This window comes from Petromyzon marinus, chromosome 18 (assembly GCF_048934315.1).
Source record: "Petromyzon marinus isolate PM22_M1 ecotype Great Lakes invasive population chromosome 18, UKy_Petmar_22M1.pri1.0, whole genome shotgun sequence".
Taxonomy (NCBI): domain Eukaryota; kingdom Metazoa; phylum Chordata; class Hyperoartia; order Petromyzontiformes; family Petromyzontidae; genus Petromyzon; species Petromyzon marinus.
Window position 1 is genome coordinate 14,227,820 of NC_133684.1, and position 143,564 is coordinate 14,371,383.

The 143,564-nt window shown below is 48.2% G+C and overlaps 3 protein-coding genes across 7 annotated transcripts; 1 reads left to right on the forward strand and 2 right to left on the reverse strand.

Moving 5' to 3' along the window:
- Positions 1–12,080: 12,080 nt before the first annotated feature.
- Positions 12,081–29,918, forward strand: LOC116943691 (magnesium transporter NIPA2-like). Of its 3 annotated transcripts, none has more exons than XM_032956779.2 (7): positions 12,081–12,212; positions 14,982–15,190; positions 15,739–15,795; positions 17,260–17,350; positions 17,889–18,049; positions 27,437–27,796; positions 28,137–29,918. In XM_032956779.2, the coding sequence occupies exons 2-7, from the start codon at positions 15,052–15,054 to the stop codon at positions 28,412–28,414; spliced, it is 1,086 nt and encodes a 361-aa protein (XP_032812670.1). In that variant the 5' UTR covers positions 12,081–12,212; positions 14,982–15,051; the 3' UTR covers positions 28,415–29,918. The 3 variants fall into 3 exon arrangements, with proteins under 3 accessions (XP_032812670.1, XP_032812672.1, XP_032812671.1); XM_032956781.2 differs by lacking the exon at positions 12,081–12,212 and adding an exon at positions 12,590–12,613; XM_032956780.2 differs by lacking the exon at positions 12,081–12,212 and adding an exon at positions 12,600–12,622.
- A 1,672-nt stretch (positions 29,919–31,590) lies between these two features.
- LOC116943693 (tyrosine-protein kinase Tec-like) lies at positions 31,591–106,444 on the reverse strand. Of its 3 annotated transcripts, none has more exons than XM_032956783.2 (17): positions 106,263–106,444; positions 92,562–92,666; positions 74,009–74,093; positions 71,251–71,382; positions 70,164–70,192; positions 62,083–62,453; positions 61,159–61,224; positions 57,797–57,851; positions 57,295–57,374; positions 53,204–53,334; positions 51,842–51,913; positions 47,831–48,005; positions 43,591–43,807; positions 42,194–42,258; positions 40,679–40,797; positions 38,245–38,402; positions 31,591–32,903 (listed from the first exon to the last, which is right to left on the reverse strand). In XM_032956783.2, the coding sequence occupies exons 1-17, from the start codon at positions 106,263–106,265 to the stop codon at positions 32,841–32,843; spliced, it is 1,926 nt and encodes a 641-aa protein (XP_032812674.1). In that variant the 5' UTR covers positions 106,266–106,444; the 3' UTR covers positions 31,591–32,840. The 3 variants fall into 3 exon arrangements, with proteins under 3 accessions (XP_032812674.1, XP_032812673.2, XP_075924013.1); XM_032956782.2 differs by lacking the exon at positions 106,263–106,444 and adding an exon at positions 99,641–100,049; XM_076067898.1 differs by lacking the exons at positions 92,562–92,666; positions 106,263–106,444 and adding an exon at positions 79,618–80,821.
- A 1,971-nt stretch (positions 106,445–108,415) lies between these two features.
- On the reverse strand, positions 108,416–120,272 carry MEDAG (mesenteric estrogen dependent adipogenesis). The gene is made up of 6 exons (XM_032956784.2): positions 120,126–120,272; positions 118,618–119,085; positions 116,923–117,035; positions 115,898–116,010; positions 114,514–114,826; positions 108,416–112,483 (listed from the first exon to the last, which is right to left on the reverse strand). Exons 2-6 carry the CDS (start codon positions 118,995–118,997, stop codon positions 112,395–112,397), a joined length of 1,008 nt encoding a protein of 335 aa, XP_032812675.2. The 5' UTR covers positions 118,998–119,085; positions 120,126–120,272; the 3' UTR covers positions 108,416–112,394.
- Positions 120,273–143,564: the final 23,292 nt, after the last annotated feature.

Sequence of the window (143,564 nt, forward strand, 5' to 3'; positions counted from 1 at the left end):
TCATTGGGATATGGAATTTCCATCACTGCACCTGGGCTAGAAACAGATTACTTCAACCCTACTTACTCGTTTAAGTGGGGAAACGCTTTGACTTTTGGGTTGTATTGAAGTAGGAAAGCGTATGTACAGCTAATGAAACGTAGAGGCAGAGCGATGGCACGTGTATCTCCCTTTCAGCTCGGATGCCAGTTTATACTCTACCCTGGAACACAAGCCCAGCCACGAGGAGTCAAGAGAAGCTGTCATGGCCACCAGAACGAGGGCATCGTGGGGGTCTGGGTGGAAATCTGCTCGAGTGCAGAAGTCTCTCCGGACATTTGTCCGATTTGTCTGGAAGCACTGCTGCTACTGCAGCAGCGATGTGGCCGAATGAAGGCCCCATCCTTGGACAGTGGTGGTGGCACACCTCTGATCCAGTATCGTGGAGGTGAGGGTTGATGGATTGCACACATTTTGTGAAGTTCCCTTCGATGGGCATCGAGGTGCCATACATTGGCGCCCAGTTCATGTGAATGTGATATTTCCACCACTGCCCCTACTGCTCGTTTGTGCAGTGAAAGGCTTTGACTCTTGAGTTGCATTGCAGTAGGAAAGAAGCGTAAGGACATATAGTAATGAAGCAAAGGCAGACGAGGCAAAGCGATGGCACACGTTTATCTCTTCCAGGTTGGATACCGCTCTCTGCCCTGGCAAGGAAGATTACGAAAATGATGAGAAAGAAGTCATAATTTCAAGAATGAAGCTAGTGAGGGGACATCTGCGGGGATTGGCCCGTGTGCGCCAGCACTTCTGTCCATTTATCCACTTTATCTGGAAGTGTTGCTGCTGTGGCTGTGAGGCATCCAAATGAATACCTTTCCACAGAGCCAGGACACAGATGCCCCCTATAGTTTGAACATATTGTTGGGCAAAGAGTTGTTCATGAGGACCCATGAAGGCTGGCACATCACACGAGGTACATGCTACCAGGGGTTGTCGGCAACTGGAGTGGAGGAGGCGGAGACCCGAACTCAGACCCCAGAAAGTGGCCCTCAAACACACTACCTGCACACACCACGCACACACTATACACACTATACACACACTTCCACCATACACACACATCCTGCACAGACACTAAACACAAACACCACGCACACACGGGACTAGCCTTTAGTTAATTGGCATCCACAATCAGAACCTCTCCACCTGGGTTTTTATTCCGGTAACCTAGCGAGTGACCTGGCCATTGGGTTTCCCATGTGAGAGAGAATTGGCAAAGTTCAGTGTGAGATGAAGGCTCCTGGGCTCTGTGATATAAAACATGGGCGAGTTAAAGGTGAGACCACCTCCAGGAGAATATGCGTAATTTTAAATAGAATATAGAAAATGCTTTATATTGGACTATATGTGATCGTGCACCCAGAGACAAGAGCAATCAAGGCGGTTGGAGAAAAAGGTCGCAGCTAGGATGAGTTGTTGGTTTTTCAACAGTACACAAATACCCCGTTTAGCACGAGGGATGTGTGCCTGGAAACGAGAGCGCAAAGTGAGTTAGCACTATATGGGGTCATTATAGCATAGTTTCTATGGGGATGTGTTCCCGACATCGTAATTTATCACCTACTACCAACACATTAGGGGTTAATTGTGTCATTGGAACAATAATACAGATGATAAACATGATCCATAAATACTGTAAATGGTACAACATTTTTTAAATATGGGACAGTGTACTCGCCAGTGCATGTTGAGACCACAATATGGCAAACTTAGCAGCGCTGGGAGAGAAGATGGCAGAGAGCGAACGCTGGGCCAACTCTGAGTACAATAGAGCTCACTTATTGGCTGAGGGCGGAGAGCATAAAAGGGCGCTAATGCTGTACAGTAATTGGATGAGAGTGTACACCGTGCTGACTCCAGTACAGATTTTAATCTTTATTTTTTATTTATCATACGTTACGCATGTACTATATATATTTTTAATATATACTGTATATATACTTTTTAAATGAAAACATTCAAACAGATCTATAACGAATCAGCGCTGTATGGAGTAGCGCTAAATGGGGTATGCGTGTACTGTTCTCCCGAGAAAATCAGTGGAAGAATTGCTAGTGTCGACTGGGTGCATCATTAACTCATTGCATCTCTTAAAAAGTCGCTATTATAATAAAGCCATATTAAAAGAGTATAAAGATGTGGCATTGACGTTGTGTTCGTGTTCAGTAGTGTGAGAATGATTGAGTAGTGTGAAAAATGGGCAACGATAGTGTAACGGTCAGCGCGCTGCGTGATGAACCCGACGACCCCGATTACATTCCCGCTTAAGGCCAACACCAGTAACGATAATCTGAACCGGTTCTGGGCCTCCTCTAGGTCACACTCAGCCTCAAACGAGTACCTGGTGCGATGTGTAAACATGTGTAAACATCACACCAGGTGGCGCTGGCCACCTACCACCTCGTGTGCCATTACGATCTTCAAGGTGCTTGCTAACAGCAATTGTCCCAACAGTCTGTAAGAGGCTTCATGGTGGATTTTTGGCGCCACGGTGCTGAGATGTTGACTACCTCACTTGGTACACAGGAGGGCGTGGGTTCAATCTCGACTCTAACGCCTCTATATTTGGAGTTTGCATGTTTTCCCCGTAATCCCATGGATTTTTTTTTGGGTGCTTCAGTTTTTCCCTTCACATTTAGAAATATGCGTTTAGAGTATTTTGCTGCTACAAATTTTCACATGATAAGCTACTTCAATGAGCTTTCATTTTTGACCAGATCGCTTCTGAAAAAGAGCTATATATCTCAGTGGGCCTTACCTGGTAAAATAAAAAATAGTTAAAGGCATAGACCATGCACCAATAAGTGGCCAGTGTGGCCACTTAATGCACCTCGCTCCCGCCGATTCCCATGGATGGATCACGTGGTATGCAGAGATAGGAGAGGTGGGGAGCACGTGTACGTGGCCTCAGAGCAAGTGGTGTGACAGACCGAAAGGTGTGGAGGCTGTTTTCCAGGTCACCCTGAACACTGATAAAACTACCATGTGCAAGTAACATAAGGTTGGAAAGCTGAATGGAGTTAAAAAAAACCCTCACAAACACCTTGTGAAAGACCCAACGCAGAAGATCCCTGGGTTTGATCTTCCACAAAGCTCATGGTCACCCTAAACCGCATCCAGACAAACCATGGTGTGAAGGCTATTTTCCAGTTCACCTTTAAAGCTGTGAAAACTACTGCGCACAAGTAAAATAGCATCGCATGGCGAACTAGAAACTATTCCCGCCGAAATCAGTTTAATCCAAAAGGAGCGCCACCTGGACGAGGTGAATTAAGCAACATAGCAAGAGCCCGGCACAAGGCCAGGCTCTTGCTATGTCCATTCCTCGTGGTGATTGGAGCCAAAAACAGTCCACTGGACCTCCTATATTCTTCAGAGATCCAGGCGGTACCAGTCCATCTCCTGACAGAGGAGTGGCAGCCTCTCCTATGCAGCAAGAGTTTGAACATTCCACATGGCCAACTGCAGTGATCTTCTGTTTTTCAAGAGACCCTGAGAGTGGAGTTTAGTCTGGCTCCGCCACATGGGGTATGGCCAGAAGGTGTCATGAATACCTGTCCCCTGGGACTTCCAGCGGAAGTTTTTTTTAGTGTTTACACTGTGGCATTTGGTAGAAAATAGTACCAAGTGAAGAGGTTTCCAGCTCCTCACAAGCACTAACCTAACTACATACCTACACACAACCTGCCTTCACCCACGAGCACCAAGGCCTACACACACACAGTCTGCACTACCCACAACACTTAAAACAGAACATTATTGCAGGTGCACGTGTAATGACAGGGTAACACCTGCTGGCCTGGAAGGGGAATCACGGGTACGGGCAAAGTAAAGTAACAACTAATCAGAGAAGGAGGTGTATCTGGGGCAAAAGTATAAAGTGGGGCTAGCCTAGATACTCCAAGAACCTGCTGGAAGTTTCCACGATAGGTCGTGTGGAGGCGGACCCGGAGCTCGAGGCTCGTGTGTGGGGTCTTGGGTCCTGGCTGCGTCGCTGCTCGCCGACATTTCTCTACGCCTTCCGGCCACGTGGAAGATCTCCTGCGTGGCTTCCATCGCCGTCATCATCACGCCGCCAGCCAGCGGTGTAGCCGAGTGAGAGCGATGGGACCACGCCGAGTGATCGGTTGTGTGTAGCCAGTATAGACGTTAATATCTAGTGTTGTACTCAGTGTTAGGAAGAATAAGCGTTGGCCTGTGTTGTGCCAGTGTGAGTAATAAAGAAGTACCTTCTACACGACGTGTTGTGGAAGTCACTCATGACACACGTGTAGTGTGTTATAAACTGAGTCTCACACACTGTAATTGCAGGCAATACTTTTAATAAACACAACACTGACAACTCGGGTTCAATAGCTAGGTGTCTATCTGTTCGCTATGTGCATGCGCATTACTGTAGCGAATGGACCAGCCAGCACACACGCTGTCTGACCCACGATGTCAGGCTACACTCAACCGACAAACGAAGAGCGACGAGTGAAGACAAAGAGGACTCCAGGTCGATCCCCACAACGGACCCCAATCCCTGTCGGGGTTTCCCCTTTATCTCCCTGGCCGTGGCTTTGCCACGCCCTCGGTGCCGCCCCCTACTTTATGAAGGCAGGGCTCTAGGCCCCCGGTCACGTGTCCCTCCAGTACTGTCAAAACCCCTGAATTTCGAAGGGGAGAGGAGAAAATGTCAAATAAACTCCTCAAGTAGGGGAGAGGAAAAAAATTACTAAAAGCTCCTCAAGTCAGGACAGAGTAAAAAAACAGAAGAAAAACTCCTCAATGTTCTCCACTGCCAATACGGCTGGCCAACAGTTCTTAAGTGTCAAAGCGTGACCCCAAATACAAAACCCGAACCAGTAACAACAATGAACAAGAACAACCCGCGCGGGAAGTTAACCCCAACACCATACAGCCGGCACAATCCCACACCCGTGTGCGTGCCACCCCCCACGAGCACAAGGGCCCGGTTCAGCCAACGGCCCCTCCGGCTTGCGAGTGAGACCACAACTCAACGGCATGTGGAAAATCTTGGCGCGCAGGCGAGAGTCATCGAAAACGGTGAGTTTTTTTATGTGTTCTTGTCGCCTGGCCCCTAGACGGGGTGAGAGAGGCCTTCTCGGGGATCCCGAGGTGGGACAAAGCTGACTCAAAACCCCCAGCCCCACCAAAGAAGTAGGATAAGAAGACGAAGGCTGGTCGGCCGGAGAAGAAGAAGCGGCGGCAGCGGCGGCAGGAGTGGCTGGTCAAGCTCCCACCCTCAAGGAGCGACACAAGTGAGGACCAGGAGATCGTCACTGTAAGTAGGAGTTGAGGACTGTCTCCAACTCTACAGAATATATATCGTACAGGGAAACATTAGGTGATGGTATTATTATTGTTATATGCTTCCAGCGGCCGACCTGGGGAGTGAACTAGGGCCGGTGGAACGTCTGCGACCACAAGAGGCATGCCAGGAGCGGCAAGAGCAGGGAAGCAAGCGAGCTGCAGCCTGGCACTGGCCGAGAGCGAAGTCGGTTGCCGTCAGGTTACCGCGGTGGCCGCTTGGACTGCCCACTAACATCTCACACTGTCCGAGGACGGGAACTCTGGGAAGCAGAGTTGCATAGAGGAGGGGGAAACCCCTGGAGGAGGTACGCGGGAACTCTGAACCAGAGTTACGTAGGGGAGGTGGACCACCCCCCCCCCCCTTCCGCCCCAAAAGCTTCTGTATGCGTCTCGGGGATGCGGTAGGGACCTTAGGAGTGAGTGGATGTGTGTGGGTGATCTTGTATTGATTCTTATTCGGTCGATGGTAGCCTGCTCCACGGCTGTAACTCCTCTGCCTGGGGTGGTCGGTGTCGAACACCAGCGCAACTCGATACACCCAACCGTCAGCACTCCTGATTAGGCAACGTGACAGGTGGTTTAGTGCATAAGGGGGTGGATGAGTGGGTGGGTTACAGATTGAGTGTGTGGATCGGTAAGTAGGTCGGTGGGTGTGTGAGTGGGTGGATGGATTGGTGGGTGGTTGAGTTGGTGGGTGGTTTAATCTGTGAGTGTGGAATGTTGAGTGGATGAGTGAGTGGTTGAATTAGAAGGTGCGTTTGTGACTGAGTGGGTGACTATGGGAGCTTGAGTGTGTGAGTGTGTGCCTGAATAAGTGAGTCGGTGGGTGGGTTTTGGCCGGGCGGCTAAAATACAGCAAGTTGGCACAGTCGGGGGCACAGGTGGTGCATCTGCCAGTCATCTCAGTCAGTCAACCCATGGCACCTGGGTTTGTCCCGTGACCCCCTGCGGGCGTTCGACACTTCACGTGGGCTTAAAGTTCCCAATCCTTGTCACAAGCGCCTTGGTGAAGTCACCGCCACTCAGTGACGAATGGCGGTTGTTGTTTTTGAGTGGTTGAGTGAGTGGGTGGATGTCTGAGTGGGTGGTAGGGTAAGTGAGTGACTCGTATGGGGGAAGGAGAGTCACATGCCCCCCCACCCTTGCTCTTAACACACCGGTGTGTTGTTACTTGTGTAGTTGTGTAGTTTGTGTTTTTTAGTGAGTGGGTCAGTGCATGAGTGGGTGGGATAGAGATTGAGTGTGTGGGTGGGTGTGTGAATGGATGGGCGAGTAGGTGGTTGAGTGGGCAGGTAAGCGAGTGTGAGTTAGTGAATTACGTGGGGGAGTCACCCCTCCACCCCTTGCTCTTAAAACACTAGTATGTTGGTACAATATAGATAACAGAGGGATAACATATAATCTCTACTAACTCGCCCAAGTACTCACCCACCCACTCACTTTACGGAACAAGGGGAGAACATAAAACTTCACTCATTTACTGATACAGTCACCCACACACTCCCCCATCCACACTCTCACCCATTCCTTCATACTGTTAAAAAGGGGGAGAACATACAAACTCCACTCTCTCATTACCATAGTGGTTGTACCCGGCTCACTGTACTTTGAGACAGGGAAGTGTCGAACGTCGCGGGACAGACCCATGTGCCATGGGTTGACTGCTGTGCCAGTCTAGTTTTAGGTCAGAGGAGAGACCTCGGCACCATGGGTTGATGTGCTGTACCAAGCTAGATGCAGGTGACATAGCCGCATACACGCACATCAGCTAGGGTACAGTTCCTCCTCGATGCCCATCCATGGGAAGGGAGTTTTAGACTGATGCTGAACTTGGAGCGTGACAGGAAGAGGTGGGCCTTGCCATGAGCCCTACCAAAACAGATCACCTGTCTGGATATTTTATGTCATCACACACTCCACCCCTCAGATTCCTCTTGAGTTATGACAGTTGTGTTGTGCTTTGTGCTTTTGACTGGCTCCAGTTTGGTAACTTGGTAACGGAGATTTCACTTTTAATCAATCGAGCAGCTTTCCCGTTTAATCAGCTGTGTAACACTGTGTGGAAGCTTCAGGTCTTCCTGGCCATAGTTATACCCTCCCTCCGAGCTATGCCTTCCCTAAATGAACCATGTTCCGCCCTTTTTCCGGCGTAAAAAATGCAACATAGAAAGAAAACATTGCAATGACCACACAAAAAGCAATACTCTCGATGTTTAACCATTTATTTACAGAGTTTGGACCCAAATAAAGAATATTTACAATAGCCGGATGGAGTCCCCGTGTTTGTGTGTTGTGCGGGGGCCGCCGTCCCCCGTCTCCACCGAATTGTTGGGGCCGCTGTCCCCCGACTCCTCCGTTATGATCGCGCTACTACCCCCCGACTGCTCTGTCGGGTTCGGGCTACCGACCCCCAATTCCTCGCCCCCCTGTACCCCCGACTTTGTTGCTGCCCGCGTAGGCATGATCCGCGGCTGGCGCTTAGGCCCCCGGGATCCGTTCGCACACACGCCCTACGTGCCCAGGCACTAACAAACCCGACTCCACTACCTGCCCGGCTCCGTACACCAATCACACGCGAGGGACTTGGGGTTCGGGGTTAGAGGGCAGGGGTGTCCACCGTGCGCGCACCGCTGATTGGAGGGAGTCACTCCGCCCCGATTTAAAGGCCGTTTATACATCCGCGCGTGTACGCGAACGCCAGGCGCTTCACCCTCCTCTTCGCTTTAAACAGCCGCGCGTGTACGCGAACGCCAGGTGCTTCACCCTCCTCTTCGCTGTAAACAGCCGCGTATGCACGCGAACGCAAGGCACTCTACCCTCCTCTTCACACTCACAAAGAGCATCCGACACAGTTTATCCTCTACTGGCGATTTTATTCCCCCCGCGAATAACTCGCTAACTACGCGTGTTTGTGTGGGTCAGCAGACACTAGCCTATCCCTTGGGGATCTGGGACTCAATTTATCCTGCCTATCGCTCCACTTTCTACCCTCTGGTAAAATACCCCAAACTCACCTCTCCCTTACGCGTACTCCCAATCTGATGCACCGGAAGCTGTAGAAGGGCGATGCTGGGCATCATCTCCGTGGAGAATTGGGCTTGGCTGCGTTGATCCTTGTCACACGGACGACTCGAACGGCTGGCTCCAACACCCTGCTGATCCCGATGCCTTGAAGGACTCTGCCTTTACTGCCTGAATCCCCCTCCTTTTATCCTACCTACAACAAAGGAGTTCCGCTGTTTCGCCCCCTTGGCATCCCGTCCAATCAGGGGCCTGGATTTTCCCGCTCTTTTGATAGTCGGATCCCAGCTCTGGTGACGTCACCGCAGTGGTCCCCTCGACGTCCGCTTTCTGCTCCTCCCGCTACCGGGATTTTCCCGCTCTTTTGATATTCGGATCCTAGCTCTGGTGATGTCACCGCAGTGGTCCCCTCGACGTCCGCTTTCTGTTCTTCCCGCTATCAGCCCACTGACTCGTGTTGTGTGTGCGCGCTTCCATCCGCGGTAGCTCAACAGCCACTGCCGTGACCATGCCATTACAATCCAAGGTCATGGCGCCGCGGTGCCCGTCAGCCTCGGGGGTAGGTCGCCCAATTCCCCGGCTGTAGGAAACCATGAAGCTTGATCCCAGTAGGGGCTTCTGGACGAAAACCCGTCGGCCAGGTGACCTTCCCCCCCTGCTCTACGTGGGGTATGCATGCATTCATGTGGGGGGCGGTGAGGGGCGCGTAGCGTCAGCGTCGTCACCCCCCGGTGGCGGCGTCACGGCGGTGGGCACGGCCCCGACGGAGCGGCTCCGCTGTGGCGGCACCACAGTTGTGTTTCAGTTTGGGGGGGGGGGGGGTCACACGGGGTGCCTCGTTCATCAAGGGCATGGCAGGTGCCTCGTTCATCAAGGGCATGGCAGGTGCCTCGTTCATCAAGGGCATGGCAGGTGCCTCGTTCATCAAGGGCATGGCAGGTGCCTCGTTTATCAAGGGCATGGCAGGTGCCTCGTTCATCAAGGGCATGGCAGGTGCCCCGTTCGTCAAGGGCATGGCAGGTGCCTCGTTTGTCAAGGGCATGTCAGGTGCCTGGTTCGTCAAGGGCATGTCAAGTGCCTCATTCGTCAAGGGCATGGCAAGTGCCTCGTTCGTCAAAGGCATGGCAGGTGCCTCGTTCATCAAGGGCATGGCAGGTGCCTCGTTCGTCAAGGGCATGGCAGGTGCCTCGTTCGTCATGGGCATCGGCATATTATGTAATTTTATTTTTTCTTATTTCTACGTGACTTTACCGAAAAAAACAAAGATTAATTCCTGCAGTCACGAAAGCACCAAATCGAGTTTGAACAACCTCTTCGGGGAGGTATGAAAGCTGTGTCTTTGTGTTCTCTGCTGGTGTATCTGCCTTTGTGTCTTGAATTGGGTTTATGTCGCTGTGCTGTCTCTGCCTATAGTTGTGTGCCTGGGTGTCTCTAAGTGTGCGCTGCGGCGCCCTCTCTGTGTGCCTGACAACTTGTATCATGCTAATTTGTGTCCCATTGTCTCTGAGACCCAGTCCCTCCATCTCTGGCTATTTAAGGCCTCGGTACAGAGCTGCTTTACCTCTTAACTGTGTGCGTGTCTCCCCCCATAGGTCTCTCTACGGTATGTATTCTATCACTATCTTAAATTTCACACTCAACTTACAATTTAACAATCTTTGAAATAGTGTATTCAACCAGACCATGCGTTAATTGTGTTTTAACCGACCGTCTGTGTTGCTTTACATAGTTTCCAAATTTTGCTAAACCCTGTGATGCTCCGTCTCTCTGTATCCCCTGGTATATCTGTGTTAATTCCCTCTACTTAAGGTCTGTATATATCTGCGGATATGTGTTTCCTCTACCTGATGATGATTGCTTGTGTTGCAATCGAAACGTCGTATATTATGTAATTTTATTTTTTCTTATTTCTGTGACTTTACCGAAAAAAACAAAGATTAGGTGCCTCGTTCATCAAGGGCATGGCAGGTGCCTCGTTCATCAAGGGCATGGCAGGTGCCTCGTTCATCAAGGGCATGGCAGGTGCCTCGTTCGTCAAGGGCATGGCAGGTGCCTCGTTCATCAAGGGCATGGCAGGTGCCTCGTTCATCAAGGGCATGGCAGGTGCCTCGTTCATCAAGGGCATGGCATGTGCCTCGTTCCTCAAGGGCATGGCAGGTGCCTCGTTCGTCAAGGGCATGGCAGGTGCCTCGTTCGTCAAGGGCATGGCAGGTGCCTCGTTCATCAAGGGCATGGCAGGTGCCTCGTTCGTCAAGGGCATGGCAGGTGCCTCGTTCGTCATGGGCATCGGCATATTATGTAATTTTATTTTTTCTTATTTCTACGTGACTTTACCGAAAAAAACAAAGATTAATTCCTGCAGTCACGAAAGCACCAAATCGAGTTTGAACAACCTCTTCGGGGAGGTATGAAAGCTGTGTCTTTGTGTTCTCTGCTGGTGTATCTGCCTTTGTGTCTTGAATTGGGTTTATGTCGCTGTGCTGTCTCTGCCTATAGTTGTGTGCCTGGGTGTCTCTAAGTGTGCGCTGCGGCGCCCTCTCTGTGTGCCTGACAACTTGTATCATGCTAATTTGTGTCCCATTGTCTCTGAGACCCAGTCCCTCCATCTCTGGCTATTTAAGGCCTCGGTACAGAGCTGCTTTACCTCTTAACTGTGTGCGTGTCTCCCCCCATAGGTCTCTCTACGGTATGTATTCTATCACTATCTTAAATTTCACACTCAACTTACAATTTAACAATCTTTGAAATAGTGTATTCAACCAGACCATGCGTTAATTGTGTTTTAACCGACCGTCTGTGTTGCTTTACATAGTTTCCAAATTTTGCTAAACCCTGTGATGCTCCGTCTCTCTGTATCCCCTGGTATATCTGTGTTAATTCCCTCTACTTAAGGTCTGTATATATCTGCGGATATGTGTTTCCTCTACCTGATGATGATTGCTTGTGTTGCAATCGAAACGTCGTAGATTATGTAATTTTATTTTTTCTTATATCTGTGACTTTACCGAAAAAAACAAAGATTAGGTGCCTCGTTCATCAAGGGCATGGCAGGTGCCTCGTTCATCAAGGGCATGGCAGGTGCCTCGTTCATCAAGGGCATGGCAGGTGCCTCGTTCGTCAAGGGCATGGCAGGTGCCTCGTTCATCAAGGGCATGGCAGGTGCCTCGTTCATCAAGGGCATGGCAGGTGCCTCGTTCATCAAGGGCATGGCATGTGCCTCGTTCCTCAAGGGCATGGCCGGTGCCTCGTTCGTCAAGGGCATGGCAGGTGCCTCGTTCGTCAAGGGCATGGCAGGTGCCTCGTTCATCAAGGGCATGGCAGGTGCCTCGTTCATCAAGGGCATGGCAGGTGCCTCGTTCATCAAGGGCATGGCAGGTGCCTCGTTCATCAAGGGCATGGCAGGTGCTACCATCCAGAGCGCTGTCACGGAGTGCGGGTAATTACTGGCGAAACGCCGTGCTCAGATTGTAATTGTGGCTTGGCTCTCCAACACATCGGTGTGCTGTACTCGTGACGAATTGGCACGTTCTGTTTACGTGACGACCCTTACTAGTTGACTGTGTCGGATGGTGGCGGGTGCTAACGACACTTTTATATTTACGCCATCTAACCCAAAAAAACCCGCTGACTTTTCGCGGTGACGTTGCCCGCACGCGGTGACGTCACTACGCCACCACGTGCTCACCGCGCGATGACTCATCGCGCCAGTCTTGCCCAGCCGCTGTCACCGCGCACTTTTTATCGCGATGACGTCACCACGCGAGCCGTGCTTCCGCGTGGTGACGTCACGCGGGCCGCCCCTCGCCGTGCAGTTGGGAGACGCCGAGGCGCGGGTGAGTGACGGAGCTCCGCGTTCGCGCCACTGAGCAGCGAACCGCACGGGCTCGACGCAGCGGGATGTGAGGCCGCCACGGCTGCGCCCGTCTCGCCTGCGGGCCGCGGCAGCCGCCACCGCTTCCTCGTCGCTTGCCATGGCCTCCGTCGCCCCGGGTCCCCCGCGTCCCCGCTTCCGTTCCTCATCTTTTGTATTTCCCAGCGCGGATAGGCGGCGAGCGCCGCGTCCGTACCTCCCATTGGCTGCAGCCGATCGGCGCCCGCCGCACGCGACCAATGGAGTTCGCCAACTCGGGTCGCGGCGCTCGCGCAGCGTGGGATTTGTAAATCGTTGCCACCCACGCCCATACGGGGTGGGGCCACGCTGCTGTCCCCGCCCTCTCTGGTGTCTGGTCCCTATGTGCGTGTGGTGCGTGTCACTGATGGGTGTGTGTCACTGATGGGTGTGTGCCACTGATGGGTGTGTGTCACTGATGGGTGTGTGTCACTGATGGGTGTGTATCACTGATGGGTGTGTGGTGTGTGTCACTGATGGGTGTGTCACTGATGGGTGTGTGGTGTGTGTCACTGATGGGTGTGTCACTGATGGGTGTGTGTGGTGTGTGTCACTGATGGGTGTGTGGTGTGTCACTGATGGGTGTGTGTCACTGATGGGTGTGTGGTGTGTCACTGATGGGTGTGTGGTGTGTCACTGATGGGTGTGTCACTGATGGGTGTGTGGTGTGTGTCACTGATGGGTGTGTCACTGATGGTTGTGTGTGGTGTGTGTCACTGATGGGTGTGTGTCACTGATGGGTGTGTGTCACTGATGGTTGTGTGTGGTGTGTGTCACTGATGGGTGTGTGTGGTTTGTGTCACTGATGGGTGTGTGGTGTGTGTCACTGATGGGTGTGTGTCACTGATGGGTGTGTGGTGTGTGTCACCGATGGGTGTCACTGATGGGTGTGTGTGGAGTGTGTCATTGATGGGTGTGTGGTGTGTGTCACTGATGGGTGTGTGGTGTGTGTCACTGATGGGTGTGTGTCACTGATGGGTGTGTGTCGTGTGTGTCACTGATGGGTGTGTGGTGTGTGTCACTGATGGGTGTGTGGTGTGTGTCACTGATGGGTGTGTGTCACTGATGGGTGTGTGTCACTGATGGGTGTGTGTGGTGTGTGTCACTGATGGGTGTGTGTGGTGTGTGCCACTGATGGGTGTGTGTGGTGTGTGTCACTGATGGGTGTGTGGTGTGTGTCACTGATAGGTGTGTGTGGTGTGTGTCACTGATGGGTGTGTGGGGTGTGTCACTGATGTGTGTGTGTGTCACTGATGGGTGTGTGTGGTGCGTGTCACTGATGGGTGTGTGTGGTGTGTGTCACTGATGGGTGTGTGGTTTGTGTCACTGATGGGTGTGTGTGGTGTGTGTCACTGATGGGTGTGTAGTGTGTCACTGATGGGTGTGTAGTGTGTCAGTGATGGGTGTGTGGTGTATGTCACTGATGGGTGTGTAGTATGTGTCACTGATGGGTGTGTAGTTTGTGTCACTGATGGGTGTGTAGTGTGTGTCACTGATGGGTGTGTGGTGTGTCACTGATGGGTGTGTGCTGTGTCACTGATGGGTGTCAACTACTAGAGTGGCCTAGTGTGGATTGTGTGCCACTAATGGGGTGTCAAGCATGATAATAGCTCAGCATTAGTGGAATGTTTTGGAATGATAAATTAAATCTCAGAATAACTCGGACGACAAAGTTTAGTGCAAAGAGTGTACACAATACTTATAATGGAAGAATAGAGTCCTGTGTTGATGTAGGTTTTAATAGCTCGATATATGAGAGCATTTGTCAGAGTCCTGTGTGTTTTGTAATGCCAGGTACGCACAGTGCGGCCAGTCACACGGGGCGATGTATGATTAACAGACTTTGCCAAGCTCAGAGCCGTGTAAATGCAGTCATAAATGTAGCCAAAGTGCAATATGGGTCTTCCAATGAAAGTAATGCAAAAACAGTTTTTAGTTTATTTATTTAAAAAATATAGCATCAGTGGCTGCAAAATGTAATAGTTGCCTCTCACATAAGTATCGGAATTATCGGTGTTATTGCCAACGCCTGGCAAGAGAATTGCAAAAGCAATTTGAATGTTGACCTCACCACACAAAAACGGTGGTCACAGGATGATGCTGTTTTACAGACAGGTTACAGTTTACGGGCTAGTTTCTGCAGTATTTCCTTTTGAAAATTAACAAATTAATATTCACAATATCAAACCTAAGAGGAGATGGCACGAGGCTGTCAGGGCAGATATTGGTGATTGGCGATTGCTGCATGCCAACTGTGCAGCATCTGCGGGTGCTGGCGGACGGTATGGACCATTGGCGAGGTGTGGTGGCATAAGTGGCTTTGCCAACGGTGACATATGGATCTATTGTATAAAGTAAAGTTTTTGATTGCCAGTTTTCTGCTTGGTTGTGGGGTTCTCATGTCTCAGTTTAAAAAGAGGTCATCTCAATGAGATGTTGTTTGGGAAAAAAATAAAAATTAATTTGTATCCAAACTAATATGGTAGTCGTATATTTAAATTATTTGGTTACTGTAATAACATGGCTCTGAGGAACAGTCTTATCAGTGACGCCTTGCCCTGAAAATGTTTGCCAACTCTGTGCCACTTCTCGTCGCATAATCATGCCACCTCTAGAGAGCGTCAGGGTTCTAGACTCTGCCCGCCCCACCCACTCTGCTGGTGAGGTGCTAACTAATTAGAAACATTATGATTGCATGATCCTGTGCTGCCAGAATCGCACATGAGCCAGTGACAAGGCTGTGGAGGTAGCAGTGCACTCTGGGCAGCCAGAGGGGCGGCAGCATGGAAGGAGGCAAGGACAAGTACGGCTTCTACGTAGGCTTGGGCCTGGCCATCAGCTCCAGCCTCTTCATCGGGGGCAGCTACATCCTCAAGAAGAAGGGTCTTCTGAAACTGGCGAAAACAGGGTCAACGAGGGCAGGTAGTGTCTCCTCAGCCACGGCATTTGCCTCCTGGCCCCACACTTACCCCTGACCACCAACAAAAGCCACGTGACTACGTGTGACTACGTGTTACTCCATGTGACGACAAACACCAGCCTCGTGACCAGAGACACCTGCTCTGTGACTACACGTGACAACCCATGATCAAACAACACCGGCCCTGTGACCACTCGTGATTACCTATCATTATTATTGCTACCCATAACCACCGACACTAACCCCATGACTGACCTGAGACCCTGGTCTCGGTGGCCGTATTGTGCTTCTGATGGTTGTCATGGCCCTCCCTACTTTACTAAAAGGTTTTTATTTGTACGTTTTTCCATTGTTCCCGTGTTGTGTCGTGTTGTGTTCCTTGTGCTGTGTATTACACTCTGAGATGCATTCACATGTAAGTGCTCTTTAAATGCAAACCATGCTTGTTAATTGTGAAAATAGAAAGCGTTTCATATGAAAAGCTTAATACGTGAACACGTTTAGTTTCAGCCCAGAATTTGTAATCCTGTGCGTTGCATCGTTTTTTCAGGGCAGGGTGGGCATGCCTACCTCAAGGAATGGCTTTGGTGGGCTGGACTTCTCTCCAGTAAGTTGTCCTTGTGTATCCCACACATGAAAATAAATGCATCAACAAACTCGTGAAAGTGCAGGGTGTATGAACATACAAAGCATTTATTTTCGCTCCTTTGAGGTTGTTAATCGTGGTCCACGCTTAATTGTCCAGGCAGCGGTCACAGCAGGTGGCCTTGTGATATGCAGGCAAGGATTGGTGGATCACACAGATGTTGTAATGCTCCCTTCCCGTGGGCGTCGAGGAGGTGCCATACCCTTGCTCACCAGGAAAAGGTGTACTGCAAGTGAACTAATCTCCATTCTGATTTAAAGCTTTCGTGACTGCAGGGATTCATATTATTGGTTATTTCGGTAAAGTCACGTAGAAGGGAAACAATAAAATAATAAAAATATAAAACAATAAAATTCTCACGACGTTTCGACTGCAACACAAGCAATCATCAGGTGTGAAAACCACAGCATGAAAAATTTGAAAAAAAGTACCCTGGCATCTACAAACTAAGTTGCCTCTGTGGTAGTAGTTACATTGGAGAAACCAAACGACATGTCTTGGACCGCATCCGTGAACACAAAGCAGATCTAAAACACGGTAGGACCAACACCTCGGCCATGGCAGATCACTGTTATAATTCAGTAGGCTCACATGACATTGACTTCTCCAAGACAGAGGTTATCTGCAAGCCATCTGGCTACCATGAGAGATTCGTTCATGAGGCTATCCACATATACAAACACAGAGACAATTTCAACCGAGAAGATGGATTCTGGCTTAGCAATCATTGGAAGGATTTGATAAACCATTTCGGGTCTTAATTGATTGTTCATTCTTACTTTGGCTTTCAGACTGCATAATATTATTTTCGTCTCTCCCCTCTTTTCCGAACATAGATGGACTCGTCCATCTGAATAACTGCCAAATCGCTCTCCGTGGTGCTAACGTAAAAAAACCCGCCACTTTTTTCAAATTTTTCTTGCTGTGGTTTTCACACCTGATGATGATTGCTTGTGTTGCAGTCGAAACTTCGTGAGAATTTTATTGTTTTATATTTTTATTATTTTATTGTTTCCCTTCTACCTGACTTTACTGAAAGAACCAAGAATATATAATCTCCATTTCTTCCCATCTCAGTGTTACCCCTGAGTGTAAGGTGTGGGATTTCTTTGGATGCTCCAGTTTCATCCAACTTGTATAATAAACACAACTCATCAATAACTGGCTGAAAATATATTAACATAAACAACAAATGCAGTACCCTTCTGAAAAGAGTCTGTGGATTTAGTCTGGCTTTCCTGGATACATAAGTAAATTGTAAATATTAATTCCATTTTAAGAAATGACAGGAAGCACGTGCATTAATTGAATCTGCCATGAACATATTTAGAAAAATCCCAACGTACTTGCAGATGCTAACCATCAACGCGTATCCATTCACCACCATGCCCCCTCTATGAATGTTGCTTTCGTGTCGTTGCGCAGTGGGAGCTGGCGAGGGCGCGAACTTCGCTGCCTATGCATTTGCTCCGGCCACACTGGTCACTCCGCTGGGTGCCCTGAGTGTCCTTGTCAGGTGAGTGTGCACCTGGTCAAACAGAGCAAGATCCCAGCTGCTGAGCCCATTAATGTTATAAAGTGCAATAAACTCTCGGAGAATTTGAATTGCCACAAAGTCAACATTAATTTTTTCACAGCCATCGCCAATTATTTAAAAAAATCCACTGCATCACTTCTGCAAGAATCTGTAGTTATTGCAATGTTGACACTTGATCTTCAAGGTCTGCTCTTACAGTATATCACAATCTCACTGTAGGTCTTCCCTTTGACTACCAACTTCCAGGTACCACTCCACGCCTGTCTCGGTCACCTGCCCTCCGGCATTCTACACAATTGTCCCACGTATCGCGAACTCCTTTTACGGATTGCACCTCCAACACGGTCGCGCCATTTTCTGTTCCGAACTTCCACATTTATTAAACCAGGACTGTCCCGTCCAACCGGGACGTTTGGCATATTTATCCATGGTAGGTTACTGGTGTTCCCTGGTGGTTTTATGTCGGTGCAGTGGTTATGTATAGCCGTGTCGCTGCGTGTCTCCGTGCACCCCACAGTGCAGTGCTGTCGTCGTACTACCTGAATGAGAAGCTGAACCTACATGGAAAGCTGGGCTGCATGCTGTGCCTGTTGGGCTCCACTGTCATGGTGATCCACGCTCCACAGGAGGAAGAGGTGGAGTCTCTGGAGGTGATGGCTGTAAAGCTGCAAGACCCCGGTGAGTGCTGACTCAGCTATGGCTGACACAGCGGCATACCTGGCAGCTTTTGAAGCCTTAGCAACAGCTGTTGATAGGGAAACATCTATTGCATACACGTATTGGCAGTGGTTGAAATGGGAATGTAGGAATGCCAGCATTAAAGCCTTTTGCTGATGCTTGTTGCTGCTTCCCCTCTACGGAAACATTGTCACTTAGCAATAGGAACCATTCTGAAGAGTATCAGCGCACGTATGTGGTGTTCTAAGAAGTGCCAGTATGGCATATTGACACATACCACTGCGAACGAGCATAAACTTTGTCATAAAACATTATATCATTCTTTCGTATGGCTGCTGATGTAGATGCAGAGCAACAACTACAATTTCACATTCAGGTGGTCAAGCCAGATAACCACGTCAGGATTACTGGAGTGTATCGCTGTGATGTCTCCTACGTATTTGTTAACCGGGCTTTGCATCGGTATATGTTGTATGGTCTGTTCTGGATTACCACAGTTGCACACTGGAGAATTGTTATTTTCCATTTGTACATCAGGTATCCGCATCTGCCATAGTTTGTGCACTGGATGTGGTTTAGGGTGGTCCATGAGCTTCACGGAAGATCAAACCGAGGGATCTTCTGTGTTGAGTCTTTCACAAGATGTTTGTTTGTGGTTCTTTTGAACTCCATTGAGTGTGACTTTAAGCGATGACGAGGGATGTTATTGAGGTCCTGATTAATGGGAAGGCGACTGTTCTCCTCGATTCGCAGGACTTCCCAGAGGGTTGCAGCGTTGCGGCGGATGAGTGGAGAAGAGATGTGGTGACAGCACGGGCAGCCAGGGTGTTGGGGTCTACTTGAGGGTGCTAGTGATATACCACATTGCAGTGTTCAATTGGACATCAACAAGTCGAGTGTGACTACTCCTGGTCCATACTGGTGCACAGTACTCGGCTATAGAGTACACGAGGGCCATCGGTGATGTCCATATCACTGGGTGCTGTGGCACCTCAGCTTGTGTTTGCCAGTTTCTGAACCAAGTTGATCCTTGTTTTGGTCTTGGCAGCTACCTTTTTCAGGTGGTCATGGAAGGTTAGCGCACGGTCCAGATTCACTCTGAGATAGGTTTGAATTATAATTGTTTACTTGGGAAAGTCTCACGGTTCTGTATTTTCAACTAAAGTAGCTTTTGGTTCTTTCGGTAAAGTCACGTAGATAGAACATTAATAGACCACGACGTTTCGATCGCAACACAAGCAATCGTCATCAGGTGAGACAAACACAGCAGGAGAACTGCTGAGGCAGGAGAAAGAGCTACTGCAAGAAGAAGGTTATATAGGCTTGAGGTGGGCTCAACCCAAGGGTAAGTGGGCAGAGCTGGAGATGAATTTGCATGTAAATGTAAGAGATTAGCATGTCAATGTGAGACGGCTCCAGCAACCGGGGGCTGTGCCAATGCAAGAGCAACTACGAGGAGAGACCAGCATGTCAACGAGAGAGACACACATAGAGAGAGACACACAAAGAGGGACAACCCACAAACAGAGAGTTACATCCACATAGAGAGAGATACACACAGAGACACACACAGAGAGACAACCACAGAGAGACACACATAGAGAGACACACGCACATAGAGAGAGACACAACAACAACAACCGCCATTCGCCACTAAGTGGCGGTGACGCCACCACGACGCTTGTGCCAGGCTATGTGCACCTTGAGGCCACGTGAAGTGTCGAACGCCCGCTGGCAGGAGGTCACAGGGCAGACCCAGGTGCCACGGGTCGACTGACTGAGATGACTGGCTGATGCACCACCTGTGCCCCCTACTGTGCCAAATTGCTGTGCTTTAGCCACCCGGTGCTCCGCTCATTGTTGTGAGCGTCGCTCCTCCACCCTCCGTTGTTGTTGGAGTGCGACTGCCTCCAACTGCCCAGCAGCGTTTTTCATGAGCTTCCTCCACAGAGGCCGATCTTGACACCGCTGGTACCAGTCATCGGCAAGTCCACTCAACTCCACATCCTCCTGTACCACATCACTCCATCTCTTCTCAAGCCCGTGCTGCGCCCGTTTATCCCCCTCTATCCGGCTGAACAAAAGCTGTTTAGGCATGCGGTAACTGGGCATGTGGGCTCCATGACCCAGCCAACGCAGCCTTGCCTGCCGGAGGAGCTCACCGATGGGGCTTTGCCCAGATCTTTCAAGGATTTGTGAGCTCCTCACACAATCCAGCCTGGTTAAACCCAGGATGGATCGTAGGCAAGCCAGCCTAAATGTTTCCAATCGGCGAAGATGCTCCATTAGGGGGGTCCACGTTTCACAAGCGTAACGAAGGGAGGGAATGACCGTGGCCGAGAAGACTTGAAGCTTCGTGCGGAGCGACAGACCAGGGAGCTTCCACACAGTGTTACGCAACCGATGAAAATATAATGCTGCTCGACTGATTCTGAGTGAGACCTCTGCTGTCAAACCGGAGCCGGTCATGAGCACACTGCCCAGGTATGGGAAACTCTCCACTCTCTCCACAACTGCCCCATCACCAATTGGGAGTTGTGGGGGTGGGTTGCCCGATGGTACAAAATACCCAGGCAGGTGCTTAGCTTTGGTGGGGCTGATGGTAAGGCCCCACCTCTTAGTGGCACGCTCCAGTTTCAGCAGCAGCGCCTCCAACTCCTCCTCTGAGTGAGCGGCAATTATCAGATCATCGGCATACATAATGTGGTTGACCAATAGGGAGCCATCCCTTGACCGCACCCGGGCATCGATCAGCCTCTCATTGTATCTGTACCAGATGGAAATTCCCTTGGTACAGCCATCAAAGGCTTCACAAACTACGTGGTCGAAAAAGATGTTAAATAATGTGGGAGCCAGAGGACATCCCTGTCGCACCCCAAGGTGAACAGGGAATGGCTCTGACTCCCGGCCACATAGTTTTACCCGGGCCCGCTCACTATGATGAAGGTCTTTAATGATCGTGAGCAGAGGGTCAGGGACTTGGAAAGCACGAAGAACAACCCAGAGCCCAGGCCTTCTGATGGTCAATAAAGCAGAGATGTAGGTCTTGTTGGAATTCCCTACACCTCTGCTGTAGCAAATGGACAGAAAATATGGCATCTGCGCAGGACCGCCCTTTCCTGAAACAACATTGAGGCTCCGCAAGCCGCTACCTCAGCGTGCCTGGCAAGGTGATATTGAATAATCCTTGCCAGGACTTTTCCCAGCACACTGAGCAGTCAGATACCCCTGTAGTTGTTACAGTCTGTGCGGTCCCCCTTCTTAAAGAGAGGGACCACAAGGGCATCCTTCCAATCCTGCGGAACCCGTCCAGTGGTCCAGACTGTTGTTATGATGTCATGTAGGGCAGTCTGTGCACAAACGCCACCCTCCCTCAGCAATTCGCTTGGGAGATCATCTCTGCCCGGTGCCTTTCCTGGTCTCAGACTCTGGATCGCCTTTAGTGCATCCTCAACAGATGGCACCTCAGCCAGCCACTCACAGGGGGTGACTTCTTCCTCCCAATATTTGAGGCACTGCAGCCTCAACAAGGTCATTTCCACTTTGTCCCACGATGTTTTCCATGTAGAGGGATTTACCCTCTCCCAAGACTTCACAGAAATGCTCAGCAAATCTGCAACCCTGTTCCTGGGGGTCAGAGATTGGATCACCGTTTTTTCCCCAAATAATGGTAATAGATGTGACGCTGCAGGTTACTTTTTTGATGGAGTTAAATAGGGATTTGTGATTGCGGGCCATTGAGGCAGACTCCATCTCCTCAGCAACCCGCGACCACCACCTATCCTTGCAGTGCCTCACGGCTCTCCGAAACCTCTGAGCGAAGGCTTTGGTAAGCCTCCTCATACTCTGACGTGGGATGCTGTAGATGGTAAGAATCGCTTTTTCTAAGCCATCCTGAACACCTCCTCTGTCAGCCAGGGTATCTGGGAAGGTCTGGAACGTGTGCCCAAAGCAGCCATTGCAGCTGCCTGAGTCATAGTCCTAAACCTCGCCCATTTACCCTCGACATCTGGAGGAGTGGGGGACGATGCCAACCCCAGCCGCAAGCGATGATGAAATTCTCGCTTGCAACTTTCATCAGCTAGCTGAGACCAGGCCACCTTAGCTTGGAATGGGGTTCTGGGTGTACACCGGAGTGGAAGAATGGCAGGTGCATCTTACAGATGACAAGTCGATGGTCAAAGGGCAGATCAGCCCCACGGTAGGTCCTGGTGTCAAGGACATGGGCCCGCATCCGCTGTTCCGTCACAATGTAGTCCAGAAGATGTTCTTGCTTGGACCCGGCATGCATCCATGATGTTGTGTGGATGCGCTGATGCCGGGACAGCATGTTGGTAATTACAAGCCCATGGGCTGCACAAAAATCTAGCAGCCTCCTACCGTTGTTATTGAGCTGATCTGGCCCATGCCTTCCAATCACTCCAGACCAGGTGCCAGCATCATGATCAACTCGGGCATTTAAGTCACCCAACAAGATGACTCTATCCCGAGGGGCCACTTTAGCCAGCACCTGTGACACGAGGTCATAGAATGCATCTGACTCATCGTCCTTGCCTGCATCCCTCCACGGATGTTCGTCTTCGATGGGGGCATAAGTAACCACGACCACCACTCCTCGCCTCGGGTTGATGGGAAGGCGAGCCCAAAGTAGCCTGGGGCTTACAGCTTCCCACACCTCACCGCCATGCTCCCACGTCCCCTTCATTCTTTTGTTCAGAAGAAGAACCACTCCCTGTTGTTTGGTAGTCTCCTGCCCCGAGTAGAGGACTGTCCACCCCTCATGGTGGCAGGAGCAAGAGCCGTTCCACCGGACCTCCTAAATGCCACGCGGTACCAGTCCAGCTTCCAACAGAGGAGTGGCAGCCTCTTCTCCGCAGTGAGCATTCGAACATTCTACGTGGCCATCCGTAGTGGCTTTTTGTTGTTTCTGGAGGAGCCCCGAGGGTAAAGATTCAATCTCCTGGCTCCGCCAAATGGGGTTTGGCCAGGAGACGTCATAGATGCCTGTCCCCCCAGGGCCTCCGGTACAAGCTTATTAATTAGATATTTTTTACATGTCTTTGTGATAATTTATTGAAGTTGGAGGGGCTACCAGCCCCTCGCACCCATCCAGAGCCCCCATTTGGCCGCTGTGGTGGTTACCAACGCCCTGAGGGGAAAGGCCAATTGGAATTGGCCCTCCCCCCCACAGCACTGTCCACAGCAGCATTGCCGTCCGGCACCACAAGAAGGTAGGGCTTTTTGCCAGATAGAGAGAGACACACACACAGAGACACACAGAGAGAGACACACCCAGAGAGACACACACACAGAGAGACACACAGAGAGAGAGAGACCCACACAGAGAGAGACGCATACAGAGACACAGAGACACAACACAGAGAGACACACAGAGAGACAACCCCCACACAGAGAGAGACACACACACAGAGAGACACAGAGAGAGAGAGACACAAAGAGAGACACAAAGAGAGAGAGACACACACATAGAGACATACAGAGAGAGAGAGACACACACACAGAGAGACACACACACAGAGACACAGACAGAGACACACAGAGAGAGAGACACACAGAGAGACAACCACAGAGAGAGAGAGAGAGACACACATAGAGAGAGACAGAGAGAGAGAGACACACAGGGAGAAAACCCCCACACTCAGAGAGACACAATATAGAGAGACACAGAGATAGAGACACCCACACTCAGAGAGACACCCACACACAGAGAGACACAGAGTGAGAGACACACACACAGAGAGACATATACAGAAACACCACAGCCAATTATAGTCTGTTAAAAAACGAGAGCTCCTGCCACATCGAGATAAAGGGGCAATGGTAGCTGTGTTAGTGAGACAGCCTGTTAATGTAAAGACATTTAACCTGGTGATGTACCAGAGAGTCGGAAATAACTGCTGACATCGGCAGGTAGGATGGAAACATCACAGTCAGTTAAGACTTTATCTGGATAATAACTTCCTTCCAATGATTGCTCAGTTTTACCCATCTTTCCAGTTGAAGTTGTGTCTGTGTTTATATATCTGGATGGCTTCATGAACAAATCTCTGATGATAGCCGGTGGGTTTGCAGAGTACCTTCGTCTTGGAAAAATCAATTTCGTGTGAGTCCACAGCGTTAAAACAATGTTCAGCAACGGCAGAGGTATTGGTCCTATCGTGTTTCAGATCTGCCTTGTGTTCCTGAACACGGTCCGAGACATGTCGTTTCGTTTCCCCAATGTAACTGCTGCCGCAGTCACAGCTTAGTTTGTAGACACCAGGGTATTGCATGTCAGGAATTACATCCTTCACAAATGGGATCAAATCACAGATTTTGTGTACTGTGTTGAAACGAACCTGGTTCTTGTGTTTGTTCAAGATTTTGGAAATCTTTTTGGTAAGGTGATGGTTTTTATTGGGTACCTCAGATAGTTGTCTCCCCATCGCTGGGGAGACAGCTTTGCGGATTGTGTGGTCAGAATATCCATTCATCCTGAGGGCTTGGTGTACGTGCTCCAGCTCGCTGGCTAGGTGGTGGTGGTCGGAGATGCAACGGGCCCTATGGTGTAATGTTTTGATGAGGGAATTATTCTGGGCTGGATGGTGGTGGGAGTCAGGCTTTAGATAGGCATCCTTGTGGGTGGCTTTCCTGTAGACAGTGTCCCAATGAGCCATCAGGTCTCTTCTCTAGGAATGGTAACTTGCCATCCTTTTCCACTTCCACGGTGAATGTGATGGCTGGGTGTATAGAATTGATGTGGTTGAAGAATTGGTTTAGTGCTGGTTGGCCATGTGGCCAGATGACGAACGTGTCATCTACGTATCTCTTCCACAGGGAAGGACGTAGGGTGGATGTCTGGATGGCATCTGTCTCATTTTTCTCCATGAAAACATTCACTACCACTGGCAATAAGGGAGAACCCATTGAGGTACCTTCATCTTGTTTGTAGAATGTACTATTCCAGGTGAAGTAAGTGTTGGTAAGGTAGTGCCTCACCAAAGTTGGCACATTCGGTCCCTGTTGGGATAAGTCTTCAATGATTGCAATGGTGTCAAGTACAAGTACATTGGGGAACAGAGAGACTACATCGAAACTGACAAGCAAATCATCTGGAGACGGTGAGATGTCTTTGATTAGAGAAACCAAGTGAACTGAGGTAAGTACAGCTGAGGTGGTCTTGCCAGTGAATGGAAGCAGGGTCTCAGACAGAAATCGGGCCAGTTTGTAGGTGGGTGAGTTAATGGTGGAGACGATGGGATGGAGCGGTGTACCTTTTTTATGAATTTTTGGAAGGCTATAAAATCTGGGTGGTCTAGCAGCCAGTAACAAGATATAGTAATAGGCTTTACCCTTTTTAACTGGCACAAAAAAAGGTCTCATAATGTAAATGCTCACCCCGGGCCCTCAATACTCTGATAGTGCGCTGTTTTTGAGTTGTACGCCTTTTGGCGTCTTCTGGTCCAACACCAGTGGAGACTAGGCTCTAAAGAAAGCCGTCTCGGGTGGGGACCAATCAAATTCAAGGACAGTGCATATTATTATCAGAGTTGTCTCTTTGTTTGCATTTTGACTGCTTGTGTTGTGGTTATTGCAGACATGATGCCTTGAATAAAGGTGTCAGTTTTTTGTGCCAGTTAAAAGGGTAAAACCTATTACTATATCTTGTTACTGGCAAAGGAGGTCTCATAATGTAAATGCTCACCCTGGGCCCTCAATACTCTGATAGTGTGCTGTTTTTGAGTTGTACGCCTTTTGGCGTCTTCTGGTCCAACACCAGTGGAGACTAGGCTCTAAAGAAAGCCGTCTCGGGTGTGGACCAATCAAATTCAAGGACAGTGCATATTATTATCAGAGTTGTCTTTTTGTTTGCATTTTGACTGCTTGTGTTGTGGTTATTGCAGACATGATGCCTTGAATAAAGGTGTCAGTTTTTTGTACCAGTTAAAAGGGTAAAACCTATTACTATAACTTCTTCTTAGACAGGAGGTTGAATTTAGCAATCAGGTTAACTTTACATTTGGTTGACATTGAAGCGGCAGAAGAAACTACCATGTTATCTACATGGTCCAAATCAGATGTGGAAATTTTTTCTGTCAATGCTAAGTGAGATTGTGAGAGTCTTGTTTAAATTATCAAGCTCAAATCGGAGCAGCCTTATTCGCTCTGAGATTAGGGCTAGGCTAGTCCTGAACAAGATCCGTTTAGCATTAGGAGAAGTGACAGCAGCAGATGTGAGTGTAAAGGCGATCGGTATCACCTTGGTGTCGCGGCATCTCTTCAGAAAGGTGAGCGACTCGATCAGGTGAGCCTTCTTGTCTCGCAGTCTGTTAAAAGATCTAACAGTTGTATGGAAACCCTCCCCGTAGAGGCGGTTCAGTCTTGATTTGAAGCTTTCGTGATTGCAGGAATCCATACTCTTTGGTTCTTTCGGTAAAGTCTCGTAGATAGAAAATGTCGTGATCTATTAATTTTCTATCTACGTAAAGTAGCTTTGCAGTATAACTTTTCAAATTTGGCAACTTTGGACCATGACACCGGCACCCAATGGTCTACTCTTCTTTGAATGACGTCACAGATTCGTTTAAGGTTCACTTTGAAGCAGACGACACATATTTTAGAGTTATTATACCCACAGTATTAACCAGGGTGGCCTGCTGGTTTCAAAATAATTACAGTTTATTAATGAGTTGTAAGCATTGACATGCCTATAGGACCTGTGTTTTTTTTTATTAAACCTTACAAAAAATTACTTATCTATCCAGGAGAGCCACGCTGAGTCACAGGACTTTTTGTCAGGAGGGTTCTGTATTGGGTTTTAATTTTAAGATGTTTTTGGACAACTGGACTTTCATATACAATTCGGAGGAAACCGGAGCACCCGGAGAAAACCCACGCACGCGAGGGGGCAACGCTCTATCCTCGCACAGATGTAAACAGATGGTGCTTGCTGGTTACTGCCTTCTGGCAAGCCAGGGTATAGCACCTCCTCTTCGCCCACGGAAAGTTTCACAACACTTATGCGGTGATCCACCAACCCTTGCCTCCACACTGCTGGATCACAGGCCGCATGCATAGCCACCACCACCTGGCTACTGTAAGTGCATAGGGATTAAATATGCAACATGCACAAGTTGTGACAATTTTGCACCTAGCCTAAATTTAGTGTAAGGTGTGTCTATTGCAGCTATTTGAAAGCTATTGTTCACTGCAACATTCCAGCCATTAGTAAGATCACTGAGCATCAGCGGAACCTGATGAACAATTGCAGCCTTGTTATATACTGCATAGTCAATGTATTTTACCACGGTGCCTACCGCGTCTGCAAACCGCTGGATTAGATGCGAATGCCACCAGCCTCCTGTTGTTGCTGTGTGCGTGCTGCAGGCTTTATCGTGTTTGCCACTGTGGTTGTCATCTCCTCCCTGGTGCTGGTGTTCGCCGTGGCCCCGCGGTACGGCCAGACCAACGTGCTGGTCTACATTTCCATCTGCTCGGTGATCGGCGCGCTCTCCGTCTCCTCCGTCAAGGGCCTGGGCATCGCCATCAAAGAGGCCATAGGCGGGCGGCCCATGTTCAAGGAGCCGCTTACGTGGATCCTGCTCATGAGCCTCGTGGCTTGCGTGGCGACGCAGATCAATTACCTCAACAAGGCGCTTGACATCTTCAACACATCCATCGTGACACCGATCTACTACGTGTTCTTCACCACGTCTGTCATGGTGTGCTCCGCCATCCTATTCAAAGGTGACGTGAACCCAGTGGAACGTAACCTGTTTACTATATATTTTGGTGGTCATGTGTTGAATCTGAGCAAGCACAAAAGTCTTTAAATCTAGTGAGTGGGTGCTTTCTGCTTGCTCAAAAGTGCTTATTGTTACAAATGACATAGAGGGTATTAATATCCTACAGCAGACGGAGTGCCGTTGGTACATTTTCACAGTGGCTGTTGGATTTGAACAAATTGGCCCCACGGCATGCGCACAAACATCTGGGCTATCCACTTTATCCAAATGCGGGTTTTGCGGTCGTAATTTATAAACGCGTTTGTTATTTAGTAACTGTGCACTGCTCCACCCTGTCGCAGAGTGGTACCACATGTCAGCAGCGGACATCATCGGAACTATCAGCGGCTTCCTCACCATCATCCTGGGTATCTTCCTGCTGCACGCATTCAAGGACATCAACCTGACGCTCGGTTCGCTGCCGACGTTCATGCGCCGATTCGATCGGGCGCCCTCAATGACGAACGGCGGCACAAGCGATCGGCAGAGCTTGCTGAACGGCGACGCCGCGGAGCACCACGCCCCCTTGGCACGCTCCTTCCCGTCGGGCCGGCGCAATGGCAGCGTGCTCGACATCTGAGCTTGAAGGCCGCCGGTGACTCACACAGAGGTGCCTCCTTTTTTATGGCAATCCAAGGACGCGGGCGCATCCCTTGCAACGCGACACCTCTCTCTCTCTCTTGGCCGCATCGCAGAAACTCAATGCGGTTGTCAGCAGTGGAGTGAACTCGTGGCCACCGTCGCAGACCCATCTTGATGGAAGAGGAGAAGCGTTGACTGCGCAATAAATGAACTGAGCGACGTTTGTGAATTCCTTCTGTTATTATTTTGGAGCAATATACATAACCCATGGAATGCTGGCATGAGACCAGCAATGGAGGCATGCACGGTTGCACATTGGAAAAACTGCAACACATGGGTGGGTGGGATAGCTCAAGTGGCTGTGCTCTCCATGTCAAAGCAATGACTCGGCACTGCCTTTTAAAGCCAAAACATCTAGTCGTACGCAATAGGACCTCATTTGCAGCAAGTTTGATGATCTCATTCCGGTCACCGATGGCTGCATGAAAGGACCCATATTAAAATGTATGTTTGCGTGTGATTCAGTCAAATTCATCATTGTAGGCCTACTTGACAGACGGTTCTCTCTCCTGCACATCTTAAGAGAGCAGTGTCGCGGTTTCTACAGCTGGACGATGAATGGAGAGCAGGCTGAGGTCTGTTATTGCTCTGCTGGGTTCCACACTGTAACATGCATCTCTTCAACCCGTAGTGGAATATCAACATGGAATAATGCTTCGCATTTTACAGATTACTGCACCACAAATGGAATATACACACATGTTGAAAAAAACGTAAACGTTGACATACTAAATTTTAGTCGCAGTTTTTCAAGGTAAAATTTGGTGTTGCATATTTTTAGTATCGGGCTGCATTGCTTACAATGAGCACACATTACATTTCCGTGCACATAAAGCAGTTTCTTGTACTGTAGGTTTATCTTGCTGTTGAAGTTGACATGTAACAATATCACATTGCAGCCTGCGTTGTTATTCAATTATATATTTTGTATTATTTACATTTGAGCTTTAAAGCCAGAGTGCTTTTGATGTATTCATCCAAGAGTTGCACGTGTAAAGTGTTCCATGCAATTGAAACAATGAAACGTATTGCCTGTATGTATTCATCGGGTCTCTCGGTCTCTGTTCTGCAACTGGGGACTTGGTGCACAGAGGTTGCTCGTAGAGCAGTTGGACTATTCTGATTTAGGTATAAAAATTTAATGATTTTACCATTGGTTGAAGTGTTTGCTGTATTATTATTTGCTTGGTAACGGTTGTAATTGGAAAAGGAGTTTGTTTTTATTTGTTGAGATTGCCCATGGCTCAACAATACACACTGGTGTATGATTCAGCGTTTATTTTATTTAGTACGAAGGTTGAGGACTAATTTTACATTTTGGACCAAATGGATTTGAGGTAATAGATTTTTTTTAATTGTATGTTTGGAAAGTTGATTGTAAAATAAAAATTTACATCTTTTTGAGGGAATCTGTAATTTTAATAAATCATATCTGTAAACCAGTATTTGAACGTCTAAACTTTGTCACCTTACAGTTAGTGATTTTGTGTATTGCAGTGCTAAACGACAATAAGCTGCTCATTATGGTGCTTGATTTGCCTCCAGGGCTCGGTTAATGCTTGTAACAGTAGACGTGGACAGAACCAGCACTGCGGAGTATATGGCTTCAATCCGAGCTGGTTGTCAAACAGAGCAAGCTCTAAAGTGTTAAGTTGGTAGCCATAGTCTAACCTGTATGTTTTGGCAGCCAGTGCTATAATTTACAATTGATATGGCCAACTAATCTGGCACAAGACCTTCCACCACCCAACAGCCAATGTAATTCAATTGTCACCGTGCAAGTGCCAATTATAATTGTTTCAGTTCACCGGTAAGTTTAACAACAATTCTCACAACCACATGTAGCAAGAAATTAGACGTGGTGTATTTGTAGTGTGTCGAACGAGGCACACACAGGAATCTGGAGGCACCACACTTTATTATTACACTAGCTTTCCTACCCAGCTTCGCCCGGGACTTGGATTCTTGTCTTGGTTTAATACACGGCCTACGCGGAGCGTAGGGGGGGGGGGGGGTGCGTGACGTCAGCAGGCACACTGCGTGACGCTGCCGCATGCGGGTGACATCATAGATGTGACGTCACCGCTCACTTGCCGTGCAAAATATATGCATTATTGTGCCCCCCCCCCCCCCAAATACAAAGGTCTATTTGTATACTTTTTGCATTGTGTACAGTCTGGAAGCTACCCACATGCCAAATTTCAAGTTTGTTGCATATCGGGAAGTATGCTAAACATTTCGAACAGACACATTCACAAATTTCCCTTTTATATATATAGATCTAGTCTAGGGATAACAAAACGTTAACACATCACGAGAATGCAACACTGGGGAAGAGGGAACTACTCTCAACTACTCGATCCCTCAGCCCTTCGAGCCGATCGCTCCCCACGCCGGACTAAGCTCTCCGCTCCGCCCCCGTTCCTCTTCCCTTTCCCCGGGCCCTCACATCCGGGTCCCCTTAACTCACTTGAGCCGGCACGTCCAGACAGGGCCCGCTTCCCGTGACGTCTCCGTCAACTCCCTGCAGAGGTACGTGCCCTCACTCATACATCGCGGGTGCTTCCCGCGTACACCCCGTAGGGACGCCACCACGTCCCTACATATTGCTTGAAACTACACCAAGCTTAAGGAAAATCCAGAAAGTCAATAAAATCCATGATGTCAAAAGATCAATTGTTGAATCAACCATAGTCGAGTCATTACTGGATACAACCGACAACTGTGAACCAGTTTCACCCTCGGCACTCGGTACAGTCCAGTCGCAAATGTGTGCCACTGCCATCAGACTCAGGAAGCCCCATGTGTCGAGGGCTTAACCTTTGCACGGTTGGAACCTGCTCACATTGACGACCGTGCTGTACTGATGAGTCATGAATACAAAACCAGTCTACAGTTGCCTTTCGCTGCTTCCTTTTGGAACAGCCACATTTTTTCAACTGTTTCAGTTGGTGGTCTGACAAAACGGCAACACGTTCAGTTCTTTTGTGTTGGTGATCTGGATAAGGCCGATAGCTTGTTTACATGCAATAAATATATTTGATTTTACGAGCCCTGCTTTAAACTTCGGTGACAATACCCCAACCGAAATGAAGACAGGCCAACACACAGGTACATGTTTTTGAGAATTATTTTATTAAATATTTTGTAACTTTTACAGAGTAGTGATATTCAAGAATATTTACAATAAAAAAACAGGTTAGACGTACCACACATGGAACGCGATGCAATGCTTGGTGTGGACACAAGAGTAAGTGTTTTTATTCCTTTTCTCTGTACGGTCAGCATAGGTGGCCCTCGATATGAGCACGCATCGAGTTCGATATTCTAATTCCCATTGGCACTCGCTAACTCCTGTGGCAGTTCCTTGGAAGTAATTTACAGGCCAATTGAATACAATAATGAACAAAATCGTGACATCATCATGGTTAAAGTCATTTATGTAGGCCTCGGCAAGGTAAGGTAAAAACAACGAGCCTACCTTTACCCTACCTTTTACCTTACCACAATACAATCACTCTACCCTACCTTTTACCCTTAAGCAGGTAAGGTTAAAGGTAAAAAGCAACGAGCCTACCTTTACCCTACCTTTTACCCTTACCCCATACATATTACCCGATTACAGGGTAATTACTGGGGTGCTACACATGAAAAAGGTTTATAACGGTAAATGCTAGGTAGAGCGCTTAATTAATATAGAATACTCTCGATGATTCCCATTTAACACGCTTGTTGTCGTTGTATCCTCAAATCTTGTAACTCAATCTTAACCCACTTCCCAATGTGGTATAGACTGCAAACTTGGTATACTTATGTCATTTTGATGAAAATACTATATTCTATCATAAAAATAAATATTTTTAAACATTCTTTTTGTATATGTTATGTTTCGGCTTGGGTCTAACTGTCCACAGTAAACTGACGTTGGCTGTAAATCACCACGGTCCCCTTACGTTGTGACAAGCTTCAGGGCCACTTCCTGGAGTCGTGGAGTTCTGCCATTACTCGTACATTTCATTAAAGCGTGTTTAAAAAAAGTAAAAAAATGTTACTTATTAAATGGAAGCCACGGACTGCGCCCCGCAGCTTTAAGCGGTAAACAAGGTACCGTATTTACCGGGTAATACTTTGTGCTACCTTTACCCTACCGGGTAATTCTTCTGAGCTACCTTTACCCTACCCTTTACCTTACTCCTTGGTATGTCGACACCTTTACCTTTACCCTTTTACCTGGTAAAAAGGGTAAATTACCTTACCTTGCCGAGGCCTACATTGATGTCACCATGAATACAATACATCCACTGTGTTTAATGTTTTAACTCTTGCAGTAAAAACTGCTGTATGCCATAAATCACAACCCCTTATCACTTAAGCTGGTGCTGAATGGACTCCAGAAGACTTTGAAACGAAGGGCGTTCTTCGGGTCTCTGAAATATAAAAACAAACATCCAATTTCATTTAGAAATGACAGGTTTATTTTTAATTAAAATATTTCACCTGGAATCAGGGAGAGAGATTGCACCCGCGTGTCTCGGGCGTAAGCAACGTAATCAAGGATTGATTACTTTCTGTTGTCAAACACCCTCCTCCCCTCAGTCACGAAATTGAAAATGCTGGACTTCGAACTCTTTGAACATGCCCCAGTCCTTACACAACTGATATTGGACCTGGATGAGCTGAGATGCTGGATGTGGGCCCTAGACGGAACCCTGCTTTGGGATAAAGAAACGGTTAAAAAAATATCAGATTAAATAGGATCCTTCGTGTAAATTCACCTAAGTGCGTCTCCTCCCACATTGCCTATGGTGGTGTGGGACCGCCCAAAAAGCCTACTTCAGAGGGGTTCTTTATAGCAAGGGGCGCGTGGCTCAGGAAAGAAAGGGGACAGAGGATGCAGGGGATAGAGGATAGGCTCAGGCAGCTCCACTACGACTATGTATGTATGTTGAACTTCTTTTGCACCGTATGTAGCCATCAATTCCAATCGGAGGTGCGAGGGAAGGACAACAAACTAAACACAAAAAGCAGTTTTTAAGAAATGTGTTTTCAATATAGATTGACATCCCAAGGTAAGGAGGTGGGTGAGATCTGTCAAGCAAGAGATGAGCTAGATAAGATCTCTCACGACCAGACCTTCCCGACTGTTTATATACTTTATATACCCACCATCCAAACCAGGACCAACATCCTGAGCACTAAAGCCTTAACATTAATGAAGCTTTCAGAGAATACTATTATAAATTGTACACTTATGAACAGCCTACATCACAAAACATAGACGCATAACTATAGGAAGTAGGACTCCCCATCTCCCTCCCACACTGAAGCCAGAATTAGAAAGACTCATCACTCTTCAAGTACTCATGGAAGCTCACAATGAGCTTGAACCTGGCAAAGCCCCAGGACCTGATGGCATAACTATGGAATTATAGAACCTGGCAAAGCCCCAGGACTTGATGGCATAACTATGGAATTATACAAAAATATTGAGACCTCCATTGTGTCCCAGCTACTAAACACCCTGAATGAGGCAGAATTGCATGGAAAGCTGCTGGACTCTGAGAAAAGCCAGAATTATGGTGATCTTTAAACCAGGAGCAGCTCAGGAGAATATAGTTGGTTATAGGCCAATCTCCCTGCTCAATGCAAATTATAAAATATATGCAAAGGTGCTTGCAAAAAGACTAGAGAAGGCTCTGTTAAACATCATTGGAGAAACCCAGATGGGTTTTATCAGGGGTAGGGACTCCGCAGATAACATAAGGACCTTGATCGATGCTGTTGATAGCGCCACAAAATATAGAAAAAGATCCTACGCTATTACCCTTGACGGCGAAAAGGCATTCGACACGGTAGAATGGAGGTTCCTGTTCAGCACCATGGAAGAAATATGGATACCGACCCAATTTGTCAAGCAGTGCCAGCTATTGTACTTGGCCCCCTGAGCAACGGTCTCCACCAATGAAATTGTATCAGGAAGGTTCGCACTCTCACGCATGGGAAGTGGCAGGGCTGCCCCTTACCCCCCGTTCACACGAGCCACACAGCCCCTTGACCGAAAAAGCAGAGATCAAAGGGCTGTCCTACGGAGACCGATAAAAACATATACATTTCTATGCAGATGACATTCTACTAACCATCACCGATCCCGAAACCTCAATCCCCACCCTCTTGAAGGAAATGAATGAGTATGGGAAGGTGGTGGGATATAAGAAAAATATCAACAAATCAGAAATAATTCCCATCTTCCCAGACTCTCCCAATAGCATTGTCCCCCTTCACATGCTGTCATCAGAGAATGAAATATCTTGGAGTCCTCATCCAGTCAGCTGAGTGACCTTTTTTTCTAGTGAACTTCCCCCCTCTACTCAAAGAGATCCAAACCTCCCTGGCAGTGTGGAATTATATCCCGTTGTCTCTTCCTAACAGAGTGCACTTGACTAAACTGAAGACCCTTCCCAAGATATTATACCACCTGAGAATTATTGCAACTCAGATCCCCCAAATCTTTATTTTGAAATCACACTCCCGCATCTCGTCTTTCATCTGGAATGACAGTCCCTCTAGAATAAGTTACCAAACCCTAACCCAGAGAAGAAGTGAGGGAGGACTTGCGCCACCAGATTTTCGAAAATACCACCTTGCAGTTGGCCTGCATATCATGGTATGCAAGCTTGGGAAAAGGCCTCAGTATCGCCATGAAATCTGGAAGGTCTTGCTCACTCACACCCCCAGGATAAGCCCAAGGGCACATAACCCTACTAGAGAGGATTAACACCACACTATGCAAAAACAGACTCACCAAGGTCCCAAGGGTACTCCACTACAACTCCCCTTAATCCGGCACTTCAAGTTGGAAACCAGGGATCAGATGACCTGATTGGAAAGCGGCCCAAATTCATAGAGTAGGGGACCTCCTGGCAGAAAGTGGCCACATTGACAAATTCTAATCCATTCGATCCAGGCACAACCTCCCAAACGTTCAGTTATATGGTATCTCCAGATTCGGGACATAATCATCATAGCTAGAGGAAAAGATATGATTGCACCTCCACCTGGATAAAGAGAGATACAAACTATCTAAGGCATACCAGCTTCTACTCTCAGGGCGAATAGTGGATGATCTCAGACCCGAGCACTGTGCAAGCAAATAGTGAATCGACCAGTCCCCAACCAGACATGGACCCAGATTTGGAAATCCACTTCCCAAAGGACCAGATATACCCAATTCAAATTCCTACACGGGGCCTACATGACCAACCAGAAGAGGGCCAAATTTGGTACAGCCTTATCTCTGAACTGCCTGAGGTGACCCCCGGGTAGAATACAAGATTACGAACATGCTTTCTTGTCATGTCTGACTATTGCTGAATTATATGAACATATGTGAGTTTTCAATAAAATAAACAATACATCTGTCAATATCAGTATAGAAACTACCCCATAAGGCTGACCCAAGAACAGAACGTTTTAAAGACTTTTAATATAGCAGCTAGGACACCATATTGAGTACGTCGAATAATCACGAACCCCCCTCCCTTACTCAATGGCTAAATTCTTTAAGCCCAATCTCGGCCATGAAGCATCTGAGCTATAATCTCAGAAACAAGGAAGAAGAATACAACACGAGCATGGGGTTCATTTCTAAACCGTAGCGCAGTCTTCACCACCTCAACCCAGAACAGCAATGACCGGCCAACTCCCCCCCACCCCCATCCCCTCTCCCCCGGAGAAAGCCCCTCTCCCCCGCCTGCTCTGAGGAGCCAGGTGTGGTGGGACTGCGGCTTGACACCGCCATGCCCCTGGAGCCACCCCCGGAACGTCAGAATGTTGAATCTGTACCGTCAATTTATGATGTGAGGGAGAATGTTGAATACAAATATTTAAGAAATATGTATCACCTGGAAAATAATTTTAGATGAAACATCTGTCCAGGGTGCCGATTGACACGCACAGCAAACACGTAATAATGCGCGAATTCGCATTTCAAATATATATGGCTTGTTTTTTACGCATCTGTGCAAAGAACATCACAACCAAGTAATTAATTAGTTGCATTATTCATTATATGATGCACACCACAAGTTCGTATAGAATATGCTCTCGCTGTAACAGTGGCAATGTTGTGCAGTGGCAGAGTTGAGTGTGTCTAGGAGATCACTGTGATAACAAAGATGGTTGCTCATCAAAATATGTACGTTACATTCATAATATATACCAGTCAACCCATACAGTATGGCCGTATTCTTGTACAGGGAAATTGAGTTTTCAGGTCCATCCGGCATACAGCTGTTTCAATACGGACACGCATTTTTCGTGTCTATTTGTGTTTTTCCCTTGTGATGGAACTTTGTAGAATGAACGCTGAGATTTACAAGGGCACGGGGTGACCAATAAGGTCTGAAATGGTCTGTAATAAGGTACGCACTGATAAGTGGTTGACAGGTATGATAATAACAAATGCAGCAATGTTGTTGATACATTAACTCAGTCTGAATGAATTATTTTGAAACGGGTAAGAGCCCACAAAAATTAATTAGCATCTGCAATGTAGACTCAATTCATTACTTAAGATATTTAGAGACAGAAAATAGATACTATTGTAATATATTGTGGTTTGGGATATGATACAATTACGCAATGGCATATATGTGTGTACATCAGGTCAAGGGAAATTAACACGTTGCAGGGGATGGCATGCTTGACATGAAGGGGCAGCAGCATTAGGTCTGTGTAGCACCATGGTGGCGAGCTATTGACTACCTCGCCTGGTATACAGGAGGTCGTAGGTTCGATCCCGACCCTGACGCCTCTACATTTGGAGTTTACATGTTCCCCCCAATGGTCGCGTGGATTTTTATACGGGTCCTCCGGTTTTTCCCTCCACATTTAGAATCAACGTGTATTGAGAGGAATTGGCTGCTTTAAATTTCCACATGATAAGCCACTTCGTTGAGCTATCATTTGCGACTTGGTTACTTCTGAAAAATATCTATATAGCTCAGTGGGCTTTACCTGGCAAAATAAAATATATACTCTTTGGTTCTTTCAGTAAAGTCACGTAGAAAATCAAATCAAATAATAGAAGACGACGTTTTGGTTGCAACACAAGCAACCATCATCAGGTAAGAATGAATAATAAAACACAGACACGGGAACAGTATAGGCAGACACACATGCTGACAGAGACACACAAAGACACACAGAGCGAGACACCCTCTCTGCATGTGTGTCTGCCTATGCTGTTCCCGTATCTGTGTTTTATCATTCATTCTTACCTGATGATGGTTGCTTGTGTTGCGACCGAAACGTCGTATTCTATTATTTGATTTTATTTTCTATGTGACTTTACCAAAAGAACCAAAGAGAAATTCCTGCAGTCACGAAAGCTTCGAATCTAGTTTAAAATATATAGTTAAATAGTTGCGCTAGCATGATTACACATTGCCAGGAGGCCGCGTGGCTGATGGGATTTGTAAATAAATACTTTCATTTTTTTGTGGAGGGACAGATATGTGAACGAGACATTGTCTGCTTATTTATTATGTTATTTATATTCTCCACAACGAAGACAATTATTCTTTGGTGTTGTGTATTTCATCATAGTTGCAGAGTCAATACAATGGGAGGTTCACAGTATTGCTTTTCAACCAGATTAAATCTCATTTTCGTGAAAACGCAAAGGTGGCGGTCATGGGCAAGGCCGATAGCCAGGACCGCAGATCGCGGTGATGATACAACGTGGCGAGCGAGTGCGGCATTGCATACCTCGTGCCAGCAGCTGTGCATGATGAGGTGCACAGGCTGGGTTGCACGCTCAGGCCGGTAGAGACGGTACCCGGCCTGCACCTGCTCCACAACGTTACTGTTGCTCCACGGATCGTACGGAAGCATCCCCTCCGAGAACACCTCCCACATGAGTATCCCTGCGACAGTCAGGCGCACAGGACAGCAGTCGGTCGCCACCTTGTCACTCTGCTATTGCTACTACCATGGTCACTGCTCCCGTGAACTTCACACTGATTCCTCCACCCATGTTGAGAACTTGGTCAACCAGACTGACTGTTTGTTACATCCGTACTGTGTTCACTCACGACACTGTAGCTCACAAGTACACACTCACTCACCCACTCACCTACTCGCTCACCACACTGCAGGTTGCAACATTCTCTTCATGCTTCTTGCCTCGCACTGATCGACTTTAGAATTTCCCTCCCATTGTCTGATTTAACAAGCCGTTCCGTATAATCTCGCTCCATTCAAGACACGTGTTGATTCTTACTTTGATAGTCCTCTCTGTTCCTGGCTGCTTTGGGCCTGTGCTTAGCAACTGTGTAACAAAATAACACGTTACAACGTGCTTCACGAGGTCTGGATGCTTGTAGGCACAACATATGTGCAATGTTGTAGCTACCAAAATGCAGTTCCGTTGACACGTGATTAAGCGCCAAAAGCCCCACCCTTAACCACTGGCAGCCAGTCCTTACCTCAAACTACTGATGTCTAATCTATCATCTAACACACGTTTGATTTCCATTACACAATTACTTGAGTGGTCGGCATATCTTCCATGTCTTGCTTAAAGTCACAAACCAATCTAGAGGTTATCAAAGCCCTTTCATATATTGTACTGCATTACAACATTCACAAAGGCCGCACACAAGCATACATATCTTGTATTATTTTACATTTAGGAAGGCCTGCTTATATTTATTGACATGGCTCAGCCATAGCACGTTGACCACTTGTTGCAGAGGTTTGCAGTTCGAATCCAGAAGGCCACCCTTGTAAATACTGCAGGTTTATGAATCATGAATACTACTCGCCATCAACTTCAGAGTGGACTTTAAAGATCTCGTGATGTTCTTTGGTTCTTTCGGTAAAGTCACGTAGAATGAGAATAAAATAATAAATTGATAAAATAAAATAACACAATAATATTCTCACGACGTTTCGGCCACAACACAAGCGGCCTTCATCAGGTGAAGGGAGCGAGACTGTCTGGTAGGACAGCGCTGGAGCTGTCTCGTCCCTTCACCTGATGAAGGCCGCTTGTGTTGTGGCCGAAACGTCGTGAGAATATTATTGTGTTATTTTATTTTATCAATTTATTATTTTATTCTCATTCTACGTGACTTTACCGAAAGAACCAAAGAAGATGAATCATTGCAGTCACGAAAGCTTTAAATCGAAATTTAAATCTCGTGATGTCATTCAAATAATAGGCTACAGTGTGCTCGCGTCATGATCCAAAGTTGTCAAACAAACAAAAATATTCACCAATGATTTAATAGGCAAACAAACAGGTACCGTCACCCCCTATGGTCGAAACCTAACAGGACCCTCCTTAAAAAAAGAGTGTTGAGACTCAGTGAAGACTTCCTGGGTGAACAAGTGTAATAACCATGGAGTAACTGGGAATGTCACTGTGTGGTGCCGGGCCTACGAGGCCATGGCGGGATGTCTACTGTTGTGTGTACACCCATGGACACGGAATGTAGTACCAGCCCTAGTGGGGGCTTGGGCGAGCGCTGGTTAAGCGCGGTGGCACCACGCACAGCGTGCGGTGCGAACTCCCGTTAAGAGAGCGAGAGAGTGTCAGCCAGCTAGGGTTACGTTGGGGGCATGATACTCTGGCTGACCTGCGGACAAGTGACCGGATGATACTGGAGGGGGGCCACCGGTGGAGGGGGCCAATGGGTGGTCACATGGTCCGAGAAGAACTCTCGAGAGCCTTCGGGCAAGGGCGAGAGAGATCGAGAAGGTGGGCGGGGCGAGAGGCGGAGCCAGCCCCAGCCCGGCCCGATATAAGGGGGGCCCTGAGAGGGGCTCGGGGTTCTTACTGTTGGAGAGGCAGGAGATCCACGTCAAGCTTGAAGAAGCCTCCAGCCACGCGGTCCGGGACCCAGCTTGTGGTCCCGACCGGGATAGTGGAACCGTGTCTAGTTCTGCCGTAGCGTGGTTAGTTGGGTGGTCACCACCCTAGAGTATGTTGTGTTAATAGCCTGGAGTATGTTGTGTTAATAGCTTGGAGTATGTTGTGCTAAGAGTCAAATCAAACGTGTTGCTCCCAAGAAAACATCTGCGACTCAGTTGGACTCACTACAACCACTAACAATAGGGAGTCTCATTCGTTGCAGAGGATGTCAGTTCCTTCACCGTCATCTATGTAGTTTCCGGTGGCGTTAAGTGGACCGTTTACCGAAGGCCCACACGTCCGACTTGCTGCTGAACTTGTTGTTGAGGAAGACCTCGGGAGGTGACCAGCGCACGGGGAACTTGGTGCCAGAGGAACTGGTGTACTGATCGTCCAGCACGTACCTGCCGCACAATCACAGCCACACGTTCACAAGTTTCAGAAGCTCAGCAGTGTACCCCCCCCCCCACGAGTAAAACCCATTGAGCTGAGAAGCTCTATTTCGAGGGCAACTCGACCAGCAGTCAACAACAGCAGCAGCGTTGTGCTACGCGCCCCGAGACACCTCTCACGCCACACCCCATCCCACTGCTGCGTGGCAACATCCCACTGCACCGCCGCACCACTCGCTACCTACTGCTACGTCACAAACTATTATAAAAATCCATCAAACATTTTTATTTTATTTTACCAGGTAACACCCACTCCACTGAGCTATATAGCCCTTTCTCACAAGCGACCTGGCCACAAATGATAGCTCAGCAAAGTGGCTTATCATGAGGATATTTATAGTATGGTGTGACTGCATTCAGATTGTCGTTAAGTGTGCTTTTTCTATCAGGAAACATGGTGTTATTTTACCATTTCGGCCGCGCCCGAGCAGAATATCCAGAAATGGGAGAGTTCTGTCAACTTCCATGGTGAACTGGATCGACGGGTTTTACGAGTTTATTAAATATGTTTATTAATGATGAATATGAATATTATTTACCCTTTCTGGCAATAAAACAGGTGTTAATATGTTCAAACACCAAATGAATACCTTTTGCAAGGCATCAAGTCTACATTAACCATCCACGTACTTGTGGAAAACATGCAAACACTGATTTTATGTATGCGTTGTTTTTTTAAATTGATTGGCCTACACCAGAGACAGCCTTCTTTATGGCCGAGCGTCAGACCAGAGAACGCCAAAAGGCGAACAGTAAAAAGACAATCAAGTATTAGAACACTTATAGCTCGGGTCGGGCATTTATATCTGAGACCTTTTTGCCAGTATGATGAAAATAAGAATAGGTTTTACCCTATCTGGCAATAAAACAGGAGGTGTTAAGATGCATCAAGTCTGCATTAACCACACATACTTGTGGCAAAAATATGCAAACACTTTATAATAATGTACGCACTGTCTTTGACATTGATTGCTTCAGGTTTTTTGCACTGGATTTTTGATGCACTGTAGAGGTAGCCAGCGGTTAGCTCAATGCACTGCGAACCCGACAACCCGAGTTCGATTCCTTCACACCCCAACATCAGTGACGATAGTAATTATTTGAACCGGCCCTGGGCCTCTCCTAGGTTGACTCAGCCTCAAATGAGTACCTGGTGTGGTGTGTAAACATCAGAACTGGGGAGACAAAGGTGGCCGGGCATGGAACTGGCCATCCCAACCCTGTGTATGCCGTGCCGCAATTCATACTGTTCGCTAACAGCACTTGTCCCAATCGTTGTTAAGACTATACGGGGGGGGGGGGTCTCTGTCTTTGCTTTATTTTGTTCCAATCGTCTATCACGCCTCACCTGCTCATGCCGAAGTCGGACACTTTCACCGTCCCCTGTGCGTTCACCAGGCAGTTCCGAGCAGCCTGGGACATACGGCAGCAGCACAACGAAGTCCACGAGCTTGGAGTTGATGCACGAGAGCCCTTGAAGCTCGCTCGTGCGTGCGAGAGACACCGTGGAAACGGTGGATACGATGCTCATCGAGGTGACTTTGCCACATACAGGGACTCCTCTACGTACGAACATTTGACTTACGAACTTTCAGACATATGAACAACCCTATCCGTATGTCCAGTTGCCTGTTCGGACCGAGAGTCGTAAGTTCAACCGTCGCGCAATAGATGGCGGTAGTGGCAGTTACATCTGCAGAACGTGAAGAACTATTGGCATCTATAGGAGATTATACAGTTTTTAAAGCCATTCCCTGTGTTTAGTGTACATGCCGTACACCATGTCTGGAATCGATAGGAGTAAAGTTGTACTTATGAACAAATCGATTTACGAACAGATCTCTCGAACCTAATTCGTTCATAAGTAGAGGAAGTTTCTTGCTGTATGTTACTTATGGAGGTGTATTTGACATATTATTACCCTAAATGTATTTTTACGTTCCTGTAAATCAATTTACTATGTTTTTTAAAGGTAATTTATCTGAGCCAAATTTTTATACTGGAAATACATTTCAATTTAATATCGCTTATGTTTGTATACAATTTTTTATTTATTTCGGAAGGCAGTTTTCCTTGCTCAAATGTTTATTTGTTTTTTTTATTTGGATCACTGTTGTACTTATTTCCACGTTTTTGTCCTTTTGGTGACCCAGGTTCACTCTTGCAAAGTGCTCACCTGGTTAAGCAAAGTGCAATCGACCATCGCAACGGCTGAGTGCAGGTCATTTTAAGATTTGATATTTTGGCTAAAGCACCAGCACCCAGTGTGCTGCTCTCACAAGCGATCATGTCACCGTGAATTAAATACATTTTTTTGGATAGATATCCCAAGTATTAATATCAAACAAGGCTAGTTTACTCGAAACAGTACAAATGATTAACAATAACAAAAAATTCACATCAGTTGGAGAAAATCCACATTCCTATGGCAGGGACATGCTATCCATCGGAAAATCACTCCAGAACTCTTCTCTTCCGCATTGATATGAGTGCACAATATCACAGATCCTATTATCCCGTTGGGTTATCTGCGATGTTACTCCCCTTATGCGTGGGGTATTTGTGGATACCCCTGTGAATAATAGGATGGATTTGCCACACAACTCCTCTTATCTGCAACAACAAAAAAACGGTGTTGGAGAGTTGGCGGATGACTGGAGTCATCCTGTAATAATCCCAATAATAGTAACAACAACTGCGAGAGCTATTGATGCTTTGGGGGAGGGGAAGGGGGACATAACCGACCAGGTCCCTGTGCAGGAAGCTTTCCCTCTCCAGGTAGGCCATGGCCTCGCACACATCTGCGCACATCTGCAGGAGCTGCGAGGCCGAGTTGGCGCCGCGCCGCTCCCGTACGAAGCTCTCCAGGTTGCCGGCCTCCATGTACTCGGTGACGAGCAGGAAGGGCCTCTTGCGGCAGCTCACCCCATAGAAATGCACGAGCTTGGGGTGCCACAGCCTCCTGGCGGCACAAAGACGAGGAGGGCCGCGTCGCGCATCACTGCGGCGGGGGGGCCAACGATCGCTCGAACCGAGCCGGCGTGGGGGTGTGGATAATCTCTCAAACCCAGCGGCTCTTAACCTTTACTGCAGCCTTGCACTACTTTGGTTCTATCGTGTTTAAACGTTAATACATACATTTGATAAAAACAAAGTAGTTGTGCTTACGTGCCCGTGTTTAATTTGCGTTTTCGATTATTTACCTTCTAAAAAAATCTGGCCATGTCTCGCACCCCCAGAAAGGGCATCTCGCACCCCCAGGGGGTGCATGCACCCCCGGGTTAAGAGCCACTGCTCTAACCCATTTCCACAGTGGAGCATTCGAGGGTCACATAAAATTTTAATCTGTTTAAAACCTCGGTTCCGCTTTGCAGCTAGAGTAGGAGCAGTGCCAATGATGTGACACAGCTGCAGTTAACACTGCAGAGCTGCTCAGTATGACTTTGCAAAAGAACTAAACTAAACTCTTTGGTTCTTTCAGTAAAGTCACGTAGAAAATAAAATTAAATAATAATAGAATACGACGTTTCGATTGCAAAACAAACAACCATCATCAGGTAAGAATGAATGAGAAAACAAACATAGTAAACTTAGAAATATAATGCAATACAACACGGAGAGTTGTGTTATTATTTTATTTTCTACGTGACTTTACCGAAGAACCAAAGAGTAATTCCTGCAGTCACGAAAGCTTCGAATCTAGTTTGAACTAAACTAAAACTAAACTATTTCTTATTTTACCAGGTAAGGCCCACTGAGCTATGTAGCTCTTTATCAGAAGCGACCTGACTATCACAAATGATAGCTCAATGAAGTGGCTTATCACGTGAAAATGTATCGCAGCCAAATAATCTAAACGCATGTTTATAAATGTGGAGGTAAAAACCGAAAGATCTGGAGAAAAGTCCACAAGACCACGGAGAGAACCTGCAAACTTCAAATATGCACAATCTCAAAACCTCAAGCGGACAGCAACAACCAGCATCTACTCAAGTCGTAGATAAGAGTTAATACGTAACTTGAATGGATTAAAAGCTTGGGAAAATAAACAATGGGAGGTAATTCAAAAGTTGAGCAGTGCCAGAAAAGCAGAAAGATAAGTGTTTGTATCCTGCAGGGTTGTGAGTGGATGGAAGAGTGACTTCTTTTAACCTGCAGTGTGGTGAGTGGATGGAAGAGAGAGTTCTTGTGACCTGCAGGGTGGTGAGTGGATGGAAGAGAGAGTTCTTGTGACCTGCAGGGTGGTGAGTGGATGGAAGAGGAGTTCTTGTGACCTGCAGGGTGGTGAGTGGATGGAAGAGAGAGTTCTTGTGACCTGCAGGGTGGTGAGTGGATGGAAGAGAGAGTTCTTGTGACTTGCAGGGTGGTGAGTGGATGGAAGAGAGAGTTCTTGTGACCTGCAGGGTGGTGAGTGGATGGAAGAGAGAGTTCTTTTGACCTGCAGGGTGGTGAGTGGACGCAGTGTGGATGAGACCAAGCAGTCTGGTAGACCGTGCCCTCAACATGGCTGGAGGAATGAATGAGTGAAGTTCACAGGAATATTAAGCGTGGTAGTAGCGATGAAAGAGTGATAAGGAGGCGACTGACTGTCGGTGAGCGAGTGACGAGTGAATAATTGAGTGCTGCATCAACAGTCACCCTAACTGCTGCTTCACATTGAATAAAATTACGGAAAAATAAGGAATCAAATCAGTGGATGATCAAACCAATAATGCCAGGAAATGTAAATTATGCATGGGATGGCTACTTGAAAATGGTTGTAAAGGATATTAAACTCTGATACCGGTGTATAGTCATGTATTTGTCAAGGAAAAAAGCTTTTTTGCAACTGGAGAGTTTCAGCAAGGTCCTCAGTGGGATACCTGGCCAACTCTCTTGTCAGCTGTTTCGTGTCTGCAAGGAAAGCCGATTAACTACCTGGAGAATGCATGCCCAGTGAGGCTCACAAACCCACTTGATGTACTGCCATATGCTGGCCACCTGGCAGCCTCCAGACTACTGGGCAACAGGTGATGATGACGACGATGATGCGGCTTTCCTCCAGTCTTCTTACAGAATTGCTTTTATTTGTGTTGCTCTGAGACATTTAATATCAGGATTAATACATTTTTGCTACTTACTCTCGGTTATTCTACATGTAGTTTCTCACTTCGACCGAATTTCTCTTCGCAAAGTTGCGTTTTTCGTAGTGATAGCCTAGATCTCCAGCCTGGCTCCAGCATTTTGGCTGGGCCATCCAGGCAAAGAAGGGAGGAGGTTAGGTCAGGCCTCAGGCTGTCCCCCCAGCCTGCACCAAAGTAACATTGAGTGGGTCTTGATTGACGGTAACGGCTCAATATTGTGTGAGTGTCGCAAACAATGAGCAATGCAGTTGAAATGTTCAACATAGAACTTTACTTCAAACAATAAATGACGTTATTCATGAACTTACTAACCGCGCTTTGGCTATCCGGGAATCACATCTGATACTCGACACAACTGCATCGAGAGAAAGTGATGAGAGAGAATGTGATACGAAAAATTGATAAATTGATGAGATAAAGTGATGAGAGAACTTCTCAAAGCTTTAGAAAAACCTGCAGACGTGTGTACGATGTTCGAAGGCCAATATCATCCACTAAATTTGCTGTTCACGAGAAATCTCCGGAACAACGTATGCATCGCGAAGAACGAGGGAACTCTCTAATCAGAAAAAGTCACGATGAGCAGTGCAATAGGTGTGGCAAGGCGAGGTATGGTGGTATCAGCGGCAAGGCCCTCGTGGTTTTTTTAAATTTTGACTTTAACTGCCCCAGTCGGGCTGCCGGCTCTGCTGAACCCCTGTAACCCTCGTGCCCTCCTCCTGGTGTACATAAAGGTCGTGGGTTTGATCCCGACTCTGACGCCTGTATATTAGGAGTTCGTATGCCCTCCCCGTGGACATGCAAACTCCCTCCACATCTAGAAATCATGCGTTTAGAGTAGTGGTTTCTTACCTTAACTGCAGCATTGCTACTTTTTGGTTCTCAATCGTAAATATATATATGTTAATAAATACATAGGTTTGATGAAACAAATTCGGTGTGCTTTCGTGCATGTGCTTAATTCGTTTTTCGATAATTTACCTTCTAAAAAGATCTGCCATGTCTCGCACTCCCAGAATGGGCATTTTGCACCCCCAGCGGGTGCGTGCACCCCAGGTTAAGAACCACTGGTTAAGAGTATTTTTGGCTGCTCCTATAAATTCCCACATGATAAGTCACTTCAGTAAGCTATCATTTGTGGGCAGGTCGCTTCTGGCAAAGAGCTACATAGCTCAGTGGAGTGAGTCTTACCTGCTAAAATAAAAAAAAATACATGGAGCTTAGTTTTCGTTCACGTGAGTTAATACTGGTAGGAACCTCCTGGTTACACCAGCCCACAGGGCATTATTGTGTCCGTCCGTCGTGCATCCAAAAATGGGAGGGGTGGGTGGAGAGGGGAGGGTGGGGAGGGGCTGGGTGGGGAGGGTGGGGCTGGGTGAGGGGTGGGGCTGGGTGGGGAGGGGCTGGTCACCCCGTGGTCTGCTTTTCGCTTGCAAGTTTCAAATTTACTGCAATACACCTGTCCTTGGAAGGGAAAAGGCTAGTTAATTCATATTTACATACCTGTCAACCCATACAGTTTACCCGTATTCTTGTACAGCGAAATTGAGTTTTCAGGTCCATACGGCGTAAAGCCATTTCAATATGGGCAAAATATTTTTTGTCTATTGTGTTTCTCCGTTGTGATGGGATTTTGTAGGATTCACGTTAAGATTCATAAGAGCACGGGGTGACCAATTACGTCTAAATTGATCTGTAATAAGGTAGGCACTGATAAGGGGTTGAGAAGTTGCATTTACCAAAATAAACCTTACAGAATTACTGTCATTAAAAACAGTGGTTGGCTGCACGGTGATGTCGAGATTAAAAACAATGCATTGGCTGTGAAAGGGTGAACATGGGACGAGTCCCGCCGCTCTCACATCATGGTCTTTGCCTCCTCAATGAAGTCGTCTTCGGACATGGTGGCCTCGTGCAGCATTTTGATGGCCACGTTGCCTCGTACGCGCTTCCACACGCCTAGACGCACCACGCCAAACTGACCGCTCCCCAGCTCCTGCAGGAGGCTCAGCTCACTCGGGTCGATCTCCCATTGACCTGCCCACCAACAAACACAAAACCAGTCCCATTGACCTGCCCACCAACAAACACAAAACCAGTCACAGGGTCCAACTCCCGTTGTCCTGCCCCTATGGGGGAAGATGGAGTGGGTGCCATTTTGTGGGGAAGTCAGCAGTGGTCACCCTTTGGAGGGACTTGTTCCCATCATAGGCAGCTGGGGTTTCCACCGCTGGCTCAGGGCTGTGGACAGGAGATGAGCTCCACTCTGATGTCTGTGATTACACTGCACTTAATTCAATTAGCTTCATCGTTGTACTTGTTAATGTTCTTGTTTTTTCTCATGTTGGTGACCCGGGTCACTCTTGACCTGCTCTTTAACAACATCTCTTAATTTGCCTTCGTCTTTCTCGTGTTTCCTCCACTGACTCTGCTCCACTGAATTCGCACCTTCTCACCTTCACATCAGTAAATGGCACATCACCCTTAATTAAAGTTCATAAACAGGTATCCCTTGATTCACGAACATTCAGTTTACGAAATTTCGCGGGAACGCAATTACCAAACTATAGACAATTTTCGATGAACAAAACCGAAATTCCGCGTGAACGATATTTCACGCGGTATGCGCCACGAGATCATCAAACAAGAAGCCACCCGGGAGGCTGCGTGGTCATCCATCCACGAGAGCGTCGCGGTGCCTTGCAATGTAACAGTAACACCTCCACATCGCCTTGCCAGTCATTCCAACATGCAGCAGATCTTTTGGCGAGTTCCTTGAAAAGGTGAACTATTTTGTTTTAAATTAGTTATTATTAAATCGTTTTAATACTTATGTTCTTTATTATAATTTTTATATGGTGAAGGGTGATGTAGGTGTATTATGTTTTAGGTGAGGAAAAGAGTTGGAATGACTGTCCGAAGCACGTCCATAATTTTAAGTATTCATTTAATGGGTAAATCCATTTGGATTCACGAAATTTAGTTTTACGTGCGATTTTTGAAAAACGTATCCCTTTCGTAAATCTAGGGATACCCGTATAACCAATCATGACTGAGTAACTGATGTTAATAATATTAATATACTTGTTTACCCAGGAAAGTCTCACTGTGTCTGAATCCTCTTTTAGGATTGATGTTGCTATGCATAATAAAATTGTGTAAATTGCAGGGTAATTTTTGTAACTGAAAGGATACCTGTACTCAAGAATGTCTCCACGCTTTACTGTCAGTCTAACCGTGCTCCTTGATTTTTATCAAAATATTCAAATGGGAAGCCTCTAAACAGTGAATGTATTTAATTGGGTGTTTCAGACTACACAATACGTAAAGCTATCACCCCAACCGTTGGGAAAGAACCATCTGAGGACCCCATCAAATCATCACCTTGCCATACATATCAGGGGTCACCAAAAATATTTCCAAAATCATGAGCAAACACAAGATCCAGGTGCGATTCAACATAGTACATAAAATTTGTGATTTGATCCCATCTGTGAAGGATGTGATCCCTGACATGCAATACCCCGGCATCTACAAACTGAGCTGTGTCTGCGGCGGCAGTTACATTGGGGAAACTAAGCGACATGTCTCGGACCGGGTTCGTGAACATAAGGCAGATCTGAAACATGGTAGGACCAATACCTCGGCTGTGGCTGATCATTGTTTTAACGCAGCGGGCACACGTGACATTTATTTTGCCAAGACGAAGGTACTCTGCAAATCCACTGGCCATCAGCAGAGATTCGTTCATGAAGCCATCCAGATATATAAAGACAATTTAAACCGAGAAGATGGGTACAAACTGAGCAATCATTGGAAGGACGTTATTAACCAGTTTAGGTCATAACTGGCTGTAACATTCCCTTCCTACCTGCCTATGTTAGCAGTTATTTTCGACTCTATGAGTTACATTCACTAACACAGCCACCGTTGTTCACGTTCCTCGATGTGGCAGTGGCTCTTTCCGAGCTCTCTCTGATCTTACATTTACAAGCAAATTTCTTACATTTGTAGTGACTGGAAATGTCACTGTGTGGTACCGGGCCTGCAAGGCCACAGCGGGATGTATACTGTTGTGTGTACAACCCGGACACGGAATGTAGTACCAGTCCTAGTGGGTGCTTGGGTGAGCGCTGGTTAATCGCGGTGGCCATGCACAGCGTGCAGTGCAAGCTCCTATTGAGAGAGCAAGAGAGTGTCAGTCAGCTGGGGTTACGTTGGGGGCATGATACTCTGGCTGACCCGGGGACATGTGACCGGATGATACTGGAGGGGGACCATCGGTGGAGGGGGCCAATGGGTGGTCACATGGTCCGAGAAGAACTCTCAAGAGCCTTTGGGCGGTGAGAGAGATCGAGAAGGTGGGCGGGGCGAGAGGCGGAGCCAGCCCCAGCTCGGCCCGATATGAGGAGGGCCCTGTGAGGGGCTCGGGGTTCTTGCTATTGGAGAGGCAGGAGATCCACATCAAGCTTGAATAAGCCTCCAGCCACGCGGTCCAGGACCCAGCTTGTGGTCCGGACCAGGATAGTGGAACCGTGTCTAGTTCCGCCGTAGCGTGATTAGTTGGGTGGTCACCACCCAAGAGTATGTTTTGTTAATAGCTTGGAGTATGCTGTGCAAAGAGTTCAATAAAACGTGTTGCTCCCAAGACGTCTGCGCCTCAGTTGAACTCACTACACATTGACATGCTAATCTCTCACAATACAATGGCCACCCCCACAGCTTCGTTTGGCAATATTTCTCCGATCTTACATTTACATGCAAATTTAATCTCTAGACCCGCCCACGGACCCTTGGGCTACACCACTGGCTGTGATGTTCCCTTCTTACCTGCATATGTTAGCAGTTATTTTCGACTCTCTGAGTTACATTGACTCACACAGCCACCGTTGTTCACTTTCCTCGATGTGGCGGTGGCTCTTTCAGAGCTCTCTCCGATCTTACATTTACAAGCATATTTCTTACATTGACATGCTAATCTCTCAAAATACAATGGCCACCCCCACAGCTTCGTTTGTCAAGATTTCTCAGATCTTACATTTACATGCAAATTTAATCTCTAGACCCGCCCATGGACCCTTGGGCTACACCCATCTCAAACCTTTCTAACACCCTGCCTTAGCAGCGCTCCCGCCATAAAATTTTTCCTGCCTCAGCAGCTATTCTGCTATATTTTTCACCTGATGACGATTGCTTGTGTTGCGATCGAAACGTCGTGATATTGTTATTATTTTATTAATTTTATTATATTTCTATCTACGTGGCTTTACCGAAAGACCCAAATAATGTTTTAAAAGTATATTTCCACAAAGTAAACGTCAAAACCCCTAGTACAGTACTTCCTTCACTGGGTGTCAATGTCATAGCCACATTCTTAAACATTCAAATTACTTTAAAATTGGGCAATGTATGAAATATTTTGTAAAAATCTATCTCGTGAATATCAATATCATTTCCATAAAGGTCATAGAAATGTTACTTAGTTGATAATAAACAATAATTTGTGGAGCTTTTCCCTTGAAGGCCTCAATGAGACAGGAGTTATTGCAAATTCCTCTTACCAGCGTGTATCCTAAGGTCTTCACGTGGATAAGGGGAGCTATTTTGTGGGCAAATGCCCCAAATATCAAGAACGATAAGAAGAGTCCTATTCAATTACCCTGCCACGCTCGTGTAACCGTAGCTTATGTAAGACCAACATGCAACCACTTTGCATCTTGAAATTTTGTTTTTATGAAAACCCGATATGACGACACAATGCCGTAACAGCAGTAGGTGGCATTCAAGTAGCGCTAGGTGCTCTACTCATCAACCGTGCAGACTTACGAGGAAGTGTGTGGTGCTGTGATCCATCAAATACTTGCGTGACTCACTGCTCTGGCCTGAGGAGAAAGATGCCGTCCTGGCCCGTGACAACACCGAATGTTTCAGCCGCGCCACCAGCCCTGAAGGGATTGCATGGTATTGCGGTGAGCACAACAAAGTCTACCGTCAATGCTGCAGAGCTGCGGCGTAACTCGCGTGGGGCAGGCTGGGGGTGCCTTGCCCCCTCCCCTCCCCCTGGTGGCCAAAGATACGAGTTGCCCCCCCCCACCCCAGTTGACAACCAGCATGAGATCTGTTTTTCAACAACAGTGTAAAACGAACAACACTTAAAATGCGGTTTGAGTTTTTGCTTATGCAAATGCTTTCATTTACGTTCCACGTTTTATTTTAATTTCATTAGAGCAGCAGCAACGTTTGGCTTCCTCAAATCAAATATTGGGGCCCCCACCTGTGATGATGTAGTCACGTATGCCACTACTGCGGAGTATCATGTTACCGGAACCAGATTACAAAACACAAGTCGTGGTAATCCCTATGATTATTCCAGTTTCAGTTTGTAGTCGGGCGAGTCGTTATGCGCAGTCAGCCTGAGGTGGAGTCACGTGGAGCTTGACTGCTCGAGGCTCCACGTGTCTTTGTCTCTGAGTTGCTCTCTCTCCACGTCTATCCTGATCATCATTATACTCTGTACATTCATCTCTCTGTGCCTTTCTAAATGTCTCTATCTCTCACTCGCCGTGTCTTGCTCTATATTTGTTTATACGTGTCCCTGTTGCTATCACTTTCTGTTAGCCTTTCTCTCCCAGCTCTCTTTCTGTCCGTGTTTTTGTCCATGCCTTCATTTGTGCCTCAAACCATAAATTGGGCCACCGGTGCTTAAACATTAACTGATGTTAGTTTATACCATGAGACTTTTCTGCAATGGGCACTTCTAACCAACACAAAAATTGGGTTCTAAATGTTATGCTATAAACTTGTGTTGGTTTATACTAACAACAAAAAAACCTCTGCTACCTTACTCCCACAAATGTGTGTTGGGATGTCATCATTTTAAAGTTAACGCAGTTCCTCTCTTGCAGGAGAAGCTGTTGCTGGGGTTTTTTTTATTGCATACTCGAACTTGGGTTTGAAAAAAAATTCTGCAAGACCAACGTCTCGCCCAAGGTCAGTGCCCTCTCGCCACGCGGGAAGCGAAGCACTCGTGCGGTGACTTTCCTCTCGTGGCACTGTTGGATGTCCGTGCCCTGCCGATGTCGCTTTGCTTCATGGTTGTACCCGCGCCCATCTTTTGTGTTGCCGCTTTTGTCAATTCTGGTGATGGCAGGTAGTCACTTGCAAAACGCGACTATCTTGATCTCTCGCGTTTTTCACGATAAAAAAGCCGAGTAAACTTGAAACCGTGTTGGTACCTGCCGAGTTGTGCTGGTGATAGTTGATGAGATTCGGGATGTTTTCAAAGAGGTGGTTTTCAGCAACGTAGTACATCCTCTGTGGTTCACACACTTCCTTGATCTGATAGTGCTTCACAACGCCAGTGTCACTGCAGTGGAAAGCAAAGCGACGCATTGACATATTTTACTTATTTTAAGTATTTCACCGGAATAATTATTTGAGATGGAGCATCGCGTTTGCAAGGGTATCCAGGGTATCGATTGACATATAGCAAAAATTACACTTAAACTGATATTTTGAATCCAGAACTTATGTCTGCATTTATAAAATAAACTTTGCACTCAAACACGTAATAAATACATAAAATAACACTACGTAACACAATTTTTGTTCCTGGGTAATCAGTGTTATTTTGTAATTGCTTATGCCTATAAAGTATAGAAAATGACTATTATTCCCCACAAACTTGATTTTGTGACCAGGACAGTGATATTTTGAAATTTGCCTATTTTCAATGATAAAATTTGTGTCTTTTCATTCACATAAAGTCATAAAAAACAATATATGAATCAAAATTAACATGTATTCTCCTGAAGCAATACAAAAATGGCTACAAAAGATTTACAAGTGAGTAGTTTTTCGAGAATTACGATTATACTGTAAATCACTTTCACGAATCAGCCAACAAATTTAGTCTCCCATCATGTTCTCATTATACTGTCCTTGCTAGCGGCGTTCAAAGTCCAGTATATCCTGGTTAGAACCGCTCGCCTTGCTCCTCCGAGTACGCTCCCATGTTCTCCTTGAAATTATCAAGATGAGCATCAAGGATATGGACTTTGAGGGACATTCTACAGCCCAGTGTGCCATGGTTCTTCACCAGAGTCTCAACCAGCTCCACATAGTTTTCGACCTTGTGATTGCCCAGGAAGTCACGAACCACTGCGACAAAGCTGTTCCAAGCCGCTTTCTCCTTACTAGTGAGCTTCTCGGGGAATTAATTACACTCCAGGATCTTCTTTATCTGTGGTCCGACGAAGACACCGGCTTTGACCTTTGCCTCAGACAGCTAGGGAAGAAGTCCTGAAGGTACCTGAAGGCTGCCGACTCCTTATCTACAGCTCTGACAAATTGTTTCATAAGGCCCAATTTGATGTGCATTGGTGGCATCAGCATCTTCCGGGGGTCCACCAGTGGCTCCCACTAGACGTTGTTCCTCCCCACAGAGAACTCGGTCCGCTGTGGCCAGTCCCGCCTGTGGATAGTGTGCCTTGGTGTCCCTGCTGCCCCAAAGGCAAAGATAGCAGGAAAACTTTGTAAAACCGCCTTGGGGACCCATCAGGAATGCCACCATTTTCAAGTCTCCGGTGACCTCTTAGCAGTACTCATCATACTTCAAGGCGTCCAGTAAGGTCTTAATGCTGTTGTAATCCTCTTTGAGGTGCACCGAGTGAGCCAAGTGAAGAGACGGCTACTTGTTACCATTATGGAGCAGCACAGCTTTGAGGCTCCTGGATGAGCTATCAATTAAGAGGCGCCACTTATTCTGGTTACAGGCGATTCCGATTGCCTCGAAGAGACATTGTGGCAGAAGCAGAGCTCATCTTGACGGGTGAAGAAGCTGCAAAAAGGTTGGTGACGCTTCCTCTGATCTGCGACTTGCACACTTTCATCCAACAAGTTCCACTGCTTGAGCCTCGACGTCAAAAGCTCGGCATTGGACTTGGTGAGACCGAGATCTCTGATCAAGTCGTTGAGGTATTTTTGGTTGGGGTTGTATGGATTTCTCTCAGCTCCAACTCTGAAATTGTCATCTGAATTTACGTCTTCCTCGCTCTCTGACTTGCTCTCTTATAAAGATGGCTGCTCTCTCTCCGTAGGAGTGGGCACAGGGAGCTCATGGCAGTGTGGCACCGGGGCAATGGATGAAGGTCCGGATACGTGATAGCAGGTGCATTCTTTCAACTCTGACGTTTGGAAGGGTCCACCATGCAGAAGTAGCAGTTGCTTGAGTGGTCAGTGGGTTCCCGCCAAATTCTTGGGATATGCAAACTTCATGGCTCTTTTTTCCCCTCTGTACCATCCTACAAAAATACATTTATTTCACCCATGACTAATGTATAAGAGATTCTCGCAACATTTTTAAAATGATATATTTTTTTCAATAACATTGAAAATTGTAAAACATTTTAAAATTAAAAACTTTTGCAATTTTACAAATTTTAACAAATTTTATAACATAAATTTCTGAGCAACAATTGTACATCTTACCTTCCAGAGTTTTTTTGCATTGCTCGCAGGTGAAATGAGATGCCCAGGGTTTGTCTTGATCCCTGACAGGCATGCCGAAATATGCCTTGTAGGCCTCACACATCTTAGCAGATGCTTCCACAGAGTACTTTTCACTCTTGTCTTGATAAATTGGCCGCAGACATAGCAAAATGCATCTGCCGGATGCTTGCAGCCTCTTGATGCCACCTCAGAAAAATACATATATGTATCCACTTTGGGCAGATGTAACTAAACTGAACTGGTGGGCTTAAGGCCCCTGTATGTATACTACTATTTATATTACTGGAAAGTTCTAGAATGTTCTAGAAGTTACTCCAAGTTTACTCAGCACTAAATCTATCTGGAATCTTCTTGAAAATAGGTACATTTCTAAATATCACTGTCCTGGTCACAAAAGCAAAGTTTGTGGGGAATAATTGCCATTTTCTGTACTTTTGAGGCATAAGCAATAAGGAAATAACACTACCCAGGAACAAAAAAAATGTTGTTACACAGTGTAAATCAATGTTAATGAATTCCAAGGGGGTATCACCGAGGAGATGGAGCGATGAAATCAGCTCGTGTACACCAGGTGCTATAGGTGGGCCCTTGCATTTGTAGTGAGTTATTTTATGGAGACGGAGACATTGAGGTCGAGGCAACACGGTATCTTTATTTCTAACTACAGCAAGTCCCTTACGCCCCCTATCTAGGGAGGTATGGCCTCCGGGCTATCGTGACCTAAACACTGCCCCCTGCTGGCTCCCAGCCCTCCAGCTATCCATGTCCTAGGGGAGGCTATCCTGACCCGACCCAGCCAAGGTACGGGTCCGACCACTGGTCCAAGCTCGACCCGACCCTTACAAGAGCAGCGGGCTCAAGGTCCCAGGGTCCTAGTCTAGCTGGTCTTCAGTCTTCATAACTCTGCCCTCAACCTGTGTTGAGGTCCGACTTTTATACGCCTCTCCGGTGTGTCAGCCTCTGGCCACGCCCCCTTTCCAGGAGGTGGGGGCCCCGGGGAATCCCAGGATCCCCCGCAGCCCCCTCCCTCCCGGGCTGGGGATCGTAACGATCTCCCCGCCGGCTCGAGGTACCGCCCCTGATGGGCACTGTCCGCCATTGCGGGTAAGTGCAGCCCAACTACAGCGCTACACATGCGCGTACGTGATCCGACGCTACACATTGCAGAATCATGAGATGGCGACTGCTTGGGGAGGCCTTCATCCAACAGTGGATTGATAATGGCTGATGATGATTATAATGGCTGATGATGATGATTTATACACTTGTGAACAAGTATGGCCTGGTTTATGATGCGCATCTTTCAGAAGACGTGCAGCTCGATAATTTCTTAAAGAAGTTGGTTGGAAGTGTTGATCAAATACATGAATTTTGCAAACAAACTAGCCCGATTTTTAAACCTATTACATGGACATGCGTTGTGATTGTTATGCAGTGCCTAGCTTGTCGATCAAGTATTCATTAAAAAGCGATACGTAACTCTGTCATGTATAAGTAACATCGTAATACAGTGCCATCAGCACGCGGAATATTGGATCAATTGGAAGTGCTTTTTATATCAACCAAATATTGGCACAATTGGTAATCATTTTAAATACAAAGTAATAATAAAAAACATATTAGAGAAGTTACAATTGTGTCTAATCACAATCTGTGGTGGTATTAATATATACCAGTTATGTGGCAATAATGTATGTCTCATATACATATATTTGTAGAGGACAGTACAGTATTGCACAATGTGCTGCACAGAATCACGTGGTTCAGGGTCAGGGATGCACAGCGTTTAGATCTCAATTTAAAAACAAGTATTTACCCCAAACTGTTGGTGTATATGGACACGGTGTAAACTCCCGCATGGCTCGAGTCTCTTACGACAAATCCTCCTTCTTTTCCCTGCAAAAACAACGCAGCGCCCCATGAACACATAGCACAACATCCAGCAGAGAACCTGTACAAGCCATTGCGTGTGAGCAGTCATCCATCTGTGCCCATGTCTTGGGTGCTGTGTTTGTCTGGTAATGGATGCACATATTCATACGGTCCACCCTTTGACCATTTATAAACGAGTGGCATTTAATTATAATTATTGTTATTACGATTGTTTGCCCACACAAAGGCTCACTGAGTCTCAAGAAATTTTCACGAGGGTCCTGCTAAGTTTTCACAGTAGGGTGGCCGATGATTCTTGTGTTTCTCAATTGCGTCCAGTACTTTGCTGGGTTATTTTTCGAATTTGAAAATAAATGTGGATCCAATGGCGCCGGCACGTAACGGGAAAAAGGGGACATGGCGGTGCATGCAAATCGATGGCAAACCTCTTCCTTGAGCAGCTGTTCGGCCATGGAACGGGAGATGTCCTTTGAATACCACCTGAGGGACAAGGAAAGTGAGTGGGGTTTTTTTGTTGTTTAAACTTGACAAAAAATGTCATTGAAAAAAATCAAATTAATGGATTATCACAAAACTCTACCAAGAGAAAGTGGTGATAATGTGGGACACGTGACATCATGCACATAGCAGCATCGTGCAAGTCCAGAGTCGGTAAAAGTGTGTCTAGAGAAGTGGCTCCCAGCCATCATGGACCCATCGATCATTGCCAACCCTTAACAAACTTTCGCGGACTACCGTGCAGGACAAAGCGTTCTGTGGAAGAAGAAAAACCCTGCAACAGTGCGGAGGACCACTTCCCCGGGGGCCTTGCAGACCACATGTTGGGAACCCCTGGCCAAGAGACCAGTGGCCAGATGGGTGGATGCCTATACGTACATAGACAGATGGAGAGACGCGAGTTAGTAAACAGTCCTTGGCGTGACATGAATTGGATTATGAAAGTGGCCTCCAGTGCCAGTGGGGAGTGCAGGAGGCTCTGCAAGCGACGTGATTGTTACTCCGCCCGTCCACTCAGGGAAGCCTCGCCGAGTGCCAAATCTTTTTCAGAAGGGCCCTGACAAGTTTTCGCAGTCGGGGGGCGATCTCGCTATTTTTAATCCCTATTGAGTAATTTGTAGGTCATTTTAAGCATGATTATGTTTGTCCAACAGCAGTGCATTTGTGTGTTTTCTGTTTAACTATGCAACAAAAGCAGTTAACTGTAGGAAGCCCGTGCAGAACAGGGGGAGGATTTTTCCACACTTCTGGCTGTCGCCCGATGAGGTCAGTTGTTGTAATTACCAGCGAAACATCACGGTACTCGAATTGGAAATTTTGTGGGTTTACTCTCCAACACACAACCGATGTGCTGAACTAGTAACTAATTGTATATTTTGTTTACGTTACAAACCTTACTAATTAACGACACATTTTTTGTACGTGATCTATCTCAAAAAACTCTTATGGATGCACACGTCACACAAAAACGTCGCGAATCGAACCCAGGTCCTTTTTTCAGTGAGGCACAAGTGTTGCTACTGTGCCACCCTGCCACCTCAATATATGTATACAAATATAATAATAGTGACATAATATTAATGCCATTATCGAAATGGTAAATATGTAAGGTATGTTTTCGACTCAATCATTTAAATCGCCTTTGTGAAGCCACTGCAGCTACGGTGCCCACTGCGACTGCAACCCTTCCGCTGATTGACCGAGGATCATCGGTTAACAAGAGTCGGTGTGCAGGCCACCAATGCCGTCAATAGCCGCCTGAGAGATGAACAAAACGAGATGGTCATTGTGAACTTTTCCCCAGCCACTTCCATGGGCAGGTGCAGACAAACATTGTCATCGTGAAGAAACGCGAGTGTACCACTGAGGTCTATTTACTGATGCCCACCCTGGCCAAGTGACATACTTATACTGTACAGCCAAAGAACATTGCACTCATGTTTTCGTCGCAAGACATTCACATAACTGTCAACGCCTTATCAGTGCCTTCCTTTTTACAGACTAATTCAGACCTTATTGGTTACCTTGTGCATCTTATAAATCTCAACGTTCATCCTACAAAGTCCCATCACAAGGGAGCAACACAAACAGACATTTATTTTTGCCCGTTTTGAAACAGCTGTACGCCGTATGGACCTGATAACTCAATTTCTTTGTATAAGAATACAGGTAAACCATATGGGTTGACAGGTATGCATTCGCTGAAATTGGTGTTCTCATTTTACAGAAAATCACACAATGTAATATATATATTATTGCACTGTATACTACAGGATGGCTGGGTGGCATGGTATCAGCATGCTCTTCACTGAGCCAGCTTTCGTCGAAGGTGGCAGTTCAATGTCCTCAGCCACCCGTTAGTTTCCCTAGAGAATCACTCAACGCATGCTGTTTGCTGCAACGTAGGTGGCTAAATCATTTGGGCATCATTCACAAGTGGAATTCTTGGTGACCGAAGGGGGAGACATGAAGACAGAAGTTGGGATACCGAAAGAGCAGATCTTTGTGGCACGTGCAATAAGAAAATAATCATTGCGAGGTTTGGCGGCATCTGCTGCCTTGACCGTGTTGACCGATTGATTATCATACATTAGACAACTGTGGCAGGCTCGGTCCTCCCAGCATCGGCCGATTCATTCATCACAAGCAAGGGTAAATAAAACCTAAGTCAAGTTGTAATAATAGGGTTTTTCCCCTTTTTTCTGGCAACAAAACTGAAACCTTTTTACAAGGATTCATGTCTGCATTAACCACAATACCTGCAGTCAAAAGGCAAACAAAAAAACATACTATGATAATATATGCATTGTCCTTGAAACTGGGTCGAGGCTCAAAATAAGCCGTCCCTTGGTGTGGACCAATCAGTTTCAAGGACAATTCATATATTATCATAGTATGTTTTTTGTTTGCATTTTGACTGCAGGTATTGTGGTTAATGCAGACATGAATCCTTGTAAAAAGGTTTCAGTTTTGTTGCCAGAAGGGGAAAAACCCTATTACTACATTTTGGTACTGGCAAAGGAGGTATAATGATGTAGATGCTCACCCCGAGCCCTCATTACTTTGATAGTGCATTGTCTTTGAGCTGTACGCCTTTTGGCGTCATGTGGTCGAGCACCAATTGGGTCGAGGCACAAAAGAAAGCCGTCCCTTGGTGTGGACCAATCAGTTTCAAGGACAATGCATATATTATCATAGTATGTTTTTTGTTTGCATTTTGACTGCAGGTATTGTGGTTAATGCAGACATGACTCCTTGTAAAAAGGTTTCAGTTTTGTTGCCAGAAAAAAGGGGAAAAACCCTATTATGACATTTCGGTACTGGCAAAGGAGGTCTAATGATGTAGATGCTCACCCCGAGCCCTCATTACTTTAATAGTACATTTTCTTTGAGCTGTACGCCTTTTGGCGTCATGTGGTCGAGCACCAATTGGGTCGAGACTCAAAAGAAAGCCGTCCCTTGGTGTGGACCAATCAGTTTCAAGGACAATGCAGATATTATCATAGTATGTTTTTTGTTTGCATTTTGACTGCAGGTATTGTGGTTAATGCCGACATGAATCCTTGTAAAAAGGTTTCAGGTTTATTGCGAGAAAAAAAGGGGAAAAACCCTATTATTACATTTTGGTACTGGCAAAGGAGGTCTAATGACTAAGTCAAGTTGTCCTTTATTTTTGGGAAAAGCACGGCTCCGAAATCCATCGGCTCCTCTTAAAGGAACGGATGCCAGCGAGTTGTCCACACCACTAGGGCAGAGTGCTGAGTGCGCAGGACGTTTCTATCGTTCTCACTCGTATGCCTCCAGTCCCTTGAATGTCTTCTCCATCACGTAGTTGCTCGGTATGAAGCCTTCCCTCCTGCAGGAAACAACACAGAGCGTTTATTTTAAATAATGACAAAATTACACGCCGATTTCACGATCTTCTCTTTTGCAGCAAAGATGGAAATCCTGTACGCGTGCATAGCTGTATGCGTCTGTAGGGCGATGCTATGTATATATCCCAGAGCATAACATTGTGAAAATCTGTGCATATGTCCACATGATGTGTGTATTGCAGAAGTGTTAATTTGGTAACTCAACGATGTACCACTGCTTGCAGACAACGTGCGCCCATTCGTAATAACTTCTCTCAGCCGCCAAGTTCAAATTTGGTAAGCTTTAAACGAGTACACCCCTGCCATATGGATTGACTACGGCAAATGAAGAGAAGACCACGGTTTCACGATTTTTAAGCTTGGTGGCTCAAAGGGGCTTCTGTGCTCATAATAGCACATATGTGCGGTACCTCTGATTAGCACACTTGGCTGCGTCTGGTGCGAAAGAAGTTCAACATATATCTAGTACATATGGTTCCTTGTGACAGCAACGGTCACGAACTCGCCGTACCGTACTAATGGCAGGCGCAAAAAAAACATTTTACAGTCATCAGGTTGGAAGAAAATGTTGCTCAACTGCCTAGAGAAACCGCTGCTTTCTCTGGCGACTGCCTCAATGTGTGCCAACTGCATTACGACTCGCGGATTGCCTTGCCGTACCCGGACTGTGCCCTTCTCAACATCTTACCATTGCGTGGTTTTGTAATCGAACAGTTACATTTTTTTACCCCTCATACCCGGCATCCGTATTGTAATGAGCAAACAATTCCTTCACACATCGCCCGCCCCACTGAGATCAATGTGACACGAGCTCTGCCCAATGGCAGCGGTGCCCTCACCCTTGCTTGTCCCTGGCCTTCCACCAATACTCGTCCGAGTGGTCCAGCACGCGGTACTCCTGCCCAGCCACCAGCGAAAGATCCTGGCTCTCGGTGACCGTCAGGTTGTACAGAGCCTCCACCCACATTGCCGTTTCCCCGTCTCCCGCTGCTGCCGCCGCTGCCTCCGTTGCTGTGCGGGATTCATTTGCTGCCAGTGTGGGGCACGATGGAGGATGCGGAGTTGCGGGCGGCAGGGTGGGGGCGACCGATTGGGTCATTTGATGAAGTGGGCCCATCGGGGATGGAGACGATTGCAGAAGTGGGGATGTGGGGGGTGAAGGGGGCAGTGGCGGCAAAGGGGGGCTTGGCAGGGGGCTCTGCGGAGGTGGCTGCAATTTAAACAAAAGCACAAGTTAGCTCCTCCATAGGACCTGAAATGTTCTTTTATTGTTACGTCTCCTGGAAATAATTTTGTAATCTGACTCTGGTTTTGTGGCATAAGACCAGCATCCTGTAATGTTTCTATGGTCAATGTGATTTGCACTTACTTCCATTCTGTACCCTCTCTGGCCTATTTACCCACAAAGGGGACAGATTTATTAGACAGGAACCTACACGAGGTCTGGTTATATTTGGCCAATAAACAATTAAGACAGTTTTATATATACACATATAACCACACCCCGCCATCAAATTCACCATGGAAGTGGAGAAAGATGGCAAGCTGCCATTCTTGGATGTTCTGTTTGAGAGGAGACCTGATGGCTCATTGGGACATTCTGTCTACAGGAAACCCACCCACACAGATTCCTACTTGAAACCTGATTCCCACCACCCGACGCAAAATAATTCTCTCATCAAAACGTTATACCACAGGGCTCATTGCATTTCGGACCAACACCACCTGACCAGTGAATTAAAACATGTACATCTGGCCCTAAAAAGGAATGGATACTAGGACCGTACCATCCGCCAAGCTGTTTCTCCCTCCATACAGAAACAACCACTTGATACTCCGATCAAAACCATCACACTACCATATATAACAGGCGTTACTAAAAAGATCTCCAAAATTCTAAACAAACACAAGATCCTGGTCCGGTTCAATACAGTACACAAAATCCATGACCTGATCCCTTCCGTGAAGGATGTCATTCCTGACTTACAGTACCCCGGAGTTTACAAATTGATCTGCACCTGTGGTGACTGCTATATCGGAGAAACGAAACGACATGTCTCTGACCGAATTCGCGAGCACAAATCAGATTTGAAACACGGCAGAACAAATTCTTCTGCCGTAGCTGATCGCTGTTACAACACTGTGGGTGATCACGATATAATTTTCTCCGATACCAAGGTTCTTTGCAAACCCACGGGTTTTTATCAGAGATTTGTTCACGAGGCAATTCAGATTTACAAACACAGACACAATTTCAACCGAGAGGATGGTTTCAAATTAAGCAACCATTGGAAAGATGTTCTGAATCAAATCAAACATTAAACTAATTTTCAATGGTACAGTATATTTTTTCAAGTAGTGGTATCCCAAACTTTCGCAGCTGCTTAAATTCCCTTTTCACACCATCAATATGTAAACTCCACCCTCCCCTCTCCCCTTCACCGACCTGCACATCTACACCGTTCATCATGCTAAGTCCACCAATTAAATGCTAATTTTATGCTAATTCCTTTGTCAAAGCGCTCTGTTTCCTCTCACACAGCTTAAAGGTCGCAGTCTGAGCTTGGCTGTGTTCACTCCAGCGCTGTCCTCTAGACAGTCTAGTCCCTTCACCTGATGAAGGCCACTTGTGTTGTGGCCGAAACGTCGTAATTTTTGTTGTTTTATTTTTTACCTACGTGACTTTACCGAATAGAACCAAAGAGTATGGATCCTTGCAGTCACGAAAGCTTTCAATCTAGAATTTATTCCCATGTCATTACCTCCAGTCGGTACTAATCCATTCACACTGCAGGTAGACTCTACTGTCATTACATCACCCCAGCCCCCTTGCCTTCTTAAAAATGTAACGGTCCTGACTAATACCAAGACTCACATTTTCTTTTTTTACAATTAGGGAAGAATGACAGACACATCCGCATCGAAAAGAACCCGCCGTTCCACTTATAGAAACCAACAATAACAATAGAAAATGACAACCGCACCGGGGTACGCACAAAAAAAATGTTTGGCCTTGGGAATCGAAAGTCCACTTCGTGGTTTGGAGAGCCGCTATCGCAGCCGTAAAGTTCTCGATCGGGTCCTTGACGCTGGTCCATCACACGTGGTGGAGTCTTGTGGGCCACTGAGACTCAGTGGGTTGTATCCTGCCGTAGTTGTGGAGTGGTAATTGGCGAGAATATGGACGCTGACGACGTCATCGGCCAGGCATTGCTCCGACATCCCCTCGGTTGACCGCACCTGAAGCAAGCAATGGCGGATCCTCGTTGCGGAGCGGTCACCTCCGCCGAGGGCGGAGCGGCCCCGACCGTAGGGGGAAATAAGGCAGGTCCCTGAGAGGGACCGGGGTCTCTTCGTTCCACAAGCTGGAAGCTCGGCGTCTCAAGCTGGAAGCTCTTCATCCTACGTGGAACCACGTGGTCGGAGACCTGAGTGAAGGTCCGACCCTTCGTAGCAGTAACTCCTCTGTAGAGTGTAGTTAGCTGGTTGGTCACCACCATAGGTTGTATCTGGTAAAGGAGCAGTTACCCCTTTGTGGTATGGTGTTACAAATAAATGTGTTGCCTCTAAAAGGAACAACATCTGCGACTCAGTTGGACTCACTACAACTGGTGTCGGAAGTAGCCAACATGCTAGTTATTCAGCTAGCTGTAGACTATGTCTACACATCGCAGACCACGTACCAGGACATCGGACAGTGAGGACGAGGACCTCGTGCCACCTACAGCTCCGGAGGATGCAGGGGAGATGCTGCCGGCGGAGCAGGGCGCCAGCCGACAGCTCGATGCTTCGCTGTCGGTGGGGGCATCCCTCCTGTAGGTGCACGGTCGCCTCGCAGAGCTCCTCCATGCTGTTGCTTCGCTCCTGGTGGAGATCAGCCCCGCAGCCTCGCCACTGAAGGAGGGAGCGGCGATGCCGCTCGTGAAAGGCGACTCCGCCACCATTTCGCAGCAGGCGGGAAACTCGGCGGCGCAGCCCGCACTTGCGGGCACCATTTTGTCATTGGCACAGAGCGCGCAGCCCGCCAAAATTGAAGGCGCGCCATCGGTGCCGATGGACATCCCGGCTCTCCGACGGTGACTTCCCTTCATTAAGGAGTTCGCGGCTACCAGTGGCGACTGGGTGGCTTTCAAGCGACGATTCCTCACGAATGCCGACTTGGCAGGATGGACGGAGGCGGAGGCGCTGCATGCGTTGCTCTCCGCCCACAACGATGACGCCCTTGCAGTGTTTCTCGCCATCTTTCGACCAGATGGCATCTATTTACGAGCCTCCAGCGAACACGCGCCACAAATTTGCCACACGATGGAAGGGGGAGAATGAGTCGGCCCTCGCCTTCCATAGCGCACTTATGGCGCTAGCGAAAGCCGCGTTCCCTAAAATGCACTACGATGGAAATGAAGCGTGTGTCCGAGAGAGACTGCTGGCCTTAGCGAAATCCCTCCATACTATCCTTCCAGCCGAGGATGATGACGTCTCGTCTCTCAAGGTCGCTAAGTGCATCCAAGCCCAGCAACTTCTACAATGGGACAGGATACTGGTGACGTGTGCCCTGTCCCGTATGGAGCCGGAGCCGTCGGATGGAGAGGAGCCCCTGTCGGCATACGCGTCGGGTGGTGGCGACCGGGGTGACGGGGGCGCACAACGGACGGACAAGTAGCAGTGGCAAAGATCGTCGTCTCGTTCCAGGGGCGGCCTTGTTACCTGCTCAAGTGCTGCTTGCCGGGGCACGTGTTATCGGGCTGCCGCGTACCACGACGGCGCCTCCCAGCATCACCGCCACCCTATGCTCCCCTGCACCCTAAGGCGAGTCGCGATGCACTCCACACTCGACCCCTGGCCTTACCTCACCCATCTAGGCAGTTCGGTTCGCGTCCCGGTCGCGCGGCGGTGTGGAGGAGTCCTACGCATAATTGTGAGGTTCGTCAGCTCCAACCGGATCAGTGGTCGGAGCTGGCCCATCGGGTGGTGGCAGCAGCCGCGGGTTCACCTGCTGTACTTGGGTTTATTGAGGGTGTATAAATAAAGATGCTAGTTGACACGGGTGCGTCAGCAACTATAATTTCGGAATTGATCTACAATATTTTGCCCCGTTGATGTGCTGTGTTTCGCCGCCAACGGAGGCTCATTGGGCATTATCAGTCGGATAACGGCCAAGGTGCGCATCGCTGACTTTAAACTATCAGGACACATCCTGGTCTCCACATGTTTACTTGACACTGATTTCCTTGGTAGGATGCCCATGAAAATCTGCATTGCCTTCCGGCCGTTGTATGGCATTTGTTCCTTCTCCCACTCGGTCGTGTACGGCCAACGCTACGGTGCAGGCGCTTGCGTGACGAACGGTGAGCATCCTTCCCAGCGCACAGATGTTGGTTCCCCTCCGCTTGAGGAAGCCGCTCGATTTGGGATCTATGGAGAACGGAATTGTCTTAGAACCTTCCAGCAAGGTCAGTCGCGGGCTGACGCTGGTGGCGGACCAAACGTTAGTAGCCAACGACCAGGAACCCTTTATTCAGTTTCTTAATGCTGGGTTGGACACCCCGGTCATCCAGGAGAGTAGGGTGCTGGCTCATGCGTCGTCGGCACGTCTGGAAGGGGGCGTCGTCGGGAGTGTGGGTGTTGAGCCTTACACGCGACAATCCCGTGATGTGGATGAAATGTTGGATCGCCAAATTGTGCGCTGGCAGTGGTACCTTGTCCGCTGAACAGATAGGAAAGTTGTGAATGCTCTTGCGTGAATTTTCGGATATTTTTAGCAAAGGTAAATTCGATATTGGATGCACGAAATGCAGCCTCCTCCTCTCCCCAATGAAACTTATGACCCTTAGCCGTTATCGCGTGGAGAGGTTTCGCAATTGACGCGAACCCAGCGATAAAGCGGCGACAGTAAGACGCAAAGCCGATAAAACTGTGCACCTCAGTCACCGGGGTGGGGGTGGGCCAAGCACGAACACATGCAGTTTTCTCCGGGTCGGTTGCAATACTTGATTCATCAACAATGTGGCCAAGATACCGAACTGACTTCCGGAAAAGGTGACATTTCTGAGGTTTGAATTTAAGGTTAGCCACACGCATTTTGAGAAAGACAGCACGCAAATGGAGCAAATGGTCATCAAAAGTTCGGCTGACGACGATGTAATCGACGATGTAATCGTCGTCAGCCCATTGGAGACCCGCCAGGACCAGTTCTGTCAAACGTTAGAACGTAGCTGGTGTGGAATGGAGCCCCATGGGAAGCCGGTTAAATTCGAAGAATCCCTGGGGCATACAAAAGGCTGTCTTAGGTCTCGAGACATCGTCAAGCGGCAAGTGCCAGAACCTGGATAGAAGATCCAGGGTGGAGAAGAAACGTGCCCCTGCCAACATGTCCAGCGAATTGTCCATGCGAGGGCAAGGGAATACGCATCTGCAACCTTATTAAGCTTTATCAAATCTATGCAAAATCGTAAGCTACTGTCGTGCTTCTTCACAAGCACAATCGGAGCTCCCCAGGGACGGGTGGATGGTGAGATGATTTCTGTGGCCAACATCTCATCAACCGCCAGTCAAACATGTTCCTTCTCCGCCAGGCTCAGCCGGTAGGGATTCTGTCGGATAGGGGCCGCATCGCCCGTTATCCGGATTTTTCATTGCCATTCATCCTCGATATGGACGCTAGCAATACTGGCATTGGTGCCGTTTTGTCGCAGGTTGTTGATGGGGTGGAGAGAGTTGTTGCATATGGCAGTAGAGTGCTGTCTCCGGCCAAACAGCATTACTGCGTTATGCGCCGTGAATTGCTAGCCATTGTGGTTTTCTTGCAGCAGTACCGGCCCTACTTGTACGGTAGACAATTTGAGGTGCGCTCCGATCATGCAGCGCTCCAATATGTGCTGCGTGTGGATCAGCCGTCAGGCCAGTTTTCACGCTGGTTGGAGATCCTGCAGGACTTCTCGTTCCACGTTACGTACCGCAAGGGTTCTCGCCATACGAACTCCGATGCCCTATCGCGATTGCCAACGACCGGAGGTTGTGCATGTTTTTTGGGTCCCAGGTGGGGGGGGGGGGGGGCTAGTGGGTGATCACGTGTCCGGGTAGAGCTCTTGAGAGGGATTGAGAGGGAACGAGAATGCTCGAGAAGGCGGGCGGGGCAGTGGGTGGAGCGGCCCCGACCGTAGGGGGAAATAAGGCAGGTCCCTGAGAGCGACCGGGGTCTCTTCGTTCTACAAGCTGGAAGCTCGGTGTCTCAAGCTGGAAGCTCTTCGTCCTATGAGGAACCACGTGGTCAGATACCCGAGTGAGGGTCTGACCCTTCGTAGCAGTAACTCCTCTGTAGAATGTAGTTAGCTGGGTGGTCAATACCCTAGGTTGTATCTGGTAAAGGGGCAGTTACCCCTTTGTGTTACTGTGTTACAAATAAATGTGTTGCCTCTAAAAGGAACAACGTCTGCGACTCAGAAGGACTCACTCGCATACAATGAATGTGTGATTACGCACTTAAAAATCTAAATCTCTCCACTTATCTATTGTATGGAATTCAACAAACCCATGCCCTGGTCTTCCATGTGCCCTGTTAATGATTTTCCAATTTTCGTCACGTTTGTTTTAAAAACAAAATACATTCTTCGAGCCCATCAGAATATATGTTCAGCCTTCCACATGTAAAGAACCCCAGACTTATTCTTCAGGTTGTATGTTGAACTTCTTTCGCACCTTACCTAGCCAAGCGTACTCATTGGAGGTGCGGGTTGCCACCTTTTCCACAGACAAATTCCCAGACACATTTCAAAGTCGGCCCGGGCTTCTCAAACTTTGCACTTCCAACACACACCGGTTACCAGATCTCAGTACAAAAACATAAACACAGATGATGACAACACCCGGACAGGTGGCAACCTCAGCCTAGGTAGTCCTTGAATGGGGTTCCCACCATGCACAAATAGGCAATAAAATAAGAAGAGTAATTGTGTTCCTGCACAGACGGAGCTGACTCAGTGGTCAAGGGCACTTTGAGGCTTGTTCAATACTCACGGCCAGCAAAGAGAGAATTGATTGTCAGTAAAGCAGCATGCCAACTGCTATAAGGTGAATCTTTGCTGGAGGCAAATGAATGTGTACCTCTTGCTAATATTTTAAATGTCATTAATTCACATGAACCATATTGTAACTCCAGTCTAGTGTAACTAACGACAGTCCCTTGCAATATATCGGCCATTTCTGGTGGAGTGCTGGAGGAATGTTGCATAACTACTCGTGGATGGTCCTCATCTTGAACGACAGTCCCCACCAACATCCCCACCCCTGGGTTGCCCCCCTACATCTGCCTGGCCCCCGTGTCCCACCATGCGGTTTCTACGATGCTATTTAGAGCAAATCTTTGAACCAAGTTAAACCGTTTTTTTAATATATAAACGGTTAACCCCAACCAAACTATGCAACCTATTTTGAACTGAATGGACCGTCATCTATTGGACTGTAACGATTGGACCATAACCGGTTGAACCGTATTTGATTGGATCGTAACTTATTGAACCAGAACCGATTAAACCGTAACTGATTGGACTGTAACCAATTGAACCATAACTGATTGGACCATGACTGATTCAATCGGAACTGATTGAGCTGTAACCGACTGAGCCGTAATTGGTACGACTCTCCGATTCTCATCTTTGCCCAGGTGGCACATAAGTGATGCAGAACGTCTGTCACTCCTGTCACCAAATGCAGGAGAGATGCGGCAGGGAGAGCCTCACCAATCCAGGGACGTTCGGCAGATGGCACATCACTAAAATTAAATTACATTCACACTTTATTACCACCTCACATTCAACGAACACGGTATGATTTTTAACAATTAGCTGTTGACAGTGTAATGTTTCCAATTAAAAGTATTAACAAACACGTCCAAGGGAATTCACAGATAGTAAAGTGAACTTACCGGTAAGTTATTTGGGACAGCTGTGTTACCTACAGGGAATATAAGGAATACATCAGGACGTCAAGTATTCAAGACAGACAGTCAACATAAGTCAACATGATCACGAGTGCCTGGCCAGGGTCAGGTGATTGACATATCGTGTGAATGTGAAAGGTATCCAGTGAGTGTCCGCTGAGTGGTCATTGCCTGTTGAGTGGTTGGTGAGTGAGTTCTGCGTGAGTGATGAGTTTGATAAACCTAGGCTGAGAAATGTATCTCGGTTTGGTCTGTGGAATAGGTGGCAACTCTAACCTGCCTGAGCCTCATTATATAGGGGTGCCACGGTGGCGAGATGTTATCTCCCACGCCTGGTATACAGGTCGTGGGTTCGATCCCGACCTTGACACCTGTGTATTTGGAGTTTGCATGTCTCTCTCCCCGTGGTTGTGTGGATTTTTCTCCGGTTCCTCTGGGTTTTTCCTCCACATTTAGAAACATGCGTTTAGAGTATTTGGCTGCTATATATATCAACACGACAAGCCACTTCATTGAGATATCATTTGTGGCCAGAGCATTTCTGGAAAAGAGCATTGCAGCTCTGTAGACCTTACCTGGTAAGATAAAGTATTTTAAAAATCCAATTTCGTATAGCAGCAATGTATTCAGGAGCTGAATGCCAATGTGGAGGTATGCTAGCCACAAGAGCGCTTCAGAAGAGAGTTTATGTAGTTTTGCTATTCTTCCATTGGAGGTAGAGGCAGACGACTGTACAGTGAATTACTACGTGGTCCACTGTTTGGGTAGCATGGCCACAATCACACTCCTGTGGTTTGTCTTTAATGTTCCAGTTAGGAAGGCAATGTGTGCATCAACCTGTTTATGTTCTAACGTGATTGCTGGTTATTCCAGTGTCTTTGAGGAGGAATGTCAAAGCCAGGAGGTGCAATGATGTTTGGGTCTCTGACGAGGTGTTGATTCTGGACATCCGCACTATTCCACTCTGTTCGCCAGCGTTATTCCAGATCTAGGTGATGATTCTAGGATGGCAAACAGCAGCAGCGTGATCCCAGAAGGGCATCGCAATGGGAAGGATGCATGAATGACTAACCAGCTCTGCTCATGCGCTGGTACTCCGTGCAGCCGATGGCGTTCCTTGCGGTTTGCTGGCAGCAGAGCCACATGCCCTCACTCCAGAAGTGCGGGTGATATTTGACCCACAGGCAGGCATTGTGTTGGATTTCTAAACACAAACCAAATCCCACACACACTATTTTTGCTATAAACCAATATGCCTAGTAAGTGGAGGTTAAGTTACATCATACTATTCTGCAAGTCGAATTCAGTTTTATTTTAGTGATAATATCTGGATACACTTATGATTCAACGTTAATATGGTAGGGCATTTTTTTGCATTTGTTGGGTGTGGCAACTGAATAGGGTGGTTCAGATTCCCACGCTATAATTGTCTCTGCTCATCCCTACCCCACCCGGCAACAGTTGCCACAAACTGCCGTGGCCACACTTGGCTGTAGGACCAGTACACGTGTAGTGACTGGAAATGTCACTGTGTGGTACCGGGCCTGCGAGGCCACAGCGGGATGTATACTGTTGTGGGTACACTCCGGACACGGGGTGTAGTAGCAGACCTAGTGGGGGCTTGGGTGAGCCCTGGTTAAGCACGGCGGCACCATGTACAGCGTGCGGTGCGGGCTCCCGTTGAGAGAGCGAGAGAGTGTCAGCCAGCTAGGGTTACGTTGGGGGAATGATACTCTGGCTGACCTGGGGACAAGTGACTGGATGACACTGGAGGGGGGCCACCGGTAGAGGGGGCTAATGGGTGGTCACATGGTCCGGGAAGAACTCTCAAGAGCCTTCGGGAAAGGGGGAGAGAGTTCGAGAAGGTGGGCGGGGCGAAAGGCGGAGCCAGCCCCAGCCCGGCCCGATATAAGGGGGGCCCTGGGAGGGGCTCGGGGTTCTTACTGTTGGAGAGGCAGGAGATCCACGTCAAGCTTAAAGAAGCCTCCAGCCACGCGGTCCGAGACCCAGCTTGTGGTCCGGACCGGGATAGTGGAACCGTGTCTAGTTCCGCCGTAGCGTGGTTAGTTGGGTGGTCACCACCCGAGATTATGTTGTGTTAATAGCCTGGAGTATGTTGTGCAAATAGTTTAATAAAAGTGTTGCTCCCTAAGACAACGTCTGCGACTCAGTTGGACTCACTACACAAGCATCCCTCGATTTACGAACGTTCGGTTTACGAAATTGTGCGTTCACGCAATTCACAAAATATGGACACTTTTCCGCTCATGAAATCGAATTTACGTGTAAATAAAATTTAACTACGGCACGCACCACGAGATCATTAAACAAGAAGCCACCCAGGAGGCTGTGTCATCAACCATCCACGACAGTGTCATGGTGTCCCTGCAGTGCAACAGTAACGCCTCCTAAATCAATTCTAATTCAATTGTTTTCATTTTGATGTTCTTTATTTTTTTGTTAAAAGTGATATCGGTGTATTTTATTAGGTTGTAATGACTATCTGAAACATATCCCTAAGTTTTAGTATTCGTTTTAGTATTAAATTAATGAGAAAAGCCATTCTAATTTCTGAAATTTCGTTTTTGCGCGCGATTTTTGAAAAACACATCCCTTTCGTAAATTGAGGGATACCCGTTTTCGACAATGTGTACCATAATTCACATATGTTATCTTTTGTGTGACTGTGTTACAGCTAGAATTCTAATTCTAAAATCATTGTAATCATCATCACGTTTCTAGAGTTATTCATCCAGGAAAAACCACACCGAGCTTAAACTTGTTTTCTGCGTTGCAATGTTTCACCAATCCTCTTGTAAAGGATAATGCACCACACGTATATTCATGTGTTGAGCATGCTTAAACGTAACATTCTGGCAGATGTGGCATACGTCCCAGAACGAGGACCTTACGACTCACACCTGTTGGGACTTGTTCAAAAAAGCTCTGCTTATAAGTTAGATCGATTTTGGCATTTAGAAGTTTGTGAGCTATTGCTATGTGGCGAAATATTGCGATGTTAATGTTTACATTCTCTGGAAAAAAAAATCTTTACTTATTGTTATACGCCTGGACCATCATCACCACCATTTCTTACCTATACCACATATCATGCAGTGCGTCTCTCAATTCAATAATACGGGGGTTTGAGATTATTTCTCGGAATGGAAGTTGATTGGAGACTAAGTGGGCACACGGACGCCTTGGCTATCACACCACAGGAAAGTATTTAAATTTACCCACAGTGGTGGAAAAGTGCTGGTATAGGTAGGTACGCCATACCATACCTGTCAATCCCTTATCAGTGCCTACCTTATTACAGACCAATTCAGACCTTATTGGTCATCCCGTGCTCTTATAAATATCAACGTTCATCCTTCAAAGGCCAATCACAAGGGTGAAACACGAACAAATATCCCAAAGTTTTTTTTACTAAATTTCCCTGTACAAGAATACAGGTAAACCGTATGGGTTTACAGGTATGCCATACTGGCCCTTCAAAACGGTACCTATTTCTATTCTGCGATGTTTTCCTAGAGGGAAAATGGAAATGAACATGGGTTGGTGCAGAACTAATATGTCTCATGCTGGGACTTTAGAACATGCGTTTAGAGTATTTGGCTGCTATACATTTCCACATGATAAGCCACTTCGTTGAGCTATGATTTGTGGCCAGGTCAATTCTGAAAAATAGCTATATAACTCAGTGGGCTTTACCTGGTAAAATAAAAAAAATAGTTTAGTATATAGTTTTAGCACATTCACACTTGGACCGCTGATTATCCTGAAGCTACAGTCGTGCAAGAACAGAAATGACGGTTTGCATTTACCTTGCTTGAGCATCGAGACCCATGTATGTTGGCTGACTTCATTTGGGGCAAACACGTAGAGGCACCCATTCTGGTCATATATCACCTGAGGGGCAACAATGTAATTAAAGTTTGAAAAATAAAAATAGGTTTTATCCTTCCTGGCAATAAAACAGGAGGCATTAAGATGTTTGAACACCAAATACATACTTTTTGCAAGGCAGCAAGTCTGCATTAACCACACGTACGTGAGGTGAACATGCAAACAAACATGCACTGATTGTAGGCCAATCAGTTTCAAAGGAAATGCATATATTATCAGAGCATGTTAGTGTGCATGTTCTCCACAAGTACGTGTGGTTAGTGCAGACTTGATTCCTTGCAAAAGGTATCTATTTGGTGTTTGAACATCTTAACACCTGTTTTATTCTTATTTTTCATACTTTTATACGGGCAAAAAGATCCCATGGAATGAAAGATGTCACTTGAAAAGCACACGACCCGGCCACGTGGCTCAGTGGTCGAGCGAGTTGCTCGCAATTGTAAGGTTGAGAGTTCAAATCCTGATAGGCTTGACTCAGCCCATCATCCTACCAGGGTCGCTACAACAGGTACCGCTTTGATTTAAAGCTTTCGTGACTGCAGTAATTCATATTCTTAGTTTTTTCGGTAAAGTCACGTTGAAGAGAAACAACAAAATAACAAAATATATATAAAACAATAAAAAATTCTCACGACGTTTCGACTATAACTCAAACGGTCATCATCAGGTGTGTCGGTTTGCATACATTTATTTTTAAAACGGCACATTTATTTATTTATAAAAAAAAACGTTGGCGTCACGCGCAGCGATTGGCAGTTTGCCCAGGACTAGTCCATCTATTTTTTGAAAAGAGGAGGGGGGAGACGAAATTTTTTATAATGTATGCTGTCTGAAAGCCACTGTAAGCGTGAACAATCAATCAAGAACTGAAATGATTTATCAAATCTTTCCAATGATTGCTAAGATAGAATCCATCTTCTCGGTTGAAATTGTCTCTGTGCTTGTATATGTGGATAGCCTCATGAACGAATCTCTCATGGAAAGATTTGATAAATCATTTCAGTTCTTGATTGATTGTTCACGCTTACAGTGGCTTTCAGACAGCATACATTATAAAAAATTTCGTCTCCCCCCTCCTCTTTTCAAAAAATAGATGGACTAGTCCTGGGCAAACTGCCAATCGCTGCGCGTGACGCCAACGTTTTTTTTTATAAATAAATAAATGTGCCGTTTTAAAAATAAATTTATGCAAACCGACACACCTGATGATGACAGTTTGAGTTATGGTCGAAACGTCGTGAGAATTTTTTATTTTTTATTGTTTTATATATATTTTGTTATTTTGTTGTTTCTCTTCAATGTGACTTTACCGAAAAAACTAAGAATATGAGGTACCGCTTTGTTAATTTCCACATGTAAAAAAGAACATTTTCTCACATGCACATAACAACGCTTTTAAAACTATAAATTATATGTATTAATGCATTTCTTGATTTGAGCAGAGTCATGAAAACCATGAGATAAGAGACGATGGGAGAAAGTTGCAAAGTCGAGCAGTACGAGGGACGACACAAAGAGATAATTGTCGTGAAATGCAGTGTGGTGGTTGACAGGATGGATGAGACGGAACAGTCTGTGTCTGCTAGACTGAGTCCTGGACAAATGGTGGGTGGATGAATCAATGACTGAAGTTTACGTGAACAGTAGTAGCAGTAGAAGAGTGATAAGGAGGTGAATGATCGCTGGCGAGTGAGTGGCTGGAGTGAATCAGAATTATTTTGACTGGAGGAGGAATCTGATGAGCTATGAAGCTCTTTTTCAGTCGGGGCGGGTGAGCAAGTTACAAAAATAGCCAATACAAAAACGATAGAGTGCAAAATAGAGACAAGGTAAACCAGTCACGGTAAACAAAGTAAATATAAATGAGGGAAAATAAATACAAATTACATAAGTACATAAATTCCTGCCAATTTTCAACACTGGAAACAAGCTTGGGCAAGGCAGCAAACGACAGTCCCAGACCACACCAAGACAACACACAACAGTCCCTCAATAACATTGCAAATTATAATTGATCTTTCGATAGGGGTCAAAGGTACAAATTACATTTGCAAATCTGGTGTATCCAGTGCAAACATTCTGTGTCAGGAAGTTTTTGAAGGAAGTTTTCGATCATGGGACCTCCTTTGCCAGGACTAAAATATGAGAATAGGTTTTTACCCTTTTTTCTGGCAACAAAACAGGTGTTAAAACACAAAACTGAAAAAGGGAAAAACGTATGATTACATTTTGGTACTGGTAAAGGAGGTCCCATGATGTAGATACTCACCCCGAGCTCTCATTACTCTGATAGTGCATTGTCTTTGTGCTGTACGCCTTTTGGCGTCCTCTGGTCGAACATCGTTTGAGACGAGGCTCAAAAGAAAGCTGTCTCTGGTGTGGACCAATCAGTTTCAAGGACAATGCATATATTATCAGAGTATGTTTTTTGTTTGCATTCTGACCACAAGCAGTTTCAGTTTGGTGTTTTAACATCTTAACACCTGTTTTGTTGCCAGAAAAAAGGGGAAAAACCTATTATCAAGTTTTTCGATGTTAAGGGAGGTAAAGAGGTTGTTCCAAAACGTTGGTGCTGCAACGACAAAAACTTTATAAGGTCACGCTCATTACACACAAAGTTCTTGCCACAAAGGAACCAAAATACCTTGCTGATCTCAAGGAGCATAAACCATCGCGTGACTCCGATCATCCTCTCAGCGGCTTTTGGCTGGCCATCAAACAAAGACGGTCACTGCATCGTGCAGCGCTTTCAGATCCACTTCCTTGCGATATTAGGAAGCCACTGGAGCTTTCCACTTTAAAATTATCTAGATTGAAAACTCATTTCTTGAGAACTGCTTTTTTTATTCTTAGTTCTTTCGGTAAAGTCACGTTGAAGGGAAACAATAAAATAATAAAATATACATAAAACAATACAAATTCTCACGACGTTTCGACCATAACACAAACGGTTGTCTTCAGGTGTGTCGGTTTGCTTAAATTTATTTATTTTTAAACGGTGTATTTATTTATAAAAAACGTTAGCGCCACGCGCAGCGATTTGGCAGTTTATTTAGGACTAGTCCATCTATGTTCTGAAAAGAGGAGGGGGGAGACGAATTTTTTTTTAATGTATGCTGTCTGAAAGCCACTGTAAGCGTGAACAATCAATTAAGACCTGAAATGGTTTATCAAATCTTTCCAATGATTGCTAAGCCAGAATCCATCTTCTCGGTTGAAATTGTCTCTGTGCTTGTATATGTGGATAGCCTCATGAACGAATCTCTCATGGTAGCCAGATGGCTCACAAAGAACCTCTATCTTGGAAAAGTCAATGTCATGTGAGCCTACTGAATTATAACAATGATCTGCCACGGCCGAGGTGTTGGTCCTACCGTGTTTAAGGTCTGCTTTGTGTTCACGAATGCGGTCCGAGACATGGCGTTTGGTTTCTCCAATGTAACTACTACCACAGAGGCAACTTAGTTTGTGGACACCAGGGTACTGTATGTCCGGAATCACATCTTTTACAGACGGAACCAGATCACGGATTTTATGTAATGTGTTGAAACGGACCTGGATCTTGTGTTTATTCAAGATTTTGGAGATCTTTTTTGTGATTCCCGCAATGTAGGGTAAAGTGATGGTTTTGAAAGGCTCCTCAAGAGGGTCCTTCTTCATGGTTTGAGTGATAGCTTTGCGGATTGTATAGTCGGAGTAACCATTAGCCTTAAGAGCTTGGTGTACGTGCTTGAGTTCACTGCCTATGTGTTCCTGGTCGGATATGCATTGGGCTCTATGATACAGAGTCTTGATGAGAGAATTCTTCTGTGATGGATGGTGGTGGGAATCCGGTTTCAGATAAGCATCCATATGGGTAGCTTTCCTGTAGACAGAGTGGCTCATTGAACCATCAGGTCTCTTTTTAATTAGGACATCCAAAAAAGGTAGCTTGCCATCTATTTCTACTTCCATGGTAAATCTGATGGCTGGGTGTATGGAATTGATGTGGTCGAAGAATTGGTCTAGAGCAGGCCGGCCATGTGGCCAGATGACAAAAGTGTCATCCACGTATCCTCTTCCATAAGGTTGGGCGCAGAGTGGCAGTCTGGATGGCGTCAGTCTCAAATTTCTCCATGAAAATGTTAGCTATAACCGGAGATAGGGGGGAGCCCATTGGGGTGCCCTCTGTTTGTAGAAAGTTCCATTCCAAGTGAAGTATGTATTGGTTAAACAGTGTCTCACCAGGGGGGGTACCTCAGTGTTTAGTCCTTGATGAACCAAGTCTTCAATGATTGCAATGGTGTCAGGTACAGGAACCTTAGTGAATAAGGAAACTACATCAAAACTGACAAGCAGGTCGTCTGGGGACAGGGAAATACCCTTGATTGTCGATACCAGGTGAGTAGAATTTTGTACCGCAGAGGTGGTTTTTCCAGTGAAAGGACGCAGCCACTCATCCGACAGCACAATTCCATCTTACAAACTTGGTTTCCACATTTATCCCAGTAGCTAAAAGAGGCTCACGTTTTATTCGTGGTGAATAAACGTTTTAAGATAGCAATTTTAGTCAAGTGGCGTCCGATGGAGGCACACTGTCAATGTGCTATGATTCTCTACTCTCTCTGTGGGGCTACTCTACAGATTTCCCCTTTGCACCGCATCTCTCCACTTGACCCTGTGGTAGAGTGCTTGACCCTATGCTAGAGCGTTTGACCCTGTGGTAGAGCGCTTGACACTGTGGTAGAGCGCTTGACACTGTGGTAGAGTGCCTGACCCTGTAATAGAGTGCTTGACCCTGTGGTAGAGTGATTGACCCAGTGGTAGAGTGCTTGACCCCGTGGTAGAGTGCTTGACCCTGTGGTAGAGTGTTTGACCCCGTGGTAGAGTGCTTGACCCCGTGGTAGAGTGCTTGACCCTGTGGTAGAGTGTTTGACCCCGTGGTAGAGTGCTTGACCCCGTGGTAGAGCGCTTGACCCCGTGATAGAGTGCTTGACCCTGTGGTAGAGTGCTTGACCCCGTGGTAGAGTGCTTTACCCTGTGGTAGAGTGCTTGACCCTGTGGTAAAGTGCTTGGCCCCGTGGTAGAGTGCTTTGCTTCCCAATCAGAAGTTCAAATCCTGGTGTAACGTCAGGTCACTCCAACCTTATGCCAGAGTCAACACAATCAGTAATGCTTGGTGGGAAGTTAATCGTGGTCATCCTATAAAGAGAAGAACCCCTTCCAAAAGCGTGTCTGATTTCCACTGCTGGCGTAGAACAAGCAACGCACATTAGTTCTGCCACAACGCCTGTTTAAGCGGGGAGACAGCTTGCACAATCAAAACGAGCACGTATTGAACCACTTTTGCAAATGGTGTACACGGGTCTCGAACATTAAAATTGTATCAAATACAGTCGCGCAATTTGGAAATTCACTGCCAACATATTTTGTGGCAGCAGAAACCAAACCAATGGTCCAATGTAAATTGAACAAAATTGAAATTATGGCAAACTGGTGTAATGGTGAGTGTGATTACCAACTAGGCTAGGGTTCGGCAACCTCATACCTTTGATTTAAAAGCGTTCGTGACTGCAGGGATTCATATTCTTGGTTCTTTCGGTAAAGTCACGTAGAAGGGAAACAAAATAATAAAAATATAAAACAATAAAATTCTCACGTTTCGACTGCATCACAAATAATCATCATCACGTGTGAAAACCACAACAAGAAAATGTATACCTGTCAAACCCTTATCAGTGCCCTACAATAATTACAGACCAATTCAACCTTATTGGTCACCCTGTGTCCCTTATAAATCTCAACGTTCATCCTACAAAGTCCCATCACAAGGGTTCAACAAAATCAACCTACAGCTCTGGAGTCGCATGTGGCTCTTTAAGGACTGCGTCGTGACGTAATTTATTGAGGACCACCGTCTCGTATTCACCACATAGTGCATTGCAGCTCTTGAAATATTGAGTTGTTTTTTTTACCTAATTCTCTTATGTTATTTTGGCTGCCGACTCCTGAACTAGGCCATCCAGCCATCTGCTCTCCCCAGGATTTCACCTGGCGCTCAGCTCATGGTAGAACTCTCTGCAGTGCGACTCACAACCTGTTCTTAAAGCCGAGAGCCACGAGTTGGCAGCGAGATTTATAAATACCAGTCTTGATCACACGTCATCACTTGTGTAGTGGTCGACTTCACACGGACAACTTCTCCTTTTCTCCGACACCACTTTTATTACAAACTCTCCACATTACGCCTGTGGCTTCATCATTTCTCTGCTCGCCGCGCTCCCTTCCCTCTCTCCCTGTCTCTCCGCGTCGTCTCTCTCTCCCTGTCACTGTCTCTCCCCATCTCTCTCTCTCTCTGTATGCTGGGAAGAGGGTGCGTCTACCCGTCGTGCTCCTAGCGATTACATTACCTGCCAGTGAGGGCCTAGTTTTACGTATGCATCCTTGCCTCGCCAGACGTTCGTTTTTTGCACTTTCCAGCAACCTCTTTAAATCTGCGAGCACCTTCGAGTGCTCTTCTCCCCTCCACCTCTGTGAGTGCCTCCAACAAGACAGGGTCGTGCTGTCTCTCACTTCTGCATCTCTTTTTCCTCTCATCACACTCGTTTACTTGGCAAGCCTGCGGCCTACTCACAGCCCTGCACCCACTACCTTTCCTCCCACCTCTGTTACATCCTTCCTATTCTTCTGCTTTACTGCAAACATTAAAATCGCCCCTCTTTCTCACTCCCCTCCTCTTTCTCACTCCCCTCCTCTCTGCTCTCTTCCCCCCTCTCTCTGCTGCTTCCCTGCCCCCACAGCACCCATCACGCCACGGGACGCTCGTGACAACACCTGCTCACGGCCCCCCCTCTCTCTCCTGCCGCCACCCTGCACCCCCCCACTCCACTCTTATGTTCCACCCATCTCTTCTTGTCTTGTTCTCTCCTTTCATTCGTGCAGCTAACGAAGTTCAGTTATTTATATATTTTATTTATTGATTTGCAATGCCACGCCACGCTATGCCGGAGGATCATATCTCTCAAACCGCCCCACATGGACTGTTCTGCTTCCCGCCACCTGAGATAAAAGGGGACGATGTGATAGTCGCCGCTGGACAGTGTGTGGGGAAGCGGAACGTCATCGCCGTGGCTCCCATGAACCGCGGCTATGTGCTCCTTCTCGCCAACGCAGAGATGGTGGCGCGCGTCATCGCCGCGGGCCTCACCTTCAGGGGGGAGATATTTGTGCAATGCACACCTCTCTCCTCCCCCGCGCAAAAAGTGCTCATCTCCAACGCCCCACCTTTCCTCAAAACTGCCGACCTACAACGAAATCTTGAACGGTTTGGCAAAGTTGTGTCCCGAATAATTATGTTACCCTGGCGCACACGGGACCCAGAACTGGCGCACATCTTGTCGTTTCAGCGACAAACTTTTATGATTTTAAATGCCAACAACACGGAACTAAACGTGAACTTTAAGTACACGACGGACGGCTACGCTTACACCATGTACGCGTCCGCCGTGAGGCCGCGTTGCTACGTGTGTGGTGGCTTCGGCCATGCCCGTGCAAACTGCATGGGCAAACCAAAAGGAAAAAACGTGCAGCCTGCAACAAACATCACGCAGCGCCAGCAGCAGCAACAGCAGCAACCCCACAGCCTCAGCAGCGCCGGCAGAAGCAGCAGCAGCCACCGCAGCTTGCGCAGCAGCAGCCACCGCAGCTTGCGCAGCAGCAGCCGCAGCAGCAATCGCAGACACCGCAGCCTCAGCAGCAGCAGCCACGGCAGCCTCAGCAGCAGCCGCAGCCACCGCAACCTCAGCAGCAGCCACCACGGCACGAGTGCCAGCTGCTGCAGAAGCAGGATGCTGACTCGGCGACCGGTCGCACAAAGCCGCCCACCGACGACGAAGATGACGAGGGCTTCACCCTCGTCACCTCGCGCAAACGCAGGGTGAAGCCCGGCCATGGCGGAGGAGGCCATGCGGCCCCTAACCCTAAGCGCGCGGCCACTGCCGATCACGAGCCCTACCCAAAAGTCACAGAGCAGGACGAGCAACGCCCCCCAGCGAGCGCCGTCCTAGACGGCGTTGCGGGGAATGAGCATGAAGACATGCTCGATGGCGACCCATCTGAGGACAACACGGTGGGACAAGGACCACCAACACTCCCACCGCCGCACGCTGCCTCAGCATCCTCAGAGCAAGAGGAACCACCAGCCGGTGTGGCGCCTAACGGCGCCACACTGCAGGAAGGCGACGAAGGCCGGCTCACCTCACCCGAGGGGAGAGCAAAAGACCCTCCACTACCAGAGGACAGCGACACTCTTCCCAATGAGGCCCTGCCATCACCAACGGCAAACGAGGTTTCTGGCGAGTCACAGTTTGATGAACTAGAGGACTCGGACGACGAGGTGTCGGGGACCGAAGGAGAAGACAACGTGAGTGAGCGCAGCTACTCACAAGTCAACAGCGAGTGCAATTACACACCTGGAGACATCCACAGCTTCCTCGGGAAAACTTTCAGGAAGCGTCAAGTTAGGGTCGGGGCCACTTTCCCTGACCTCACCGCTTTCCTCAAAGCATCCCAACAAATTTGCCGCAACAGCGACAGGTTTGGTTTCTCAACTTAGGAATGCTACTGCCTGAAAGCGTTCAAGCGCAAGGCAAAGAAGGAGCTTACTTCTGCCCAGAAGTAACCCAGCCCCCCGCAACTACTGTTCACACTACCACCACCACCACACAACTACATGATGGCTTCAGCTATTAAGGTTGCTAGTCTGAACTGTAACAGCGCTCGCAGTGACAAGAGGTGGGACCAGATCTGCCGCTTTGTCAGGGAACACAAAGCAGATGTGACTCTCCTCCAGGAAACTCACCTCGACGCTACTCTGGAGGCTCAACGCCAGCCTTTCCTAGGCGGCTGGGCCTTCTTAAGCCATGCCGAGGACAACCTCGCCGGTGTGGCAATTGTGCTCAGTTCGCGGTTTGCACCAGAGAATGTCTCCTTCAAAGAAATCGTCAAAAGTCACTTGATTTCTGTCGAATTCGCCCTGAATAAATCCTGCCTCAGGTGCTATAACGTGTACGCGCCGAGCAAGGCCCCCGAGAGGAAGCTCTTTTCCGGCGCGCTGCGGGACGCACTTGCGACAGACGACGTAGACGACGTGCTCACCATCGTGGGAGGAGCCTTTAACTGCACCCTCGACCCAGCTCTCGACCGCAACACTGCCGAACCTCACCCTGAATCCGCATGGCCGCTAACCGAACTCGTGCGGAGACTGGATCTGTGTGACGTGTGGCGACTACAGCATCCAGCCCAGCAGCAGTACTCTTGGTGCCGCTGCGGCTGTAAAGGTAGAATAAGCCTTGCCAGGCTCAACCGACTGTACGTCAACGCCAGCAGCGTTAACCTGCTCGGGGACAGTAAAATCGTACCCTCCGGTTTCTCCGATCACCACCTGGTCTCTGTGCTGCTGCAAATTCCCAGAGCGGAGCAGCACAGCGCCTACTGGAGACTCAACGTACAGCTGCTTGATGACACCGACTTCAGAGAAACCTTCAAAGCCTTTTGGGCTCAGTGGCTGCCTACCAAAGGCAGCTTCAGCTCCCACCAGCTGTGGTGGGACAACACAAAGGCGCAGGTCAGGGTTCTCTGTCACTAGATGAGCCAGCACGCCGCCGCCAAGAACGAGGTGGCGTGCCAACTGCAAAATGAGCTGCTGGCACTTGAGGCAGAAATAAGCTCATCCCATGGCACACAGCAGCGTGAGACGCTACTGGAGAAGCAGCGGCTTTTCAGGTCCATCATGGACGAGCAGGCACATCGTGCTTTTGTGTGCAAAAAGATGTAACACCTGTCGCAGATGGACTCTCCCTCTAAGTTTTTATTCCGGTTAAACAAAGCAGCGGCCAACACCACGAAAATTTCCAGTTTGCGAACTCCAGAAGGACAAACAGCAATATCTGACAGCGAGATCGCCGAGACCGCCAGGGATTTCTACTCACAACTTTTAGCCGCTGAAACCATACACGACGAGGCTGTCTGGGAGCTACTGGACGGGGGCCCTACCTTAGGAGTCCCCGAGCGGGATCGTCTGGACAGCCCTGTCACCCTGCAGGAGCTCCACACCGCTGTGAAAGGGCTCGCAGCTGGTAAAACCCCGGGGATTGACGGCCTGCCGGTTGAGTTTTATGCGACCTTCTGGGATGAGCTTGGCCCTCCACTACTACAATTGTTGACGGAGAGCCTGCAGAAGGGGGAACTCCCACAGAGCTGCAGGAGAGCGGTTGTCTCCCTGCTACCCAAGAAGGGGGACCTGCGCCTCGTCGTGAACTGGCAACCCGTCTCCCTCTTGTGCGCTGACTACAAAATTTTCTCCAAGGTGCTGGCAAACCATCTCAAGACAGTGCTGGGTCAGCTGATCCCGCCGGAACAGTCGTATTGCATCCCCGGACGGTGCATATATGACAACATCGGTACGGTCAGAGACATAATCTCCCTTGCAGAAGCGCACAACATGGACTTAGGCCTCCTCTTCTTAGATCAGGAGAAGGCCTTTGACAGGGTGAGCCACGAGTACTTGGATAAACTCCTAACGTCGCTCGGCTTCGGCCAGGCCTTCATCTCGCACGTTAGGCTCCTGTACACTGGCACATCCAGCCTCTTGAAGATAAACCAGCGACTCGGCGCCCCTTTCCCTGTGACGAGGGGGGTCAGACAGGGATGCCCCCTCTCGAGGCTGCTGTACACCCTGTCCATTGAGCCACTGCTACGCCACCTGAGACGAAATCTGACTGGTCTCAAAGTCCCGGGACCTGAGAACGCGGTCATCAAGCTTCGGCTTATGCATACGACATATGCATCGTCCTCAATGACGCGCATGATGCCTCCGTGCTCTGCCAGGCGGTTTCAGTGTACGAGAGGGCCTCCTCCGCCAGGGTCAACTGGCCCAAGTGCGAGGCCCTGTGTTTGGGGTCGCGAGGCAGCGTTCGCTATGTGCTCCTCCCAAGAGGAGTGGTTTGGCGGGATGACGGAGTCAAGTACCTGGGGGTTTACCTGGGGAAACCACACGTCGTTCTGAACAACTGGACCGAGCTGGCCGACACAATCGAGGCTAAATTACTGACATGGGCATGCCTCGCTCCGCAGATGTCATTCAGGGGCCGAGTGCTCATCGCTAACACCCTGGCTGCATCCGTGCTGTGGCACAAGACCAAGGCCCTCCAGCCTCCTGTTTGGCTACTCACCAGAGTCAACTGCTCACTCGCGCACTTCGTCTGGCATGGAAAGCACTGGCTCACGCTGAGCGTTCTCTGCCTGCCGGTGGCCGAGGGCGGCCAAGGTCTGGTGGACATCGCCGCCAGGGTCATGAGTTTCAGGCTCATGGCAGTCAGGAGGCTGCTGTACGACCGGGAGGAGTTACCCTGGAAGTCGCCGGCCCTCGCCCTGCTGAGGAATGCAGGGGGGTGCCTGGGGTACGGAAAAGAGCTCTTCCTCATGGACCTGAGCCTGGTCGACTACACGAGGTTGCTAGGTTATCACCAGAGCCTCTTGGACGCGTGGCGGAGCTTCGAGTGGAGCAGAACGCGCGCACCCTACGACCTCGCGCAGTTCCTGAACGAGCCCTTGTTCTGCAACGGCCTTTTCCAGGGAATCAGAGGAGAACAGACCCTGGCTCAACGCCTCACATCAGCAGGGCTGCGGACAGTCTTCCACCTCGTGCAGGCCCACCAGCCCAAGTGGAAGACTGCAGCTGAGATCGCCAACACTGCAGGGCTCCGCTCCATGCTCGCTGGGGAGAAGCTGCTACGGGACGTGCTCCATGCCATGAAGGAGCTGCGCCTGAAGCTGGAGACACCGGGGGATGGTGGCAGCCCGCCACCCCCCTCCTCCTCTTTCCCAGAGTTGTGCTTCTCCTGCGCGCAGCCCCCCAGCCGCAGCGACTCCGGCAAGCTACTGAAGCTCTGAGGCTGCAGGAACGTGCCCCTCAAGAGTGCCCCAAACACAGCGCTCCACACGTGCTGTGTAAAGGCGCTGCATTCCCGGGACCTGGCCGACCTACCAGACAGAAAATGGAGACCATTTCTCTCCCCTCATTGTGGCCACTCCTCAGAGGAAACAAATCTACAAGTCTCCCGTAGCCAAACGCTGCGGTGACCACCAGTGGAGGTTGGCACACTGCACGTTGCCATCGGCCGTGTGGCTCAGCCGAATCTCGCCAGGGGTAACAGACTTGTGCATTTCCTGCGGTGCCAGGGAGGATCTGCCCCACCAGTACTTACACTGCCAGCAGCTCAAACCAATGTCCCGCCTTTTGTGGGGCATCTTCAGGAAACTGGGTTACCCTTCTACAACAGCAGCTTCGTATATGGGGTGCCTTACCTGGCTAACAAACGCTATGACCTCGCCAACTTCGCCTGTGCTCAGGCGAAGATGGCAGTGTACAGAATGATGAAAAAAATGCTGGAAGGTGACACTGACGGCTGCTCTGTGCTGCTTCCAGTGTTCAGGGGCCTGCTCAAGGCGCGGCTCTGGCTGGAGCATGCATACCACACATATGTCGGTGATGTGCACGTCTTCTTCGAACGCTGGGGAGCCGGAAAAACCCTCTGGACTAGCGTGGACGGCACCCTCATGTTCACCTTCTGAAGTACTCGCTCGTCAACGTGGCGTGCGCGAATGACCACGACAACCACGTGACTTTTCTTTCATGTTGTGCGCGGTGCTCTTTAGCGCCACAGCGCGTGGATTTGTAACGTTTATTTTCATTTGTTTGCTGATGACTGTGTATTTCATATCGAAATCGCCTCCCGTGCTTTTTCTGCTGGCGGCAATAAAAGTGGTTTAAAGTCAAAAGTCTCTCTCGCTCTGCCTCTGTCTCACTCTGTCTCTGTCCCACTCCGTCACTCTCTCTCTCGCTCTGCCTGTCTCACTCCGTCTCTGTCCCAATCTGTATCTCTCCCTGTCTCTCCTTGTCTCTATCTTGTCTCTCCTTGTCTCTACTCCACTGCTAGCCTGTTCTGTCTCTTATGTCTTCTCTCCGTCTCTCCCCGACCTGCTCCGTTCTAGTCCCAGCGACAACAACAACTCTGCTCTCCCGTATCCCCGTTCCCATCAACTACCAATTAAGCGGTGTGCCCACGACGCCTCGTGTCCCTCGCACCTGTCCCTATCACCCCCCATCTCCACACACTTAGGTGCCACTCTGCTCCTGACAACAACACCCGGCCAATCACAGCCATATATCGCATATCAACTTAATTGGGCCGTTTCTCTCTCACCGTTCCGTTGCCACACCTGCCCAGCCCGACATGACCCCACTGTCCATAACTCGCGCGTCTTTACCATCCACCCTGTATGCGCGTGTTAATCCACTACACTTGTTTCCAGGAAAGCACATTTCATTCTTTGACACTGGCTACAACCGTTGTACACAAATTCAGTAGCCTATCGCATGGAGAAATCTACAGAAGTCTAGAGATTTCTCAATAAGTGCTTAATCACTCCTCACACCTGACCATGCCTCTGTGGTGGAGATTGTTAAAATTAAAACCATTAAATGTACTGCCATGTGTGTGGGTGTACTCAATGACCAGTCCCTCCCACGAGATTGCTGCGCTGATTAAAACAATGGTTTGAATGTGTATACAGTCCTGTGAACTTGGATTTGATTTTCTGGCATGTAAATGTGTTCCACAGACTTCTGAGTTCAGATTCCACTGCAGCACTCACCTCCATTTGCGAATATTCGATATACGAAATTTCAATATAACGGATTCAACTCCATTATATTAATGTTAATACAAAAGTAAAGTAGTAAATACACTGAAATAAATAAAATCCGTCTACAGTACCATATAAATAAGAATCAAATTATAATAAGAGATGGGTGTCTTGAGCATTGCGCATTGCGATGGGTCACAGAATGTTTATATTCGTCTCGGCCAATTGGTATGTATGTCGAACTTCTTTCACGCCATCCATAGCCAACCGTGCTAATTGGTGGTGCAGGGGAAGGACAACAAATTAAACACAAAAAGCAGTTTTAAAGAAATTAGTTTTTAATCTGGATGATTTAAAAGTGCATAGCTCCACTGGCTTCCTAATATCGGAAGGAAGAGCGTTCCAGACGGCCACAGAAGCGCGTTGGAAAGCGCATGATGCAGTGACCGTCTTTATTCGATAGCCAGCCAAAAGCCACTGAGAGGATGATCAGAGTTCACGTGACGGTGTATGCTCCTTGACGAGATCAGCAAGGTATTGTGGTTCATTTGTGGCAAGCGCTTTGTGTGTAATAAGTGCGACCTTATAATGTATTTGTCCGGCAACCGGAAGCCAAGGCAGCTTGGCGAGCACTGTGCGGACATGGTCGGATATTGCAGTACCCGTCACGACACGTGCCAGAGAATTCTGTACACGCTGCAGCTTGGTAATGATTTTGCCAGACGTCTCATAGAGTAGCGAGTTGCAATAATGGAGTCTCATCGATACTATGCTACACGTCACCGTGTTGGCTACATCACGACTCAATAGTGGTTGAAAGTGTCGTAGAGCCCTGATATGAAAATTGCAGGACCTGACTATATTTTTCACGTGGTGATCAAACGACATATTTTGGTCGGCGTATGGTGCCGAGACTCTTCATATGAACTGAAAGGTGAATCCTGGAATCTTCGACCGCCACACCTGATCCTCCCACAAACGTTTTCGCCTGAGTCCCAACCAGCACTAACGCATGCCAACCACTTACTTGCGGTCAGTCACCTTATCACTCTTTTATTACTACTATCATGCCGGTGACTTTTCTCATGAACAGACTGTTTCGTCTCATCTACAGCGGCCAGCTACCATACTGTAGGTCACAACAACTCACTCACCCACCAACTAAACCCGCCGACTCACCAACTCGCACACTAACTCACCAACTCATCTACTAACTACCCCATCAATTCACCAACTCATATATCAACTCACCGACTCACCTACCAACTAACCCACCAACTCACCGACTCACCCATCAACTAACCCACCAATTCACCAACTCATATAAACTCACCGACTCACCTACCAACTAACCCACCAACTCATCTACTCACCGACCAACGTTCAGACTCACCCACCAACTAAACCCACCAACTCACCGACTCACCCACTAACTCACCGATTCACCACACTGTAGACCACAACCCATCTCTGCTTCGTCACTCGCACTGCTCAACTCTGGAATCCCCTCGCATCATCCCATTTCCCAAGGTCTTAAAGTTGCCTTTTCTAAATTGAATACACGTGTTGACGCTCATCGCAATATTATTTAGACTGGATGAGGGATCCGATGAGCTATGAAGATCTTTTTTCACAGATACACAGGAGGAGCACGGGGTTAGCAGGGCAGTGTCTGTGTTCTCGGCTGGACATGTGGATACAATGTGTTGTGCAGTAGAACTATGCGGAGACAAGGAATACTTTCAGGGCTTCATTCTAGATTTGAAGTTTTCGTGACTGCAAGGATCCATATTCTTTGGTTCTTTCGGTAAAGTCACGTAGGTGAAAAAATAAAATAAATAAAATCACGACGTTTCGATTGCAACACAAGCAATCATCAGGTGTGACAACCACAGCAATATTTTTTACTGAAGTGGGAGAGATGCCAGAGTTAGGGCAGTTAAATAAGTCAGAGAGGGGGAGGGTGGGGGGAAAGGGAGGGGGCGAATGGGGAGAGGAAGGACGAGCTCTGCAGGGATGCTGAGAGCAAAAGAAGCAACATGATTGCTGCCAAGATAGATGATGGCGCCCACAGCAAAATAGCCGTACTGATAAATGCTGAGGATGCAATTAACTTGGTAAAATAGACTAGTACCCGGTAAATAAGATGGAACAACTATGAACAGTTAAATTTTACTTGGTTAATAACATCTTCTCAATGATTGCTCAATTTGTATCCATCATCTTGGTTGAAGTTATGTCTATGTTTATATATCTGGATGGCTTCATGAACAAATCTTTGATGGTAGCCAGACGACTTGCAGAGCACCTTGGTCTCGGAGAAAACAATATCATGAGAGCCCGCAGCATTATAGCAATGATCAGCAACGGTGGAGGAATTAGTTCTGCCGTGTTTCAGATCTGACTTATGCTCGGGGATACGGTCAGACATATGACGTTTCGTTTCCTCAATGTAACAATCGCCACAGATGCAACTTAGTTTGTAGACTCCAGGGTATTGCAAATCAGGAATGACATCCTTCACAGATGGGATTAGATCACGGATTTTGTGTACTGTACTGAATCGGACCTGGATCTTGTTTGTTTAAGATTTTGGCAATCTTTTTGGTAATGCCTGCTATGTATGGTAATGTGATGGTTTTGATCGACATCTCAGGGGGTTGTTTCTCCATGGTTGGAGAAACAGCTTTGCGGATAGTACGGTCTGAGTATCCATTCATCTTGAGGAACTGGTGTACGTATTCCAGTTCACTTGTTAGGTGGTGTTGGTCAGAAATGTAGTGGGCCCTATGGTGCAGGGTTTTGATGAGGGAATTCTTCTGTGCTGGATGGTGGTGGGATTCAGGTTTCAGATAGGAATCTGTGTGGGTGGCTTTCCTTAGACAGAATGTCCCAAAGAGCCATCAGGCTTCTTCTCAAACAAAACATCCAGGAATGTTAGCTTACCATCCTTCTCCACTTCCATGGTGAATTTGATGGATGGGTGTATGGAATTGATGTGGTTGAGGAATTGGTTCAATGCTGGCAGGCCATGTGGCCAAATGACGAAAGTGTCATCCACATATCTCTTCCACAAGGAAGGATGTACGGTGGATGTCTGGATTGCATCATTTTCAAATTTCTCTATGAAAACATTCGCTATGACTGGAGATAAGGGGGAACCATGGGTGTACCTTCATTTTGTTTGAAGAAAGTACCATTTCAGGTGAAGTAAGTGTTGGTAAGGGCTGTTGCCATTTATTAAACCACTCTCACACTCGACATCCTACACTCACACCAGTGTAGGTGCACTCTATCTCGGTCCTTCCCCGAACACTTATACTATTTGGACCCTACCCTCGGCTATCCCTGGGCTCTCTCACTCGTCTGCCCGGGACGGGGCATCAGCCAACACCTTTCCGCGACGAGCAGAGAGACTCTGGTCCTCTACCCTACTCTTGCACTCCGGCTATCCCTTAGGCTCTCTCACTCGTCTGCCCGGAGTGGGGGTTCAGCCAACACCACTCCCCGATGAGGAGAGAGACACTCACTCTGGCCGGTCCTTACCCTGGCTCCCCACGACGACCCCGCCTTCATCACGGGGTCCCCCTTAAGAACCCCTTGGGCGGCTACTCCCCCCAGCTCAGCCCCGCCCTTATTCAAGAAGGTGCTCTCCGAAGCCCCTTACGTAACCCGTGACGTTACGTCATCCTTGACTGTCAACTCGTTAGCACCTCCTTCTGTTCGCCCCCTCATTGGTTACTCACAATACTCCTCTACAAATGTAAGGGTTGACAGTCCGAAGGAGGGGCGGTTCGTGGAACTAATCTAAGCTGTTTGCTGCCAAATATTTACAGGAAATGTGGACAGAAAGACGGTGAGAGGCATCGTCTGGAACAACTCATACAGAGCTGTTGCAGACAACCGGTAAATCGGTAAAAGTGTGAAAAAAATCGAATACCAGTTGTGAAAGTCATGAACCCGTGACTTCCCACTGGAATTGGAGTCATAAAGGCACCGCTATGCACGGGTGAAGGCCCAAACCACCCTCGTATCTGAGTTGAATGGTGGAAGGGCTTCCTCTGGAGGGGACTCCAGAAGAGGGTATTTTTTGGTCTATTCTTTCATGCTGTGCACCTTAGTGTCTTAGTTAAAAAGGTAAGGATGTTTTTTATTGCTCTGGACATTTCTATATCTGCAGAAACCTGGTAACAATCAGCTGTTTTATTTCGATTTAAAGATGAACCAGTTATTTTCTTTTTTTCATTTGGTTACCGGGAATGGAAAAATATATACGATTTTAACAACCCTGTTCTCTTATAACATTGAGGATTATATCTATGGGACCCTATTTATCAGTATCAAGATGATTACAAATACATATAATATGCTTTACCCCTTTCCAGCAGGAATACGGGAGGTGTTACAATGTCTAAACACCAACTAGACAACCATCACAAGGCATTCAGTCTGCATTAACCACACATGTCTGTGGTAAAACATGCAAACAAACAAGCTCTGATAATAGTGCATGAATTGTCCTTGAAACTGATTGGCCTACACCAGAGATACTGTGTCCTGAATGGCCTTGTCTCACCGGTGTTCGACCAGAGAACGCCAAAAGACAAACAGCACAAAGACAATGCAAATATCAAAGCACAAATCGAGCAGTCACATCCCTTGAGGGATTTCTACTGCCGTTGTTTAATGGTGGTGTGTCTGTCAAGTCAAGGCAGGTGTCTGTGATGGCCTCTTGTGGGTGCTTGTGTGTTGGGCCCTTGTGTTTGATGTGAAGGGGCTCCTCACTTGGAAGGGGAAGCGCTTCTCTGGGCTGGTGTAGGGGGTGGTCAGCACACGGTCCACGCAGCGGATGCGGGACAGCAGAATGCATCCCTTCCGGCTTCCGATTTTCTGCGGAACGAGGGAGAGGATGGTTTGACGTCAATTATATTATTATACAGTCACCTGCGTAGTGATGGCTCAAGAAATCCAGAAGCTTAGCAAAAAGGCATTCATTATACAGAGCACAAAATAATCAGCAACGTCTCTGCAGGGAATATTAGCACCTCCGGTTAGCACGGTTGGCTACGTATGGTGCGAAAGAAGTTCAACATACATATACAGTGAGGGAAAAAAGTATTTGATCCCCTGCTGATTTTGTACGTTTGCCCACTGACAAAGAAATGATCAGTCTATAATTTTAATGGTAGGTTTATTTGAACAGTGAGACACAGAATAATAACAAAAAAATCCAGAAAAACGCATGTCAAAAATGTTATAAATTGATTTGAATTTTAATGAGGGAAATAAGTATTTGACCCCTCTGCAAAACATGACTTAGTACTTGGTGGCAAAACCCTTGATGGCAATCACAGAGGTCAGACGTTACTTGTAGTTGGCCACCAAGTTTGCACACATCTCAGGACGGATTTTGTCCCATTCCTCTTTGCAGATCTTCTCCAAGTCATTAAGGTTTCGAGGCTGACGTTTGGCAGCTAGAACCTTCAGCTCCCTCCACAGATTTTCTATGGAATTAAGGTCTGGAGACTGGCTAGGCCATTCCAGGACCTTAATGTGCTTCTTCTTGAGCCACTCCTTTGTTGCCTTGGCCGTGTGTTTTTGGTTATTGTCATGCTGGAATACCCATCCACGACCCATTTTCAATGCCCTGGCTGAGGGAAGGAGGTTCTCACCCAATATTTAACGGTACATGGCCCCGTCCATCGTCCCTTTGATGCGGTGAAGTTGTCCTGTCCCCTTAGCAGAAAAACATCCCCAAAGCATAATGTTTCCACCTCCATGTTTGACGGTGGGGATGGTGTTCTTGGGGTCATAGGCAGCATTCCTCCTCCTCCAAACACGGCGAGTTGAGTTGATTCCAAAGAGCTCCATTTTGGTCTCATCTGACCACACCACTTTCACCCAGTTGTCCTCTGAATCATTCAGATGTTCATTGGCAAACTTCAGACGGGCATGTATGTGCTTTCTTGAGCAGGGGGACCTTGCCGGCGCTGCAGGATTTCAGTCCTTCACAGCGTAGTGTGTTACCAATTGTTTTATTGGTGACTATGGTCCCAGCTGCCTTGAGATCATTGACAAGATCCTCCCGTGTAGTTCTGGACTGATTCCTCACCGTTCTCATGATCATTGCAACTCCACGAGGTGAGATCTTGCATGGAGCCCCAGGCCGAGGGAGATTGACAGTTCTTTTGTGTTTCTTCCAATTGCGAATAATCACACCAACTGTTGTCACCTTCTCACCAAGCTGCTTGGCAATGGTCTTGTAGCCCATTCCAGCCTTGTGTAGGTCTACAATCTTGTCCCTGACATCCTTGGAGAGCTCTTTGGTCTTGGCCATGGTGGAAAGTTTGGAATCTTATTGATTGATTGCTTCTGTGGACAGGTATCTTTTATACAGGTAACAAGCTGAGATTAGGAGCACTCCCTTTAAGAGTGTGCTCCTAATCTCAGCTCATTACCTGTATAAAAGACACCAGGGAGCCAGAAATCTTTCTGATTGAGAGGGGGTCAAATACTTATTTCCCTCATTAAAATGCAAATCAATTTATAATATTTTTGACATACGTTTTTCTGGATTTTGTTGTTGTTATTCTGTCTCTCACTGTTCAAATAAACCTACCATTAAAATTATAGACTGATCATTTCTTTGTCAGTGGGCAAACGTACAAAATCAGCAGGGGATCAAATACCTTTTTCCCTCACTGTACATGCATACGAACATAATAAGTATCTAAACACATTATGTTATGCACTATGTTGATAAAGTATTCGTTTTATCCACACTACACTCATGAGTATGGCGAGTTCAGAAATGTAATAATAGGTTTTCCACAAACATTGTAGTGTGTGCTGTTGTGTGACATCTGGCGAACCTGTGCCTTTGTACTGTGTACACAGTAACCTTCCATGTGCTCTGTCAGTGTGTTCATCTTACGAACAAAAAACCCGATCATTTGTTTTAAATGGAGGGACAGATGTGGCATATGTGCACCGCCTTCCCCTCATCCACCCAGGGGTCGGCAACCTGAGGCTCTTTAAGTACTGACTCAGGCATACCTGTCAACCCCTAATCAGTGCCTACCTAATTACAGGCAAATTCAGACCTTATTGGTCACCCCGTGCCCTTATAAATCTCAACGTTCATCCTACCAAGTGCCATCACAAGGGAGAAACATTAAAAAATAGATTTTCTTTGCCCCTATTGAAACGGCTGTACAACGTATAGACCTGAAAACTCAATTTTCCTGTCTCCTCTTGTTATAGGAAATGTCTCATCTTGTGATAAGAAATGTCTCCTCTTGTTATAAGAAATGTCTCCTCTTGTTATAAGAAATGTCTCATCTTGTGATAAGAAATGTCTCCTCTTGTTATAAGAATGTCTCCTCTTGTTATAGGAAATGTCTCCTCTTGTTATAAGAAATGTCTCCTCTTGTTATAGTAAATGTCTCCTCTTGTTATAAGAAATGTCTCCTCTTCTTGTAAGATGTGTCTCCTCTTGTTATAAGAATGTCTCCTCTTGTTATAAGAAATGTCTCCTCTTGTCATAAGAAATGTCTGCTCTTGTTATAAGAATGTCTCCTCTTGTTATAGGAATGTTTCCTCTTGTTATAATAAATGTCTCCTCTTGTTATAATAAATGTCTCCTCTTGTTATAGGAAATGTCTCCTCTTGTTATAAGAAATGTCTCCTCTTGTTGTAAGATGTCTCCTCTTGTTATAAGAAATGTCTCCTCTTGTTGAAAGAAATGTCTCCTCTTGTTATAAGAAATGTCTACTCTTGTTATAAGAATGTCTCCTCTTGTTATAATAAATGTCTCCTCTTGTTATAGGAATGTCTCCTCTTGTTATATGAAATGTCTCCTATTGTTATAAGAAATGTCTCCTCTTGTTATAGGAAATGTCTCCTCTTGTTATAAGAAATGTCTCCTCTTGTTGTAAGATGTCTCCTCTTGTTATAAGAAATGTCTCCTCTTGTTGAAAGAAATGTCTCCTCTTGTTATAAGAAATGTCTACTCTTGTTATAAGAATGTCTCCTCTTGTTATAATAAATGTCTCCTCTTGTTATAGGAATGTCTCCTCTTGTTATATGAAATGTCTCCTATTGTTATAAGAAATGTCTCCTCTTGTTGTAAGATGTGTCTCCTCTTGTTATAAGAAATGTCTCCTCTTGTTGAAAGAAATGTCTCCTCTTGTTATAAAAATGTCTCCGCGTGTTATAGGAAATGTCTCCTCTTGTTATAAGAAATGTCTCCTCTTGTTATAGGAATGTCTCCTCTTGTTATAGGAAATGTCTCCTCTTGTTATAAGAAATGTCTCCTCTTGTTGAAAGAAATGTCTCCTCTTGTTATAAAAATGTCTCCGCTTGTTATAGGAAATGTCTCCTCTTGTTATAAGAAATGTCTCCTCTTGTTATAAGAAATGTCTCCGCTTGTTATTTCGGTTGCCGACCCCAGGCCATCCTCCACTTTGTCAATGCTGTATTGAGTATTGTGTTTAGAATCCTTACATATAAACACCCAGGTCTGCAATTGGCATTGTGACTAACGCGGCACGGATTGGTTGAAGTGCATCACGTGACATATAAACGCCTAGCTTTATGTGTGATGAACGCTGCCCTTCCCGTCGTTTTTATGCAGGGGACACGTAGATTTGAACGATGGAGGCGCACGGACAGACGTTCGATTACATTGGAATCGATCTGCAGAACGAGGCGATTCTGTGTTGATTACCAGAATCGATTGCCAGAATCGACTTAGCCCCCACCGACACGACGTTGGAATTTATTTTGTGACGACGAAAATTTCCCATTCTCCCCGCATTCGCTATCACAATCAACAAGTCGCAGGGACAGACGTTCGATTACGTTGGTAAGCGCACTACTTTATCTATCTTTGTATGATGCATAGGATAAACGCTTGCGAGAGAGAAGAGGGAGGAGAGGCCAAGGAGAGGCGGCCCATTCTTCTCTCTCTAATTGCCTTCATAATGTTCTTTAAATATTTTTTCACTTCCAGTAACAAATTATGGACGAGGACGAAGATCCCCTCGCAAAAAAACATCGAAAGGCTAATGAACGAAAGCAAAGATGGTTGGCCAAGCAAAATCAGGAGTCACTCGAGACAATTCGTGCAGCACATTGTCAATCTCAACAATGTTACATCATCTTCCTTGGTTCTTTCGGTAAAGTCACGTAGAATGAGAATAAAATAATAAAATAACACAATAAAATTCTCACGACTTTTCGGCCACAACGCAAGCGGCCGTTTCGGCCACAACGACGGCCGCAAGCAGCCGTCGTTGTGGCCGAAACGTCGTGAGAATTTTATTGTTATTTTATTATTTTATTGTCATTCTACGTGACTTTACCGAAAGAACCAAATTAGATGAATCCTTGCAGTCACGACAGCTTCAAATCGAAATGTTACATCAATCGACAAACTGCTGAGAAATCCCAGTCGCGGCATGCAGCGGTCATTCAGAGTCAGCACTTAGTTACAGAGCATCAGAGACAAGCGTTCTGCAATGAAGCCATAAATTTCGACAACACTCGAGTAGAGGCGCACAATTGCAGTCCAATGAACATCATCTGCCAGTTCTGCGGCTCGAGAAACGTCATCTCAGAACACCCTGTTGATCGGAAATTCACTTCGTGCTGCCATAAGGGCAAATTAAAGTTGCCAAAGCAAAAGGACATCAATGGAGTTGAGCTGGAATATTCTGCGTTTCTCCACGCATTGCTGACTGACCCACGCTAACTTCCGCGATCACGTACCATCCTATAATAGCGCAGTTTCCTTCGTGTCGATGGGAGCGAGGATCGTCGATTTGCCAGGACGAGGCCCATATGTCTTCAAGGTCCACGGCCAGACATATCACCGCATATCTCACCTGCAGCAGCTTGACAATCAAGCACCGTAGTACGCGCAGCTGCACGTGCTTGACAGCACGCAAGCAATGGAGATCCGTAAACAGCACACCGCGAATGCTCAGTGTCGTCAACCTATTCTGGATGAAATTGATTGCTTTTTCCGCCGGCACAACAGATTCGCCAACAGCTACCAGTTGATGCGCGAAGTCGAAGCACGAGAAGTTGACCGTGCACTTAAAGCGGGAGAAGAAATTCCATTGGTCAGCATGGTGCTGAGACGTCATCGTCAGTCGGATCAACGACAATACAACGAACCAACATCAACAAAGTCGCGATGGTCTCCGTCAATGAGGATGACGAGCCGCCGTTCGAGCGGGACATTCGCATCTACCAGAGAAATCCACAGAATCCCCATCAGCAGTTCATCAACCTCAATATCTTAAGTCCCAACATGGATCCCATGACGTACGCGATTTGTATCCATACGGCGAGATGCTTTTGTGAGGCGCCACAGGCACCCCCAAACAACTAGTATTGTATATAATACATAGAGCATTGTATTTAGAGTATACAATACATCGAGTATTGTATTTAGAGTATATTATACAATACATAGAGTATTGTACTTCGAATATAGTATACAATAGAGTATTGTATTTAGAGTATTGTATACAATACATACAAAATTGTATACAATACATAGAGTATAGTAGACAATACATCGAGTATTGTATTTAGAGTAGACAATACATATTTTATTGTATTTTGAGTAGTGCATGCAATATATAGGGTATTGTACTTATAATATTGTATACAAAGAGAATAATACAATACATAGAGTATTGTATACACTACATAGTGTTTTATACACTACATAGAGCAATGGAGAAGCAGAGTAGGTGATGGTTTGAATAGGAATTAAATGCTACAGCAATCATTTTTGAAGTACAAATGACTACCAGAGTTATTGTCATAGCTAAAGCCTTCTGTGATGCCAGGTAGGCCTCACTGCATGGGGCAGTACCATGGGCATCACTATTTTAATAACGCCGTGCCCATTCCTGAGTTAGAACGGCATTACCAAATAGCCGACTGTGAACACCACAGTTGTCAAAATGTTCTGCTGAAATGAGCAGAGGCAAGTGCTTGCCACCTGTTTCCAGCCTCGAGCCAGCAGTGGACATTCCAAATTCCTGTGGCAGGAGTGAGTCTCTCCATAGGACAACCACTGTCGACTTTCCCACAAAGTCGTTACTTCTTTTTTTTATTATCGACCCCCGGAGGGATGATGGGCTGGGTCAATCACCAACCAGCATTTGAACTCGAGACCCTCCGATGGTGAGCAACTCGCTCTCCCACCGAAGTCGATTTTCTGTTCGCCAGGCTTCAGTGTGGAATACAACCCGCTCAATACACACGTACACTCGTAACATCGAGCTGCGCTCACAATATTATTGTTTACGTTTAGTCCACTGAGATTGTTTCATGATTGTAGGAAATTTTCTAATTCAGGATCAGTGCTGCAATCATTTGACATGGTCTTAAAAGAGCCATTGTGCGTACGTTTTTGTCACAATGATCTTGCAAAGCTGATAAGCCCGAGGAATCGAAGTACCAACCTTTTAAAGTTGCTCATTGTGTAGCCACGAAAACATGTATCAATGGTAACTGTTGTATTGACAACCAAGAGGTACTGGAACGTTGACATAGTCACCATGACTTTATCCTTATAGTTACACTAACTTCCCCTTTTCCACAGACCAAGCACGGACATGTTTGTAATTCAGCCCAGGTGTACTTTTAAAACTGTACAGTCTTACTCTAATAAAGTTCCACATAGCAATACCGGTACCAGATCTCGCTACAAATCAATTTCTGCCACCCGAACACAGATGCCAATCGGTGGCAATCCATAACACCGATCCATTGTTGAAAGACATCAGGCCGGCGTTCCCCATGGTTCGAACAGGAGCTACATGCAGCAACGACTTGCTTACCTGGCTCGTGGGGTTGCACTCATAGTAGCAAAGAGAAGATTTGTTGAGGACGAACAGTCGCTCTTTGTAGTTGAGGGGGGAGAGCTTCTTTTTCTGCTGGGACCTCTTGAGGAGGATCTCGGAGAGAAGACAGTCCGCGCTGCTCCGTCTCACGAATTTCAGAGGATGCTCAGAACTGGCACTCCACGACGCATTTGGTGAATACATAACTCACCATGGGAAGTCGTGTCAAGAGGCGTGGTTGTGAAGTGTAAGGTCAGGTCAGCGTTTTCAACTATCCCGGAATATATTCCCAACTTCAGAGCAACGAAATTGCGTGCCGAATATGAGTGCGGTGTAGTGATCGCTACAATTATCTTGGTGGTCCCTTTCTAACCTCGTGCGCCCCTCGTTTCCCCCCCACCCCACCCCCTAACTGGTCCCTGTGGTTGTTTTGCTTGCTATGAGAAATGGCCGTGGGTGGAGACAGCCTGCAAGAGCTCTGATAAAGCGCTCGCGGAAGTACCGCAGCCCGCCAAGTGCCCGACGTTGCGATCTCACACTGGAAACATACGCGCCGGGTCCCGGCACATGCACGCCGGGTCCCGGCACACCCACGCCGGGTCCCAACACACGCACGCCAGGTCCCGGCACACCCACGCCGGGTCCCGGCACATGCACGCCGGGTCCCGGCACACGCACGCAGGGGCCCGGCACACCCACGCCGGGTCCCAACACACGCACGCCGGGTCCCGGCACACCCACGCCGGGTCCCAACACACGCACGCCGGGTCCCGGCACACGCACGCCAGGTCCCGGCACACGCACGCCGGGTCCAGGCACACGCACTTTCGCACACTGGGTAGCCTGGAGCCCCAAGCGCTTGACATGTGAGCCGCCGAGCCGGTTTTAGAATTGGAGCAGTGGTGCAGAGGTTAGCGGCCTGCCCTACGAAGCTGGACAACCCGCATTCGATTCCCGGCTACGGCTAACGTCGGCGGTTTTTAACCCCTGCAAGATTACCAATGTTATTATATCGCGTGCGTGTTGGAACTTTCCAGAAGGTCTGAACGATAATTGATTACAATTATTAAATACATTCACTTTGTAAAATAAAGTTGTAGGTCGTGTTGAATAAAATGAATTGTGCCGAGATAAAAAAACGCATTTTTATTGATCTGTTTTTCTTACCCCTTTATGAATTTTGACATTGCCAAATAATCCCTTTTATACCAATGCTTAGAACAAAAAGTACTACAACACCCCAATATTCATATTCTTAGTTTTTTCGGTAAAGTCACGTTGAAGGGAAACAACAAAATAATAAAATATATATAAAACAATAAAAAATTCTCACGATGTTTCGACCATAACTCAAACGGTCGTTTGAGTTATGGTCGAAACGTCGTGAGAATTTTTTATATAGAATTTTTTATATATATCTTATTATTTTGTTGTTTCCCTTCAACATGACTTTACCGAAAAAACTAAGAATATGAATTACTGCAGTCACGAAAGCTTTAAATCAAAACACCCCAATAGTTATAACTCTGGTTGATGTGATATGGCGGTGACATAAGATTCACTATAATCGCGATCGTTCACGTTCGTTTTATTATTCTAAATGTTATATTATTCACGAAATATGAAACACCGAACTCAAATCATGACAGTGGTAAATACCTAGCTGTTCACAATTCAGATACGCAGTGCTTTGAAACATGTTTTTCGGGGTGATTGCTGGTTTGATAATTACATGACAGCATTAATATTCTAGTTTGTTTAATTATTGATTCTGCTGTAATCGGCAGAGTACGTGATATGATTCGAGACTGCACTTCATAGGCCAAAGCTCACGAGGCCAATAGTCAAGGCCAGGGTTAAGAGCACTGAAGTCAGTTGAGATCAATGACCCTGAAGGCTGTCACCACACTTCATCATTACCCAGATTTGTTCCCCTCAAATGCATCTCACAAATGTTTAGTTGAAGGAAAAATGCTGCACTGGGTCCGCAGTGTGTGCATTGTGATGAAGTGTGTGCATTCAGTGCAGTGTGACGCAGTGTGCCACAGTGTGTGCACGCTGCGCACAGTGTGTGAGTGTGTGTGCAGTGTGCCAACGTGCAGTGTGCCAACGTGTAGTGTGCCAACGTGCAGTGTGTCACAGTGTGTACAGTGTGCTGCAGTTTGTGCAGTGTGTCACAGTGTGTGCCACAGTGTGCCAACGTGGTGTGCCACAGTGTGTGCAGTGTGCCACAGTGTGTGCACACTGCACACAGTGTGTCAGTGTGGTGCAGTGTGCCAACGTGCAGTGTGCCAACGTGTAGTGTGCCAACGTGCAGTGTCACAGTGTGTGCAGTGTGCCAACGTGTAGTGTGCCAACGTGCAGTGTGTCACAGTGTGTGCAGTGTGCCACAGTGTGTGCCACAGTGTGCCAACGTGGTGTGCCACAGTGTGTGCAGTGTGCCAACGTGTAGTGTGCCAACGTGTAGTGTGCCAACGTGCAGTGTGTCACAGTGTGCAGTGTGCCACAGTGTGTGCAGTGTGTCACAGTGTGTGCACACTGCACACAGTGTGTCACAGTGTGTGCAGTGTGCCACAGTGTGTGCAGTGTGTCACAGTGTGTGCCACAGTGTGCCAACGTGGTGTGCCACAGTGTGTGCAGTGTGCCACATTTCGTGCAGTGTGTCGCAGTGGGTGCATTGTGCAGTGTAATGCAGTTGTGCAGTGTGTGGACGCGTCTCCACTGCCTCTCTGCGCTCACCCGATGCTCTGCTCTAGAGAAAGAGGTATTACTTGAAACGTTAGCCTTCTCTATATTGTTTGCAAGTTAGTGTTCATAAATAAATTCATGATTTGTATATATGTACGCAATTGCACAATATGTACTTTCTAATACACTATACAATCTTGTTCTTCTTGATTTGAAGCTTTCGTGACTGCAGGAATCCATACTCTTGGTGCTTTCGGTAAAGTCACAAAGGTAGAATTTTGTTTATTTTATTTCTACCTACGTGACTTTACCGAAAAAAACAAAGAGTACTATCTATACAATGATGTATATACGTAGTTTTTTTACAGTTTAAAAAAATAAACGTTTTTTTTGGAAAGAGCCTGATAAGCTATGCCGATGACTATCTCTCCTGGCTGTGGTGGTTGCTTGGAGTTTTATTGAAACCCAATCTTGGCCAACCGAGAGCTGATACAATCCCGCCCGGGAGAAGCTGCACAAATTATAAAGCTTCAGCACGAACCACACCTTGCACACAAAACATAAACTCCTTTAAAAAAAGTTGTATTTAAAATTAAACAACGGTTTAATTTTAATTGCACTGAAAAGTGAAAACTATTTGTTTTCAGCCGTCACCAGCTGATCAGAATATTATTCGACATTTGTAACTTAATCATAAAACCGTGGGGCGCTCCTTTAATATTTGTATGCATGAGTTTCTTTAAAATGTTTAAGTTTAATAAAAGTTTATTTGTGTGATACAATGCATGTCAAAATTATTGTCAATCATTAGCAGTAGAAGGGAAAATGTTGATAATTATGTAATTTAAGTTTTCATGAAGTGTAGAACATTTGCAAGTGTTTTGAGTATAATTACAAATTCCGTATTGCTAGCTCTTTCTACTCGTATCCGCGTTGAACTGCTTTTTTTAAGAACAGTTGACCGCAAAGTGATGAAAAGTATACCAAAACCCATAAAACAAATTTCACCTTCCTATGGCAACTTCTATTCTTGGTGAGAGTATATTAGTCGAAGGGAAAATAAGTACATAAATGACATGTAGATATAATTGCGAAATATAGATAATAAACATTTTCTTTGGTTATCCCAACATATAATAAAAGCGTAGTAACTTTGTAACAAATTATTTCGAAGGTATTTGTCAAGTCTTTGTAATTGTAATTATTTTATCTATTATTTATGCATGTTTTTATTTCCCTATCATAATCAAGTTGACATGTGCGTTTCAATTGCTCCAAATACTTATTACTTATGTTAAGTTTTCACTTTTGATAAGTAAAGATTGCTCAAGATTTGCAGAATGGTGAACTTTCTGTTATAATTTCATACTAGGCTTTTTATTATTAATAGGTGATATTCCATATCATGCATATTCTACATTGCCTAGGACCTTACCTTTGTATTTTGAAATCAGATAGCACTTCCGTCATATTGTGAGACTTTAGTTTACAAAGGCACACTAGAAGCTATTTCGTATTATAGTTTGTTCGAACTCTTCACAACCTAAATACTATAATTTTAGCATGGAATAGGTTAGATGATTCCAAAAGTGCTACTAACACATCAAGCCATGTCAACCAACTACGTACCATCATGGCATTGTTATTAGAAATGTGATATTCTAGATTTGAAGCTTTCGTGACTGCAAGGATCCATACTTTCGTTCTATTCGGTAAAGTCACGTAGGTAAAAAAAAATCACGACGTTTCGGCCACAACACAAGTGGCCTTCATCAGGTGAAGGGACCAGACTGTCTCGAGGACAGCGCTGGAGTGAACACAGCCAAGCTCAGACCGCGACCTTTAAGCTTGTGTGAGAGGAATTAAGGTGCCTTGACAAAGGAATTAGCATAAAAATTAGCATTCAATTGGCGGACTTAGCATGGTGAACGGTGTAGAGGGGGTGAACATGTGCAGACCGGTGAGGGGGGGAGTTTACATATTGATGGCGTGAAAAGGGGAATTTAAGCAGCTGCGAAAGTTTGGGATACCACTACTTGAAAAAATATACTGTACCATTGATAATTAGTTTAATGTTTGGTTCGATTCAGAACATCTTTCCAATGGTTGCTTAATTTGTTATGCTATTGAGTAACATTTGTTGATAACTTTCTTTATCAATTCTTAGTCATTGTTGAAGATAAGTGATATTAGACGAGCGCCCCACGGTTTTGTTTTAGCTACAAATGTCGAAAAATATTCTGATCAGCTGGTGACGGCTGAATTTTTGTTTTACTTTTCAGTGCACTTTTCAATAAAACCGTTGTTTAAAAAAAAAATTTAAGGAGTTTAATTGTATTATTTGTAGTCTTTATTTTAACAATGAATTTTTCACAAGGACTATTGTTTGATTGTTTTTAAAAATAGTTTAAGGCTATGGTTAGTATGATGGTGAAGCTGACACTTTTTAACGAGCTCTTATAGCTCAGAACTCCCGTCAGAGTTTTTAGCTGTGCACACTAGATCAATTTGTTTGATTCCATCAGGTATATTGAATGAGGGATGATCGTCTATCCACACCAGCATGTGTAGATGTGGACTTGCACGATTTCGGAACTCGATTCGCCAGCAGTAATCCTTCAATCGACCATTAAACACTTCATGATTATTTGTCAAGAATTACATAAGTGCATTCAATCGAATAATGAAGCGTCGAGTGACTATGACAGCATAATGTTAGATCAATCGTTGTGTGGCATATATACTGAGTTCATTTGGATCTTCATCGGGTCTTTCATCAGCTATTAAGAGTGACTTGCGCATATCAAGGCAATTCAAATTATTGCAACTGAATGTCGCGAAGGATGTTGGTGGTCCTATTGAACTTATTTGTCTGATCAATTCATTCAGCACTGTTTGCCAATATGCAGCTGATCCTCGAAGGTTAAGGTAGAGGTCAAGATCTTCTACTCTAGCTTCTTGTCCTTGAACCTTCTTTTCAGAAGATTAGATGTTAGATTGGATGCTATAATACTCGAACACTGATAGAAGAGGTAGTAGTTTCGTTGAAATTGTGTATCACTACGCATAATTCTGAATTGAAATTAGTCCAATTGAGTGATTCTGACAGCTTTTACTTCTTTTGAGTCCATTGATTCATTTTGGAAGGGGTAGAACCATGCAAACTGTTCAGCTTTTAATTAATGTGCTTCGTTCAGAATGTTGTTGGTTGTTTTACGCCTTATTTCGTGAGTATTATCAGAGACTTCGTATTCATCTTCCACAATTGGCTGATCACAATCTATCGAAGCCATGACTGATGTTTGTACAGGCATCGATTCAACTTGTGCTGCCATATTTTCTTACATTGCCTCTCGTAGATGTGCTGATGAATCTGCTTCTTATCGCATTCCTGGATCGGCAATGTAATGTTTGGTTAACATCTATGAAGTTGATGGTGAATTGAACATTTCTTGATCCTGTTGATCGTCTGCAGATTCGTTCAAGTTCTTAAATTGTGTGACACTCAATTATGCATACTCTGCCATTGCCTATCCATGCATTGTCCCATTGGATGTACTACATCATAATAAACAACTTTTGTAAACACACCAAAGCATTTGATGTGACTGTTTACCTTAAAGAAGGAATAAAAATCGTACAAAAAAAATGTTCCAGGCAGGGTTCGAAGTGTCAACTCCTACGTTGGTATTAACAAAACATTTTTTTTTACAAAAACCTGTTTGCAAAGCACTCGTGGAATAAGGCTTCCATACCAATTATTAATTAATTGATTGATGGCGATTTTGATTCAGGCATGCATTGTGCCTGGATGTCAGTATGTATGCAAAATTTGGGATCGATTGGACAACGGTAACTGGACGACATTTTGATTACAAGATTTGACCACGACATATAATTAAACTTTTTTTCACAACTTCGTTTAACTCACCATCGAGAAGTACGTCAATGATGCCGCGCCTGCTCCCACATCAACGCTGACTTGAATTAATAGGTTATTTTATTCATGCATCTTCAATGTACAACTTTTGTATCTCGTTGACACGGAGCAGGAGCGCCTGCGACACGTGGCGCCTGCTTCTTGGGCAAGCCGATTGCAGAGTTTAGGGACCGCGGCGTTTTTTACCACCACAAATATATAATTAATAAGTCGTCCATACAAAACGTTAATTGCTTTCAAGGAGCCAATTAATTCATTATTTGATGCCGATTTTGATACAGGCATGCATTGTCACCGGATCTGAGTACGTGTGCAAAATTAGGGATTGATTGGACAACGGGAAGTGGACGAAATGTAGATTACAAGATTTGACGATTTGACCACGACACAGGAGTCAAGTTAAGTAAAACCGTTGAAAAACGTGGACAACTCATGAAGACATTTGTATCGTCGCCATTCGACCCTGATCTCAATTCTACAGGTAACAAGAGAGTGCATGCGGCGAAATATATCAATAATACAATAGCCACTTTTATATATAGTGCCAATAAAAAGTGTGAACCCCTTAGAATTTTCACACATTTCAAACTTAAAATGATATTAGATCTCAATTTAAGTCCTAATAAAATATATTTTTTAAATTATCCGATTAAACAAATGAACAAAAACACTCTTTCAACATTTATTCATCCGCAAATGATTCGACATTCAATAACCATGTGTGCAAAAAGTTTGTGAACCTTTAGATTGAGTAGCTGGAGACACCCGTGAGCAGCAATGACTGCAACTAAACGTTTCCTGGAACCGTTGGTCATTCTCTCACATCGGATTTGAGGAATTTTGGCCCATTCCTCCTTACAGAACTCCTTTAACTCGGTGATATTTGAGGGTTGCCTTTCATGGACAGCACCTTTCAGGTCCTGCCACAACATTTCGATGGGGTTTAGGTCCGGACTTTGACGAGGCCATTGTAAAATGTGGAATTTCTTCTTCTGCAGCCATTCTTTTTTAGATCTGCTTGTATGTTTAGGATCATTGTCTTGCAGCAAGACCCACTTTCGGTTCAGCTTCAGCTCACGGCCTGACATTCTCCTCTAGCATATTCTGATACAATGCAGAATTCATGGTTTTGTCAATGTTGGCAAGCCGTCCAGGTCCTGAGGCAGCTAAGCAGCCCCAAACCACATTCCCACCACCATGCTTGGCGGTTGGGATGATATTTTTGCTGTTCGAAGGCAGTATTTGGTTTTCACGAAACATAACGTTTCTCAAACAATAACAAATTCTCACGACGATGACCGTTTGAGTTATGGTCGAAACGTCGTGAGAATTTGTTATTGTTTTATATATATTGTTATTTTGTTGTTTCTCTTCAACGTGACTTTACCGAAAAAACTAAGAATATGAATTACTGCAGTCACGAAAGCTTTAAATCAAAATATAACGTTTCTCTTTTAGGCCAAAAAGTTATTTTCCTCATCTGTCCAGAGAATATTGTTCCAGAAGTGTTGTGGATCATCTATGTGCTATTTGGCGAACTTCAGACAGGCAGCAACGTTCTTTTTGGAGAGCAGTGGTTTTCTCCTTGCTATCATTCCATGAACACCATTCGTGTTCATTATTTTTCTGATAGTTAAGTCATGTACACTCCCATTAGCCAAGGCGAAAATGGCCTGAGGATCATTATACAGCGTTATAGGATGCAATTTGCATGAATGACGCAATATAAAATGAAGGTACTGTATTATTATTCCTTCTTTCAAGACCAACTAATGCTAAAGACCGTCCGGCATGGCGTGGGCTTGTTGCGGCCTTATGCTCCACTGGGAGCGAAGTGGAGTAACTATTATTCCTTCTCGCCCTCCTCATCTCTCCCTGCTGCTGCTCATCTTGCGCCGTGCCCTCCTCTTTGTCCGTCTTGAGGACTTTTGCTCCAGCATCCTTTCGTTCCCTTTCGTCTTTCTCCCCACGTGACATCCCTGGCTCTACTCCCCGTACTGTGCCATGGGTACAATGTGTTCCTCTCTACAAACGTCAGAGTTGTGCAAAAAAAGAAACACTCCTGTCCTTATATCCTGAGCCCTTGAAACATAACCAAACCAACATATTCAAGGCAGCCATATTCCTCAATCACGGCAAAACAATTACAGATAGACAATCCTTGTTTATTATATTTGACTATGAACAAAAATGTGTAAAGGCAAAAGCGCAACAAAATTAAATCACCAAAAATGAACAGATATACAGCATAGCCACTACTTTTAAATGTATCCGTTTACCCACCAACCTCACTGGTTCTAAAAACCGACCTCCTTATTGTGCTATTGGTATCATGTTGTGATATAAAGTCCCCATTCTGAAGCCTCACGGTGCAGCCCTTGCATATACAGAAGGGCCCACAAAAGCAGATAACACGCGACCTCCGAGGACCCTCGAAGTGACCTCCGGTACACACAACTAGAGGGCAGCACTTCCCCACTCACACGGGAACTCTCCTTTGAACAAAATTAAGTGCAGGTGTGATGTGATGTGGATTTTTGCAGTCACTGCTGACTGGGCCGCGAGACCATCAAGCCTATCGGCATGAGAACAAGGTTTTGATAGCATGCGGCTGGCTGCCTGGATTCGAACCCGGGGTCTCAGCGGTTGCCAACTCAGCGCTTTCACAAACGATAACCTTAAAATGTTTACTTGTTTTAAAATGACATAATAGGTCAAGCACGACGCTCATGCCAGAGATGCCTTCAGGAGTCAAAGTAGACCGAGGTGAAATTGCATGTGCAAATGACATAAAAATTCGGTCTACATAATTATAATGCTCTCATATAACTCGAGTTATAAACTACAGCATGAACACTGTACATTAATGTTCAAGCTATAATAGGAGCACCAAGCAGGAAACTATGGTGTATGAAAACAACACGTTCACAAGCATACGTAAACAGCATACCCATATAAAGTACCCATATACAGCATAACCAATACGTTTGCATTACGGTGGCTCACATCTCCAAACATATTTACAATCAATCCTCATGTAGCCAACCAACATTTGGAGGCATTGGCGGTACACCGGTGCAGCATAACACAGCGAGGTCCTCATAAAACATTCTGACAATGTCCATGATGCCCTTGAGTGAGCTGCAGACTTACAATCTGAAGTTACCTTTGATTCAGCAGCTGCTTTCCCATTCGAACGTGTGGCGACACCATGAGTCGTAATCGTTTTATGCCACAGTCCTCCAAGAAATTATTCCGGAAATGAATCGAGGAACCGTCCGACCAAGTCTAGGGCACGAGGAGTCAAATCTGCCTTTGGAACAGGGAGCAGCCAATCTTCGTCAGGCTGGGTGCTGCAAATGGCAACAGGCTGTGAAGCTTCGTGTTCAGCTGCTCATGACGTTCATCTTCCGACTGCTTCGACATCACGAGAACCGCTTTTGACACACCAGCCTGCAAGGTTTCCTGACCCGAGGTTGCAAATTTCAGGAAAATAAAAAAATGCTTTATTTTTTTATTTTCCTGAAATAAAAAAATGCTTTATTTTTTTATACCACGCACCACCACCGGTGTACTGACAATACGTTCAAATATTCACATTCCACACACCCAGCCACCACACATGCCAGCACAAATCCCTATTTTTGTAATCCACGGGCCAGAGCAGAAATACCGCTCAAGGTAGTGAAGCTTAAGTCACTACAATTTACATCATGAGACCTTTGCTAGTAGCAAAATATAATAGGTTTTTTACCCTTTTATCTGACAACAAAACTGACACCTTTTTTTACAAGTGATCATGTTTGCATTGACCACAATACCTGCGGTCAAAATGCAAACCAAAAACAGCACTGATAATGTATGCATTGTTCTTTAAATTGATTGGTCCACACCAGAGACAGCTTTTGTTAGAGCCCAGTCTCATATGGTGTTAGACCAGATGACGCCAAAAGGCACACAACTCAAAAACAATGCACCATCAGAGTATTGAGAGCTCGGGGTAAGCATTTACATCATGAGACCTTCTTTGCCAGGAGCAAAATATGATAATAGTTTTTTTACCCTTTTATCTGGCAACAAAACTGACACCTTTTTTAACAAGGGATCATGTTTGCATATTGACCGCAGGTATAAGAGTGGATTACTTTATAACACACTCATTTTCATTGGTTGTCACAATTCAGTACTAATGGCCACATCAAGATATTGGAATCTGCAAAAGCTATGCCACCTCAGGTAGTACCTAAAAGTGAAATATCTGGTCTGGGCTCCTTGACCCACTGTGGAACTGTCAAGAAAACATGATTGAGACAATTCTTCTAAAAATCTTTACATTGTCGTTTTTGCAAACCGGTATCCCTCGATTTAAGAACGTTTAGTTTACGAAATTTCGCGTTAACACAATTGACAAATTACGGACTATTTCAGATTGACTAAATCGATCTTCCCACGAGCGAAATTTCACTACAGCACGCATCAGCCATCCACGACAGCGTCACGGTGTCGTTGCAGTGCAACAGTAACGCCTACACATCGCCTTGCCAGTCATTCCAACATGCAACAGATCGTTTCGGAATTTCCATGAAAACTGTAATTTTTTTGTGTTTAATGAATTATTATTCAATTGTTTTCATATTCATGTTCTTTATTATTTTTGTACTGAGAAAAGTGATATAGGTGTCATTTTTTAGGCTGGCAGTAGAGCTGGACTGACTGCCTGATACACATCCCTAAGTTTTATTATTAAATTAATGAGAAAAGCCATTCCGATTTATGAAATTTCGTTTTACGTGCGAATGTTGAAGAACGCATCCCTTTCGTAAATCGAGGGATACCCATACATAAAATGTACACCTGGTTCAGAGGATGTCTCATTGCATGGACAGCACTCGAAGTACCTACTCATTCGAGTGTACTTTTAGAGAGATGAATATGTATACAATAGCCCACTCTGAATAAAATTAAATTCCTTTTTCTTTTTAAAAACTTACATCACAACATCACCACCGGCAGATGATGTGACCACGACTTCAAACCTACACGACTGATACTCAGACACGCAAGCTCTTGTCTGTGGAGATGGACACTGTAGGTTTCGAGAGGTTTTGCGCTTGTTGACTTTATCGACTGTCATATCTCCCTATATACACACTTGAAATGTCTACTTGTCCATTTAAACGCAAGTGCAATCATCACCCCGGTACCATTTGAATGTTTCTATAATTAATTATACTATGAATGGTTTTAAAGGTACAAATTTATTTGCCAATTCGTATTACAATGTGTTCAATGCGGTATACAGTAGACTTTTGATTATCCACGCTAGTGACGGGCAGGACGGTCGCGGATAATAATTCAAAATCGCGGATAATCCAAAAACATCTATTGTCTCCGGATCTCTATGCCAAAAACCACTAATGTAGGGGTATAAGTTATGTTTAAATTAAGAAATTTGTTAATAAGCAAAACAAAAAATTTGAGAGAATAACCGACCGATCGATATGTGTGCTCTGCCCATGAAGTGAATGATAACAGAGCAACACCAATCAACATCCAACTCTGCCCACTGTTGTAAAGATCTGCAACTGCTGTACTGTCGAGGCGATCTCATGGATTTTGCATTAACCGGAGCAATATATTTGTTCGGTTTAAGCACATTACTTGTAATAAACATTTCCAAGAATAACAATGTATAATTGTTTTTAGATTATTAACTTGGGCTTAATTTACGTCAACATCTATGGTGCGAGGTTAATCCGCAAATTGGATAAACTGCAAGTGGATAATCGAGAGTCTACTGTATGTATACATTTTATTCAGAGAACCTGAAGAAAACCCACGCAGAACAGGACAGAATACAAACCCCACATAGACGGGCGCCGCCCGAATTGGGAATCAAACATAGGCCGTTCTTGCTGCGGGGAATGAGTGTTAACACTGCGCCACCCTGCTGCGCAGGTCACGGAAAAGGATTTGTTCATTACCACTTACTCAGAAAGTAGTATTTCACAAGATGATTTCTAGCAAGATCTGTGCAGTCGTTCTTCGGCTAGTGATGGCACGTTTGAGACCAAGCCGTCTCGGATTGCAGTGTGGGACGTCTAAACAGAGCGGCTATGGTGGTCAGTTATTCCCACTGGATACGAGGCTTGCACGCGGGGACGATGACGCAAACACATCTTCCGCACCCTCATCTTCCTCCAGGATGGAGTCTGGAAGACAACAGGAATTGCACTCAACACATTTTATACAAATCAACATTGAACGAAGAAAACCATTTGTTCAGCTCAGTCTATCAAGATTATCTCATTGGTAGGTGGCCAAAGTCAGAGCACTGAGCTGCACCGATGGCGGTGATTTGCCAGCATTGATTCAAGCGAGCCAAACTTTGCTGATGAGTCGGGCTTGCTTAAAACAATGCTGGCTAACTGGAAGATGTTTATAGGCAAGGACGCTTTCTGCTAAGATACACATCCTACTTTGATGCAGAACTATTCGGAACTCAAACGCAACAATCGCTCGCGTCGTTGTTTGAGAATATTTAAGTAACAAGGTGAGTAGAAAATTACACTTTCTCTAGATATACACCCCTTTCTTGTAAACATAAATATATATGTACAGTGAGGGAAAAAAGTATTTGATCCCCTGCTGATTTTGTATGTTTGCCCACTGACAAAGAAATGGTCAGTCTATAATTTTAATGGTAGGTTTATATGAACAGTGAGAGACAGAATAACAACAACAAAATCCAGAAAAACGCATGTCAAAAATGTTAAATTGATTTGCATTTTAATGAGGGAAATATGTATTTGACCCCATCTCAATCAGAAAGATTTCTGGCTCCCAGGTGTCTTTTATACAGGTAACAAGCTGAGATTAGGAGCACACTCTTAAAGGGAGTGCTCCGAATCTCAGCTTGTTACCTGTATAAAAGGCACCTGTCCACAGAAGCAATAAATCAATCAGATTCCAAACTCCCCACCATGGCCGAGACCAAATAGCTCTCCAAGGATGTCAGGGACAAGATTGTAGACCTACACAAGGCTGGAATGAGCTACAAGACCATTGCCAAGCAGCTTGGTGAGAAGGTGACAACAGTTGGTGCGATTATTCACTAATGGAAGACACGCAAAAGAACTGTCAATCTCCCTCGGCCTGGGGCTCCATGCAAGATCTCACCTCGTGGAGTTGCAATGATCATGAGAACGGTGAGGAATCAGCCCAGAACTACACGGGACGATCTTGTCAATGATCTCAAGGCAGCTGGGACCATAGTCACCAAGAAAACAATTGGTAACACACTACGCCGTGAAGGACTGAAATCCTGCAGCGCCTGCAAGGTCCCTCTGCTCAAGAAAGCAAATAAACATGCCCGTCTGATGTTTGCCAATGAACATCTGAATGATTCAGATGACAACTGGGTGAAAATAGAGCTCTTTGGCATCAACTCAACTCGCCGTGTTTGGAGGAGGAGGAATGCTGCCAATGACCCCAAGAACACCATCCACACCGTCAAACATGGAGGTGGAAACATTATGTTTTGGGGGTGTTTTTTCTGCTAAGGGGACAGGACAACTTCACTGCATCAAATGGACGATGGACGGGGCCATGTACCGTCAAATCTTGGGTGAGAACCTCCTTCTCTCAGCCAGGGCATTGAAAATGGGTCGTGGATGGGTATTCCAGCATGACAATGACCCAAAACACACGGCCAAGGCAACAAAGGAGTGGCTCAAGAAGAAGCACATTCAGGTCCTGGAGTGGCCTAGCCAGTCTCCAGACCTTAATCCCATAGAAAATCTGTGGAGGGAGCTGAAGATTCGAGTTGCCAAACGTCAGCCTCGAAACCTTAATGACTTGTAGGAGATCTGCAAAGAGGAGTGGGACAAAATCCCTCCTGAGATGTGTGCAAACCTGGTGGCCAACTACAAGAAAGGCCTGACCTCTGTGATTGCCACAACAAGGGTTTTGCCACCAAGTACTAAGTCATATTTTGCAGAGGGGTCAATACTTATTTCCCTCGTTAAAATGCAAATCAATATATAACATTTTTGACATGCGTTTTTCTGGATTTTTTTGTTGTTATTCTGTCTCTCACTGTTCAAATACACCTACCATTAAAATTATAGACTGATCATTTCTGTGTCAGTGGGCAAACGTACAGAATCAGCAGGGGATCAAATACTTTTTTTCCCTCACTGTACATGGAAGTGTCGTTAAAGCAGAAGCAGCGCCGCCTGACCTTGCTTCTGGGGCTGCCTGGGCATTCCGTTGTCGCTGTCCAAGCTGCCCGAGCTGCCCGGGCGCACGAGCTCCTCCTTCATCTTCTCCAGCAGCTGCTTAACCCTGGTGCGTTTCTCCTCACTGCTGCAGGTCAAGTAGGCAGGCGTCCCCTTGATCACCAATGCCCGCTTGTTGTAGCCCAACCAGTAAGCAATGTCAAAGAGTGCGTCCGTCTCGTATTGCAAGGTGAAGCGGAGGCCGGGGAGCGGGATGTCCTTGGCATAGCCCTCCTTGGAACTGAAGAAATCTTTGACAATGTTCTCCAGGCTGACCTGTTGATCAAGAATGGAAAAACATATATATACTAGCCTTTTGCCCGTCCAAGGACGGGTGTATTTCAGTAAATCTGAAACTTGCAAGCGAAAAGCAGACCTCAACGTGAAATCAATTGCATCAATTTGTGTGCAATTTGTAAGGCCGCGGTGACACAGACTTATTTCATTTAAAGGTTATAATCCCTTGTTCATCATGACATCCTTTTTACTTCTATGTCTCAATAGCATTACGGAGATCGCATGACGTGAGGGTTCTGCTTTTGCAGTGAGGGTTGTAAGTTGAGGCTGAGGAGGGGGTAAGAGGCGCCTCACCCCCCCCCATGTGGAGTGACGTCACCCTCTAAATATTAATGGGGGGGGGGTGTCCATTTGAAAGACGTCACCTCTTCATGATTATTAATGAGGGGGGCTGTTCGATGTGGAGTGACATCACACGCGGGACACACAGACATTCTTGGCTCACTATAGTAGTAAATACACACACACATATCCTTCATAAATAAAAATAATACTTTATTTTCCCAGGAAAGCCACGAGTCCAAACATTTTTTTTTTCCAGAGGGTCCTGTGGCATTTGGATGTTTGGTTAACATCAATGGCATAGTGATGTGTGTGGTTGCAGCTGTGGGAAGAAACCGGAGAACCCGGAGGAAACCCACGCCGAACAGGTGGAGAACACAGAGAAAGGTGCCGAATCAGGAATCATACCCAGGTTCTTCCTGCTGTGAGGCACGAGTGTTACCACTGCACTACCTACCCTGCCATCCAAGAAGTTGAAAAGTCTAAAGTCAATACTTACATTGCAATACAGAACCATAATACAAATATAATGTTGTGTTGTATAACTGAATTGCCTGCTTCTTGTATGCAGCAAGCAAAAACAAATGGACTGCAATGTTTATAGGCAAGGACTGGTTTAGACATTCAGTGTCTCATCAGCAGTCAGGCTTGCTTGAACCAATGCTGGTGAACTGCTAAGCGTTTATAGGCAAGGACCCTTCCCAACATAATGAGTCCGAGTTGGACGTAAGCTACATCATATACAAAACAGAGCAGGAGCCGACATACCTCGAACACATAGCTCTCTCCAGAGATGGACGCGATGACATTGTCCATGGCTTTGATCAGCTGGTGGCGCATATTAGGGTGCCGTGTGTTGAGCAGCACGGCAAAGTCCTGATCTGAAAAGGCGCGGGTTACAAACTCCACGTGTAAACGCATTTGCTTTCACAGCACAGGGCAGCACGAATGCATTGAGACTCGTGCCGAACACCTGCGAAGGTGCGTCGTCACGTTCTCGCCCCGATGACGCCCATATTTCATTGTACACAGCGTCGGTGGTGAAAATGGTATCTCGCATTCACTGAAGGAATCACAGACAAGTGGGAAGGCAGCGAGACAGTGAGCCGGCACCAACACTTTCCCCAAGGTCTGCAGTCCTCAGTGAAGATGTTTTAAAACCGATTAATGAGTGTTTACAAGTGGAACGAACATAATTGCTAGGTTCTATTCAACCCCTGGTTGGGGGAGGACTCATCATCCCGTCAGTCAATAAAATGATTCCCACTTCATGGGAAAGTCAAAAGTGGTTGTCTTATGGTTTTAATTGCCCTTGCTATAGGAATGTGGAATTTACACCAATGGCTCAGGGTTGTAAACAGGATATGAACGCTGCCTGAATGCTCACATAAGCAGGAGATCATTCCAACTTTGACTATTCACAGTATTAAAGATAAGAAAACATGCATATTATGACAATGCTACTGATCTGTGATTTTGCTTATCCACAAAGCCTTAACAGACTTTTGAAGATCGGAAGGGTTGAAGATCGGAAGGGTAGACGAAAGGGTGGGTGGTCAGCAGCACGCCCGGCCGCCTTTGTCTCCCCAGTGGCGATGTTTACACACGGCACCAAGTTCTCATTTAAGGCCAAGTCGACCTAGGGGAGGCCCATGACCGGTTCAGATAATCGTCACTGGTGTTGGGCCGTGAGCGGGAATCGAACTCGGGTGGCCGGGTTCATAGCGCAGCACAGTGTGAACCGCTCGCTACGCCGCCACTCCCCTACTGTACACACGCACAGCACCGCTCACCTTCAGGTGTGCCGTGACGCATGGCCTTCACGGTGATGAAGAACGCGAGGGGTTTGCTTGTGATGGCCTCGCGGTACTGCGTGTACTCCGGGAGCGAGCGAGTCACGTACTTTCTGCAGGACGCACAACACGCAGGCAATGTAGCGTGTGCGCGGGACGATCCACCCGAGTTGTTTAGCATTTTATAAGCAGTGTAAAAAAAATCAGACGAATCTTCATAACGTTCATTTGTATTTGTATTAATTATTATTACTACTACGTGTGTTTACCCAGGAAAGTCTCACCAAGTCTCAAGACTTTATTTTTTCCTGCCAGGTTTTCAGAAGAGCACCAATGTTGCTGCTGCGTGTGATCCCAATTGAGGAATTTGCAGGTAAAATGTTCAGCATTGGAATATCTTGGCGAATATCAGCAATATTGTATGTATTTATTATATGTTGGCTTTCACAATCAATATTCTGATTCATTAATGGTTTATTTGTATAAGGTTGTATGTAAAAATGTGCATTGTATACCCTCCCCCACCCTAAACAGCCAATTACTAAAAGTGTTACATGCATTTGGGACATGTTTTATTGAGGTGACATGCGTTTCTTTGTTCAGCCCATCCACTATTTGTGTAACTGCTATAACTCAGCCAACCGAACTCTTTGGCCAAGTTATGGCTTTCCTGAGTAAATAAAGCGTAAAAATAATAACAAACGTGTTTTCTGTAAAGATGTTGCTATCTTTTGAACACAAATTGAGGAATGGCCTTTCATTTAAAATAATATTCTATTATATATTCTAATTCTAAACAATATTTCTATATACAGTGCCGGCACTTCTCAGAACACTAAACATGTGTACCGACACTTTGAAATACGTTTTAGCCTTAAGAACCACACTTTATATACACATAGATAGCATACACCTCAGATTAGCACGGTTGGCTACGTACGGTGCGAAAGAAGGTCAACACACATAAAACTATTATTTTTTATTTTACAAGGTAAGACTCACTGGGCTATAAAGCTCCTTTTCAAAAGTGACCTGGCCACAAAAGATAGCTCAACTAAGTGGCTTAACATATGGACATTTAAAGCAGTCTAATACTCCAAACATATGATTCTAAATGTGGAGGAAAAAGCCAGAGGACCCGGAGAAAATTCACACGATCACAGTGAGAACATGCAATCTCCAAATATACAAGCATCAGGGTCGGGATTGAACCCATGCCCTCCCGTTTACCAGGTGAGGTAGTTAACATCTCGCCACCATGGCACCCTTACATACAACATGCATACACACACAGGGAGTAGACCACTCTGTGCTGGTGTTACGGTCCAAATCTGCCAAATTATAAAGTTACTTGCAAACTATTAAATTGGGATTAAAGCAATCATCACCCCCTACTTGGAGATGAATGCCCAATTTCAGGCCTGTGCCGAGTCACCATGTGCACACAGGGCCAGCTGACACTTGGTGTGAACTTTCAAACGTTCGACACCAGATGCAAGTCACTTATCGCGTGTAAAGCGCTCAAAGATGCCCTGGAGTAACGGAGGGGAATTCTCATCAAGAACAAATCATGACTATTGTTATACACTACACGGCGAAACGATAGCTGGCCGACCACTTTGCTTGCCCATATGCGTGACGTGTACGACGGCTTTGCTGCGGGGAGGTTGTCGGGAAGTGGCGGCTCCTGCTCACCTGGGCAGGTAGTTGACGAGTGTGTGGTGCTGGCCGTCCATGCTGAAGCCCCCGTCGCTGATGAGCATGAAGCCACCGGGACCTTCCGTGTTGACCGTCAACACCCGGCCGGGTCCCTCCTTGAAGTCGTCGGCCATGAGCGCGAGGAAGTTACGCAGGGGCAGGATGCCCACCTGGCAGTTGCATGTGGAGTTGGTGGGTAGCACGGCCGAGCTGCTGGACAGCACCGAGAAGCTGCGGTACTCGCGCGGGAGCCGCAGCACAATGGGGACGCCTGAGGAGACGCTGCCTGACAGGTCCTCCGAGTAGCTCCGCGTCCAGCGCTTATCCAACGAGAACCTCTTCCTCTCGGGCAGCTGCACGCTCGTTCGCTTCATCATGTTGGGAATTGAGCTGTGGTCCTGCTGCTGCTGAAGAAGGGCCAGGTTATGAACCGAGCCTGGGTCTGCTTGTGCTGTGGATGGGATTCTGTCGAGGACACGGGGAGGATGAGAATATCCGTGTGCAATGTAAAAACTAGTGATGATGCACCATGCTTATGATTCTTATGGCCACTGAAACCATAACCTGTCACCTCAACAATGCCATCAATATTACCACCTTAAACACCATCACAACACCTTCCACATTACCACAATCACAACACCAACAATATTACCACCACTAATATTACCAATATCACAGCACTAGAAACTACGCAACAGCCGAATACACAAAGACAACTATAGCATCAATAATGACCTGTGCACAGCCTTGAACCACAGGTGGAAATTATACGTTCCTATGCGTTCCTATGGCGGTGAGTCTTGCGTAGGCGAGCCTTTCCATAGACAAGACAAAGATCCCCCGTGTAGCCTTAACATACTTTTTGGCCAAGTGCCGTTAGCGAGTACCTATGGAGGCCGGCATGGCACACGAGGGGGTGGGTAGCCAACACCACGCCCGGCCGCCTTTGTCTCCCTAGTGGCGATGTTTACACACCGCACTAGGGACTCATTTGAGGCTGAGTCGACCTATGGGAGGCCCTCAGACCGGTTCAGATAATCGTCACCGGCGATGGCCGTGACCGGGAATCGAACTCGGGTCGCCAGGTTCATAGCGCCACCGCACTAACCACTACGCCACCGCTCCCCACTATCCATAGGAACGTCCCAAAGCAACCACCATCTATTGACCTTGCGGGTAAATGGTTTCCAAATGCCACTTAAACGGCGTGTTCGACTTCACTGGGTCTCATCAGCAGTTATATTCGTGTAGGGTAACAGTCGCTTGTTGGAGGGCTCGACTCAGCGCATTGACTCCGCGTTGGAGGGGGAGGTCGACCCACCCTCACCAGAGCGATGTTGGGACTTGGCAACTGCCGGCTAACACGGCCACGCAGGTTCCATCACCACCTCACGGCACGAAGCGAGCTCTCGCGGCGCAACACAAACGCCGATGGCCACCCATCCGGGTCAAACCCGGGAGACGACAACTGTGGCGTGAGGCGATCGCCGCTGGGTTCTTACCACGGGTACGGCTCCTTGTTCGTCCAGCCTCGCGGCTCAAGGTTTCTTGTGGCTCTGAGCGCCTCCTTCCTGCCCCGCGACGTTTTTACCTTGCGCCTCCACGCAGCACGGGTGGGTTTCCGCCTCTCCCTCTCCGAGCCGGGAGCCCCACCCCCCCTTCCCCCCACCCCCCACCCCCCACCCCTTCCCCCCACCCCCCACCCTTCCCCCCACCCCCCACCCTTCCCCCCACCCCCCATCCTTCCCCCCACCCCCCACCCTTCCCCCCACCCCCCACCCTTCCCCCCACCCCCCACCCTTCCCCCCACCCCCCACCCTTCCCCCCACCCTCCCCCCCTTCCCCCCACCCTCCCACCCTTCCCCCCTTCCCCCCAGCCTTCCCCCCCACCCCCCCTTCCCCCCACCCCCCCTTCCCCCCACCCTTCCCCCCACCCTTCCCCCCCCTTTCCCCCCTTCCCCCCACCCTTCCCCCCTTCCCCCCACCCTTCCCCCCTTCCCCCCCACCCCACCCTTCTCCCTCTTCCCCCCCTCCTCCCTTCCCCCCCCTCCTCCCCCTTCCCTCCCCCCTCTTCATCCCCCTCCTCCTCATCCCCCCTCCCCCAACAGCTGCGATGAACGCCGCGCCTGTGTTGACACACTTGAGGCTGGATGTTTGCGTCGGTGCCGTCACGCCTCAACGGACCGCCAGGCTGACGACACGAAGCGGGCGGTGGGGCCGTGTGGCTGTTGTTGTGGTTAGCGCGCTCACGGCCCAACGCCCCAAAGGTCGACTCGGCCCCAAAGGTCGACTCGGCCTCAAATGAGCACCTGGAATGCTATTGCCAATAAACTGCAACTTGAATCACTACTTATGAGATCTTCACTCAAAACTGCTCTAGAGGAGTTGTACACCCCTAGCTGCCACTGCTATTCAGTGGCCTAAAATAAAATAAAATGTTTCACTCCGGATGACCGCTGCAAAGTATTATCTGTATTTTGATTTCGTGTGCTGATCTTAAAGGTGCATTGAAAAAGTTGATACTTCCGACTGATGCTCCTGCTGTTGTGGAGTGACTCATGTAGCTGGCTGGCTGCAGGGTTTGGTCGTAAATGTTGTTTACGTCGTTTATTGTGAAAATTTGGTCACAGTTCCTATGATCACTGTTACATTGCTTTTATGGCTTTATTTTGGTGATTTCGAAACGTTTTTTGGTTTGGACATGTTTGTTTGTTGTAGTACGGAGTTAGACTGATGGCCTTAATCTAAGTTGTCTTGTGGTTGTTGTTATTGTTTGACTTGCATCTCACTGGGATTTTTGCACACAGCATTGGTGTACGGTGCTTTTTCTCGAATATTCTGCTGTTTTTTCCTGGATTTTCTGTTTGCACAGTCACATAGTCACTTTAAGATGTTTTTTTGTTCATGTTTTTGTTTGTTGCGGTTGCACCCGATTCAAGAGCCGAATGGCTCACAGGGCTATACCAAATAAATGCAACTGAAAACTGAAACTGGTGCGGTGGGTAATAAACATTCTCCAATGGGGAGACAAAGGCAGCCGGGCGTGCTGCTGGCCACCCACCCCCTCGTGTGCCGTGCCAACCATCATATGGGTACGGCTCTTAAACAACACTTGCCCCAACAGTCTGTTATGGCTACCCGGGGGTTATTTGTCCCGTGAGGCTGACGCCGGAGCTAATAGTTGTCAGGCCCTCCGCGGCTCCATCGCGTGAGGCCGGGCGGTTGGTGGTGGCCACTCTCCACCTGTCCGGTGATCATCCGGCAGTGTGGAGGCAGCAGCGAGGGTTGGTGGATCACCGCACAGATGGTGTAGAACTCCCTTCCCGCGGGCGTCGAGGAACAGCCGTACCTGGATTACCCGGAGAAGGCAGTACAGCAAGTCGACGAATCGCCATCTCTTCCTATCTACACGGGGATAGAGCGTTGCCCCCTCACACAAGGCAGAAGGTTCTCAGGGTGCTCCGGTTTTCTCCAACTTGTATAATAAACAAATCATCACCAAATGGCTGAAATATTTTAAAATAAAAACCCAATGCAAGACCCTCCTGAAAATGAGTCTTACGACTCAGCTTGGCTCTCCTGGATAAATAAATATATATAATTCCATTGTGATCGTGTCAACCCCGGTGGCCCCACAATAAGTAACATCTATTGTGCTGTATTGTATCGTATATATATTTTTTACATAAACCTTTTTCATGGATCATCTCCAAACCATGTTTTCTTTAGACTGACGTGTGACTTTAAGTGCACCTCTATTGTGGTATTGTAATGGTACAAACTTGTAAAACACCACATATCAGTTTGCCGTGCTTAAGGAAATGTCCAGCAATTATCGCAGCACGGTTACCGAGCTGTTGGCCTTGAGCCACCACTGCCAAGTACAACACTTTCTGCTTCTTCCCTCGCACTACTTCACCTTGGAATTGTTTCCTCTGCTCATATATAGCCTTACTCAATATCACGACAATTTTGTTGCCACTCTGGTGGCGCGATGTATTGTAGGGCAATTTACGTGTTGGGCCTTTGCTCAGCAACTCAAGGCCGTAATTATAATATATATGGGGGGGACACAATATTCAAATATGCTCAAAATATCCCCCCCAATATATTGCTATAAAAAAGATTTATGTTTATATGATTGTGGTTATTGGTGTACTTTATGAATCCCTTTTCTTTGCCATTACATACAATGAAACAAGAAAAAAGGTAAAAAAGAAAAAAACAGAGCAATGTAATACAATACACTATTAGACATTATTGTAAAACAAAAAGTCAATCCTATGTGTTAGTGAATTTTTTTATATTTGAGGCAGGAAATGGCATGATATTCTGTTACAAATTTAGATTTTTTTTCTGGGGGGGTGGGGGCCCAGACCCCCTGGAAGGTTTGCCCCCCCCCCCCCAATGTTGACTTGCAGCAACTGTTGAGAAAAGAAAACGTAAGCGGTGAAAACTCTGGCCCGAGAACCGAACGTCCTAACGCGGTGGCTGAGATTTACCGCACGTCCGATTCCACACAAGGGGATTGCGAGATCGTGAGGACGGTCGGGAGCGGTCTCAAGTCGTCCATGACGTCTACACTAGACACCGACAAACACACCCACACAGGCGCACCATAACAACAGCCATTCTCCACAAAGTGGCGGTGACGCACCACAGCAATTGTACCAGGCTAGGTGCACTTTGAGGCTACGTGAAGTGTCAAAGGCTCGCAGCTGGCAGCTCATGGGACAGACCCAGGTGCTTTTGGTTGACCGAGATGGTTGACTGGCCGAGATGGCTAACAAATGCACCACCTTGTGCTCCCCACTGCGCCAAATTTCTGTGTCTTAGCCGCCCAGCGCTCCGCTCTATTTGAGCGTCGCTCCTCTGCCCTCCGCTGTTGTTGGAGGGCGAGCGACTGCCTCCAACTTCCCAGTAGCATCCTTCATGTGCCCCCTCCATCAAGGCCAATCTTGACACTGCTAGTACAGGTCACATTGGAAAGTCCACTCAGCTCAAAATCATTCTGTACCACATCAGCCCATCTCTGCCGTACTCGTTTAACCCCCTCTGGCCAAACAGAAGCTGTTGAGGAATGCATTTCATTTTGAACCCAAGCACGACGAACTCCAGTGGCAGAGTGGCAGAGTGGAAGTTGCGCTCTGCAGCAAGGGGGACCTGGGTTCGATTTACGACTCGGGCACCTTTCTCACCATGTGAGACGAGGCTCTAAAGAAAGCTGTCTCGGGTGTGGACCAATCAATTTCAAGGACAGTGCATACATTATCAGAGTTGTTGTTTTTTGTTTGCGTTCCGACCGCAGGTATTGTGGTCAATGTAAACATGACTCCTTGTAAAAAAAGGTGTCAGTTTTGTTGCCAGATAAAAGGGTAAAAAACCAATTATCATATTTGTTACTGGCAAATGAGGTTTCCAATGGTGTAAATGCTTACCCCGAGCTCTCATACTCTGATGGTGCATTGTCTTTGAGTTGTGCGCCTTTTGGCATCTTCTGGTCAAACACCATGTGAGACGAGGCTCTAAAGAAAGCTGTCTCAGGTGTGGACCAATCAATTTCAAGGACAGTGCATACATTATCAGAGTTGTTGTTTTTTGTTTGCGTTCCGACCGCAGGTATTGTGGTCAATGTAAACATGACTCCTTGTAAAAAAAGGTGTCAGTTTTGTTGCCAGATAAAAGGGTAAAAAACAATTATCATATTTTGTTGCTGGCAAATGAGGTTTCCAATGGTTTCTGTGTGGAGTTTGCATGTTCTCTCCCTGTTCTGCATGGGTTTTCTCAGGTGTCCTCCCATAGCTAAACAAAATACACGCGCAGTGGAACTGATATTGGCCCAAACACTTTGATGATAAAATTACGAAATTGGGATTTAAACATAGCAACATCGCTCTTCCTTGTAAAAACTAGGCAGGAACCACCTGCAAAAGAGTGGAGACTTATTGAGGCTTTCCTGGGTAAAGAAGCTTAACCAACTTTATTCATTTATGCAAAATACCAAAATGGTACACTTTCGAGGTGTACTCTTAGCGTGCCTGCTGCCAATCCACAGAACAAACAGACTAAAGGGATAATATTTGACTCATGTAATGCATGTACTTTTACACACGTTTTAAACGTGTATTCTTACACGACCTTTTCACGTGTGTTAAAACAGTAGAATCAATGTTGTCTCTGATTGCGTATGAGCCCAGATTTTCTTCACCAATCGACGAAATGTGAGGTTCGTTTTTAAACCACACGTGGCCGAACACCGGGCCCGAAAACGGAAAGCGGGCAGCAACAGGCAGCACCGTCAGAGTTGTACTCGTCGACAAGAGACAACATTTTTTGCAGTTGCGGGGTGCGGGGATGCGGAATGCGCGGGCGCGCCCCGCTGACTCAGACCTCGCCGAGCCGGCCCCATTGTGTATAGGGCGGTCCAGATGTCTTGTGACCCCCCCCCCCCCAATTTATTGTCCCCTAACATGCTTTTCCTTTGTATATTAACTTCATTTTTAAATAAACCTCACTTTAAAAGTACTGCATGACGTTTTAGAGAATTAAATGGGGGTCACAAGAAATGTAGACCACCCTGTACGTTGCAGTCCCCAGCCCTCATCACCCTCTCTGTCTCTTTACTGGCCTCTCATGGCCTCTGGATGTGCGAGTAAGGGTCATTGCCCGAACGTCTGTTATCTATTGTATTGTGTGGTGCCACCGCAGCGGAGCAACTCGGCCGGCGCTACCCTCTCCTCGCACCCCCCCCCCACGAACGCACGCACGCCCCACTAAACACTCGCATGCACCCCCGTAGGGTCTCGAGGAGGGATCACCTGGTACGATGGGTTTTCACCCGAGGACCCCCCTAGCAGGGACGTTCCACGGTTTCCCCGGACCAGGAGATTGGCTGAGCCCCCTAGACCGGATTACATGGCGGCCCCCCTAAAAGGGGGCATAGAGCTTTACAGGCCGGCCGCAATGAAGCATACACAGCACAGGGGATAGTACCCCAAGGCGAGCACCCTGCGGTAGTGTAAACAGTGGGGTGGGAGGGAAAAGCCCCTAGGCAGATAGGAGGATTTAAGAGAGAGGACCGAGGGGATTATCGGTGAGTCAGCGATGAGGAACGCAGGTACAGATAATGGGGGGGGGGGGGGATGTCCGTGGGACGATTGCAGGGTGCAGCCTGCAAGGTGCCGCTGAAAACGATTGCCCAGGAAAAGTCTCCGAAGCGAGCATCTTCCCCAACCCCCATCGTGCAGCTGGAAAGGTAAGCACCGGTGGCCGATTCAGCCCAGTTCGCAGTCAGCCCTAGCTTAGGGATAGTCGCACTCTGCGAAGGGTAGGTGATAAGAGGTTAGGCGCTGTCCGAATGGTGCTGGCTGGAGGGGGCCAAAAGCAAGGGGTCGCTATTCACGCCGGAAATAAAACCTTGGTACCAGATTGTTGGTTGACGCGTTGTGCGTGTGCGTGTATGTGAAGAGGGGTAAGGAGCAGTGGGACAGCGATCGGCACACTGCTGTGTGTGGGTGACTCCAATCAGTGTGTGTACGACGCGCGCGCACATATAAATAAATAATTAAATATAATACTATTTAATTTCTTTAAATAGAATACTATTTAATGTATTTTCTTTCTACGTGACTTTACCGAAGGAACCAAAGAGTAATCGTATTCAACATGTCACGAGCTTTAAAAATATTTTTGTAGGGTGTACATGAAATTTCCATAACTATTAGTTATATACAGTAAAAACACTTTTCAGTATATCAGATGTCTTGAGCGTTTTGCAGGTCTTTAAGAAATAATCGAATACAAATGTATCATTCTTCTCATCGCTACTTCCAGCCATGGTCCCTGTAGTACAGACGGCAGCCTTCATGGCTGTGACATGGACGTCTCTGCAGCCAGTTTCAAGATGACTATGACACGCTTTTGAATCGAATGTTAGTTGGTCATGCGATAGCCCATTCACTTATTTCAGTTGGTCGTTTGAACTGTGACCTCGCTTAATTAAATCCGCACTCACGGCTTCCAATGTTGGCATTTGATATCTGAACTGGCTCTGGACTGCTCCTTCGCTAACCTGTACTGACTAGTCTGGTGAAGTATAGTCAAACAATCCCCATGTTGTTTGCAGGTTGACAAATGACTGAAACTCATTTGGTAAATGTTCCTTTTTTCTTTTGTAGGTTTTTTTATAACATCTTGGAGCCTTGGCTAAAGTGAAGCTGGACACTGATGCCTCTTACGGTGATTATTATCAACACTTTCTGATTTAATGGCCAAATGTAGCGTGAAGCTGCAGTAGGTGTGTGGGTTATTGTGGCATTCACGGCTGACATCTGCAAAACCGGTTTGAGATTGATGCTGGATAAGCTACATTGTGACGCACCCGCAGCTCTGTTGCATAGCACAGTGCATCATCGGTGACATTTACACCACTTCTATACAATAGATGACCCCAACAAATAATGTACCATTCCACAACACCAAACTACATTGCTGCTGTTTGTCAGGAAGCTGGAAATCCACTTAAAGATTATATATAAGATGTTTGATGATATTGTATTAACAGTAAAAATGCATTCATAGTATGATGCATGCGTCATTATCTCTGCTTTGTTTGCATTCTCGTTCGTACTCCCATTTGCACCCTCTATTGCTGTTTTATGGAAATATTTTTTGAGAATAGCTAGACCTTGATTATATTATTAAATCGAATACCTTTGGACGAAACACAGATTTAGCCAGTTAGCAGTGACAGAGAGATTCAGGGTACATTAGGACACCTGCTGGAGTGAGCCTATGAGTTTTGAAGATGTTAAATCCATCAATTGAAATTTCAGTCAGGGATCTTTGATGTCTCCCTTACAAAATAGTCAAAAGGCCGCGAACAATATTTTGATCTGAAAGTATCGCATAAAATGCAGGGAATTGCAGTAAAATGTACGAGTGTAAAGTTGTAGCAAAACGTTCAAATGAGAGAAATTGCTAACTTAGACGAGGAAAGTGAAGTAAATAACTTGCCACGATCATAACGGCACAGATGATTTGACATGCACGCATTTTCTTTCTCTTGCTTTCAATTATCTGAATCAGCGCATCTCGGTCTTCTCAGTTTGTCCTCCCCTTGGCCTATGATCTATATTTGTAATGCAGACTGCCTCGATTCCCGGGTAGAAAGGCGCTTTATGAATACAGTTATTACGTGCAGCAGTTATGATTTGTACACGTGGGACAAAGTTATAACAAAACAGAGAAGTTGAGACAGCACTTTCTTCAAAAGGCAATGTAAATCAATGTGGGGAATTGCACAGTCGTTGACGGATGAGATGACATCTGATTTTTCTAACGTTGACTGTATTGAAAGCGTTGCGAAAGTTGCTGAAGGGTGTGGTGGATTGCTTCCCAAAGCAGTCATTTCTCCGAAACAGTGCGTCGTAACAGTATGCTGCATTGCGTCACTGGCGGCTCAGGTCGGGCCAGTAAATGATGGCACCTTGCCTGCAGACTTAATAGCTTAGCCCACATTTGTCCAATTTGTGAACAGCATATCTGTATCACATAACTTGACATAGATTATTATACAGGGGAATGTAACAGTAATTGTCCTATGGATAGACTCACTCCTGCCATAGGAACGTGGAATTGCTATAACTTTCTCGGGGTTGTAAACGGGGGGTGACCACCGCATCAATACTAATTTGCATAAGAAATCGCTCTGACAGATGAAGGCTGCTTTGTGTGATTCATATGTAAGGGGCCGTCCATAAATGACGTCACGCACCTGGGGGGGGGGGGTCAGACAATTGTGACGATGTGTGACGAGGGGGGGCGGTTTGAGAAATGTGACGTTGCATCAAAATGCGCAACTTTAAATAAATATAGACAACACGTTCTACATATTAAATAGACTTTTTAATAAATGTTTTCTCCGACAACAGAGTGCAGCGCCACATTAAATACGCGCTACAATGACAATAGTTTGAAGCAATTTGAAGCATGTTTTTTTTTTGGGGGGGGGGGGGCAGAGCTTTCTGACGTCAGTATATCTACTGTATATTAAAAGACCTCAGTTTTGGTTTCGGCATTTCGCCCGCTTCTATGAAAAGTTGGCAAGACCCTCCTGAAAAGTGTTGGGTTTTTTGGGTGGGAAATACGGATAACAATCATAATGAATTATGCGTAGGCCATTAAAACCTACCCTACTTAGTTAGTTGGACTTCACGTTAACTTTCCAAGAGTCGTCTCATCAAATATGTTCATCAGAGATCCTCCCAACGTGTCCAAAGTATGTCAATTTCTGCTTCACAAATAATGCCTCGAGTGGAAGAGTGGGACCGATCTCTCTTAGAACGGACATGTTTGATGTGTTGGCTGTCCATGGTATGCGTCGCATTCTTCTCCAGCACCACATCTCAAATGCGCCGATCCTTTTTCGCTCACTCAATCTCGACGTCCATGACTCGCAGCCATCTAGAGCAACAGGGAATACCAGAGCTTTGACAAGTCTCTTCTTGATGTTTATGGTAATGGTTGCGGGCGTCATTTGCATCGGATTCCCACTCATCAAGAGTCCTGCGTATGTACCCATCGGCGTTGCCTTCGTCGTGTGCCGACAGCTAAGGTGTGGCTGCAAGTTTCTCGCATTCATATTGTAAAGGAGAGCCAACACAAGAGTTGCAGGGGGTTCGATGTTTAGTCCTCTGTTTTCATCCACACCTCTCTCCAGCCGTCCCTCAATCTCTTTCCCGCCCAAGGCCTCTACTTCCCGCCAGTTCTCTCCTTATATCTCCTCGATTACCCCTCCCCCTTCTCCTATCACCGTCCCACCAACCCTCCTACATCACCACCCCCCCCCCCCCCTGGAGAAAAAAAAACCGTCCTTGGTTCTGTGTATCCCATGGCCCATTTAAGTCTCCCCACGAGGCTCCCCCCCCCTGGCAGTGAGACCGTCCTCAACCCCCCACAACCATACAATCCAATACAACTAAATCAATTAACCGGTCTGCCCGGTTCTCCAGCCAGAGTCCCGTAACAGCCCGGGCATCCACAGGCAGCAGATGACCGCGGCGGCCCCCTCCTTCGAAGGCCGTCTCGACACGGTCCTCGGTTCGGTGGCGCCGGTGTCGCCTTGTCCGGTGATGTTGTCTCTCCAGCCCCCGCGACCCCCGGTCGTGCCGCCTCTCTGTCAGGCCTCACATGGGGCGCTGTAGGTGACAAGGGAACACAGGGCACCAAACCCCCTGCCGGTCGGCGAGTGGTGGCCGGCGACCTTGGCCTAGGTAGGGGTGATGATGATGATGGCGGTGATGATGGCGGTGATGATGGCGAAGAGATGTATGGCTTAAGGCGGGTGGGGTGTACAAACCATCGTCGCTTACCCAGTTGGACCTTTATGCACTGCGGTCAGAGTGCTTTAATGACCTCGACCAGCCCTTTCCAGGGTCAGTGCAGCTTTGGTGAGAGGCCAACTGGCACCTGAGGACAGTGTAGCCATGCCTGGTCCCCGACTTTAAAGGGCTTGGCTGTCACTGTCCGTATCCGTACATTGCTCTCTTGGCTGGTAGCCGAAGCGGCCGCGGCTGCCTGGCGGGCTTCTCTCAAATAAATGAGGGAAGCCTTTAGTGCCTTGGGCCATGCGTTGGCTCTTGCGGGAATGTCTGTCAGCTGCACCTCAATAGGTGGAACGGGATCCCGTCCGTACATTAGGAAAAATGGCGAGAACCCCATTGCCGCGTGCGGGGACACCCTGTACGCTGCTAAGACCGATGGAATGTGGAGGTCCCAGTCGGAGTGGTTTTCGTCCACCACTTGGGACAGCATGGCCGCTACGATGCTGTTAAGCCGCTCGACCATCCCATCGGTCTGGGGATGATACGGAGATATTCAGACCCTTTTAGTGCCCAGGATAGAGCAGACGTGTGGTGCCGCCGCAGCGGAGCCGCTCCAGCGGAACCGTGCCCACCGCCGCGACGCCGTTACCGATGCCTTGGATTTCCCGCCACTCTCCCGGGGCCGGTGTCTTCTCAGACGTCCGCGTTTTGCCCACTGCACAGTCGTGAGGCCGCCGCAGCAGAGCCGCTCTGTCGAGGCCGTGCTCACTGCCGTGAAGCCGCCACCGGGGGATGCCACCGCCCCCCCCCCCCCCCGCACGAATGCACACACGCCCCACGTAGAGCCGGGAGGGGAGGTCACCCGGCCGATAGGTTTTTTTCCAGAAGTTCCTAATGGGATCGAACTTCATGGTTTCCTGCGGCCGGGAAATTGGGCGATCTTCCCCCTGTAGCTGACATGCACTGCGGCGCCGTGACCAAATATTAAAGTTGCATGGTCACGGCAAGGGCCATCGAGCCACCGCGAGTGGAACCACACACACACAAGCACGGGTCAGTGGACTGGTAGCGGGAGAACAGAGAGCGGACATCGGAGAGATCACTGCGGCGACGTCACCCGAGCTGGGATCCGGGTATCGAAAGGGCGGGAAAATCCGATCCCCTGATTGGACGGGAGGCCAAGGGAGCGAAATGGTGAAATTCCTTTGTTGTAGGTAGGATAAAGGGAGGGGGATTCAGGTAGCAAGGGCAGTTCTTCTTCAAGATCATCGCGGTCCGGGGAGCAGCAGAGTCAGCCGTCCGAGACGTCCGTGGGATGTACTCCAGCACCGCCAGGCTCGCCCCTCTACAGAGACAACTCGCCGCCTCGTCCCCTTACAGCGTTCAGCGCAGCAGGGTGGAAGTAAGTGCGAGGGAGAGAGACGTAAGTTGAAGTGTTTTAATCCAGGGTAGAGAGTGGGGCGATCGGTAGGAGAAATTGAATCGAAGACCTCCGAGGGATAGACTAGCATCCACTGACCCACACCATCACACGTAGATTAAACTGGTTACTCGCAGCAAATAAAATCGCTAGCAGGGGGATAAAACTGCGTCGTGCGGTCTTTGAGAGTGTGGAGCGTGCTTGGTGTACATGCATCTGTACGATCACTTACAATAGTGCTTAGCGCTCGCGCGCCGGTGTGACTGTGTTACGATCGCTCGCCTGCACGAGTGTCTATAGCGAGGTAGCGAGCGACGCGCCAGGCGTGTGCGTATTCGCGCGGCGGTTTAAACGGCCCCTTTAAATCAGAACGCAGGGATCCCCTTTAACCAGCGTAGCGCGCTGCAAGCGTAGAGCGTACCGCCCCGCTAATAGAAATATGCCGACGCGGGCAGCAACAAAGTCAGGGGTACAGGGAGGCGAGGGAGTTGAGGCCAGTAGCCCGGACCCCACACAACAGCCGGGGGGTAGCGGTACGAGCGTCACGGGGGAATCGGGGGACAGTGGCCCCGACAATTCGGTGATGGTGGAGGACGGTAGCCCCCATAGTTTGGCGTCAGAAGCGGGACAACCCTCCGCGTTACCCCACGCGAAAATAAGCCATATATTCACCGGCCAGAGTACCCCTTCGTGGAAAGCGTTTGCCCGCAACGTCCTAGGGGCTAAGGAAATTAATGGCTAGACAGACGCACAGGCGTTACGTCAACTTAATATCTATCTGGATGGGCGGGCAGCCGATTTTGTGGAAGCCCTACCCGCAAGCGCGCAGACACAGCTAGAGGAGCTGATGCACCGACTTGATCTGCGTTTCGGTACGCGCAATGAGGAGGAGGCAAAAGCGGCCTTAGAGGCACGCCGTCGCCAACCCGGCGAGGACCTGCGTGATTATGCCGAGGATGTGCACGAGCTGACAAAGATCGCACGCCCGGGGTACACGACAGAGGTGATTGAGGAGCTGGCCACCGAGAAAATCCAGCGATACTTGACTCGCACGGCGTGGTGGCAGCCAGACATGAACTGTACGCGCCTTCCCTTTAACGCCCTTGTCGAGCGCGTGCGTAAGTGTGAAAGAATTTCTAGCGAATGCGCGCAGCTCCGAGGACTGGGACGGGAGCGCACCATCGCAAGTCTGTCCACCGAGGAGGAAGAGGAGGAACAGGAGCTCGCCAGGACGGTAAGGGTTCGGGAAAGGGAGCCCCCGGTATCCCGTGAGACAACTCCAGGATGGGTAGCGGGGATACAGACAGGCATCGGGGGGATCGACAACAAGGTAACCCAAGTAGGTGAAAGAATAACCCAAGTGGACAACAAGGTAACCCAAGTGGGTGAGAGAATAACCCAAGTGGACAACAAGGTAACCCAAGTACGGGCACATATGACTGCGCTGCAGACTACGGTGGAGACGGTTCAGACTGAGGTGGGAGGGCTGGCCGGGAGGGTAGCCCGACTAGAGGCGGAGTCTGGACAGCGGCGTACGGGAGGCTCCTACGGGGCCGCCGCCCTTCCCCGAGCATGTTACCTGTGCGACCGTCAAGGGCACCTCGTGAGGGACTGTCCTCAGATCGCCCGCGCTAGAAACGCACCAGGTTTAAACGCCAACGCCCCCTAGAGAGTGGACCACCTAGGGGTGCAATCAACGAGGTCCCGAAACAAAACGACGATAATAATAATGGTGAGAGAGTGACCCCCACACAGGTTCCGACCACAACACCCAAGGATGCGGTGAGGACGGGCGACGGGTTGCGGGAGCTGGTGGCAGGAATCACGGGGCCCACGTCGCTGGTGGAAGGACAGGTGAACGGGCAGTGCACCCGGATCCTACTGGACACGGGAGCCGTAGCCTCACTCGTGAGCGCCGCACACTGCAGCGTACTCGGGGTTGACGTGAACCGCCTGCAGGTCCCGGATCGCGCGCTGCACACAGCGAGCGGGGCCGGGATGGGGTTGCTGGGAAGGATCTCCCTCGAGGTCCGTCTCGGACACCAGGTGTGCACACAGGAATTCTACATTTCGAGTGTGTTGTGCCATGAGTGTATTGCAGGGACGGACCTCCTGGAGAAACTGGGGCTCAACGTACAGCCCCGCCAGCGATGCGCCATGGTGGAAGGCAGCGGGGAGCGGATCCCGTTCCTGGGACAGGAGCGGGATCGCCCTCGCTTCACACCCGTAGCCGCTATGCTGGTGTCGGCCGTCACCATCGGGCCACTCGCCGAGATGCTGGTGCCAGTGGCAACCCCCTCCGCCGACCCCACACACCGACCATCGGGCGAGGTAATGCTAACCCCTCACCCGGAGTTGGCAGCGCGGTACGGAGTCGTAGGGTCAGCCACGCTGGTAAACGCAGATGGGGGGCGACTGTTCATGCAGGTGTTTAACCCACACAGTACCCCGGCGATGCTACAACGACGCACCACAGTAGCCACCATACACCCCCTGCACGCGCGCCACTCTAACGACTCGGTGTTTGCACTCTGGGCGGAAGACCCTGGCCACCCCGAGGACAACCAGGATCTGGCCTGGCGGGTCGGCCCAACCCCCCGGGCCAAGATCACTCCCCTGCATGATGCGTTACATGTGCCTTGGGCAGATTTACCTAAGGGGGAGGCCGATCAGCTGCGCGGGTTGTTACGGGAGTACGCCGACGTGTTCAGTGAGCACGATTCAGATGTAGGCCGAACAGACCTTGTTAAGCACCAAATTGACACAGGTGCAGCCCGACCGATCAAACTCCCCGCATACCGGGTGGGCGCGCCCGAACGGACCCAGATCAAGGAGGCAGTCGCGGACATGCTACGTGATAACATAATCCAGCCCTCCACGAGCCCCTGGCCTGCCCTGGTGGTGCTAGTGACGAAAAAGGATGGGTCGACCCGGTTTTGCGTTGATTACCGAAAGTTGAACGCAGTCACCCTCAGCGACGCCTTCCCCATACCGCGCATCGACGACACCTTTGACAGCCTCGCAGGAGCACGGTATTTTTCCACCCTCGATCTGCCGTCCGGGTACTGGTAGGTGGAGATGACGGAGGAGGATCGGCCGAAAACCGCATTTACCACCCCGATGGGGCTGTTCGAGTTTCGAGTGCTTCCGTTCGGACTCACTAATGCACCCGCGACGTTCCAGCGGTTGATGGAGTTGGTAATGCGGGGCTTACAGTGGGAACAGTGCCTGATTTACCTGGACGACATGATAGTGTTCAGCAGATCTCTGTCCGAGCACTGGTCCAGGTTGCGAGAGGTGTTCCAGCGACTGCGAGCAGCCCATCTCAAGCTCAAGCCGCGTAAGTGTTACATTGCGCAGCGCGAGGTAGGGTACCTCGGACACCGAGTCAGCGAGGCGGGGGTGCGCACCGATCCGGAAAAGGTGCGCGCCATAGTGGAATGGCCACGGCCCAGGAATCTGACGGAGATCAGGTCATTCTTGGGACTCGCCACCTATTATCATCGATTTGTAAAGGGATTCAGCGAGATTGCACGCCCCCTCACCCAACTCACCTCCCCTAAGAACCCCTATCGATGGATGGAGGCCTGCCAAACAGCCTTCACCACCCTCAAAGATCACCTCACCCACACCCCTACCCTAGCTTTCCCCGATTTCACCATGGATTTTATCTTGGACACCGACGCCTGCAGCAGTGGGCTGGGCGCGGTGCTGTCACAGGTACAGGGTGGGACGGAGTGGGTCATCGCATATGCCAGTCGGACCCTGAGTGGGGCCTAGCTGAATTATTGCGTGACCCGTCAAGAACTGTATGCCGTGATCTTTGCGTGTAAACAGTTCCGACCGTATTTGTACGGCAGGAAATGTCGGGTGCGCACCGACCATTATGCCCTGCAGTTTCTCCTTACATTCAAGGAACCGCGGGGGCAGATGGCCCGATGGCTGGCGCAGCTGCAGGAGTACAACCTGCAAATAGAGTACCGAGCTGGACGTACGCACGCAAACGCGGACGCCTTGTCGAGGTGGCCCACGGTGTGCGCCGAGACAAGGGTGGAGGAAGCTTGCCCGTGCTTCACGGGGGGCCGTTGCCGGCAGGTGCCGGACCCCCAGGAGTGCACCGAGACTAACCCTCCCCCGGTGAGAGGCAGTGCAGTATGTGCCACAGAGACCCCGGTAGGAGGAACCAGGGACCCGGGGGACCACTCAGCGGGCACGGAGCCCACACCCCGGGGCCCGACGGGTCGCTCAACCCCACCCGATCGGATCCAAGAGGACGTCGGCTGCGCCTTCCCGAGCATGGACGACGAGCAGCTGAGACGGACCCAGCTGCGGGATCCAGATCTGGCGGCGGTGGAGGCGGCCCTACGGGAGAAAGAGGACACCCTACCAGGGCCCTGGAGTGGTTTGTATACCCGATTGTGCGTGCAGAACGGGGTGGTACGGGAGCTAACCGAAGCCGGCCAGCCGGGATGCATCTGCGTACCTGCCCAGGTGTGACCCCAGCTGCTGAGACTAGTGCACGACCACCCGCTCGGGGGCCATGACGGAGAACGGCGCACTCGTGAAACCCTGCGCCGCCAGTATCTCTGGCCCAAGTTGGCACAAGACGTGGCCACCTGGGTGCAGGGCTGCTGCGCGTGTCAGCAATGCAGGCCGAAACCGGCGCGATACCAGGTACCCCTTGAGGCCGTTCCGCGTCAGCCGGACGAACCAGTTGGTCGGGATCGACCTGCAGGGGCCATTCCCGCGATCCCACCGGGGCAACCGATATATTCTCGTAGCGGTGGAGTACTTCACACGCTATCTCGTAGCGGTAGCCATCCCCGATAAGACAGCCCTCGTAGTGGCCCGAGCGTTTGTGGAACACTACGTACTTAAGCACGGGATCCCCGAACGAGTCATTACTGACCAGGGTAGTGAGTTCGAGGCAGAGCTATTCCAGGCACTGTGCCAGGAGTTCGGGATCCAGAAGGACCGAACTACGGCGTATCACCCCCAGGCAAATGGGATGGTAGAGAGAATGAACCAGACTCTAACCGGGAAGCTTAAACGCATGGTGGTCGCGAATCAACGGGACTGGGACGAACACCTCCCTTATACTCTGTTCGCCTACGCCACCACTGTACACACATCCATGGGACAGACTCCGTTCCTAATGATGTTTGGTCGCGAGTCTCGCCTGCCTACAGATCTGCTGTTCGGTGTCCCTCCGCCGCAATGGGAGGAAAGGAGCCGCCCCGTGGAGCACTTGATGGGGACCCTGCGAGAAGCTAGGGTCCGTGCCTACACGCAAGGCGAGACCGCACACCGGCGGCAGGAGCAGGGCGCCCGACCCCGGATGGAGCCCCCCTTATACTCGACGGGCTCTAAGGTGTGGCTGAAAACCCCTCGCGTCAGGGCCGGGCAGGTGGGGAAGTTAACCACCTACTGGCGGGGACCCTGGACAGTGGGGCGACAGATCTCCCCCTGGACGGTACTGATTCAGGGGGGAGAAAGGGGCCGGGAGATGGTAGTTAATGTTCGGCGACTAAAACCATGGAGGGCGGCCCCAGTGAGGGAGAACCCCGCCGTTCGAGGACCCCGAAACCCCGGGGTCCCCACACCCCCGATACCCGGGGGCCTCGCAGAGTATATGGGCCCCACGGGGTCCCGGGCTCCAGGGGGTCCCGGCCCAAGCCAGGAGAGACGGGGACGGCGCCCCCTGAACCCTACCGCCCCCGAGTTTGTCTCCCAGCCCGCAGGTACCCAGAGCCGGAGAGAACCACTGGAGTGGAGAAGGAGACCGCCGCCGGAACCCCGAGAGATGGAGCCACCACCGCCGAGACCAGCCACGAGAGCCGGACGAGTCCCGCGGACCCCGCGGCGCTACCTTGTAGGGGCAACCCAGGCGAGGTGCTCCAGTCAACCCGGGACGGGGACTGGCACCTCGGGGGGCTGTGTGGTGCCGCCGCAGCGGAGCCGCTCCAGCGGAGCCGTGCCCATCGCCGCGACGCCGTCACCGATGCCTCGGATTTCCCGCCACTCTCCCGGGGCCGGTGCCTTCTCAGACGTCCGCGTTTTGCCCACTGCACAGTCGTGAGGCCGCCGCAGCAGAGCCGCTCTGCCGAGGCCGTGCCCACCGCCGTGAAGCCGCCACCGGGGGATGCCGACGCCGACGCGGTGCACCCTCGCCACCCCCCCCCCCCCCGCACGAACGCACACACGCCCCAAGTAGAGCCGGGAGGGGAGGTCACTCGGCCGATAGGTTTTTTTCCAGAAGTCCCTAATGGGATCGAACTTCATGGTTTCCTGCGGCCGGGAAATTGGCGATCTTCCCCCTGTAGCTGACATGCACTGTAGCGCCGTGACCTAATATTAAAGTTGCATGGTCACGGCAAGGGCCATCGAGCCACCGCGAGTGGAACCACACACACACAAGCATGGGTCAGTGGACTGGTAGCAGGAGAACAGAGAGCGGACATCGGAGAGATCACTGCGGCGACGTCACCCGAGCTGGGATCCGGGTATCGAAAGGGCGGGAAAATCCGAGCCCCTGATTGGACGGGAGGCCAAGGGAGCGAAACGGCGAAATTCCTTTGTTGTAGGTAGGATAAAGGGAGGGGGATTCAGGTAGCAAGAGCAGTTCTTCTTCAAGATCATCGCGGTCCGGGGAGCAGCAGAGTCAGCCGTCCGAGACGTCCGTGGGACGTACTCCAGCACCGCCAGGCTCGCCCCTCTACAGAGACAACTCGCCGCCTCGTCCCCTTACAACGTTCAGCGCAGCAGGGTGGAAGTAAGTGCGAGGGAGAGAGGCGTAAGTTTAAGTGTTTTTAATCCAGGGTAGAGAGTGGGGCGATCGGTAGGAGAAATTGAATCGAAGACCTCCGAGGGATAGACTAGCGTCCACTGACCCACACCATCACACGTAGATTAAACTGGTTACTCGCAGCAAATAAAATCGCTAGCTGCGTCGTGCGGTCTTTGAGAGTGTGGAGCGTGCTTGGTGTCCACGCATCTGTACGATAACTTACAATAGTGGTTAGCGCTCGCGCGCCGGTGTAACTGTGTTACGATCGCTCGCCTGCACGAGTGTCTATAGCGAGGTAGCGAGCGACGCGCCAGGCGTGCGCGTATTCGCGCGGCGGTTTAAACGGCCCCTTTAAATCAGAATGCAGGGATCCCCTTTAACCAGCATAGCGCGCTGCAAGCGTAGAGCATACCGCCCCGCTAATAGAAATATGCCGCCGCGGGCAGCAACAAAGTCAGGGGTACAGGGAGGCGAGGGAGTTGAGGCCGGTAGCCCGGACCCCACAGAACAGCCGGGGGGTAGCGGTGGGAATCGGGGGACAGCGGCCCCGACAATTCGGTGATGGCGTGGGACGGTAGCCCCCACAGACGTCCTTCAATAGCTATGAGGAGAAATTCCTGCCCTGATCCGTGAGCAACCGCTCTGGTGCCCCCTTATCAAGGACATAGCCCCCCATGAAGGCATCGGAGATGGTCTGTGCCGTTTGGTCCGAGAGGGCCCACGCCATCGGCCACCTCGTGCAGTACTCGACACCAACCAACAGGTATTTATTTCCCCGTGGCGTGACCGGCAGTGGTCCCAGGATGTCCAACGCAACCAATTCGTTGACCCTGGTCACCGTGATGGGCTGTCGGGGCACCCGGCTTACCCGGGGTGGTGGCTTCCGCCGCGCACATTCGACGCAGGTAGCGACCCATCGGTGCACGTCAGCGGTCGTGCCTGGCCAAAAGTACCGACCCTGTAATGTGCCCAGTGTCTTCCGCCCCACCAGGTGCAGCAGCTGGTGGCAGTGTACATCCATGACCAATTGTCGACGCAGCGACTCCGGAACCACCAGGCACCGCTGGCGTCCTGCCGGGTCCCACCGCATGAGGAGGTCCTCCCATACAACGTACTCCTCCCCCCCTGCCTCCGCTGAGGCACAAAGTTCTCGCAGGGGGCTTCCTCCAGCTTTAGACGTCTCCAATCGTCCAAGGACAGCCCCAGGTCGTGGTCGGTCAGCTGGACCTCACCCTGTGCGCCCTCTGCCGTGTGTACTGGAGCGATGACCGTTCCCTCCGGCCTTGCCTCCTTGCAGCGTGCCCCGCCTGTGGTGCATGCACAAGGGCCCTGGGGCACCAGCCGGGACAATGCGTCTGTGTTGGCGTGTCTGGTCCCTTTGCGATGCACCACTTGGTACCTGTACTCCTGCAGGCGCTCTATCCACCTGGCCAGCTGGCCCGAAGGCTGGTCGATGCGGAGCGAATACTGCAAGGCCGCGTGGTCAGTGCGGACCGTAAATTTGCGACCATACAGGTAAGGTCGAAATTGCTGCACGAATTGAACAACTGCCAGGAGTTCCCTACGTGTGACGCAGTAGCGCTGCTCCGCTGATGAAAGCACGCGACTACCGTAAGCGATAACCACCTCCCGACCCTGCTGGACTTGCGACAAGACACTGCTGATGCCTACATCGCTGGCGTCCATGTCCAGGATAAAGGGGAGGCCAAAATCCGGAAAGGCCAATGGTGGTGCATCTGTCAGACGCGAGCGCAGCTGTTAGAATGCCTCCTCTTCCAGAGAGCCCCAATAAAACCTCTGGTTCTTCGCCGTCAACATGTGTAAGGGCTTCGCAATGGTTGCGAAGTTGGGTACAAACCGGCGGTAGTAGGACACGAACCCCACAAACCTGCGAACCTCTGGAACCGTCATGGGAACAGCCCAGGCCCTCACGCAGGCCGTCTTTTCCGGGTCTGTAGCCACTCCAGACTCACTGACGACGTGGCCCAAGTAGCGTACCGATGACTGCATAAGGTGGCACTTCGACGGCTTGAGCTTCAAGTTCGCGTTCCGGAACCGCAGGAATACCTAACCTAATCGGTCGATGTGTTCCTCGAATGATTGGCTGAAGACAATGACGTCATCCAGGTAGATGAGGCACGTTTCCCATTGGAGGCCTGCTAAGGCCAACTCCATTAAGTGTTGGAACGTCGCCGGTGCAGTCTGGAGGCCCATAAGCAGGCAGTTGAACTCGAACAGGCCCTGTGGTGTCCGGAACGCTGTTTTAGGCCGGCTAGTGGGACCTGCCAGAATCCGGACAAATAAATCCAGCGTACTGAAATATTTTGCTCCTGCCAGTGCATCCAGTGAGTCGTCGATATGTGGTAGGGGATATGCGTCGGCAAGCGTGACGGCATTGAGGCGTCGGAAGTCCATGCAGAATCTCAGTGACCCGTCTGACTTCTTGACAAGGACCACCGGTGCCCCCCAGGGGCTCGAGGATGGAGAAATTATGTCGGCCCGCAGCATCTCCTGCACTGCTTGTTGAATGTGCCCTTTTTCCATTGGGCTCATTCTATATGTGTTTTGGCGCAGGGGTGCTGCGTCTCCCGTGTTTATGTGGTGCTGCGACAGATTTGTGCGTCCTATGTCGAACGGTCCCCGGCTGAACACGTCCGAGAACTCATGCAATAACGAGTGCAGCTGGTGTTTCTGGTCGGGCGGCAATCCCGGCTCAGGCCCCGCCAGCTGGTCCATCCACGAGTCGGCCCCCCGTCCTCGCACTGACTGATGCTTCCTACCAGCTCGGGCTCCGTCCCGGGGGCTCCTAGTGACAAGGGACTAACGTGGGCCAGAACTGTTCCCGCCTGCACCGTCGCTGCTCTGTTGGAGGTGTTCAGCACCTGAATGAACAGATGCTGGTTCCTCTGGACAATGGTTTCGGCCCCCACCAGGGCATGGCGATCCGTGGCGGCTGACGCCGGAGACACCAGAATGGGTGAGTCCGGCCGAGCAGTCACGAGGGAGGACCGATATCGCAGCGGAATCAGTATCTGGGCTGCCGGGGGAATGGAGACAGACTCACTGACTAGAGCGTGCATGTAGGGTACCCCCCGTTCGGCCCCCTCCGCCTTTAGGAAATGGAGATGAGTTCCTTGGACTTCCACCCGCCCATTGGCCAGATCGATTTTCATTGGCATCCGCCGCAGAAAGTCCGTCCCCAACAGGCAGGGTACGGGCAGCGTTGCTGAGACAAGGATGGGTCCTGCTACCGAAAGCTGCCCGATCTATATCGGGGCTTCAACCTGGCCCAGGGAGCCCATGCTGCCTCCATTTGCTGCAATAAACATCGTCTTGATGGGAACTAAGGCCGGTTTTTATCCGGCAGGATCTCGTGCATGGTGCTTGAGATGATCGTGGCTGATGCTCCCGTATCAACCAAGATGCGTGCCGATACTCCCGCGATTTCACTGACCAGGACCGAGGTTCCTGAAGTGGCCACTACCACCCACCTTGCCAGCTTCCTCCATTGTGTGGCCGAGTCCGGCCACTGACCAGGCGGCGGCTCACTATCCTGCGGTGCATGGTGAGATGACGAGGGATGGATGTGGATGGGCTGAAGATGAGGTTCCCCCCTTTTGAGTGTGTTGCAGCAGGGTGAATTCGCCCTTGATACGTAGTGTGGGCTCCCCCCTGGGGTGTGGGCTTGGCTCCCCATGTGGTGCGAATTTCCCCCCCTTTGTGACGTAGAATGGGCCCCCCTAGTGGTGTGGGGCAGCCCCCCCCCCTTCCCATAAGACCACCCCTTCTCCCCTCCCCTTCCTTTGTCGTGGGTGCGTGGGCCCCCTTTATGGTATGGCCCCTCCGGTGCTGTCTCCCTCCGCCGCATTGCGAGGGTGAGGCGGTGCGTGAAACTGCTCCATGATGCACCGGCAGTTGTGTGTGCTGTCTAAGCCCCTGCGCCGTTGCCCTTGGCGACTCCCCGGCGTCGCCGGTAAATAGTAACGTCATCCCCGGCCGCGACACCACTTCCGGCCGCGACGTCACGTCCGGCTCTAACGTCACATTCGGCCAAACGTCACGTCCGGCCTCAACATCACGTCCGTCTGCGACGCCACTTCCGGCCGTGACACCACGTCCGTCCACGACGCCATTTCTGGTCGCGACTCGGTCGCAGGTCCCGGCGCGAGCCCCGGCCCCGGCGCCGGCCCCGGCCCCGGCCCCGGCGCCGGCCCCGGCCCCGGCCCCGGCCCCGGCGCCGGCCCCGGCCCCGGCCCCGGCGCCGGCCCCGGCCCCGGCCCCGGCCCCGGCGCCGGCCCCGGCGCCGGCGCCGGCCCCGGCGCCGGCCCCGGCCCCGGCGCCGGCCCCGGCCCCGGCGCCGGCCCCGGCCCCGGCGCCGGCCCCGGCCCCGGCGCCGGCCCCGGCCCCGGCGCCGGCCCCGGCCCCGGCGCCGGCCCCGGCCCCGGCCCCGGCCCCGGCCCCGGCGCCGGCCCCGGCCCCGGCGCCGGCCCCGGCCCCGGCGCCGGCCCCGGCCCCGGCGCCGGCCCCGGCGCCGGCCCCGGCGCCGGCCCCGGCCCCGGCGCCGGCCCCGGCCCCGGCGCCGGCCCCGGCCCCGGCGCCGGCCCCGGCCCCGGCGCCGGCCCCGGCCCCGGCGCCGGCCCCGGCCCCGGCGCCGGCCCCGGCCCCGGCGTGAGCCTCGGTGGTGTCCACCGCCCCAGCGCGAGCCCCGGACCCGGCGCGATCCCCTTCCCTCGACCAGGACGGTTGAGCCCTGGGCCCGACACCGACGGCGCCCACCCTGAGGAAGCCCCCAGAGAGGTCGCGGCGTCGGGCGTGTGTATTTCCGGGCCGGCGTCACTCGCCTGGTGGCTGTTGGGGTTCGGCCCAGGCGGGTTCCAGGTGGCGTTGGCTGCCTCTGGCTCCGTGCGGCACCCCCTCGCCACGTGGCCCTCTCGACCACAACGGTGGCAGACCCACGGGGCGTTCCGTCGTTGTGGCTCGGCAACGGTACTGTAGAGGCGGCTTCCAGCGGCGTGGCGGCTGGTCGCGCCCTTGGTCTCTCTGCTCCGCCAGCCCCCAGATTGCCGCGTAGACCTCCCGCAGCGATGGCTCCGGCTCAGACGCTGGAGGTCCGCTTCCAGCTGCCACATCGGCAGCCTACGGCGACGGTGCAGGTTCAGCGGTTGGCAGCGCTGGTCCCAGTAGCGCCGCGGTAACGGGCCGGCTGCTCCCCCTCGCCGCGCCAGCCACCTGGCCCACGGGTAGTGCCCGGCCCATGACCTGTTCATGGGCTTGTAGGATCCGGGCGGCCCACAGCGAGGTGCGTTCCTCCGGGGTCACCACCGGCATCACAACGCCGGCTCGGCAAGCGTAGGCGATGAGGTGCTCGACCACGAGGTTCTCGAGTGCTTCTTCATCCAGGCGAGGGAAA

Excerpts from the sequence above, each read along its gene's own strand:
- LOC116943691 (XM_032956779.2), top strand. The coding sequence starts at position 15,052 with ATGGAAGGAGGCAAGGACAAGTACGGCTTCTACGTAGGCTTGGGCCTG. Across the intron at positions 17,351-17,888 it reads GCCCTGAGTGTCCTTGTCAG|TGCAGTGCTGTCGTCGTACT; the intron begins GTGAGTGTGCAC and ends TGCACCCCACAG. Across the intron at positions 27,797-28,136 it reads CTCCGCCATCCTATTCAAAG|AGTGGTACCACATGTCAGCA; the intron begins GTGACGTGAACC and ends ACCCTGTCGCAG.
- LOC116943693 (XM_032956782.2), bottom strand. The coding sequence starts at position 99,847 with ATGTATTCACCAAATGCGTCGTGGAGTGCCAGTTCTGAGCATCCTCTG. Across the intron at positions 74,094-92,561 it reads AGAAGCGCTTCCCCTTCCAA|GTGATATATGACCAGAATGG; the intron begins GTGAGGAGCCCC and ends GTTGCCCCTCAG. Across the intron at positions 53,335-57,294 it reads ATATACACCAACAGTTTGGG|TGACACTGGCGTTGTGAAGC; the intron begins GTAAATACTTGT and ends TTTCCACTGCAG.
- MEDAG (XM_032956784.2), bottom strand. The coding sequence starts at position 118,997 with ATGATGAAGCGAACGAGCGTGCAGCTGCCCGAGAGGAAGAGGTTCTCG. Across the intron at positions 117,036-118,617 it reads CTCGTCAACTACCTGCCCAG|AAAGTACGTGACTCGCTCGC; the intron begins GTGAGCAGGAGC and ends TGCGTCCTGCAG. Across the intron at positions 116,011-116,922 it reads GCGTCACGGCACACCTGAAG|ATCAGGACTTTGCCGTGCTG; the intron begins GTGAGCGGTGCT and ends GCGCCTTTTCAG.